This window comes from Embiotoca jacksoni, unplaced genomic scaffold (assembly GCF_022577435.1).
Source record: "Embiotoca jacksoni isolate LCO1_2020_lvr unplaced genomic scaffold, fEmbJac1.0.p SCAF_25, whole genome shotgun sequence".
Taxonomy (NCBI): domain Eukaryota; kingdom Metazoa; phylum Chordata; class Actinopteri; family Embiotocidae; genus Embiotoca; species Embiotoca jacksoni.
The window spans coordinates 2,721,084-2,846,903 of record NW_027185376.1 but is presented as its reverse complement, the minus strand read 5'-3'; the positions used below and the strand labels follow the sequence as shown (position 1 = coordinate 2,846,903).

At 42.1% G+C, this 125,820-nt stretch overlaps 4 protein-coding genes across 5 annotated transcripts; 2 read left to right on the top strand and 2 right to left on the bottom strand.

Annotated features, from left to right (window-relative positions):
- Positions 1–9,247: 9,247 nt before the first annotated feature.
- Positions 9,248–76,508, bottom strand: pou6f2 (POU class 6 homeobox 2). The gene is made up of 9 exons (XM_069159626.1): positions 76,244–76,508; positions 61,807–61,904; positions 56,395–56,614; positions 40,678–41,051; positions 28,349–28,486; positions 22,591–22,800; positions 20,497–20,650; positions 15,997–16,165; positions 9,248–11,548 (listed from the first exon to the last, which is right to left on the bottom strand). The coding sequence occupies exons 1-9, from the start codon at positions 76,413–76,415 to the stop codon at positions 11,041–11,043; spliced, it is 2,043 nt and encodes a 680-aa protein (XP_069015727.1). The 5' UTR covers positions 76,416–76,508; the 3' UTR covers positions 9,248–11,040.
- A 7,097-nt stretch (positions 76,509–83,605) lies between these two features.
- vps41 (VPS41 subunit of HOPS complex) lies at positions 83,606–100,583 on the top strand. The gene is made up of 28 exons (XM_069159604.1): positions 83,606–83,791; positions 84,120–84,158; positions 88,340–88,447; positions 89,874–89,951; positions 91,972–92,046; positions 93,052–93,114; positions 93,196–93,261; positions 94,836–94,955; positions 95,043–95,189; positions 95,274–95,340; positions 96,027–96,124; positions 96,204–96,333; positions 96,472–96,587; positions 96,686–96,804; positions 97,348–97,429; positions 97,590–97,682; positions 97,792–97,919; positions 98,335–98,479; positions 98,594–98,635; positions 98,738–98,788; positions 98,862–98,999; positions 99,087–99,141; positions 99,212–99,352; positions 99,453–99,589; positions 99,742–99,841; positions 99,930–99,974; positions 100,067–100,146; positions 100,237–100,583. The coding sequence occupies exons 1-28, from the start codon at positions 83,771–83,773 to the stop codon at positions 100,315–100,317; spliced, it is 2,565 nt and encodes an 854-aa protein (XP_069015705.1). The 5' UTR covers positions 83,606–83,770; the 3' UTR covers positions 100,318–100,583.
- Positions 100,584–101,640: 1,057 nt separating this feature from the next.
- LOC138204383 (uro-adherence factor A-like) lies at positions 101,641–115,592 on the top strand. 2 transcript variants are annotated; one of them, XM_069159602.1, is made up of 10 exons: positions 101,641–101,683; positions 102,829–109,603; positions 109,701–109,797; positions 110,098–110,167; positions 110,280–110,388; positions 110,591–110,722; positions 112,042–112,131; positions 112,264–112,407; positions 113,665–113,849; positions 113,950–115,592. In XM_069159602.1, exons 2-10 carry the CDS (start codon positions 102,830–102,832, stop codon positions 114,116–114,118), a joined length of 7,770 nt encoding a protein of 2,589 aa, XP_069015703.1. In that variant the 5' UTR covers positions 101,641–101,683; position 102,829; the 3' UTR covers positions 114,119–115,592. The 2 variants fall into 2 exon arrangements, with proteins under 2 accessions (XP_069015703.1, XP_069015704.1); XM_069159603.1 differs by lacking the exon at positions 101,641–101,683 and adding an exon at positions 101,694–102,005.
- Positions 115,593–116,383: 791 nt separating this feature from the next.
- On the bottom strand, positions 116,384–125,612 carry LOC138204247 (oxygen-regulated protein 1-like). The gene is made up of 4 exons (XM_069159370.1): positions 124,998–125,612; positions 124,355–124,494; positions 123,003–123,831; positions 116,384–120,380 (listed from the first exon to the last, which is right to left on the bottom strand). The coding sequence occupies exons 1-4, from the start codon at positions 125,610–125,612 to the stop codon at positions 116,931–116,933; spliced, it is 5,034 nt and encodes a 1,677-aa protein (XP_069015471.1). The 3' UTR covers positions 116,384–116,930.
- Positions 125,613–125,820: the final 208 nt, after the last annotated feature.

Below are 125,820 nucleotides of genomic sequence, written 5' to 3'. Positions count from 1 at the left end.
AGATTTAACTGTCTCACTACTGCTGCAATGCATGCAAGATGATTTTAAGGCTTCAAGATAGGACTGAAAGTATTACATGAGGATTCAGACAATTATTTATTGTCGTATGATAGACAAACTCTAAATATGATCTTTAAACAATGCAACGTCGCAAAGCTTAAAATAAGTCTTTTAAAAGATGTCTATTTCGAGATGCAATAGTTTATAAAAGTTCCAACAGCATCTAAAACCAGATCAAATAAAATGTGCCATGGATGTGAATTTATAGGGCATTTGGCCAAATCAAATCAAATCAAAACTGAATTCTAGCCTCAATTTAAGCTGATTATTTTAGTGCCTGAGGTCAGCAGTATTGAATTAAATGTGTCTGAGTATATGAATTTACACACAACAAGCATTCTTAAGACTTGTTGCTGTTTTAGACAAGAAATCAAAAGCGATTCCAGTAAAAACGTTCCACGAGGACTGATGTTTTTTTTTTTATCTGAAATCACTTTTACTTGATGAGCAAAAACATGGAAGAAAAAACAACAAAAAACAACAGATAAATGAATGTTTTGGGTTTTTTTTTTTCCCTGAGAAACATGTTAGAGTGTCAGAAATCACCGAAACACTCGAACATCCCTGCAAATGTTTAGTGCAGCCTGAACGCTCCGGTTGTTCAAATCACTGTCCGGTGCATCTTTACAGCTTCCTGTTTAAGTTTTCAAACCAGAAAGTGTCATCCGTCATGACAAACACATTATTCACTCATCAATAATGCACCCCACCTCCCTTTTTCTCACTGTTGAGTAGAAAGAGTGGAAAAAAAAAAAAAAAAAAAAAAAGCTCCTTGTTTTATTTTCAGATTTTCCTCATTCTTCATGCCGTGCTTTATGGAAAACACAGGAGAGATAGATAGAGAGAGAGTGAGTGGACAGCGGGTAAATGCATTTCAACTTGCTGGAGTGCATTTGCAGCCGTTGGACAACAATGGCCTCGAGAGTACTCCGAGGCCACGGAGGAGTTGTCTCTGTCCTGGAAATGGAGTCGGCCGGGAGGCCTCGTTTTTCGCGGCTGCAGCCACACCTTCAGTCCCCATCGCTCCAAGAGTCAAAACAACCAACCGGGGCAATCACCTGACACATTTCCATCCAATTTCCACCGCAGAATGTGTTCATTTTCAGGCTAATGGCATGTCATTTTGCAGGAGCCTTTGGTCAAGAATTAATCCTGGAATCAAAACAGATTTTCCGGGGAGCAATCTTCCATCAAGTATTGATTTTTTTACACTCACGGAGCCTGTACTCCCTAATTTAACCTGACAGCCAGCAGCACAATGGACTGGGAGCACCTTGGTGTCTCACAGAGGGAGCTCTCCTCCTCCTCTTTCTCTTCACGAAGTGAAAGAGAGATTGGGAAAGGGCAGGGGGAGAAAAGAAGAAGAAGAAGAAGAAAAAAAAAAAAAAGGACTCCCAGATGTATAAAACAAAGAGCATGCTTACAGAAAACAGAGATAAAGCTTCCGTCTCTCTGTTTTACCTCTAATTATGTTTTCCAGGGCAGTGCAACTTGGGCAGGTGAGGCTTGAGAGGGAAGAGGGGAGAGTGTTCTGGGGCCATCAGCTATCATTATGGGCCTGTTGACATCTCCCTGTCTTTGAGTGATTCTCATCTGTGATTTCCCCTGGCCATTTTCTGCGGATGCACGAAGAGGGGTTTCATCACGGCCCCATAAAAAGGGCCCAAAGTGTCCGTACAGGCCCTCACTAATAAGAAAGCAAAGATGTGTCCGACCATGTCACCCCTCTCCCATCCATATCGGCTCTCTTGATGCCTTCAGATATGCAATCATTCTCACCCCCCTCCATCCTCCCCCCTCCTCCCCTCTGTCTCTCTCTGTATGTGCTGTAAGTATGCTATACCGTACGTAGAGGTCAGCAGGATGAGAGGATGATGGAGGGCAGGGCCGGTGATTTTCCTCTAGCTCTTCAAGCTGCGATGACCCGTGTGCAGGAGAGTTGCACTTTGCCAAAGGGATTTTCATGCGGTGCTTACAAACTACCTGACAGGAGGGAAACTAGTTCAGTTTTCATCCGCTGCTCTTAAATCCTAACCGCTCATTTCAGGCAAAACGAGGTGTGATGTTTCTGCGTGGTCGTACTTAAGATGAGGTTTCACAGTTTCCTACTACATTTTATAGCAATAAACGAAAACAAAACAAGTTGCTGGGCCGAGACACTTTAAACACCCCCCGTGCTGTGGTAGTTTTACAGAAAAAAAAAAAACGAACAAATAATCCAAAAATGTGGCTTTCCAGCCTGGAGTCACGGACAAGTAAAACACCTGCCAGTCCACTAGAGGGTAGTCGTGTGTCTTTGTGACAGTTTGCATCGCCTCGGCAAAAGTAGCCGCATGCCACAAGATTGAGGTCAAATAGGGCGATTCTTTAAAGCGCTGTAGCTTAACCACGTGGTTTTTCAGGTTACTATGAGGTAAAGACAAGACGCTGACGCGCTACCCTCTAGTGGACTAGCGGGTGTATTACACGCGTTGTTGTTGTAGCGGGTTGGGTTGTTCGTAACATTCAACCCAAATATCTCATCATGATATTTACTTACTTAATGTAACGTACGTAACTTACCATTACTTGCATAAATAACACTTATTTTAACCAAAAACATGATGTTTCCTTGAATGTAAGCTGTTGGTTTTGGTGCCTAAATCTTCACCTCGTGCATATCTTGGTGACACCGACGGTCTTTGACGCAAATTTAGATCTCGGTAAACATTTCGCAAATCATTTCCTGAAAAAAAATTACAGTTAATACGAAAATTATGACAAAACTGACAAAGAGTTCACATTGTTGGTAAATTAATGTTTTTACACAGTTCATTCCTATTTTTTTTTTTTTTATCGATGCCATCCTTTTTTAATTTGTAAAATATCTTTGTGCTTCCGTAGACAGAAAGGCTGAACCTCATGTTTCACTTTATAAAAACAGAAGCATATTGAACATATTAGCGATCATATTGAGGACAATAAAGCCCTGACAAAAGGACAAAATGCATCTTTATGAGTCATTACACAGACAAAAGATGTCTTTTTGATGTAAAATGCTTAGACTACAAGAGCTGACTGAATTAGGTCTAACAATCAACTAAACACGGAGAATTCAGAGGCTTAAATAAATGTTGTTCCATACGGATAAAATAAATGGAAAGGACCAGGAATTATCTTGACATTTTCTTTTTTTGGGGGGGAAAAAGTTTCTCTGCGGGGACAAAACTCATTTTCCAACCTGAACTTCTTGTGGACAGATGGACAACCTGAGGACATAATGCAACGCGACGTATAAAACTCCACAGTAATAGTTTATGGTGTTCACTATTAAACTATTACAACTATTTCCCGACGTCGATGAATACCTTTTCTAATAATGCTTGTTTTTTTTTTTTGTGTGTGTTTCACCGCGTATGTTTACTGCATTCAGAGGAAATGCATTCAGTGTTTACTCGGCTAAAAGCCAGTATTAAAGAGCTCGATGTGAACTATTGAAAACAAAGTGTTATTGATCATGTTCTTTACTGCATGTGCGAGGCAGATGGAAAAGCAGAGCGAGCAGGTGTGCGGCTGCAGCTCCTTTCGCTCTGTGATACTTTGGGAAAAGATTCCCGTCCAGGCTGCTTGGAAAACAGAGACATCACAGCCTAAAGACGTGCGTTCAAAAAAAAAAAAAACCGGGGGGCTGCTACGAAGTTAAATGGACTATGGACCGATGCAATCAGCTGCTCAAGTCAGACAGGTGTCTCTGTAAAGACCCGCGCTATTAACTCCTCTACCTGCAAAATACCTCACGGTGTGTCATTGCTAATAATGCTGGGAGAAAAAAAAAAAAAGGCAGAAAAAAACCCCTAAAAAACACAACTGAAACAACAGTGAAAGCAAAAGGGATCATATGCATGGCCGACCTCGATTGCATGTGAGGATTGGTAATTGCACCCCCAGAGGCATCTGGGTGTGCAAAGCAGCAAAGTGGGGGGAGACGCCTGAGCAGCTCGGGCTTCAGCAGGCAGTGTACCAACATCTCAACCCCGAGGAGGAAGTGAAAACAAGAAGGCGGAGGAGCGGCGGGTGAGGGATATACAGACAGTTCATTTACCCAGAACATCAGCCCCACCGCACGTTGTCTGAAAGATAAGGGAAGTGAATGCTTCATGCCTGATGGAAAACAAAGGCAGCAATTTAAAACCATCTGCATCCAACACATGCACTCTCTCCCTCCGCCCCCTCCGTTTCTGTGTCCTGACTGATATTGAAACATAATCCATTTGGAGCGCCGACATGTCATTATATTTCTATCCGGCCTCCTTCTCAGGACAATTTCAGGTGGTTGCAGGTTGCAGGTTGAGCAGCAAATGTTTTATTTCAACAAGTCAGACAGCCGGAGTCTCTTCGCTTTGGTTATGTTTAGAGGGAGAGGGGAGGGGGGGAAAGGGGGGGGGGGGGAGAAAGAAAGAGAGAGAGAAGAAGGGACACACAGAAATAGAGGACTTATAGTTCACTTTAATCTTTCCTAAGGAGAGCTGCTTCTGTTGGCCTCTGCAGATTCAGAAAAAAAAAAAATGCCACAAAGATTCAGAGATCAAAACTCTTTTCTTTCTTTTTTTTTTTTTAAAAAAACATCACATACTACAAAGACCCGGGTGTGAATCCTCAAACTACAGTAGCCACTCTCAGATCTGTGATACGTATAGAAAACAAAGATAAAATGTGGGTTTTCCAAGAAACACAGTTTTCTTGAAAATATATGTTTGAGTCTGCGTTTTTTTTCTGCGTTTGAGTTTCTCATGATTTTACTCTACTCTGCTTGCTAATACATCACTTTTTTTTTTTTTTTTCACTTAATACATCCTCATTTTATTTGCTCAGAGACAATAAATGGGTTTTTCATAATGTTATAAAGTTATAAATGAATTTGTTTTTCTGTCTGTTTTGTTTCATCTGTTTTTTTTTCTGGCACGTCCCAACTGTTTAATAATTAAAAAAAAAATTTGTTTTGTTTTTGTTTCTTTTTAGCCGTGTAATACTTTTGAACCAATCAAAACAAAACAAAACAATGGAACTTGTAATTTGTACTTAATTCCCTTTTCACTAAAGGCTCATGTATTCCAGATGTATTCAGAGATCAATAAGTGAGCAGGTCATCCGTAGATTTGCCAGCGTGAGGAAATGCTTTCCCTCAACTAATACAATTAACTTCACGTGTTTGAAGTGACTCGACATTGTTTGAGTTTGTCAAATCTCCCGCAGTAAAACTAATAAGAACATCCACAGAAGCCACGTTTCAAGAACCGGATTCAAGGGGATTTAAGTGGTTAAATCTCAAACGCTATAAAACTTTAAATTGTGCACAAATAAGAAGAACAAAACTTTCCAGCACGACTCACTCTTACCAGATTCACATCCAGGAATGATTGATATATATATATATATATATAAAAAAAAAAAAAAAAAAGCTCAAACCCCGACATTTACTCTGGGACATGGGCGTGAGAATTTCCTTTAACTGAGCTGTTACTCTTCATTCAAAAGCTGCTGCAGGGAGAGGACGGAAAGTAAACTTTTATCAGCGGCAGAATACAAACTGTTTGACGAAAAAAGACGACGTGGGTCGGGGAGCTGCATCTGCACAAATTACACTGTTAATGGCAAAGACAATGAAAACGGCGTGGATAGAAAACAAAAGAATATCAAATAACTCACTCCAGCTGCGTACACCTCAGCCATCACGGCTCAAAAATACATCCAGTGTTTTGAAATGAAGGAAGGGGGGGTGCGGAGGGAGGGGGTGCGGGGGGGGGGGGGGGAATGCTGAAAGGAAGACGAAAAAGCATCTTGAACATCAGTTTTCAGTCTAATGTTAATAATTTATGTCGTCTGTGCTTTTTATTATTATTATTTATTTATTTACTACTTTCTTTTCAGCAGCCTGCCCGTTTTTCAAAGGCATCATGGACAGGGAAGCTGTATAAAACTTTTGAGTTTAGTTTCAAAAGGCTTTCTCCTCGTTTATTTATATATTTCTTCTCCTTTACACTTGTCTTGTTGTTATTTGGTGAGGCAAACACATAAAGCTTTGATGAGAAGCAAACCTGACATGTATTCTTCTCCACTGACCCCCCCCAAAGGAAATCTAAATAAATTTCTAAATATTGCAAGCGAGGCTCCTTCTCCACCGCCTCCCTCTCTCATTAAAACACTTTCAAATGGCACGTTTCAATACCTTCGTTCGTCCTCCCGTTAACGAAAGGTCAAACGGGTCAAATAACCGCACGCCGCCTTAAGCGCGAAGGTTCGCACGGGGCGATTCAAGACGCTCTCGACGCTTCGAGAAAGTCAGGAAAAGTTAGATGTTATTGACGCTCTCAGTAACTGTGTTTATGTGTGCAGTTGAAAAAGATGAAAAGAGAGTCTGTGATGTTTTTTTGTTTTGTTTTGTTTTGAATATTTGTATGTTCTTGAAAACTTTGAACTTTTGCAGGCGTCCCGTACCCGTGTTACTCGTACAACCTACCAGTTTTTCTAAAACACAAATTATGAACTCAGCAGCACTCAGGAGAAATTGCAGAATCATAAACAAAGCGTGTTTCAAGTCAATTAACTTTGTTCTGTTTATTTAGCCAGTTAAGAGGGAGCTTCGGTTTAAAAGTGTTGGTCTACTGTTAAGATTTAGAGAATACTAAAATCAATAATGCACAAATCTACAATTTAACACATTTAAAAATATAAACACAAAATACAGTGATAAGGGTAGATGCTAAGCGGGTAAACCACGTGTGTTTCGGAGTTATTTTATATATTTACGTGAGACATGGCTGTTGGGAGTCAAAAGCTGAGATGGGATTTACTTTGGTTTTGTTAAACTAGTTAAGAGTTTGCAGGAGTTAAGATTTTTCCACTTTGATATTCGTTTTGAGGACTAAACAAATGAAAAAAGTTATTTAGCTAAGTATCGTTAGCAGGAGGATAGCTGTTTCCCCCCCCCCCTTCAGTCATGATTGTATTTGTAAAATTATATAAAAAAGAAAAAAAAACAGAATGACAAAGATTGAAATCAATAAATAAATAAAAAAAACCGAATCCACAAGCCTCAAATTGCGAAAGGGACGTTTTTTTTTTTTTTTCTTCCCTCCGTCACGTCTGAATGTATTTCATTTTGTTCAATTTACTAAGAAACAGAGTTACTATGATTGGTATCTATAAAAAAATATATATATATCTACAATTCACTACACTCAACGTGATTCAGGGATAACTTGAGCTAACCCAAATCAGCTGCGCTAGTTAGCTCTAGCAGGCAATCAGCTGAGTTAAAAAAAACACTAAATTAAGTTAATGCCAAATTTAACTAAGTGCATAAAATACTGAATAGAAAGACGGCAGTTAATTATATGATGGTTTTCAGTTACAGATTGCAGGAAAAGTGAGGTAGTAGTTTTAATTGAAGGTGTTGCTTGTTGTGGCTATCCAGACTTTCACTTGGCGCAATCCTTCGGGATTTTGATGTCACTGTCCGTCTCTGCATGCTGCTCGGGAGAATTTGTGACTTCATGGCGTAATAGTTTTTATAAAACAGAAGCACAAGGGCAGGTTCCTTTCTTTTTGACCATGCGTTTTGGCTTTATCGTATATATATATATATGTATATGTATATATATATATATACAAAATAATTCCATTGGAAACTCAACACAAAATTCATGTCAAACAATTGTTTATTACTAATTATGGTACAAATCAATGTGACAGACTTGAAGCTTTTTTTTTCTTCTTTTTTTTTTAAGAAATACACAAAGTGCTGCTTAACTGACCAAACAGATATTGCTCTATAGATTAAGTACAGTTTTCAGTCTATAAAAAAAAAAAAAAAAAAAAAAAAAAAATGAAAACCAACTTCAGCAGGCTTTTCAGCTTTGGTTTCTGTAGTTCTTCGACTATTAAACAAAACGTCAAAGCAGTTTGTCTGCGTTAGTAAAATTTCACAAATGTATTGAAAGGTGATGAACAAATCATCCTAATTGGGTTATAAGAGCAACATGACTGTCACCTCTAGCTCCTCTACGCGGGTCTACGGGACTGTGAGAACTGAGAGGTTGAACGTACAGCACAAAGAAATGAGAAATAATTCTACTGTAATATAAAACAGATGAGTCACACGTGGCTCAGGAAACCACTTCACAGAAATAAAACAATCATGTGTCACGCAATAAAAATAAATAAATAAATAAATAAATAAAAAGAAAAAAAACTCCACCCACGAGCCTCTCCCTCCACATTGAAGGTGAACATCGACACACACAGTGCAGAGCAATCATCTTTTCATCTTTTCCACTGACCTGCCGCTTCTTGTATGGCATTTGTATGATTCTCACAAGAACAGTACTGAGGTAAACCTTGGATGAACTACTGTACATTTCTACTCTTCAATTCCTTTTTTTTTTCTTTTTCTTTCTCCGATTTTAAAGATTGTCAACATCATGAATCTATTTCTCTGTACAATGTGCATAACTATAGAGCTTTGGTCCAGCATTGAAAAGTTGAGCGAAGGCATAACTCCTTTCTGTGTCTTCTTTTAGTTTTTTTTTTGGTTTTGGTTACAGCTTTTATTGTTAAGCCTCAGAACGGGATCCACCGCTGCTTTCCTCACATATTTCATCTGCGCAGACATGTTCTTGGCCAAAGGTTTGTCTAAAGTTAAGCGGGTTTTTTTTTTTTTTTTTTTTTTCTTCTCACGGAAAGGAAAATAATAATAATAAAAAAAATGCACAAAATCTGCAGGTGTAAATGGAGTAAAAAAAAAAAAAAAATCTCTGAAAACCAGTAGGAGCTGCTGTGGACGTGCAGATGAAAATTATGTTAAAATTCTCTGTGGTCGCCTTTTCAATCCAGCCTCACGGATTTCTTTAAAAACACAGGCATGTAAAGCTTTTTCATTTGTTTTCTAACATATACTGTGTGTGTGTGTGTGTGTGTGTGTGTGTGCGTGTGTTTTCCAGGCAGTGAAGAAGAGCACATCAGTGCACAGGGGACCGAAAAACAGAGAGGTGTGACATGGAAGGACATACATCGAGCAGACACATGATTCTGAATAAATTGCATCCAATTTCACCTCACTTCAAATTAAGTTCACTCATTCTGACATGTGACACTTATTCTCAACATTCACCTCTTTTTTTTTTTTTCCCCTTCTTTTTTTTTTTTGTCCCTGTGAGGGTTTTTGTAAGAGCCAAATATTTTGTAGCGATGACGTGAGAGTTTATTCATTTCTTTTCTCGCCTGAAATTATTGACATTTCTGACAACGTAATACCATATAAAAGTGATGGAGAGTCGATTAATCAAAACAACAGTGGACTGAAATTAATTCCACCCATGCAAATTATAATAAAAGTAACCACAGATACAAAGTTTTAAGAAAGAGAATATCGTAGGGATCATTTCAGAGCTGAATAAAAAGAAACATTTCCGACAAAAAAATATTGATTGTAACGTGTGTAACCTTCACTTAGCCGAGACGAATGCAGAATATAATGGAAACAACAGGTAATCTTTGCAGAGAACCATGTTTGATGTGAAAAACAGCCAAAATGGATTGAGCTCAGTAGTTTGGTCAGTGGCAACAACAACAAAAAAAAACGCTTCAACCACACGTTGAGTAAATTTTAGGGCACGATTAAAGGGCTTATGGTGTGAAGTAAAGTGGTATTTTACAGCCATGTTATCAAAAATTCAGGTTAATAGGTTAATTTCGGCCTGCCCAGTGGATTTTATATATATCTATATAGATATATATATCTATATATCTATATAGATATATATAAATAATTCTTCATGTAATTTGAGTTGAAGCATGCAGAGGAAAATCTGCTTAAAAGAAAAACACATTTTCTATATTGGCGTGATAAGAAATTACAGTAGACACTGTTGTAGCTGTTTGACATGATGATGTTTTTTTCTTTTTCTTTTTTCTTTAACTTGACCCACGGAGTAAAACATTTTAGAAAAAGGGGGAGAAAGCCATGTGAACAAATAAATAAAAAGGTAAAATCTTCCCCAGTCCTTGAGCTGAAGTTTGTGTGTTCTTTGGCTATCAGGCTTTGGCAACAGAATGACACAGTAGCTCAAAACAAAGCTGCAGTCGACTTGACGGATACCGAAACCCCTCCTCCTCTTCATCTTCACCATCATTATCATCATCATCATCATCATCATCATCATCACGTGACAGTCCTTCGTTTCCTCTCCCTTTTTGTCCATCCTCGGAAACAATCTCATGAAATCATTAATAAATACCTGTAAAAGTTGTACAAAGTTACACCGTGACTGAAAATATTTGCAGATGAAACACAAATCAGAGGCAAACAACATTATTATGCAATCGTTTAACAGCAAAGGTTCATTTTTTTGTCCAAAAGAGAACTTTATCAGTGTGATTTCAATTTGAAGACAGCATTTTTCTGTTTTTTTTTTTGTGTTTTTTTTTTAAAGTATTTACATACAAACAATGAAGAAGACAAAGATAAAATGTATACTCAACCTCACACATATAGCTTTGATTTTGCCAGTACAAATGTAAAAATTTAGAGCACATTTACATTACAAAATTATTCTTAGTACTCAGATGCAACAGACTTTGGTAAATAGTGTTTTGGTTTGGTATGATCTCTTTACTAAATCCCTCCTCGTAGGAACCAAAATTTGGGCGACAGTCTGGTCTGTACGGCCAGAATCTAAAACTCTTTGAAACAGCACACGGTATGTTTTTACATAATTCTCAGATATTAATCTCTTTTTTCTTGTTTTTGGTTTCGCCAAGGTCATTTACATAACTGTGGTAATCACACTGACAACACATAGTTTTTGTTTGCAAACTCATGACTGTCCGTCCAGGTGACTTGGGGAACGCGTTTCAGTTCTCATTTCAAGAGGAGTTCCTCCACCTTTTGTTGTTTTTAATGGCTGCCACTTTTCCACTCCACTGTTTTGTCGGAGGGCTCGTTCATTTCGGGAGCTCCTCTAGAGAATCAGTGAGAGGGTCCATCGGTGCAGCGGGGCCGAGGTCGGGCTGTTTCAAACGCTTTATTGTGTTTTTCAAGGCTTGCCTCTTGTTGCAGAACCAGACGCGCACCACTTCCCTGTCATAGTTCAGCTTCTCGGCTATTTCCGTCATTTCCTGTCCGGAGGGGTGTGTGTTCTTCTCAAAGTGGCTGTTGAGGATCTCGAGCGCCTGCGGGGTGAAAGAGGTCCTCCGCTTGCGTTTTTTCGAAGGCTCGCTGCCGATAAACTCAGTCAGGTTCTGCATGCCGGATCGGTGGCGGGCTTCAGCCTCGGCCATCCAGCGCTCCAGAACGGGCTTAATCTTCTGGGCGCTTTTAGGGGTGATGTCCAACTTCTCAAACCTGGCAGGATATAAAAGGCCAGGGTTCAGTTTTCCTGTCAGACTGCTACCTATAGTGTTCTCTTGGGCTTCCTGTGGTAGGAAAAAGTGGCTTCTCAGGATGGTGTGTCTGGGGAGAATTGAGAAAAAAGAATCTTACTTAGGCGCGCCCTGCCAGAACAAGGGATAAGCTGCCTGCCTTTTAGTCTCCTCAACCAGAATGCCACAGGGACTGAGACTAACATCCAGGTGCACATCTGGGACAAAACCCCTCCGTATTCTGCACCTGGAAACACCTCAGCTGCAGCAGCTGGAGGTGATGGTTGCCAGTAGTGATAATTTTCTGGACGAGGCTGTGGTTCTCTGTCCCAAATTGGCAGTAGTGGAACAAGGAGATTTTTTGCCAATGGCTAGAAATCAGGTCCAGTTGAACCAAAAACATAGAAAACAATCTAACGAAATGTTTTCAAAACTGTCACAAATCAACAGAAAGACAAAACAGAAATCACTCACAAACATCCCATTCCTTTCCCTCAGAGTGATAACCCCCCACCACCACCCCCAAAAATAAAATAAAGAAAAAAAAAAAATCCACTAATGCATGCAGTTAAATACGGCACCATCATTTATTTACAAAAAGAGCTTGAATTATTAATCAAAATGTACATTTAATACATTTTTCAAACTTTCTTTCGTCTTCTAACAACCTCTCATTTTATATTTCATAAGAATACATTTACACACTCTAATACTGAAAGTTCGTGCAACTTTACACATAATTCAGACTTCACACAGACTCGGCGTTTTAGCGAGTCACAGTAAGAATGAAGAATGGCGCATTTTCCTACCAACACCGCTCGCTGCAGCTCAATGACTGTCAGGTGCATTTTGTGTGTGATATGACGTGCATATGGAGTTAAATTAGATATGATAGAGGTTTTGAAAAAGATTCCTCTCATGCTTGTAAAGTTTATTATTAGGATTATTTTTCAGTGGAACATCCCTCACTGGACTCACTGTGGAAAAGAAGACAACTTCATTTGAAGGAATCTGATAAATAATCAGCATATGTATATACATTTTTTTACTTTTATTTTACCAAGAAGTACCATTGCGATCAAAAACCTCTTTCACAAGGGAGACCTGGACATGATGAATAGATTTTTGCTTTTTAATTACAGGTAATAATAATAATAATAATAATAATAATATCAAAACACATTTTTCATGAGGATTCTTACAATTTTTGTGATTAAAGATTTCGACTTCGACACTTGTGACACAGTTTATGTGTTTTGTATGAATTATAATGCTGAATGTGAAATATCCCGCTGTATGTTTACTAAAAGAGGAACATTATCATTCTTAAGTAAATATAATTTTTTTTTTTTTTGTTTTGTTTTTTTGCAAATGCTCTTAGTCAGATGACTCTTATGGAAAGACAGCAGAAAGCCACATGAAGCTCAGCTCTCTGGAACAAACAATGCCAAAAAAAAAAAAAAAAAAAAAAAAGAAGAGAAGAGAAAAAAAGACTGTTTCTAATGGCGAGGTGAGCTGAGGGCTAGATGCCCATGCATGCATGAACTTCCTGTTTCTACACCTCGTCGGTGGATTCCTCCTTGTCGACAGGCGGTATTATTTATAACCCCCCGTCCTCCTCCTAAACAGTGAGAAGAGGAGGGCCCCATACTGCGGGGAATACATTAGTAAATATGAAGAGTCACCAGAGACAGGACATTTCATGGATCAACAGGAACCGCGGATACTAAAATGAGTTGAGAGCCGCTCAGCTGGGGTATGCACTCCCTCCTCCGGTGCATCAGCACGAGGGACGGAGCCTCTCTGGCTGCTTCTTAAAAGTACCTCAGGAGCCGTGTGTGGACGTGCTGCGTGTTTGGTCCGGGTCACAGTCTGCCGGAGGGTTTACAGTCATGAGAGAGCTATCTGAGTGGTATATAATCAGGACCGGATGACGTGAACCTGAAATCTATACTCGCGTCTTTATTTTTTTACATCATATTTTTACCTCCATATTTGTTTAATGTCCGCACTTTCTTCAACTGAATCTTTGAAGAAATCGTTTCTAGTCCCGCTTTTAAAGTTGAAATGTCTTTAAAGCACTTTTCTTCCCGATGACTTGTGATATGTGACTAAATTTGCCGTTTTGCTTCCATCAGAGAATGAGTTTTGTTTCTCATGTTGCTGATATATTTGTCCCGTTACATTATGACGTGTCTAATAAACTGGTCGGCTGGTTGTTGGTTTAGAAATACTGATACTGATCTAAAGAGAGGCTGAAATCAAACTAATACTTTAGCGGACTCCTGTCAGTGGGCTTTATAACAATAAATGAAAATATCTCTGTAATATCTTTGGTTGCTTTAGGCCATTGTTGGTAATGTTAGAAAGCAATGTTGGATTTTAAAATCAATGTGATGAAGTATTTATATTTCTAAGGTGCTGAATTCAGTCAAAAACAGACATCCAAGTTTGTTATTTCACCCTGTAACACTGATTTGTCCAACAAATGCTTTACATCCTAATATTAAGATGGTAAGCAAACTTATCCAAATCGCTCAACCCTGCTCAGATACTTGCTCTTCTTTTTTTTGTTTTATTTAGAATGATTCAGTCTTTAAATTGATATTTGCTGATATGCTAATTTCCAACCCTATTTAATCAGGTTAAGTTTTATAAGTCTGCTTTATGTTGATGTCTTTGAAAAAATTGGCTTCTTTTGATAAATACATACATCATTTTGTAGAAATTTAGAAAATAGTTTTCCACCAAAAAAATATTGAATACCCCCGCCCAGATTCATAACATCGGTAATCAATAAAGTTGTTTTATTGTCTAGCTTTATGTAGGCCTACTGGTGAAATATGGCTAAGATCATTTTTTGGAAAGCCGTTTATGTATCCCTGGTTGATCATACAGTTAAAAATCTTGTCATGTTTATTTAGGTCGGTCCTTTAAAGATTTAACTAGCGAGAACAGAAACCAGAACCTAAGATGTTCATGATGGTACATTCAATTTTCAGCAGTTTGAAGCACTAATTAAGGCGCCTAAACAACAGTCGACTTTTTAAACCATGGAATTAAAACAACATCCGTGATGACTATTCTTTGGATTCAATCGGATTCCTTCTTCATCAATATATCCTCGTATTCATTTCACCGAAATCAGACCAAACTCGAGCCAGAAGAGGACATTCGAGCACATCGCTGGTTTGAAGATGCCCCCGTGTAATGCCTGTGCCTGTTTAGATAAACTAATAAAGTGCCTGGAAGCATGGTGAGCAATAAAAGCAGACAAGATGGAAGCATCTGTCAGTGTCTGTTCACTGTCTGGAGTTCAGAGCCGGAGCCCCAGAGCCACCGTGACGTCCCGCTTCTCCTCAAACTTCATGTCTATGTTGATGTTAACTAAACTAAAGCATGTGAAGTTTGCTCCGCTACTTAAAACATCAAGATGTCATGTCCAATGTCATACAAAAAAAAAAAAAAAAAAAATCCTCTTAACAGCATGAATAGCAGCCCACAGAGTGTTTGTTTTTGAAGCTAATGGCTTTTAATGTATGTTATAAATATTTGAATTATGCCGGGCTGTAAATATTTCATGTGTGATTTCAGGACTTTACACATTAGTCTGGGCCTCATAAGAACCCCGGCTCCTGTAGTGTTTCACATTTTATCGGCCGTTTGATGTTGATGTGATGAAATTTTTAAAGGTGCGTGTCACATAAACAGTGCCGGTCATCAGCAAATGCAGTGCAAAGGCACATTAAAATGAATACAGCGATGAGGTCAGGGGGTTTTACCGGAAAAACACAAAGAAACGTTTCCATTTTACAAAAGATATTTACCGTTAACTTCCATTTGAAAACTTTTTAAATAATCCCAACACTTAAAAATGTTTTTTTATGCTCCTGAATAAATGACTGCACGACTTAGTTCTCTTGAAAAAGTAATATTTGGACACCATGTGGCCCAATTATTCTGCCTTGAAAGGGAAGTGTGGCTCATTTGGCGTCTTCATGCTAAATGTTAGTGGAGTGGAACAGCAGGAGGGATGAAACACTGATTGTCTGATTGTCTCATGAATATATAATGCACCATTTATGACTAAACTGTCCTCGTTGAAGCAGTAAAACACGGCAATCTTATTAACAGATCATCGCCGTCAAGCTCTCTCATGTTTAGGCAGAGCGAACAGCACCGGGCCTTAGTAATTATTAAATGCTTAAAGTGCTCCGTGTAATACTTCTGTATGTATTTTGCATAAGTAACGCGCGGCTGTCATGTCAGCGGCTGAGAAGGGAAGGGAGAGGAAGGAGGGGTAGGTACAGACATGACAGCTTCGTTTGTCAGTCAATTATGTATTTTAATATCTTAATAATGTCTGTTAAAACACGGCATGGAAAATAGATGGGCGCACCCGACGGCTCATTGAGGCCGCACCACTTCACCTGCTTTCATTCGACAGAATCGGGGCGTATCGATTGGTGATGATGATCGCCGTTTGTTTCTTTGTTGTTGTTGTTGTTGTTGTTTTTTTCTCCTTTTGTTTGTCCTTACCTGCAGATGGCAGACTGGCTGTACGCCGGCCCCTCGGCCGCGCTGAGCGCCTGGCCCACCTGAGTCTGTGTCAGGCCCAGGGACAGCCGGCGGATCTTGAATGCTTTGGCAAATTCGCGAATCTCCTCCAGGTTGACCCCGTCCACCTCGCTGGGGGCGGTCTGCGGGTCTACAACACAACACACACACATCTCATTTTATTAGCCCTCCGCTCCGCCGCCGCTTACCTTATTTTTTCAGAGTGAATGAGGCAAACACCCAGCCATATGCGCTCATGATCGTCTCTAAACACCTCTAAAAAAAAAATAAATAAAAATAGTCCTGCTCGAGGTCAGAACTTATTTCTCTTCGCTGTAAACTGCACATTTCTGAGAGATGTCTTGAAGAACAAATTCCTCTGAGGTGCGAATACCGTAGTGTCACGGCTTTGACTTGCAAGTGTGAATCTTTAATCTCACATACAAAAGCAAATGTACACAAACGCACAACACAGAGCTTCTTAATTCAATAGACGGACAAATAGGGACAGCAGAACTACAGCTTTCTGTAGGAGGACATTCTGAAGCCGACCCTCTCAGATAAATATTAAAGAATGTATAAAGACATTATTCTTTTGACCCTCGGCAAAGACAGTTCAAGCCTTTAAAGCAGCAGCGAGCCTCTCGCACAGACGATACCGAGCTCCAGTCCGGAGAGAAAAGCACTCGCACAAAGAAATGCTGTTTGTGAAGCTCCCCATTTGAGCAGATCTGAAAAACTTCACGGGAGCATTTTTGAAGAATTTCCCTGCTAATAAAAAGTGATTTCACATTGTACATCAATGTCAGGTGCCCTGGCATCCTGCTTACCAAAGCAAAGTTTGTGCCTCTGAATTATTCATCTTGGTCATTATCAATGAATTATTAAAAGGAACCCACCAAGCGTATTTAAGCAAAAATCTATGGGGCTGCCATCTCGTTGCGCCTCATAAGTGACGTGTAGCGTCTGCGGCGCGCTCCAGACGTGTGAACACTGGGAGGATGAGGGACTGCAGACTCCCGAGCACTCACAGCTTCGGGTCCCATCATCTCCACAGTGATGAGCATTTCTTCATCATTCCCAGTGGAGGCTATTTACTTAGTGGTTTGAAAGACTAATGGCAGCAGTTCTCAGCAGGTCCGGCCTCTGGATCCATATTTTGTTTTTTTCTTCAGACATTAAGTCACAACCCAAACATGATTTAAAGATTTAAACCCTTCTCATTTATTTTGCAGTAATGAATGGGGGAGTGGAGCTTCACAAAACAAACAGAATAGAACATCAAATGTTTCTTTTTGAAAAGCCAATTCAAAGAACACTGAAACAATACAGACGATTTGTAAGAACCTAAAAGCGACTATTCTTCAAAATAATGATACGCTTAACAGCTTAATAATTACAAACGGGACAATAACCAGTTAAACACTCAATTTCTCTGCTGAATGGAAAATGAGGGGGGAAAAAAAAAAGCTCTTTTCATAAATTACAGGCTACACTCATGCTATTATGTGCCAGTACTTTATGGTACACAATGAAGTCGTGTCTGTTGTTCATTTTGGGCAAAAATATGTTTGTTTTAGGCTTATTTTGTGGTTGAAGGCTCACAAATGATGATGATTATGAAGTTTGTAGTGCAGAAGTTATAAATCTAGACTCGAATCCTTAAGAAACTCAGAGAAGGCCAAAAGTAAAGCTCTGCTGTCCCTAGAAGGCACCGGGTACACCTGACGATAACGTATGTGAATACATCACATGTCAGTGCAGTCATTTTAAAATCACCTTGTTTGTGAGAAGACGTGTTCATTACTAGAACGACTGGAGCGAGGTGGATGTTTTGCAACTTGTCCGCTTGGTGAACACGTGTTTTTCTTGAAGCAGCTATGATCTATATATTTGCATGTATCAATACAATCAAACGACGAGGTAAAAACTATGAGAAATGTGTTTCTTGGAGTGAATAACCGACAGAAGTTGCTTTATAGCGAGTGTCGTTGTCCGCTCTGTGTCTCTGCTTCACACTAGATTCACTAAGTGTTGTTTTTGAAAGGAGCAAGTAGCCTCACACAACTCGACCAGAAGTGATCTGATTGCTTTTTTGCATCCACGTTGTTTTTCTTTATTCCCATAATCACAGGTTGTTTGTTGATGCCGGGTGTAAATGGGGTATAAATGTAGTCTCGAGTTTCTTCCAACGCAGCTGGAAAACAGCAGGCACGCTCAGCTGACTCCCTCCACATAAATAAAGAGTGAAAAACAAAAAAAACAACCATATTGCTGGCATTCTTCGTTATGATTGACATTTCCCCATCTGATTATTAACAGCCATTCTCAGCTCTTCAATCTGTTTCTGGCTCTTTGTTTGTGGCCAGTCGGATGAAATGGCATTCCATCTTCTGTCGTTCTGATTCTGTCATGAGATTTTGCTTTGTGTTCGTGCGCTGTACGTGATACTGCGAGGAAGTGATACGGCTCACGCTCAGCATAAAGCATTAATTCTATTTACTGCAGAACGGAGGCACTCTGATTTTGTGCAGACTCTAAAAGATATTTTCCGAGCTACGAGTAAACATAAACTAAACACAATGTCTACAACAAGTTGATCAATGGCGACTTGTTTTTTTTTATTAAATTCAGAGGCATTGGAGCTGCCTTTGAAATGAGTTTACATGGAGTTTAGGAGAATCGACTCTGACAAATGAAATTTATGTGAATAAAAGAGAGTTTTTAAAGGCAGTAGCTGCATGCTGACAGGCTGTGGCCCAGTGATTTATAAGGCCCTGCCAAAGGCCCGTGCACTGGGAGAATGAAACTTATGTTCATTATACATAACACACGCCACTTTGGATTGTCTAATAAACCAAAGAAATGACAGTCAGGGAAAAAATGAAACAACCGTAGGAGGCGGGGATCAGTCAAAAGCTGTCCGCGCTGAGAGTAATGTAGACCCTGTGCGTCGGCCCGGTTGAATCCTCTGCCGGTAATGTTAAATGTTCGGTTTACCAGAATTACAAAAAAAAAGCAAACAATACATTACATGAGCGTAGCTGTGCGGATTTTTATTTATTTTTTTTTTTTTTTTGTCATTTGCTCAGGTTTTCAGATATCTGTTCCTGAGATGTCTGTCGTCACAGCGGTAAAATGGAGGTGAATGAAATGTTGTTTGTTGTGTTGAAAGTAAAGAGATTAGCTGCAACATCTCTTTCAAGGAAAAGTGTTTTTTCAAAGGTTTAGTGGAAAGATGTTCATATCAAAACAGATCACAGTGAAGTCTGTGCTTTGCAAAAAGTTTTATATTATCGTGCGATTCCCGTCTGCATTTCTGTCTATATTTGTTTGTGCTCTGTATTTTGGAAATACCGGCACTAAATCTCTTCAACTGTCGTTTTTATTTATAAGGAAATAATATGCCAGAATATTTAAAACTCTTTCCAACAAGAAGGAGAATGAGTCAGTATCGTCAGGTTATTTTCCCCAAAATATTTTAGAAAATACTTCAAAACTTTAAGCTGATTTTGATCAGTAGCAGGTTGCGCTGTTCTCCCAGCGTCAGCAGATTTTTCATCTGCTTTAAAGGATAAATTTGGTGATAATCTTTATTTTTCTTCCTGTCAACAAATCCCATGAACGAAGCGAACAGTGAACTAATCCAGCTAACAAGCGTTGCTTGTGCAGCCGCAGCCTGATGTCTTCCTCCTCGGTGCCACAAACTCCCACCAACTATTAAAAACCACAACAACGAGCCACCCTGTTGCACGAGGTGACATGTCGCTCCATTATGAAGAGCACACACAGTGTAGTCTATTTCTGTTCATCCTCACAAACGGTTAGTGTAAATACTCACCGGAGCACAGATTGTGTAATAATCCACAGCCGAAAACAGAACATCACGTCCTGTTTGGAGGTAATGGTGTAAGAAAGTAGAGTGCCCAGCTGTTTTAGGCTTTTCAAATTCATTACGTTTTCATTATTAACAAATGGGACTGGGACTGAAGACCACCGACACGGCAGGAAAGGAGGAAAGTGTGATATGAACTAACACATTGTTTGTTTTCAGGGGATTTTTTTGGACAAAAACAAAAATATTGAATTTTTTTTTTAACCATAGCCTTTTTTTTTTAAAAAAAAAAAGAAGAAAAAAGAGGAAGCCTGAACGGACAGAAAACACCCCGAGAAGAGGGCCATTTTTGCAATTTTGTGTGGATTTTTAGAGCACCCGGGACGATGAAAAACACATTTCTCTTGCAATGATTGGAGCAGCACAAACAACATTTTTTCACCTCCATCGAACTGAAGTGGAGGCAGAAAGACAAATCAGAACTATCTCCACGGCTCCACTCCACCTGTGCTATGCGAGGAAAGTCTGTTTTTTTGCTTAGCTGAACTGACATTATCATGTTGGTTGTATGTCTGTGAAGATATCAGTCCTTATTCCGTGTATCCGAAAGCATGTTTGTGTGTTTGCGAGCCGTGTTGGATACTTACTGCTGACCAGCTGCCCCACGCTGAGAGCCGAGGAGGAAGAGGAGGTGGAGGAGGAGGAAGAGGCCTGGTGGAGAGGACTCTGTCTGTGGGGCATGTGGAGCAGGTTGGGCTGAGACGATGCAGGACCTGTTTGACCCTGCTGGGCCTGAGGCAGCTGGACACACAAACACACACACAGAGCTGACACAATGAATTGACAGCAAGCAGCACAGAAAAATATCCTTCAGTCCCTCCGCACATCATCATGATAATCATAATTTACGGTAATTATATCATTACGGTGATTGGACTACAATATCAGATCTAATCAACCAATCAACGGCTATTAAATTAGCCACTTAGAAGCGGAACATAATGAAATTTACCTTGTGCCTGATGATGAACAAATGTAATTAGCGCCTGCAGTATTTAGACTGACAGAGCAGAACATAGGGCCAATAGTCTGCTCAATAGACACCAGCAGTAGTTTACTGTTGCAGGAGGAAGTGAGAGTCTAAAAGGAAGTGCATGCTGGTTCAGCTCAGGTACTTCACTGTCTCTGTGAGCTTTATAATCGCTTCTCTGGAGAAAGCAACTCACGACAATTAGAGTCTCGGCTCCCGTCATGAGGTTTGCAAGGATGCTAATAATGGCAGCCCGAATGTGAAATAAAAACATGTGGACACAGCAGTCCCCATATCAAACATAATTCATGATCCACAAGCTGCGTGCTCTGATGGCGAAAAAAACCGATGTAGTTTCATGTTTAATGCACATTTGAATTGCTTTTACAAGATCAAGATGGTACGTCTTCACTTTTAAAGTGAAAAGCTGTCTTCGCCATAAACTGGCTGGCTTCTCCTCTCCTCCTTTTTCTATTAATTATTTTCTCTGTGGCATGTGTTTGTTTGGATGGTGGGGGGTGTCAACACCGATGCACACACTGTCAGGACTGTTGACAGCCTCTGAAAATTATCTGGCTTCACTGGAAATATTCTAGACTGCAGGCTCTGACAACCGTAAATTATGCCCGTGTAACAATGTGTACATGCGGGCTTTGAAGTGGAGACAAAAGCATAAACATGATAACAAACACATTAATTCATTCAAGAGTGTGATCCGACGTTTCGAGGGACCACAATTAGGTGTCCATCTGCTCAGAGTTCATCCATCCTGCAGTCGAAAAGATGCCTTCAATGTGAACTTTTACCCTGTAATTCGGCGCTGACATCATCATTATCAAGTCAATAACATTTCTATTGTTGGTGTGCACGCATGTGGCGCCACACTTGTGCATCATATAGATCCCCAAATTGGGAGGAGAGGGCGTTTTCGCTCGAGTATCTCTACTTACAGTGGAAACTCAAATCAGGTGTGCAACAAAGAAAAAAAAAAAACTTGAGTGTTTTATGTGCCTTCCTTCAAATCAAAACAAAATACTTCTTGTTCAGGTCAGGGAGGACAAATCATGAGGCTGGAGAGTGTGACTGCGGAAGGAGAGCAGGGAGAGGGAGGAGAGAGTGAAACGGAAAGAGGTGGAGAACAGAGGCAGGAGTGTTTCAGTTTTAAGTGGGGTGATGAAAAGTATTGTTCTGTTTTTTTTTTTTGTTTGGGCTCTGCAGGGGTTGAGCAGTCTCACCGAGACTGAGTCTGAAAGGTTGGCTGACAAGTACATTTCAAACATGCACAGACACACACGGAAACATGCCAGCCAACACACACACACACACACACACGCACACGCACACACACGCACACGCACACACACACACACACACACACACACACACACTGTGGGAGTTGTTGCACCAAGAGCTACAACTTTCCAAGTGAAATGATGCAAATGAGTGATATAAGTGTTGACACGGGTAAAAAATAAAATAAAAAAATAAATAAAGAAGAGGTGTTTAGCGTTAAACAGAGCTGGTTAATAGTGCTGAAAATATTACTTTATGAATAAACGGTCTGACTCCACTAGGTGTTGCTCATTCAACACTTTTATTCAACAAACTCTTGATAATTTTTTTGAAGCATGTGCCTAAGAACGTAATAAACTGCTCTACCAACTGTCTTCCTTCATATGTGCGCGTGTTTGTGCATGAGCGTATATGTTACCTGCTGTCCAGGCTTGATTGGTGACAGCGTGATTCCCTGGGTGTTGATGACAGGCAGGATCTGATTGCCGATCACCGTGGCGATGATCTGGCCTTGAGCGTTGGTCAGAAGCTGAGGTGTAATTGGCTGTACCTGCAGTGCTGGGTTGCCACCCCCTGATTGGCTGGAGGGCCCTGCAGAGTTGGGCATCAGTGGGATTGTTCCAATTATCTACAAAGGGGGTGGAAGAAGAGACAAAATCAGCTGGGCGGTTTTAAAAAGAGAGAAGGAGCAGAGGGGGTAAACACTACTGGAGGTATCAGTCGTAATGATATCTGCTGCTGTGAGTCCTTTATTTTTTCTTCGGGAGGGGTGGAGGATGTTGGGTTGACTGGCTTGTGATCGGAAATAAAGCGCTAGCTGGTTAATCAGAGCGGTCTGCTTTGGAGTCGATGTGTGTGTGATCTGGGGAACAAAAACCTGCAGAACTGTCCACTGATCATCTGTCACTGAGGAGGTTTTACAGGCTAGAGCAAGTGAAGCCAGAGCAGACTGCTGGGAGCGCACTGCAAAGGTCAGCGCCGAATACCTGTGTGTGTGATGGTGCACACCACTGACTGTATTATCCATCACCAGGCCAAGACCGGGATGATCGTGAGTGTGTATGTGCGCGAGTCTTTGTGCTTAAGTGTCTTTGTCTGTCTCTGGTGAGAAGGAGTGAGGCTGCTGAGAGACAGAGACCCTCATTTCACCCACTCTAACGCACACAGAGGCAGGCGGGGAGAAGTGGAAAGAACGAGCAAGAAAAAGAAACAATAAGAGGAGAGAAAAGAGGAGCATCAGAGAGTGAGACAGGACCTTGTGTCTCTAATTCAACTCTCAGGGTCCCAGGGGTACTTCACCCCTCCTCTACCACCACCTCCACCACCACCACTACCCTCCTCCTCCTCCTCCTCCTCCCCATCCATCCCCTGCTCTCCTCTCTTCTGTGGCTGTAATCAGGAAGGGCAGATCAAAGGGGGCGGCAGAGTGTCACTGCAACGTTTTAGCTCTCAGAGCTGCCAGAGTGTGGCCAAGAGTGGCGCTTTAGGGGGGACTTGGCGCCTCTTCACCATGATGAAGGTTAATGTCATCTGGGGACTGGCTCTGGGCAGCTCCTGAGCAGCCGTCGCCCCGGCCCCCCTGCTGGCAAGCGCTCCTCCACCATGCCTCATTACACCGGAGAGCAGCTCAACATGGATGAGACGCCCATCATTCTAAATTCAGTTATTTGGCAACCGGGGCGAAGAGCTACTTTTGCTAAAATTGCACTGTCTTGGACTCTTTCTCTTTATGTTTACATTTCGGCCCGAGCAGCCCAAAGCAACACAAAACTACAGGCAGTCCTTTTCTGGCTCTGTTGCCACCACCGCTAACGTGTTTCAGCGCCTGGTCCACCTCCCCCCCTCCTCCCTGCCCCCGTCTCTTTGACATAATAGGGAGGGATCCGTGAGAGAAAGGTGGGCCGACAATCTGTAATTCATCCGTGCCACGGCTCATTTGCTTACGTTGCTTCGCATTAGGGGAGAGATAATTTATCTCTCTCTCCGCGCCGGCTTTACAAATTCCCTGTAATACTCTCCTGCCACTTAGCATATTTTATTGCCCTGCCTGACGCTTGTGTCTCCCGAGTCCCAATGATCCCGCTTTGCATGCCACTGTGGCAGGGAACTTGTTCCGCTCAATTATTCATTGTCATTGGACTAAGTGGTTGTTCTATAAGCATAATAAAAGAGCAGGGAACTGACAGCTTCACTCTCCTCCCTGTGCCATGCTTCTCCATCTGAACGTCTCGGGCAGATGTTTCATGGCAATGTCACACAGCTGCACTCAGGCTGGAAGGGTAGAGATCTCAGAGTCGTGGCAGTCAGAAGGGAGGGCTTTCTTATGCAAAGTAATGTGACGTATTCAATTTTGCAATACTGAGTTTATATTCCCACATAATGAGGGCAGAGGTGGAACTTTTTAGCAATGCTTCGAAACAACTCTTGGGTGTTGAACTGGACCGAGAGTGACCGGTCAGATTTCCATATAGACAAAGAAAACTTTGGTTTATATTGTATTTAAGTAACGTCTATTGTTTAACACTAACGCAATGGACTCATTACCAATTTTTTAAAAGTGAAATATAAGCGATTAAGTGAACGTAGGTTCGGAGTCTGAAAAATTAGGCCAATGCAGCAGTCCCTTAAATTGCAATACCACAGAGGGCCACTAGGGGCTGGCTCCAAAAAGCCTCTGACTCCATAGACTTCCATTTAACTTCCCTCCTCAAATACGTAGTCAAGACATTTTTTCCACTCGTAATTTTGGTGTATTAGCTAAAGTCAGTCCTTCTCATTAGTTTTTTGGTGGTCCATCTGAAAATAATCTGTCATTAAGAGACCTCGAAAAGTCGGGTTTTTGGGGATGTGTCTGTTTGATTGGCAGGCCAGCGGTGCAGTCAGGTTTACGCTATCGGTGGGCGGGACGTAATGTTGTCAGGTTTCCAATCGGATCTAGTCAGACCCTCGACTCGCTCCTCCACGGCTCATCCAAATACGGTCACTTCTGGCTCCAAACAAGCAAGATGGCGGTGGCCATAAACCATATCTACACTCCCAAAAACTCAAATATCTATAAATATAAAGTATGTTTTATTTGTACTTAAATTCAGCTGCCGTGTTCTGAATGATATAGAAATATTTCAAATGGTAATCAGTTCTAAACATAATTTGATCATTTTCAGTAGAATGTGTGTTTGATTAATACGAATAAATTAAAACAAATTGCTTTTAAGAGCCATACGCCTGTTTTAGACCCTCTGCAATGTTGAAATCTTACAAGTATGACTTTAAGTATCTTGTGAGATCAAAGTTTGACACACAATTTATGGGCACATATCGTCCTAATCTTTAAACATTTGATTATTCCTATTTATTGGTAATGTTTTTAGTGACTATATTCTAATGCAGCTGCTCTGCTCAGGTTTTATGAGTCACAATCTACCAGCAAGAAAATGCACTGACTGTACAGGAAGTCTTGTATTGATGGAGACATGAAATTATTTCAATTTCAAAACACCTGATTGAGGGTTTCTTAAGGTGCAATTTCATCACACAACCATTTCATAAACAAGCAGCCTGGAGGATCTCCTCTCATTCACTGCCAAGTCCCTCTCCTCACTTCACTTTCAGTTTCTTCGGCTTTATTTGGCTTCCTGTGTTTGCTTCCCGCTCCAGTTCCCGGTATGGCATGTGAGGAACGCGCCTCTCTCCACCCAGCAGAACTCATTAAGATTATGCTGCTCTTGTTTCCACGGAAATGTCATCTCATCTCTCCAGCCAGGGCAATCTGTGTCTTTAGCCATGGTCGCCAGGCAATATCTCTGCCCATTTTCTCTCCTCCACTGTTCATGCAGTGAATTGAGACCTGAGAGGGAAAATGTTTGGGAAGTTTGGACTCGTGTCAACACACAAGTCCAAAGAAGCTAACAAATAAAAGGCTAAAACAGCAGACTCATAATGGTGCACTGGTGGGCAGAGGATATTTTTTGCTCCTTGGAAACATAACAACATGGAATATGATGAGTAAATACATAAAAATTACATACACCAAACATTAGTGCAAGAAAAATGTGTTGACTGACAACATTTTTCGACAACTGTTTTGATAACTGATTGATTACCTTCATAATTCATCCAACAGAAATATTGAATATTAGCTGGTTGCAGTTTTATTTTGATAATTTCTTTGCTTTTCTGTGTTTTATACACGGTTTGGTTTTTGGATTGTGTTTGGGACGACATAGTCAAGCTGGGAACCTGTAAGGCATCGACAGATTTATTGATTATGAAAATAATCAGTGGTTGCAGCCCCACAGCAGATTTACAATTACTAAGTGAATAGCAGTTCACACTGTGGTTACACTTGATCTCAGAGCTGGAGGCCTCCATCCATACACAGGGCACGCTTCTGTTGTGGTTCAGCTTCACCCGCTTCACGGGCAAACTTGCTTTGCAGGTTAACAGTGAGCGTGATCTTTACCTGTTGCTTTCTACATTAGTGCCAGCATTATCTGCCCGGGGGACTCGAGGCCGCCTCACTAGAGGTCGAAGAAGCTGGGAGGAAAAAATGGGAGGAGAGTGTTTTCATACACAAAGCAGAGGTTAACCGAACTACGGACATTTCAGGGGTGTCTGGACATTTCCGAACGTACGGTTGAAGACTGGAAGCAGCCTTTAATGTCCCCGTTGCCCAATACATTTTAATCGCACACTAAAGTGGCAGGAAATGTGAGATTTTCACAAAAATGCCACAGATTTATAAAGAAAGAAAAACCTCGAGAGTGAGAGTGACTTAATAATTGTGGCTTTTATCCACAACCTTAATCATTGATGTAGAGGCGGAGTGGATAAAAAAGCCTCCTTGATTGTTCTTAGAGAATAAAAAAGCTCGGGCCAATATAATTAAGCCTTAAAAACATACCCAACTCCAAACGTCTATCAGACCCAACACTTTTTTTAGGCTCCCAGAGCCTTTGGTTATGAAAAGGTCCGTTAAAAGAGGTGTAGAGGAAATTCGGAGCCTGAAGACAGTGTAGTCTGTTTTAAATTCAAGGAAAAGTGGCTTTTTACACATAGAGTACAGTGATGATAAATATTGTTCCCTAAATTCCAATTAAACACACCCTGAATGGATGAAAGCAGCTCTGTAGTCAATCTTAAATTTGCGTGTGGTCATTGGATCTCCAGCCTTGTTTTGAGGTGCATATTAGCCTGTATAATATCCTCTGCGTTTCGGGGGAGGGGAGTGGAGGGGAGTGGAGGGGAGGGGCAGGACCTTCTGATACGGCAGTGAATGTTTCAGAGCCCTCCGTCTGAATAATGCTGTGGAATAATGAGGTGGAGAGCAAAGGCAGTAGCCCAGAGCTTTGACCGTCTCTGTGACCTGATTATGTCAGAGAGTGTCAGCCACCAAGACACTACAAAAGCACAGAGCATCCCGTCAAGTCCATATCCACAGTGATCTGTTCCCAGTGCTCCAGGCACCTTGTGGGCCAGGGAAGTCCATACTGTCTCATTAGCGACGTTTAGCATCAAGCGCTCGCGCACGGACAACCCTTTTCTACACGCAGCGCAGCGGGGACGAACCGGTGGCGCCGAAACGTAACTCAGGGAGGTCACATTTAAATTCAAGCAGTTTACATGTGTTCTGGTGTTTGGTATCATTATGTTTTTGTGACACTATGAGGACAGAGCAAGTGTTAAAAAAGATGAAGCAGGGGTTAAGGTAAATAACACACGAGTGGCACGAAAGGGCACATTGTCCATGCAATCTTCCTTTAATATGTGCTGTGTGCACCTGAGATAAGATGATTCATTAGATAAGGCCCCACAATGACAAGCATCATTGTTCAAGCCTCTGGCTACTGATGGAACAGTTCTGCAGCCACCCTGTAAATATGACAAGGTCAGCGTTTTACTGCGACAGGCGCATGCGGATAAGAGAAGGAAGGGCTTTGTTTATTCCCAAAATGCTTAATACATGGTGGGGTGGCTACTGGACTGGAAGCTTCCAGACAACGCAGAGAGCCACCACTAGAAATCTATGAGGAGAAAGATCAGGAATACTATACAAATGATTTATCTGGAGCTGCGCATTAATACACGATAGATGGTCTCGCAGCATCTTTTACAGACTGTTTTCTCCCTGTCGTGTTTATTTAGCCGTATGTCGGTATCCGGTGGGCGGCGCTCACCTGTCCTTGTGCGTTGGTGACCAGCTGCCCGGTGGCCCCTTGCAGGTTTGACAGGGCATTGCTGAACACCTGAGAGCCGGCGATGGATCCCATGGCTGCTGCCGCTGCTACCGCCGCCTGGCTGGCCAGAGGATTCAGCTGCAGAGGGTGAAGACATCATCGTTTAAAACTGCGTCTGCTAATGTCACCAGTGCAGGTGTTTGACCGGAGAACGCACATTTGTAAAGAAGCGGCTTCATTGGCTTCACACTAGTTATTTTTCAGGTCTGCATAGTCCGGCGGTGAGGGCTACGCAGTCCATCATACAGTTCCCAGAGGTCTGTGCTCCTGGACCCAGTGGGAGGCTCGAGGGTAGGGAGGAGCACTGGAAACTGGAGGGCGGCTGTGAATAAGTGGCCATTTTACCACTCTAAGTGCTTTCTCTGGCCCCCGGGGCTCCCCACGGGCCGAGGCGAGCCTTTTTCACCCGCAGCAAAGGCCCAACAGCAAACGACTCGCACAATAGAGCCAGGCAGTGTGGCCATGCATCACTGTATCGTCAATCGCTCCAATACGCTTCGACTAAGAAACCCTCCTGCGGTCGTAGTGCTCCAACGCTGATACTGTAGCAGCAGAGGAGGGTTAAAATGACCGTCTTTACCCCCGCTGTAATGGACTCATCTGGTCTGGCCTGTGGTTGTGAAAAGAGCCTCCTCGCATCGGGGAGAGGTTGTAGAGCCCCGCCACATCGCCGAGATTACCCATATAAATCAAGCTAACCACTTATTAGGGGGCTGAAAATGCACTGCTGATTTGGTTGTAGTGCAGCAGAGCAAAGTCTTATTAGGTTGAGTAAGTAGATCAAAGACCAAGAAGAGATAGGAGACCTCCCAATTACTCAGCAGAATAGAGAAATAATGCTTCGAAGGGGTCGTGCCTGCTCCCTGCTGCTAATACTGGTTGGCTGCATATTCAAACAACACGGCTAAGATTAAAAAAGTACAGTTTATACAAGAAAATACAATGTACTGCAACAGAAATTCCTCCCTGAAACATCAACTTTTCCTCACTTCCCGCTACCTGCAGAGAATTCAGCTTTGTTCGTCTGAGATCATTCAGTCGTCTTTCATCTTTTATCTTAGCCCACCACCATATATTATTACACTTTCTGAAATCAAATGATGAAAAAATGCCACAGAGCGATCAATACTTTTTCATTGACAGTAAAGGTTAAGCACATTAAGAATGACACTGCATTTGTCTTATGAAATCATATTTCATGTTGGTGGCCTCAAATTGGCCGTGATTGATATTGCCTCCCCTCGTCTGAAAGTCATCCAGTTTTTCCTCGATAATCGCAAGATTGTCTTTTATGTGTCCAGAGGTTGTCCTTCGGAAACCCGAACATCTCAAAAAAAGAAAAAGAAACACAAGCCTGATTCTGACCGCACCTATGCGAAAGTGTCAGGACATCATTCAAGCTGTAATTAAGACTTTAATATGAAAAGGTAAATGTGCTCTGACATCTAACGTGCAGCGACATTAAATAACTTTACTCCGCGGGTTCCTTACACTCAGACGGTGGGAGATGCATGATTTTATATATGCTATCCAATTTCTCATAAACTGTGTAATTCTTTGGTAACATGTTTGATGTTTGAGCCCCAAAATGTTACATTACAGTTGAAGCTGATTTAGAGTTTACTCTTGAATTTGATGCATCTGCTTTGTCAAACTGTCTTTCTCCCAAAAAACATACTAAATAATGACATAACACAACATAACAAGGATGATATGCTCTTGTAATATTGAAATTTCTGAGGTGCAAATTAATAATTTCAAACAAGCTGAAAGAGTTTGGTGTCATGCAATGCGTTATAGTAGAACATAGTTAATTTAGGGTTTATATGTGATTTTACACACATTTGTCATACCGTCATATCCAACAAATTAATATTGACTCATCAATTTAAATCAATTCTAGTCACAATAGACTAAAGTGATATAACTTAGACATACTGATAAATGTACAAATAATTTGTTTTTCTTGTGATCAGTATTACAGCAGACAAATATCTACTTGTGGTGGTAAAAACATCTTCTGGTGAAAATGTAATTTTAAAAAGTAATACTTTGTCGAGAGGCAAAGACGAAAGTGAAAAACTTTCCGAATCAGCTGAAAATATTTTTTGAAAGCAGCAACTGAAGGCAGCGACATGAGAACTGATGCACGACGGCGTCCAATGTGAAGCTTCTGGTAGAGTTTTCTTGGTTGTAAAAATGTGTTTCCACAAATTAATCAATCAAATTAATCACTGTATATGCCGTGATGGATGTGGCCAGCAATGTTTCACTGTGACGGCATGAATCTAAACACAAAAATGCCACATTATGATGCAACAACACTGATAAAGTACTAATCCTGAAGAAAGATGTGACCAGTGTGGGTGACTGATAGATAAGAGCTTGATATTGATATCAGTCAGGAACTGAAACTCAGGGGATAATCCCCCTCGACTTCTGTCTGAAGAAGAAATAAGAGCTGCTCCAGCTGCTGTGGTAGTTTAAGCAAGAGAGAGGCTGTGAATATAAAATAGTGGCTTGAGGGGTCTTTAAAGCTTGTAGGTGAAAACACAGTATGGTGGGTGTTGTGATGGTGAATGGGGACACGGAGAAAAGCCAACACGGTCAGTTAAACAGAGGCTACAGATCAACACACACATAATGTGATCTGCTCAGGCGAGCACACCCTGAGTCTCCCTGAAAATGTGCTGTGATCGGCGTCATTGTGTGAGTGATAGGTTGTTGGAGAAGCTTTCAGATTGATTTGAAATATTATCATTGCGTTTCATTCGATGATAGCCCTTTCTGATGCTATGTTATTCTGGTAAATCTCAGTGAAAAGAGAGCGGGCTTTATTGCTGCATCTCCGCCACTGGGTAATATGGATAGCAGTTGGAAAGGAGAGGCAGGAATAAGGAGAGGCGAGGCTGTGTTCAACACCTAAACAGGTGATTTTCCGCCACGGTGACTCCTCTCAACACCTCGGCAGGAGGCACAAAATGACAGACCTGGCCTAGCATTTGCGCTGATTGCATGTGTTGGGGGAGATAAACAGTGATCTTCCAGTTTGCAGAGCCTGCATGTTAACCATTGTGTTTCTTTCTTTTCATTCGCCGTGAAAAAAAAAGGACGTCAGGAGGAGTTTTGGCAGCACAGACTCAAATCCGGAAGTTTTACTAATAAAATAACACAAATGCTAAAATACAGTTAGTGTGTTTATTAAAAGAAATGTTTGTGATTTTAAAGTCAAATTCAAGCATTAAATAATTTTTTTTCCCCCCACATTCCCATGTTTTGTGGGAGAAAACTTCAGCCTCCGTATCACGTGACATCATATCGTCACCTTTGACTCACCACGCAGCTATCACTCTCTCCACTATCCCAGTTTAATATAGCCAAATACACAGGGCCAGACTGGGTTCAACAAACACTAAATAAATGTCTCTGGATGGGAAAAAAAAAGCCTCAGCAAATTGTTAAAAACGCATCTTTTTTCCGTACGGTATGAAGAGGAGGGAATCTAAACTCCGCCGGGCTCTCCGCCGCCTGTTTGACCATGAGGGTCACCTGGTGCAGCAACCCGTGTAATCTCAAGAATAGAGGGGGAAAATAGTGTCCCCGCAAACCGTGGAGAGACCCCTGGAAACTAAAATTGTCTGACACAAACTAACTGGAGTTTATTCTTGGTTTTGCTCTTTTCATGTGGCCGTTTTAAACTTAATTGCTTTTTTTTTTTTTCTTCTTTCTTTTCGGGGGCCTGCACAGGACAAAAAAGAAAAAAAGCAAAGATAAATGGACAAGTGGTGCAGCAAGGGGGGGCGGATTTGTCTTCGCTCAGGCTTCAGCGGTGTGTAAAACTTATTTTCTGCTCATCTATGATTCAAGAACAGAATCAAACGTTTTTCTAATCTAACAGGGGAAATTGAAAGAGAATATTTGACCACAAAGACAATTACTGACCAGTAGTGTTTTTAATTGACAATGAAAGCAGTTATATGAAAACCTTTGTCTAGAATTTGACTGAGATAATAATTAATTAATAATAATTAAGAGGCAGAGGCAGCTGCGATAGAAGCTAACGTCTGGAGAAAAAAAGGCAAGACTGCAAACCGGACCCAATGGGATAAAATAAAAGGCAATACCGCTACTGTTTCTGGATGAGAAGAATTCCCTTTATCTGAAACAACGTGGAAGTTTCTCAGTCCCATCCCGACTCCCCATGTCCGTCTCCTCCCTGCTCTTTTCCAACTCCAGAGTGAATGTAATCAGCTGTGACACGAGAAAACACATTCTCTGTCTGTCAGGACTCTGCTAGCCTTCTGCTGAAAGTCCTCTGCTGACTCTCCTTCTCCTCCTCCTCCTCCTCCTCCCCCAAAATGACCTCCCCGACTCCCCCCCATCCTCACATCCGCTGTGCTTATGAACATCAAAATGCCATTAGGCCCTCCGAAACACCTCTGGTCCCCCCGGTTGGTGGGGCCTCACACTGCAGTCGTGCACTCTGAGCCCCTCAGAGCGCCGACTATTGCCCACCGCTGGGCCTCAGCTCCAGCCGCTGTGAAAAATAAACCCCCCAAAAAAGAGCCATTCTTGAGGAAAAAAAAAAAAAAAAGATTGGGAAGTGAAAGACGGATAGAACAACTGGGGCAGATAACACCCGGCGAAATACAATAACACTGCATCCGGTGACAGTCGGACATTGTGATTGCTTAAGGCAAGCGGAGGGATGGTGGTGGCAGTGGACGTGGAGGTGGCTGAGGTGGCACGGTGGGTGCTAATGGAGTGATGTCATATGAAGCGCCCGAATGACAGCTAGTTAACGGAGGAGGTTTGGCTGATCAAATAAAATGCATTAACTCCAGGAAATGGATCTCCCGGGCAGTCTCAGAAATGGCCATATCTAATGAGGCAAAATGCAAATGACGGGGGAAAAGAGTCGTGAAAACGTTTAAACTAACCATAAATGGATGATGGAGTGTCGGACAGTGGCCGTCAATCTCCCCACTCATTACCTTCATGTGAAATTAACAGCAGCTTTAATCATTACATAAAATCTGCTCCAGCCCATTTGTTGATAATTGTGAGTCACGGCGGTTCAGAGTGGGTTCTTTGTCATCAATCACAGCCGCAGTACATTTCCTCTGGTTAGGGGACACTCGGCGAGTAAAAATATAAGTTCTACTACAATCCTCTTACACGATTTCTCTTCCTGAGGAATGATCTATAATATTTAGCTGTTTCCAGATGTATTAAATTTCAAACTACTTGGTGATTAAGTATCTACGGGAAAGTGCTGACCATTTCAGCTCATGATGTGACATATTCGGTGCAGTTATTTCTGTACCATGCTATGGCTGGGTTGGAAATCACAGCAGCAACCGGTGTTGCAGTAAATCTGCCGCAGCTCCCGCTATGATTTTTAAAGTGGATACCTGGCTGTGTTTTTAGTTGCTTTATGGGAAATGAAAAATAAAAATCATTTGAGTCAAGAGGTCAGACTATGGAGAAAATATGGAGTATTATTTTGTAGCATTAAAAAAAGACTCCTCTCGGCCTTTAGATGAGCATTAGCTCAAGTATTCAATACGTAATAAAACATACGTTTTGATTCTAGGACTTTTATTTCAACTGAACTGATTGCATCCCATTCTTTTTCGTTTAGGAGGAAATGGCATCTCTTTTCACTCTGCTGTTGTTTGACATATAAATATAGCATTTGAATGACTTTAATATCCTCCTAATCAATGTCCAGTGATCTTTTGATGTCCTCAATTCAATATAGGAAGGGTCATCTGTGCCGCAGCTTTATAAACACAATAAAGGTAAATGATTACTCTCCACTGTGGTGTCCAAAAATACGGCCAGTAATGAAGAGAAATGGAGGAGTTTGAGGAGGAGGCCTGTCATGTGTCATTGGCCAACTCTAAGCCCGAAGATTAATCACGAGAGAGGGGCTCTGTGGCTAAGATGTGGTCACCCTTGATCGATAAATCCACCACCCTCCCTCCCCTCCTCCTTTCCATGTCTCTCTGCTTCACTGTCTCTCTCTCTTTCTTCCAAAATATACACAGTTGTTGGCAGAAGCTACATCAGCATAAGTGGAGAGATGAATTGATGAGACGTGCAGGCGTATTTGTATTGATTACTTCAGTTTTGACTTCAAAGGCTTCCCCCCCTTTTGAGGAGCTGACTTTAGGAAATACACTCTTCTTGCATTTCTCATTGAGTCTATTGACAAAACCCATCAATTGCACATTCCCACTCATAATGAAAAAGGGCATAAAAATCACCCAGCAGAAAAAAAAAATAAAAAAATAAAAAAATAAAGTAAAAGGGCTCCTCATAAAGTGCAGGCCAACGGAGTGCAGTTTACAGGAATTTCAATTTACGCACACATTGCAAAATATATTCCAAATCTAGCCTCAGCTAACCACGACTGTGGAGAAGAATTTCTGATAATATTCTGCAGGGACCATAAATGGGACTTTTGACTTGGTCTTAGAGGAGGGCATAATGCAATAACATTGCATTAAAAGGGTCTTTTTACAGCGTGGCAGTGCTGCGCAGCTATATTCCTTGTGTGAGCCCGGTGCTCTGTTTGCGGTCACTAATGGGCATCAGAAATTACAGGCAGTGGAATCGCGCCCCGCGGGGGGACTGGCCTCCTCAGCGGAGCGGAGCACTTAGACGGTGTCTGGGAGGCTGCTGGAGGAGAGAGGGGGGAACTCAATGTCACAGACCTGCCTCATAATTAAAGAAACCCTATTCCTTATCCACTGTTAGGTGAGCCCTATAGCTTGGTGCTCCATCTGAGGGCTCCCCTGTGGGCGTCTAATGCGTGTTGCCCCCAGTGTGCATGTGGGCTGATCGGGGAGCTGTGTCTTTCTGCTGGGTGTCTGAACTGGAAGCCCTCTGCCCACCTCCAGAGTAGCGGGGCCAGGTTGAGAAGAATCGCAGACCAGAAAAAGGGAAAGAAATCTAAACTTGGTGAGGTCTGACAACCAAACAAACCCACAAAAGCCAAAAAAGTAAGTGCAAGGCTGGATGTGGGTGCAGTTTTAAAAGTGAAAAGTGCCTCCACAGTTTCCCGTATGATCCTTCGGAAATATGATAAATTTAAATTTCTCCTTATTTAGAAATTCAAGGCTCATCGTTGGTCCTTAAGTCTGTAGATTTTCTTCCTGCCTAATCCCTCATTTGAAGTAAATAAAAGTAGTAGAGCTGTCATGGTCAGGTTGTTTTCCTCATCTAGTTCCCATGCTTTATAATTATTCATATGAAATGTGGTGCTGTTGATGGGCAACAGTCTTATTTTCTGCTTCAGTCAACAGTGCACATTTGTATTTCTAAATTGTGGAGCGCTTGTTATGTAAGGCAATTTTCTGCCTTCTTAAGAGCCGGATCTCCTGTGCATTAATAAGAGGCTGGGCTGAGCTGCTGGAGAGCTGAGGGCCTGTTCATGCTCTAAACCACACAGCCACCAGCAGCCGTTTAAACACACCATCTGCCACCGTACACCATGTATATATTTAAAAAGTTTCATGAGAAATGTGATATCAAAAACAGGTGTCATCCTTGATAATGTTTGGATGTCAGAATGTGTCACAGCTTCACCTGAAAATGAGAAAAAACAAGAGCACGACTTTTGTTAACATCGAGTCCAACTCTCCCATTGAAAGCCCTCATCTTTTACTATTCATTTGACTTTTCCCTATCTTAATTTATTAAATTACCAAATCAATTATATTTGCTGTCAATGTTACCTCTCCAAATGATGAAACCTCAACACACTGGTAGGAATATAATAAGTCGTGTGCATGTGGTAGTTTACGGCAAGAAATAATTTGAAAGAAATTAGTAAAATTTAGGAATGAATCCTGTTTTTTTTGGGGTTTTTTTTAACTTTCTACACCAATGTCGTATTTTGAGGCGCAAGATAGAAAGTGGTCCTCTTCCCATTTAAACTTATGTCATTGACAAGCCACAGTATGAACCATTGGGTCTGCATTTGAGCATGTCATTTTAATTTTGATTCAATATCCCACAGATGATGGCGGCCCCCCTTTCGCCAAAACTGAATGAACACGGATCTGATCTGGAAAATCAATTAATCGATGTGCAAGGCTCATTTAATACACATGTTAATATAATGGGAGAAACACCCAACGCCCATAAAAAGAGAGACATTTGGAGCAAATTGGACAGTGGTGATTTTAACAGCGGTTGACATAAGTAAAAGTGCACTGCAGCGGAAAACAGTGACATGAGCGTCTGAAGGGGTCTCAGCTGGAGACAAAAGCAGCAGAGATGGGCCTGAGATTCAAGGAGGATGGTGGAGGAGAGGGAGGAGGAGAAGGAGGAGGAGGAGCGATGGGATGATGGCAAGGAGGTGAGAAAAGATGGAGAGTGCAGACAGCCAGGCATATGAAAGGCCGTTGTGGTTGGCAGCAGCTGACCTTGGTGACGATGGGTTTTCACCAGAGGCTTCTAATGAAGGCTGATTGCCAGGGAATAGTGAGGGAGCCAAGGGGTAGAGAGGAGAGCGTGGAGGAGGGGTGGGGCGAGAAGAGAGAGGGGAGGGCGAGAGAGAAAAGGATTGAGGAGAGACTCAGGTAATTGCAGCACTTGTGGGTTGAGGCCCTGCGGTCCTGTGATGTCGGGGTGCAGTGGGGAAGAAGAGAGATGTCTGTGGACGCTTTGGTGGTAAATTGTGGAGCACGGGGATAGGAGGCAGGCCCCTAGGCTGTAATTACCCCTATGAGTGTGCGGATGGAGAGTGGACAGGCCCAGTGTGGGGCTCTGACAGCGATCAAGGAGACGACTGTGGAGGGGAGAGAGACAGACGGCAGGAGCCTGACGGAGGAGGGAGACTGGATGCCTCCACCTCCGCAAGGCCCCCAGAAAAACCAGCCAGCCAGACACTGGACCAAGGTCAGAGGCTATTAGTGAACACACAACAAGCTGGTGACAAGACAGCCATGACAAGAACAGAAGCGTTGTAGACGATGCAGTTTCTGGATGGAGAAAGACATAACGTAGAAGAAAAAAAAACAGGCAATAAAAAGCAGCTAATTAGATGGGAGCCACAGAGGGAGGGACGCTGCAGCTCCACTGGATGGCGCAGCAGGGTCAGGAGGGTCCAGGCATACCAACTGGAATAACAGATTTGATAGGCTGGCCTAAGCTTCCCGCTGCCACGGATCAGTATGTACTGCCTCTCCTCTCCCTGCCTGGGCTGATGTAACTCACTGGAGTGGCAAATTACACCAGACCTACAGCTGTAGCCCGACATTATGATTAATTTGATCAGTAATTTCTCCTGTTTTTCATTTTAATCGGCGCGACCATTCTGCTGTGGCAGGTCTTTCAGATCTAATTAAGATCAATTCCGGTGTAACAGACTTGGCGCGCCTTTACCCCGTCAAATCCCTGAGCTCTCCGGGCGTGGAGAAAACCCGCAGCTCTAATCAATCAACTTCCAGCAAAAATTCAGCGGGCTCCCGCAATCAGCCCATTAACGCACTTAAGCAAATTTCATAATCTTCCCCTCGTCTATTTGTCATCACTGTGGTGGCTATTTCAGGCAGCTACAGGCCGCATCCAACTGTACTCTGCATGCTGGAGAGGAGAGTGGTTGTGGGAGGCGTAGAAAGGTAAATTCTTCCTCCCTTTAACCAAATTAGCTGCAGTAATCTAAGTTTAGACCATCGAGTCAAGAGGACGGTCTGTCGAGGTGTGATTTATGTTCTAACTGGGGATATTAATGAGCCAACTAATGAAGTTTGTCTCACAAATTAAAAACACAAAACACTAAAAACACTGGGGATGTAATGAATGCTCAGGATTTCCTCACAATGAGTTCACAAAGAATATCACACACCTCCCATGAGAAGAGAATTACAACGGGACATTAATTGGAACATAATGAGTGTTTGTCTCTCTGCAGCTCTGCACTGTATTTTCAGAAAATAGTTGAATGGCTGAATGATTCTACTTGTCTGTATAATGATGGTAGCAAATAGGGGTGTTATCTGTGTAATGCTCATTATGGTATTATGGTAATTATGACTCCACTTTACTGCACAGACTGGTTCCTCTGGGTAAAACATGGGAACACCACACACGCCCCTCCGTGTCTTTAATTAAAACATACAAAAGGCCGATCAGTGACGATTCACGCGCCTTTGTGAGCACAGCGCCGCTCAGGGAGTTCCCTTGAAATTAAAAAATTCTGCTGGGTGATTCTGGGACTGAAAATCCAATCACTGACCCGAGCGGTGGAGGGAGGCGGAGCTGCTGTTTAAATCCTATTGCAGCCTTGAGAGGGTGCTGAGGCCGCGGCCTGTCCTTGAGCAAGCCCCTCGCTGGGGGACAGTCTTTGACAACCCCGGAACTGACCCAGAGAAACTAAACCTTTTACGGCCATTCTGCTTCTCTCTCTCTCTCTCTCTCTCTCTCACACACACACACACACACACACACACACACACACACACACACACACCGTAATCCTATTTGATGAGGCAATATCTTAATGATACCTGATGTGGCCCCTTTGGCCCCCCTCAAGGGAAGTCTGTCCTCAGTCATCATAATCAGCCACGCTGCTTCTTTCAGAAGAAGACAATCTATATAAAGCTAATGGTCTCAGTCTTATCAACACAGGGAGCTTGTTCAACAATAACAGTTTTATAATAACTTCTGTTGTTGTTGTTTCAGAGGAATATATTCACAGATTCTTGGAAAAGTGGTGGTTTCCTAGCAAAGCAAAGACTTAAAAGTCTGATTGTAGAGTATCTGTTGCCTAAGGTGTTTGCCTGACGCAAGCTTAATGCGTGAATCTGTATGTTGGTCAGCAGCTCTTGTATCCACAGTCGGACTGGACAGCGTATTTGGTGCGATGTAGTGGCCAGCCTTTGGAGCCCATTAAATCCAGAGGCTGTTTTTCCTGCTGAGTCTCACTAGGCCGTGACAGGGCCGGAGAGGGCTGCAAGGGGAAACAAATAGCCCAACTCATCCCAGCCATAAAGAAGCTTGCACCACAACCCAATAAGGGTCTGACGCTGATGAATGTGACCAGGGACAGAAAGGCGACCCTGGCCAGTCTCCACCAGAAATGAAACCACAGGGATATAAAATAGGTTATTATCGTCACACAGTGACAGGCGGACGGACAGAAGGGCCGAGATGGATGGACAGACGAAGTGACTAAAAAGGAGGTTGAGCAGAAAGAGTGGCAGAGATTAAGGGACTGATTACGACCGAATAGGTAACCGCGGTATCCCTCCAGGATCCGCAGCAGAAGGATGTGCTTCGTACCTCCCGCCTGGTTGTGAGGTTGGAAGAGCTCAAGTGCGTCAAGGCTTCAACAACAAGATGCATATTCTAATAGCTCCACATAGACAGAAGAGCTGCCAACACCGCCACTTGATAAAGATCAAGTGCTGACAAAGAATCGAGCACTGCATTCGCTGCTTAAGCGCTGCTTTTTCTCAAGGTTGAAATGCCCAAATCGCACCATCAACAAAGACACTATTGAGATGCACAATTCAGCTCGTAAAGTAATTTTCGTTTTAAAAAAAAAAAAAAAAAAAAAAAAAAAAAAGAGTCACGTACCTAATTTCTGCCCTCTAAACGAAGACCAATAAACTGGGTTCTTTGTGATACTCGTGGTTTAAAGGTTCTGATATATTAATCAAAATATTACATGAGTGGGCTCAAGGTAGCGGGTTATGTGCACAGAGGAAAGCATTGAGACTATTATCAAGTGAATGTGTAAACTTGTTATGGGTTGAATGCAACCAGCGGCGACACCATTTTCTAGTTAACAACGGAATTAATTTTCAGATGGACCGCCAGGAAATTAATACACGGAGCGACTTTAGCTAGCAAAACCGAGATAACTCCTGGGGACATTTTATTGACTTAATTTATGAGACCAGTTGAATGTGAGTCTATGGAGCAAGAGGCTTTTTGGAGCCACCCTCTAGTGGCACTCAGGGGTATTGCAGCTTAAGGCACCTCCGCATCGGCCTGATTTTTTCAGATCCGGAAGCTACGTCCACTTGTATATACTGTCAATGGTTGACAGATTGGATCAAACAAGTGTCAGTCAGAAGTGACTGATCCACATTAACGACTGTAAACAGAAAAAAAACGGCATAAATTTGTACAAAGAAAGTTTGTACACGAACATCATGGCCGGTTCCATGAGTTGTATCGGAAACGGAAACGGAGGTCATGTTGGATCAGTGCGACACACAACACATCTTAGTTTGTGTACTCACCGACAAAGGCATGGGCGGAGTGACGGGCGAGGGAAGGCTGCGGGCCGGTGACTGGTTGGGCCGGTGAGGCGGGGACTGCTGCGGCTGTCCAGAGCTGGAGGAGCAGGCCGAGCCCGGAGACGGGACGGAGGTCTGCTGCTGGCTGGGTGGGGTCATGTGATGCTGGGATGACAGCTGGTTGTGGGTGTGGGAGTGGGTCTGTTGGTGATGGTGTTGCTGCTGATGTTGCTGCTGCTGCTGCTGCTGCTGCTGCTGTTGTTGCTGCTGCTGTTGCTGCTGCTGCTGCTGCTGCTGCTGCTGCTGGTGGTGGTGGTGCTGCTGCATCTGTTGGAGCTGCTGCAGGTGCTGGAGCTGGGAGTTCAGTGATGAGGTAGCTGTTGATGAAAGGACAGCTGTTTTGACTCTCGATTGTGAACTCTCCGCACAGAGCACAACAAACACAGGTGAGATTTCACTGACACCCTGACCACAAGTGTTTCAGCACACAAACAGGAAGCGGTCATTATTTGTAGAATATTGTAACACCTCAAATAGAAATCCATGCACACGTGAGGTGTGTGATGCATAGGGTGAATAGTCAGAGACAGATGTAAATTGCACGGAGTCACAACAAGGTCCTCCAGGGTTTTTAGCCTGCATGATAGAGTCTGTGAATTTAATTTAGCACGTTGGAGGACAAAGCTATCAAGCCTGACTGATATAATTGCTCTCTGGAGCCAAAAGTCGTCATTGTCACTCAGAGAATGACAGAATCTTTGGTTTAATGGCTTAAAATCTCATAAGAAAGAGACATCCATCTTCACTGGAAGAGTTCAGAAATAAACCCATTAACTAATTGGATCCAATAATGGCACGCCATTAGAATTTCATTTCTACATTTAAATGCTTATAAATTTTTATGCCGTTTTAAAAAAAAAAAATCAGTTAACACTCAGGCTGCGGCTGTACCAGCCATGCAAAAACCTCCAAAGTGTACATATATAAATATACGTAATATATATATATAATATATGGTTTAAATATAAAACAAAACAAATGTAGAAACATGTTGGTGTGAACACTGCGAAGGTGCTCCTCAGCTTCATGGTAATTTTCTATGGCAGTTCACTCAAAAACATCTGAATACAGAATTTGGTGGCTCTTCTATGAGCTCGCTTTGTGTTTGAATGTCAGAAGAAAGCCATAACTCAACGCAGGCAACAAATAATGTCTACTGAAAGTATCAAACGCAATCCCATATGTGGAGAATTGGGCTAAAAAACAACATCTGAGCTGACCTTCACACCTCCTTAAATACAAAGGACAAACTGTGTTTCCATACAGATATGATGGAATTGGGTTTTTTTTTTAAGCTCACTGCACATTCAGAAAGTTCTTGACAGCTTTTTTTTTTTTTTTTTTTCTTTTCGGTAGAACAAATCAGAAAAACCCGAGCTTTAAACAGAACATATTGTTCCTTCACACGACTTCCACAACAAACAATGTTAACCTGACTTTGTGTTGCAGCCTTTGACTCTGTGATGTCACAGTTTAATACAGAAAAAAAAATAAGGAAAAGCAACAGATGACCCTGACAGGATGTTTGAGGATTAAATTATAATACAGGTTTGGAGGGGACAGATATGATATCATTGAGGGTATTTGACTGGACTTCATACCCTGGACTGAAGCATTACACAGAGAAATTTCTGTAATGATATTTTTACTTAATAAATACTGCGTAACTAAATTTATACATTTTGCTTCATAAAAAATATGTTTATTGTTTATGTTTAGAATTAGCAAATTCTTAAAAAAAATTGAACGGGAAATACGAATAGCAGGAAAAAAAACCTACTTTTCACTCTTTAACTAATGAAATTAAACCATTTATTTTCTCTTAGCGTCATTCAACTATAAAATTACAAGAAAGAAATGTCTCTACCTGCAATGAAATTGAAAAATTTTGAAGTAAATTGTAATACATGAGAATAATATTTTTTCAATTCATATTACAAATAAAGTGTTGCACAGATATTTATGTTGAAAAACGTCTCGTTTTGAAAAGGGTTTCTAACTGGGCCTCACATTCACAGTTTACTATTGAAATGATTTAAAACATAAAGGACTGAATAACAAACACTGGTTCAAAAGAGTGCTTGTGAACATCTATTGATAATGCAGCTCAGCAATTGTGAACACGGCGTAGACAAGCTTGTATACACACCGAATCAATGCACTTAAATTATTTAAGTGCGCTTGTCTCATAAAAGATGAATAAAACATCAGGACAGACAAGTCTTTTGATTAGTGTGGTCACTCGGACTCCAGGACGGGCACAGATGAACATTTGATGAAGTTCAGCTCATCCTCCTCTTTCCTCACTCTGCAGAGGCACAGGCGAAGAAAGCCGGCGTCTCTTGGCCAGTAAACAGTACACTTTTACATTTCTTCTACCTCCTGACACATTGACACCTCTCTCACACCCCCACCATGAATAATATATCGTCTGTGCAAACGGCAAGAGTCCAATTCTCACTTGAAATGTTGGGGCAAGTTGTCGAGAGAGCGCCGAGCCCCTGACAGGACCGGCTCTTTTCCTTTGCAACTTCACAACGACAAAATATTGAGGCCTATTTAAAGATGGAATAAAAGGGGAGCAAAGATGGAGAAAACAAAAGGAGGGTAAAATGAGATTTCTGTCAAAAAATTATTGAAACCAGGCGAAGATCAAAGACGATTGAAGAATTTCCTCCAGCGCCAACCATTACGCCGAGGAACAAGAGGCACAACAAAAGAATATGAGGCAAAAGAAAACAAATACAGAGGGAATATGGAAGAAGCCCCATGTGGCCTTATTATAAGGGCTACACTGCAGGTAACTATATTCTTTAACAGCAGTGCTTTATAAATTCTGTCATCTTGTTAAGACTGTCAGGACCACTGACCCTCCCTTCCCCTCTAACTGGGCAACTGGCATTCCGAAGCTCATTCTTTTAACCACAGCTGTCTGATTGCTTTGGTTGAGCACATAATCCAAACGGCTTGTCTCAGCTAATTGTTTGTGCTCCTTCCTCCAGCAGACACAGGGCCGAGGATGAGAGTCGGAGCTTCACTTATGATGGAGAGAGGGCTAAAGGGGTGCTGGCATCCTATAGAGCTCATTATATCTCCCACTGCCTCTTTGTTGTGTTTGGTATTCACAAGTCCTCGTCTGTGGCGATGCAGGCAGCGCTGCCACTTAGTCACCGCGCCCGAGGGGTGGAAGACCAAAGGTCTCACTTTCACAGTTGCCACTACTTGCCTATGTTAATGTTAATAATGAGAAAAGGGCCAGATCACGCTGCTAAACGACCAGAAACAGGCTGAACTGCGGCGTTTTGTTGTGCTGTCTTTAAACATTTAACAAGAATCATTTGGGACTGAAACACCACTGCTGAGGAGTCTACGGCCTCCCACCTCAGTGCTTTGAGAAACTGTCTGCCATCTCTCTTTCAGAGTTTTTTTTGCTTTTTGCTTTAGTGCCACAGTAGAAAATCAACCGTTATCTTTGACTGTCCCGGCCCCGGCTTCTGAAGTACTGGAGGACGAAGCGAGACTGATTGTCAGAGGTCGAAAGGCTAGGTCAAAGACGGCTCATTCGTCAGACAAAATGCTATTTTTGTTTCCCGTGCGGTTGAGGAGTGGGGTGGGATGGTGGGAGGCAGCCTGCTCTCTCATTACCAGTGCTATCTCGGTAGTCCCTGCCAACCCCCACCCCCAACCCCCCCGCCCTATTACAGCACTTTTCTCTCAGGGTTCAAGCTCAGACTACTTGTTTTCCTCCCGATGCACAACACCTGCGTTTACAACTGTTCCCTATGAGTTACCTTACACATCGCTTGTGTGCATGTAGAGATGCAGACGGCGTCAAGGTTTAGAGTAAAGGGGAATTTGAAGGAATATGCAGCATTGAAAATGACATAAATGCTTGTTATGTCTACTATGCATCTGTGTAAATGAGTCTTTTGGTTACATTTCTGTCTGAATGATAGGAGAACAGTATGCAAGTACATTCAACCCATTTCTTGTTAAACTAACTTCCACTGTACATCTAACGAATTCAATGAAATATGAAAACATCTTTTCATGCATTTCGTCTTTCACGAAAGCAACAAATAGGTCCTCATCGTTTATGGTTTTTACAAAAGGCACTGCCAAGGCCAGTTTAAAGTGTGACTGCAGTGTCATAGCAATCACATCTGCACAAAAGGACTGGGACTATGTTTCATTCTGTCAAAGATCATGAGATGATCGTCTCATGTCAAAGCAATTCAAGATCCCTCGTCATCGAAAAAGAAAACGTAGTTTACAAACCTTGAAAGGAATGTGGCGAGTTCGTGGAAATGAATAAACTCACATAGTACCTTTTGTGTTTGATCGGTAACGTATGTGTATGCATGCACACCGCTTTTCTAAAAAGAATGGTAATTGATTCTGAAGTAGTTCTTAGTATTTGCTGCTTGGTATTTCAGTGCATCATATGCATCGCTGCCATTCAGCTCAAATGATACATTATTTAACGAAGAGTGGAAAAAAAATTCTTTGTCTAACTGTTGCTGCAGTTTCTGAATGTCTTCAGTGTCATTCCAGAGTCCTGAAATTAAGAGCTAATCAGAAACTGCGGAGGAGTCTGTCAGGAGTTGATGAAATTGTCTGATGTGACCCACACCGTATTTTTAGGAACTGCTCTCGCCTAAACACAGCCGTCGCTCTCTACTAAAAGAGGTGAGAGGGGACAAACAAGCTCCCCATTACTGCTCCGCCTCACGTTCCACTATGGGAGTCCATAAACCACTGTCTCAATTGCCTTTTCAGTGAGTCACACTGATAATTACTCCGCTGGAGCTAAGGAGATTTAGACTCTATGAGATCTGGTAATTATGAAGGTGGTCAAAGGAAGGTCGTTTTTTACTCTGTGGATTAGATCTGAGCACTCGCACACTGATGAAGGGGATAACATCACTGTTTCTGCACTCATTTCCTCTGTTCACTGTTAACTTTTATCACCGAGGGCTACTTCATGTCACGTTCAATACTTGTCCATGTACAGTACTTACACTAATTATTTTAATGATAGACACCACAGTCTAAAATCAATTAAAATTAAAACAAAACTTATATTTTTGGACCCATTCTTTTCTATTGGCTTTTGACGACTTCTTGTGATGGCACAACCAGTTGTCTTCCCCGGTTGTCAAATACTGTCGTTGTTTCAAAGCCAGCTGGAGTCTCAGACCAAACCAAGGTACCTTTGGTTTGGGCATCAAAACCAAGTGGTTACCATTAAGAAAAGATTATGTTTTGGGTTAGAATAAGTACATTACTTACACCACGTAACATATGTAAGCTAAGTATGTTATGTTAGAGTAATAGGTTACATAGTTTTACATCACTTATAATAAATCCACATTGACTTCTGCAGCTCTCCTGGATCAAAGTCTTGTGTTTAATCCATTCGACCACCTTTGAAGAGGTGGTGGTGGAGGCGGACTTTGTTGTACCCTTTAGCCTGGCTTCCTTCTTCAACAAACCAGGCTCAAGCATATAGGAATTTAACATTTTATAAGCCGTTACTGTGAAAAAAACAAAACAAAATTATGCTGCGGACCACCGTCGCTAAGCACAGACTGTCGGTCATGGTGGAGACACTTTAAAGTACTTTATCTGTTTTTGGGCAGTTACATTTTTTACTGTGCGTCACATTTTGTAAGCTTTTTTTTTTTAATATAGATTTTATATACTTTTTTTTTTTAAATATTTTTTTATTTTATGACTGCAGATGTTAGATTCATTTAGAAGTAAAAGGTAAAATTTTCCCTCTGAAATGTGGAAAAAGAAGTCAAAAGTGACATAAACTGGAATACTCAAAGAAATTACAACTACTGTATCTGAAATTTGTACTTAAGCAAGCTTGAGTAAATGTACTTAGTTACTTTGTGTCACTTGATCAGTCGTTATATTTTCAGATTGGAAGACGAAGCCAAAGTTAAGTAGGACTTTCAAAGAAAAAGAAGCAAAAACGTGTTTTTCTGTTTACAACCTGGAATGTGTATTTGTGTAAAGTTCCTTTTACCAGCGAGTCCATACAATTGGTAATCACGTTAAAAGAAGGGTGAATAGATTCCTGCCTTTGCGATGGCTGGAATAAACATGGGGAAAATGAAATGTAAAAGGAGCCGGAGAACTACTGAATAAAAACATTACTCAGAGCCACAGTAGGCAATATCAGCTTCTGAGTCCTGCTGCAGGAGGAACTCAGCGACTACGAAAATATATATTTATATATAGGCAGTTAAGATTTGAGCGGAGTCGCAGCCACAGGATTTTCAAGAGTAAACCACATCGCTTGTAGGGATCCAGAGATAATGCTTTCACTTTGTGAAGCAAGGCAATATCAAGCAGTGTTGTAGAATTCTCACTCTGGGGGAAGCATTTCAAAGAATCAAATCCTCTCCATGGAGTTGTTACACATACAAGAAAATCCCTGTGTACTCGATAATGTTGCCCTTTTGGTGGTGCTTACGCTTTCTTATTGATTTCCAAAGTGTGGTCCGGGGGCCTCCGGGGACCCCTGACAAAGTTGCAGGGGGTCCCGAGCAAAGTGAGATCTGGTGTATTTTCTCCACGATTTCATCCCTTAAAGAGAACATTTAAGGACAGTTTTACCGACCTGAGAGTCTGCAGGTTCACTTCCCAACTACAGACTGCGTGAGTTCATTTCACTGATTAGCTGAGCCCGCTCTGCTTGAGTTTGTTAATCAGTAAAATTAGAAGGTGTGCTCCTACACGGCACTTTATGTCCTAATTAGGGATTCAAAATACTGTAAGAGACAAAACATTTTGTAATTGGTCTCTAAATATAATTTTCTTTGGTCTACAAAATCTAAATTTAATGACAGTAAGGAAACAACAATTTCATCTCAGATCCAGTCCTACATATACAGTATGTACAGCTGTGAAAACCAGCGAAGGGGTCTCTTGCTTTTGTCCTTCAGAGTCCAGAAGGTGTTGGACTCCCTCCCCTCCCTTCTTAAAAAAAAAAAAAAAAAAAAAGAGAGAGCCTGTCTGCCTGGCAGGACAGACTGGGTTATTACAGCGTGTTCATGGTCCCATCATGTGTCGTCAGACCAAAGCGGAGGCCGCGAGTAAAAGCCTCATGCAAAATTTATGTTCATGCGGCTGTTTCAGTGGGTGGAAAAATCAATATTGCGGGCCTGATGCACGGAGATGACTGAGTGCTCTCTGACTGACAGTAAAAGCTGAGAGATTGAGGGGCTACATTTACTGCTCTGGAAATGGAGTGGAGTAGAGTTGCCCTAATAGTCTAGTTCACCTTAAATTTGAATTTCATTGTGGATTATTTTGGTAACAACTTGGATATCGAGGATTTCAGGAATTACCCCATGAGATAAAAAAAAAAAAAAAAAAAAAAAAAGAGCAAAAGAGGACTAAGCAAGCTTGATTTCAAATCGTCTAAAACACATCTTGCATTGTGGCTTCTGAGCAGCTACAGTATTGTATATTATGGGGTTATTAAGCCTTCCCTTCCTTCCCAATTTACACAGATATAAAATGATTGTAGAATAATCAAAAGACACTGTGGGTATGAGGAGGACATCACAGGGCTTTTGTTCTGCGCTGCTTCGCTTACATATGCTTTTGATGACGTGCCACATACCCACAGTGCATTTGGGGAGGAATGTGAGAAGAGAGTGAAAAGAAAGTGAGAAAAAGAAATTCAGTGGGATGAAATAACCCCAAACAATGGGATTTGCTTTCCATTCTTCTGCCTCCATCTTCTGTCTTTAATTATTCCCTTTGGTTGTCTGAGGGAGCGTGTAAGCACTTTCACACAGCACAACATGCCCAGCAGCACAACACTGTCTGCTTTAGTGATGTGGAGACTTCTGAGTGACACTGAGCCTCTTGTGATTATTAATGCTGTTTAATACAACACAGAGCAGCCACTATGACTGAGGGAAAAAACAGATTTCAAAATGCATGCATTCAAAATGCAATGTGCATGGAATTATGTACAACATGGGCACTGCACTTGAGATACATTTTCCCCCACTGCTACATAAACAAAGTGTACGCCATGAAATGACGGATAATGTTTTGTAGACGCAACAATGAAAATGTGTGTTTGATAACAAGTATTGCGAGCGTGCTCTATTTTGTACACAGCGTTTAATGGAACCTCAGCTGATCCTGGTGGAATCCTTTGTGCCGGTTTAGTAGTTTCTTCCTGAATCGCATATGAGATATTTGAGAGCCCAGAACGATGTATGATGAATGAAGTAGCATGCTACTTATACGCTTATCGTGCTCACTGACTAGCAACAGGTTCAGCAAAGGGCAGCGGCAGTAAATGAAATTCCGCACCAGGACAATATATCATCAAAAGAAATGTATGCACCCGAAACTTACAAGCCTTCCTCAGATGCGGACAAGGTGGCTGACGGGGTTGGGGGAGGGGTGAGGTGGAGGGGATGGGAGAATAATGGGGGGATGTTTTTTTTTTGTTGCTGGATGGGTGAGGAGCATGCAAGGGAAAGCAGCAGATTTTGTTGAATCAGTTCTATTTTCATACTGGCTGATCTGTGTCTTTTAACCATTTCACTGCAGCTGGAAAATGAAAGTACCAGGGCTAATTTCACAGTGAGAGCTCACTGAACAAAACCCCCCACAGTCCGTGGAAAAAGGTGCTAAGTCTACTTTGTCATTGTGAATTACGGCACTGTAATTCAGGAAATGGCCTCGTGTATGAGAGCAAAGACCAAAAAAAATATGTTCGGAAAGAACGGCATAAAAAGCCTTTCTTCCTCTACAGCATCACATGTACTTAGTGAGGCTTTCTTATGACCTGTAAGTAACAGATACCTCTCTCCAAACATGCTGTCCTGTACTGATGCCACAGGATCCATCTGTGATGTGTCTGCAGTTAGTCCAGAAATAGCACCCACGGGACTTCCACACTCCTCATGCCTCCTGCGGGACCTTTTAAGCTGCACTGATACTCATAAAAGCCCCCGCAAATCTGGCCCCCAGGTATCTCCGCCATTAATTAAGGTAATTAGGCCCTGGTCAGCAATTAGTAACCACAGATAGCTTTTAGCAGCGGCTAAGACGTCCCCGCTGGTGAGGGGTTTGGTTCCATGCCATCTGCTGACAAATGTCACCGCGGACTCTTTGGTTTCACACCCGGGGAACCGGAGAGTCGTGTTTAAAAATGACCTCTGTGTGATCCAGGCTGCCTCCCAGACTCCCACAGCTTCTCTCGCTGCTGCAGGACCACTTTGTCTGTTCTCCACACTGCTTTGGTCCTTTTCTCTTTCAAACACGGAAGAGCAAGCTCTATGAAAATCCATACATGTTGTACACGGCCAGAGTGGGAATAGGAAACGTTCACTGCACAGGGTATCGAACAAAATTAAAACATCTGGGCTCGGTGTAACTAGTATTGATTAGAGCGTAATGCTACATTGATTTGCTTGTATTATTAAGTCCACCATAGATCCATATTGATATTATGTTAGTTTACATTATGTTATATGCTGTTATTTTCAAAGTGAGAAGATGTGAAAATTAACATAAAGCGTTTGCAGTATAATATATTTACTCTACTGTAAGTCGATTATTTAGATTAAGACACTTCTTTAGGCATAAAAATGTCCTGCAAGCAACACAATATGAGGAAAATAACTGGCATACATAAATACACAGGAAATCTTTAATAAAAGCAAAGACCTACTGAATAAATATGAGAAACGTTCACAAACAAATGTAGCATTAATACTAATATCCAAACACAGCAGTGTGTTTCATTCTGTGGCACAGGTGGGTAATATAAGGCGCTCTGAGCAGAACAGGCTGATAAATACAGGCTGAATACACATGTTCATCCTTAGCAGACACATCATGCAATAACTCACATTACTGGGGAATAAGGAAATAAAGGATGTAGCTGTGCTACTTTACACAATTCCACATTTGAAGCGATCGGTGATAACACCATTTTCACTCCAGTTCAGTCCCATAAAATTACCATTAACATTACAACTCATGCAGAACACAGATAAATGTAAAATGTCACCCAGTTCTGCCAGGCAGGAATTCAAGTTCCACAAGATTACCATCTCTGTCTGCTCTCTCCCATTGCACCTTGTCTAATATTTCATTTACAACATTTCATAAGTTCATTTTCCCCTCACTGACCATGTAAATCACAAATCAATTTTCATTTAAAATGCTTGACTACAGATTGTTGCTGAAAGCTTCTGAACTGCGCCTCAGCAATATGGCAGACCTTTAAGCAAATCTTTCGGAAACAGTGTGGCCGGAAAAAGTGAGTGGAAAAAAGTGAGATGTAATTTCTTCAAAACAACTCTGGGGCCAAGCGGTCGAAGCATTTATTGGAAGCACTTTACAAGCGTAGAAATATCATGAAAACAATACACTAATATGTATTGTAATTTATATGACATTCAATACTGAAACCTGAGGCTGGTGATTGACAGGTTCACTCAACAGGAACAATAAAACGACTGTGATACTGAAAAGATGAACTCCACTGAGAGGGGCATGATTGTTGGGGCTATTAAATCAATACATGCATTAAAGACTGAATATGTAATTAAAAGTATTAGACTATTTTAAAAGAGGTCCAGATAATTAAGGCTTTGTTCAAAATGATCTAATATTCGTCAAATTGAAACTTCATTTATCTAAATAAACCCGACAGTGTGAATGTTTCACATTTGCAAACTTGATTACAGCAACAGCAGGTATTCTGTTTTAGCTCAGGAGCTGAGGGAATAGCAAACAGCTGGAATATAAAATGTTTCGAATTATTCATATAACTGGAACCTAATTACGAAATGTGTCATGTTGTAATTCAACCTCCTAATTCGGAAAACGATCCTTTCCTCATACGCATTGCTTTATTAGTGGAATCCATCAAAATGAATGCATCACCCTCCCTGCACACCCAGCGCAGACAGACGCTGTGTAATGCAGAGAGACTGACTTGTAGACTGTGTGTTTATTTGCAAAAAGCCTCCTTCAGTGTTTACCAGTGAGGGCAGATGTCAGGGTTTGCTGTGGAGGAGCAGACACAGCCACATCTGATTAACAATATTATTGTCCTCCTCCACACCGCTATAAAGACTCGTCTCCCCCTTCCTCATCCTCCTCCTTCTTCTTTCTTTCTATTTCAGGCGCTGGCAGCCTGCTGTCCTGTGGCATGGCTGAACCAGAGTGACACCGCCACCATCCACGGAAACAAAAACACGAGCGGAGAGCCAGAAGGTTAAGACAAACAGAACTACTGTTTCTTTTACCAGACAGATAACATGGAAATGTCTGGGGATACATACATTAAAAACAAAAAGCAAAAAAAAAAAAAAAAAAAAAAAAAAAAAAAATCCTGCTGTATATTCAAACACACTGTGGATCATTTGTGCTCTTGTTTTTGTGCAATTATGAAAAGTATGTAACTTGAATTCAGAACAAATGATTAGCATGTCTGCAACAAGTGAAACAGCAGGAGGTAAAATGTACTTACATCTCCGCTTCAAAACAGATATCTGATATAAATCAGTCTCATGGGAGCGTGTGTGGTTTTATGAGTATTTGTGTGCGTGTATATGTTCCTGTACAGCCAACCTGAGCCACAGTGTAAATTTGTGTATTTGATTCTAACCCCCTCAATGCTCTTCTGTACATTTTTGATTGGTGACTTTTTATTTTTGTTATTTCTTCTTCTTCTTCTTCTTCCTCCTTCCGTCGTCAAACTGTCACAAAGGCACTAACCCCACACGTTACCGAGCTGCTTATTGAAGACAAACAATAAACCACTGGCAGATATCAATGGCAGAGATGAGAACCCGGGTGCCGTTATCTGCTGGGACTGCCTGGCGAACCTGCCTCTTCCTTGCGCTTCATCTCCAGCAGCACCTCTCACTCTCAATTATTTGGCTGCTGTCACAACAAATCAATCAAATTACCGCTCCAGGACTGTGTGCAGCTGCTCCTATTCCACCGCTAGTTGCATTAGCTTTGAAATGTATGAGGTCTACATTTTATCACTGTTATTTATTTAATGCAGCTCTCTCCCCTCCGAGTCATCTTACAACCACTGCAAAGTTAAATCATTAAAGGGACGACGTGGAATACATACTGCTTGAGAACACTTCAAATTAAACAGCGATAAGGGAGAAGGGATGGGTCTGGCCTCTATTGTGTTAAGACGGCAGATGTTGACGTGAGGAAGTGCGGACTGCTTGCCCACAGTCCTCCTAATGCACTCTTCTACTGGCTCAATGTGGCCACAAACAGCAGCTTATTTCTTCCCTTATCCCAAAATGATTTGACAAATATATATATATATAAATATATATATAAATATATATATAAAGATTCTCACGACGAGCAACTAGTGCGGCTGTAACGAGCCCAGGACGGATGGCTGAAATTCTCCAGCTCCGATAATGCAATGGGTAAAGGGATGCAGAGGCATGGAGGCATTCCCTCAGCAGACAGAGGTTAAGTCGGTGGACCGGCCCGGTGAGCTAACCTCTTAAAGGAGCAGCAGTCAGCTGAGGCAGAAGAGATGCAGTCTGACATGTCTAACTAGTGTGGAAACATTTGGCTCTTCCCCCAGGAGCCCAGCCTTTGGTGGTGTAATGAGCAGAGTGATTTCCCTAATTTGTATCGCGGCAAAACCCGCAACCTGCGAACGACACCGCTGAGCGTTTTCATCAAAACAACACACACGCCTTTGATTGGCACTGAAGCGGGGTCTCATTACTGCAGGTGAGTGGGATGCCGACCTTTATCAGGAAGCTTGAGTGCTGTTTTGTGTTTCCTGCGGACGAGTACAGAGGAACAATGCTCTCACCTCCACCATTAGAACTCGGCTCTCTGATGTGTTGCGCTGCCTGGCTTTCTGCTGAGAGCAAATAAGATGGGATGTGCTTATTAATATGAAAGCGCTCCAGTAAACTAGCTTCTTGCATTACCTTTGAGTGAGTCATAGAGGAGAGGAGTAGACAGATGAGACTTTGTTCTGCTTCCTCCCATTGAGCATTACATGTACAGTGCTTTGATACAACTAGTTTTACAAGTATGGTAATCATGCTTTGCTTGTTATAAAATAATCTGGAATGAACACCTATTAAAAATGCAGCAGAAAGTTAGCATCACAACAAGAAGAAAAAAAACTGCAGATTGTTTCGTCTGCACCGGTCGCTCGTACTTACATTTGAAATTGTGAAAATCATGTGTGATGTTTTTATTCTTATCAGCCGTCATATTTACAGACCTCTAGCATGACCCAACCTACTTTTTGCCTCTGTGAAGTCAGCTAGAATCGTGTGCACTCTGTCACAAAAGATAACTTTCTCCCTTGTTTAGTTTCATTGGGAATTTGTTTTTACTGCATGTTTGCGGGCATAAATCATTCTGACAAATAACCAGTTACACTGGAGCCTGTGTTTACTGAGTCTGCCACAAGATGCTGCTCAGTTTTATTTAAGCAACTGCTCCAACTTCATAGCACAACCCCATTACAGTGATAGTTATTCATCACAGTCTGAGAGCTGCCCTCCTAAAGCTTACAGAAGTCCGGCCGCTTCCCTTCTGTCAACATTCGTTCTCACAGACCCAGCTTTGATTATGCATGATCAAACCGTGTGATCAAAATGCTGCCGTCCCTGTTTGTCTTTTCATTATCCTTCATAGAAGCTTAATATGAAAATGCAAAATACAAGAATAATTTGGACTGAAAAGCCTAATTTTGATCCAACATGATGCATTCTTCCAGTGTACGCAGTGAAAGCTTTGAGACTGGGTCTGCAAACATGCTGACTCTCTGTATTTAATTCCTCCTCCCTAAACCGCCCATTCCCAGAGACAAACATTAGTTGGTCATTAGCTGCCTCATTACATTTAAACACAGCCATTGGCTGGGCTCCTCCCAGAGTCTCATTACTGCGCCTCGCTGTTGTCTTGTGTCTGATCTGACGCTAATTAGCTAGCAGTGTGAGTGTTGTAAAGCACACTTGCTCCCGAGGTTGTGAAATGAGCTGACTGCTCCCCGGCGACAGCGCGGCGCTGTATTATATGTGTGATTAATCAGGCCTGGAGCCCCGGAGGGGAGCGGGAGGGAGGAGGGGCGACACAGGGGCAGAGGCCAGGGCTGCAGTTGTCTGACAGAGGTGCTGTGCCAGCAGGCCTCATTCAGCGGAGCTGTGATGAACTCAGACAGGGGAGAGTGGAGGAGCGCCTCGTGGCCAGAGGGGCCCGGACACAGTCAAGACATTTAGCTTCACTCGTGACTTGTGTCACTTTCTCTCCACGGAGGTCCCTTCAATGCATCCCCTTCAGATAAGAGGACGTGCGAACAGGCAGTCTGTCAGTCCACACGCTTAAAAAAAGATCTGCCACAGAGGCATTTCTCCACAAGTTTTTTTTTTTTTTTTTTTTCTTTTTCCATCTCTTGCGGTTGGAGAATTTTATCAGGACACTTGATTCAGACTGTATGCTGGTGTGTTTGTCGATGGACAATATGGATGACTGAGATGTGTTTGTGTCGGCGTTCTGACACCCTGACAATGTGTTTGCCGATCAGTTCATCAGATCACTGAAGCCTCTGGGTTGTCCCTCACGCTCAGGGAGGAAGAACTGTTGAAGTGTGAGTCAGACGGGCCTGCTGGGCCCATTATCGTCCACCACTGACGGATACATTGAAGGTCTCGCTGGATAGATGCGGGTTTATTAAAAGCTCTGCCCACAGCGATGGCTGCTGTTATTTATGCATGTTTGTGTCCATTAGGCTTCTACCTCCACATTTCCTCACTCAGGGCATCTGTCCATCCATTTCCCCACATGAAGGGAGCCTCCGCTGCACTTTGTGCTGCACCGGCATTATTGTAATCTCCATCCTAAAAACACACTGCTTTACATGTAGCCTGGCATCTTTTTACATTAGTGCGGCTCTCTCATCTATGATTTATGACGGACGGCTTCCCCATCCATCCCTCAATCTAATGGTATAAAAGAGACAATGTTTTAAACATTAAAATGAAAACCATTTACAACTATGATCAAAAAGAGAACACTTGGGCATTAAAGTTTAAAAGGCAAGGATAAGTACAGCCATGTGGATGGACAGATGAGGTGGAAAAGAGATAAAAAAAAAAGTGAAGTACAGTGCACTCTTATGCACAGGAAAGAGGCATAAAGTGCTTTTGCGCTGCACTGCAAAACGTTGACCTGTAATTAATATGGTTGTTCCTCTGGGCACGTTGAGGATGGCTGCTTTTTGGGATACAAACCCCTCGGGGGTTCTTACCTGGTCAGGACCTCGTGAAACATTTTTATAAGGAAAAAACACTGTTCCATGTCATACAATGAATGTACAACAAACTCTTATTGGGTGGAATATTTGCTACATGTATTACGAATAGTTCCTGGTGTCCTGTGCTCTGTGAATCATCGTGTATAACACAGGAACAGATTCGTCAATTTTGAAAACAGCGACGTGGATTATGGATTTTTAGAACATCCGTCAGCTTCCCAGAGTGTCTGAGTTATTTTCTACTTTTTCCTGCGAGATCAAGCGAGATGGTGTTTGATCACAAGAGGGAGTTTTTTTTTTCTGCACTTTCTTGTCTGCATTGCCCTTTTTCTCACCTTGCAGGTTCTGGAGGGGGAGCGTCATGATGCCCCCTGCAGCAGCGGCAGCCACCAGGCTCTGGATGTTGGCCGTGGGCAGGGAGAGCACCAGGCCCTGCTGCCCGCCCAGGTGTCCGCCTGCGTTGAAGGGGATGAGGATGGGCTGGTTCATGCCCGGCGCCGCCCCGGACATCACGCCGCCCACTGCGTTAGCCAGTTGCTGGGCCACCAGGAGAGACTGGAGAGGGAAGACACACACACACACACACACACACACACACACACACACACACACACACACACACACGAGCATAGCATCAATGTTTTTTTTGGTCACAGATGGATAGTTTCTCTTAAAATGAGTATTTTATTTGATTTTGTGGTCCTTTATATTATTATAATTGAGGAAGATTCTTTTCATGTTAACTAATGTTCCTTATTTCAGATTACTTATTTTGGGGTGCAAAGGTATTAATTGTAAACACACATCCCCTTTTTACTGTAAATGAAAGTCTGATGTGTTTATTTTAAAATCTTAATGTATCTACATTCAGATTACATCATTATTTTAGTGACACTTGTGGATTAAAATTGTGGTGATATCTTTTTTGTCTATTTACAACCACTAATGCCAAATACCCTGTTAGTTTATACAATACAAACTTGTGTGTGGTATCGTGGGGAACAGTTAAAAGCAACTTTCCAATATTAGTAAATATATATTTCAATCGCAACATACAGAATATAGACATTGTTTTGAATATATCATAAAATGATCCAATGTGTGTCCAAAGCAATAAACTGTGATCCAGTGATGAGAATTACATGACACCAAACAATTTATATACGTGTACAATAATAACTTAAATAACTAATATCTGTAGATTTTAATTACAACTTGCTTAAATTCATGAATTCCAGATTATCAAGATTAATAACATGAGATTTCTCTGTAGTCAATAAACAGTAATAAGAACTGAATTATCATTTTGCACGACTTGCGCGTGCTGCATAGTTGCTTTACATAATAAAGGCATCACTAACTGATGACGAATATACACACTGTTGTGTATCCTGAGATGCTTAATTGAGACGAGTAAAGCCGTAACGCAGATGTCACCAACTTGACTTCATCACTAATCAATGTGTTTTGATGAATGCAGTTGTTTTGCAGCTGAACGCTGAGCTTTGCAGTGACACAGACTGACAGTCAAAACACACTGCTGCTGGCACTGACAGAAATCAAACCCCATCTTTGTGAAAGAGCTGAGAATTTTTTTTCTCTTTCACAGAAATGCAGAGCGATTTACGTTTCATCCCACTGAACAAATCCCTGGTACCGCAGAATAATGTGCTTGAAATACGCAGCGCTTAAAAAAAAAAAGTAGCAGTACTTTACTCTTTTGATGAGAGATATAACACATCACTCTCGTCTTCTTCATGTACCCATTCATTCATATTAGTTAAAGTGCAGTCATACCCATAGAGGAAAAGATACGTTATCAGAAGTATCGCTGCGAGATATTTTGCACGGCGGAAGATCTCTTCAAATGTATTTTCCGAGGAAGTGGGTTTGGAAGTTACACTTACACATTTTTCATCGAGAGTTTTGAGCCAGAAGTGGGGAAGGTTTGTACCGTGGCTGAAATCACCATGAATACACGGGAAGTGACGGCTTAAATTTCATTCATCCTAATGAAACCTTTTCAAATTATGTCAGCGTTTGAGCACGTCAAACTGATTTTGCAGAGGAGCCGCGAGACAGAAAACACTGAAAATCCAACAAAATTACTGCTTTGAACATGGAATTGAATTGTTTGGAAGGAAACCATAAAAATACATTGCCAGCTCGTGTTGTCGTCCGCAGCAAAGAAGGCTGCTTTAGACGTTGCCAAGTAAGCCTGGCTGCGCTATGTTGACTCCTCCACTGTGACTTAAGTTCACAAGCCTTTAACTCCAATTGTCAGCTATCTGCTTCTGTTTTGCATGGTGTGTCTGCAGCTAGCACAGGATGCAGAACGGGCTGACTGGTGCGAAGAGCCCACCCTACTCTGGAGCCTGGTGCTCTTAGGTGACAGCGGTGTCACTGTGATAACCCTGCACGGTGCAGAACGCCTGCACCCACTCCGACATACATGCGATCACAGTTTAAGAGGTACGAGGTCACGTGGGTTTAAAGCCACAAAGCGAGGAGCGATGTCGGGTCAAAAATATTAATGAATACCTGTTCTTGTTTCTAAGCTGTTAGGATAAAATAAAAATAAAATAAAAACACAGAAAGCTTAGAGATAGGTGAATGCCGCTGGCAGGAGTGCTCCTCTATCTCAACATTTGCTTTGATACACAACAACAGTACATAACAAAGGACAATCTGACGCTTCTGAGAGCATTCAAAATGACATTTGCCATTAACTTTAAAAAATGAATTAATAATTCGGGAGCTCGATGACTCCTCAGAGGAAGCTAACAAAGGCGATGTGTTTGTTAGCTGCAAGTGACATGTTTAATCCCGATTTTTTGACAAAATTTCTATCTCAAATCGACACAGCATATAATCAAAGACACTCTTTGAACATTTCATCTATGAATCAAACAAAATGAGATTGCCAGGCTCGACAGCAAAGACAGCCTCACATGGAAGGGAATAACATTAAAAGACAATTCTACAATTATCAGATGTAGCCATGATTTATTTATCATTACAGGCAGCTTTGGAGAAGCAGGCAGCTGTTAAGCAACGCAGGCAGCAGCTGAGAGAAAATGTTGTGGAGATTATTTTTCTTTTTTAAAAAGCATGCGAGAGCTCCTGGTGTTCGGGCTGTTTGTTGTGCCAGTTTGAGACTAATTATGATCTTCATCTGAGGTGAGTACGGAACAAATCGGAATATGAGATAAGAAAAAATTTAATTAGAACATAATTAGCTCGCCATACAATCCTCAGCATCACTCATCTGGATTTACAAGCAGTTCACCTTCTGCCTTTTTTTTTTTTTTTTTTTCCCACCTTATACTCTGACTCCTCCTCCCTGTAGGTGCTGCTGGAAGGCTGCTGTACAGTGCTTGGCAGACCTGACAGCTGAGTGTTGAAAAGTGGTCTCCTAGGGGCCACACAGACACCACAAGACTGGGTGTGTGTTGGGCTCTGGATGGGGAAGCAGCCCCACTCAGGACTGGATGCGGTACCCAGCGTCTCTGCCCATCAGGGGAGAATAGGCCCTTCTTTCTGCTTGGCAGCTCTGGCACTGAGAAATTGCCCATAATCACCCAGATAGCAGACTTTTGTCATCCTAACTGCGAGTAGGAAACAGAAGGAAGGTAGATTCATGTTGGGTAAACTACCATTGGATAATGGTTGTTCGAACAATATCCGGCTCAGGAGCGAGAATCTATCAAAACATATTGATCCTGGAACAAGAGAATTGGGTATGGCATGCGGAGCGCCTTTGTTTCTGAAAAGTGTTGGCTTCACAGAGACTGTACTGACAGCATTAATATATTAGATGGTGACTGTTGAGAGCCGCCTGCTGAGGCTCAGACTGGAACCGCTGCCTGCTCAAGATGCCTCTCCCTTTTGTGTTGATTTCTTATCTATTACCAAAATAGTAGCTTTGGCCACTGAGGGTATGTGTAATCAGAAAAGTGCTTTTAATTAAGCTCATTTTTTGTAATTTATTTCCCCATACAGCAGATTAAATCTCACTGGGGATTTCTCACTCTGCAAACCTGCCAGACAAAACTGAACGTCTCATGTTTCCTCTTTTGTCTATGCTGATGAGGCTTGACTGTCATTGATTAACACAGAGTGCAGGGAGAATGGCCTTATTAAAGGAGGGAGGAGGAAACCTGATGCTCTGAGTGAGTGAGTGAGTGAGTGAGTGAGTGAGTGTGTGTGTGTGTGTGAGTGTGTGTTGAGCGGTGACATTGAGCAACACTAATGAGATAGCTGTTCATTAAACATCGCCGAGCCACCAGGCCAATAAATCCAATCATATAGGACAACGCCTGATTGAGCTATTAACAAGGCTGCAGGCTCGGCCTCTTTGTTCCCCAGCTTGTTTTGACAAGGCCTGTATTGTCAGCTCATTACTGCCACAACTCAATAACATCTGAAGATGATGTGTGATGACTAAATACTTTACAACTTCACATTTTAGCTGAAAAGGACTCAGGGGATTTATGCATTTTTATGTGTTTCACTCACCACACGCACTAAATAAATATGCATGTCAGCAGAATAATGAGGTAAGTTCATAACTTTCATGGAAACATCTTTATCTCACTGAAATTATGTCTGTGATTGGAGCAAAAGAAACTAGAGTTGAGTTTGTTGTCAAGCTTTCAAATTCATTTTAGGATGTACACAACTTAGTCTGGCGTCTTTGAGCGTTTGAATCATGCACACGTTCCACAACAGGTGACCAGAGAGACGGATTCAAGGTGGTGTATTAAAAAAAAAAGAAAAAAAAAAGAAAAAAGAACAGAATGGCTAGTGGTGGCAGAGAAACAAAAAACAAATACAAGTCAAGTCAAATATTAGTGATACGGAGGGCTGTTAAAGTAGTAAAAACCAATCAAAATACACTATAAAGAAAATGGGGTAACCAATGGAAACCCAACAAGAGATCATGTTCCTGGAGACTCGCAGCCTTTCTTTGGCTGATTCTACAAAGTAAAACCCCATGAATGCAAAAAATATCACATTCAGGTGCAAAAAGAATCTAATTATTTGTGCAAAGGTCCTAAAAATGTAATTTCCCGACCAGCTGCTAACTAAAAAATGGGATCTTCCACGAACTCAGTTTTTTTGTCAAAGGTTTTAGTTGTTTCTATTTTTCCTTCCTTCTCTGTGCTTTTCTCAATGTTAAAATGGGCATTTGTGGAAAAAAAAAAAAAAAAGGTGATGTCATACATACAAAGTTTGCAATATTAGAATTTGACAAGTTGTTTTTTTTGCTGGTCACTGTCAGTCAAATGTGATCAAACCACACCCACTTGGTCGCGATGGAGTTGTTTCAATGGGTTTGTAAGTGTTTAACTTTTACTAAATAATACTTAAAGATGTTTTTTAATGTTGGATGTTGCTTGTATAGTTAAGTCTATTTAGAATATTTGATGATTTTAGTTTGACAGGCAATCAGGCGATCATCATTGGATTCTTTTTGCATGCTTGACAACACACATCCTGACACTATTTCATAAAAAGCCTGAAATAAAAAGAGTGCAAACTCTTTCATCTTTTGTTTGCCCAACATCTTATCAGTTTTATTTTAATTAACTGCTCTCCAAACCTACGTCAGTTTGACGAGAAACAGACCAATTAATGTGAACTACGCACCGTATAAATGTCTCAAACTATTAACATTATCAAGGTGATGAATTTGTCGTTGATAACACATGCAGTTCACGGAGTTTCCTTCTCCTCTCACTCACCTGTGGACCCATTGGATATCCTGGGTGACAGTGGCCCAGCTGACTCTGCTCAGATGGGCTGCTGCTGGCATCAGACTGAACCGATCCGTCACGAGCTCCTGAAAGAGAAACAGGCAGAGATCCATTTAGAAAGGCAGACGGAAAAAAGAGAAAGCAAAGATCCCACCTGAGATGGGCTCAGACGGTATAAGTAGATAAACGGACTACGCTGTGATACTACAACACGGAGTGTCGTACGGAGCAAAGGAGGGCAGCTGCGAGAGGGGAGGGGAGGGAATTTGTATTTAAGTGCTTTATCAATAACCGCTGTAGCAGTGAATAAATTACCAACCAGCGGAGAGGCTCATTGACGGGGATGATGCATACTGGCGGGTCCCCGATGGCCTAGATTACGGCTGAGAGATGGAGCTCCACCACAAACGGCGGGGCCATATTATTCAGCCATTTACATCACTGAGTATCAGTCATCTGAACCCCCCTCCCCGGCGCTCTGAGCCTGCAGCTATGAGACACAATTAGACCTGTTTGCTATGAGGGCAGAGTGGAGCAGAGCAGACAGGGACATGATAATAAGCTTGCTGATGGCTGCGGGGAAAATAAAGGGCACTGGCGTTTGGTTATCAGAGCAATCCCTATCTCACTGAATCTCTCAGCAGTTCGGACTCGTCTGAAAGGTCCGACAGGCTGATGCGGCCCTCAACCCTTGACCTCCGTGATACAGAGTTCACGTAATGCCTCACTGATGACTCAAAATCTTCTGAATCCGAGGGAATTCAATGTGAAGAGCCCTCGATTTCGACGTGATCCAAAACAACAGCTTTGAGAACAGGAAAAAATGTCTGATACCGGTGACCCCGCAGTAACATTCAGGTTGATTTCCAGCAAGTAGTTTTTTTAAAAATAATTGTTCACACTCCAAACAAGGCAAAACCCACAAAGCAACCTTGCATTGATTTTCGTGACAAGACTTCAAATAAAAGAGTAAAAAACAAGGTGAAGTAGTTTCGTGGTTCAGAGGATTATTGTCTTCTGAATAAGTTGCTTAAGGTGAGGGTTTAGTGCTGGAGAAACGAAATCTTGCCAAACTATGTTCAATTATAAACAAGGTCCCTCCCTGTCTTACAGACACTGTCAATACAGTTGAAATCTACTCATCTTCAGGCCTGATTCGGGCCTTTTATTGATGTTTTACAACGTTAGCTTTAACCTGGGTGAACAAAAGTCTGACAACCTTCAAGCACTTATCCAACGCATGCAAGCTTTTTCTTATTTGAAGACATCTTTGTTAAGTGATCGGTTTTGTGGATTATTTTCACTGTAATACATTTTGAGGAAAGAAATGTCATCACTGTGACATCTTATTCTGTGTTTTTTCTCCTCTGATTGAATTATAAATTTCAGAAAAGTACCCTTTTTTTAGTCAACAAATCACCCTGTCCATACTGTTAATTAGTGAGCTGGAAACGTTGTTTTTGCCTCACTTGATTAGTTCAAAGGGTCTACAAATCTTTTGTCTACATTTGCCTCCCACTGTCAGCGAAGGTTTGTGTACATGAGAACATAATTTTCTGCAAAAGTTAACTCCGTTTCGATTATTTCACTTCTGCATTGTTTTGTTTTTGTCTCATCTCGTTGGCTTGACGTAGACCGTGCGCCGTTGGACAAACGTGACGACACCTGCTTCTATGCACCAATCAGGATTCAGCAATACTTCAGTACAGTTATATATAGTTGGTGGGATGCCTGCAGGTGTTACTAATCAAATCTTAACAACCCACGTCCGATCTGTCCCGATGAAGCAGATCAGCTCGGTTTTTCTGTGTGATTCTACAAATATTTACTTTGTTGGAATGTTTATTCTGAACTAGATGTTGGTTATTTAGTCACAAATGTGTTTTCAGGGGCTTGATAAGTCAAATTATTTAATTGATCCTTGCATGCTACAGTGTATAAAACAATTTGACTGACAATTTATGGTAATTATGAGCATTAAATGTACCTTAAAGAAAAGACAACATTTGGTGAATGAACCTATTTTGTTCTATTCTCTCCAAAAATAAAGTTGTAAACTTATTTTTTTGATTAAGATATTCAAATAATTGGTCAATGGCATGACCTAATGCTTTAAATGTGTGCTTGAGACTCTCATTATTAATTGTTACAAAGTCAATTTACAGGCACAGTGAAATTGACTTTCTTATTTTAAAAGATGTGATCACTGTACAAAAAGTTATTGTGCCATCTGTAATGTAATAAGCACAACGCTGCTTTGAATGTAGGATACAAAAACCCTGAGAAAAAGTAAACAGAGCATCTCTTTGAATGTACTGTCTACCTCATACAACAACTCTTCCCCTGAATAAAATGGCTTTTGTCGATGAAATCAAGCCGACCATGTGGAAATGCCTTTGAAGGCCACAAAACCTTGTTAAACCGCACAATGCTGGCAATGAATTAAAACATTTTTTAATCACATTTCCACTCCAAGATCGATTTTCTTAAATGGAATATCACAGCTTCTAAATAAATAATAAATCCCCGACGCATTGTGTCTTTTTATTCATGGTTGAAAAGGTTTGTTTTTTGTTAAACATACAGAGCATGCAGTGGTTTCTAGCCCTTTTATAAAAGCCTCATACAAAACGTACTATTCTATAGCATTGCCAGCAAGAACTCATTGCCTGTCAAGTATATTTATGCAGTGCATTTTAAACTCCCCTACGCCAACTAAAATCATTTCATCTTTGCATAAAATCCAAATAATTGGTCAATGGCATGACCTAACAAATGAACCTCAAGCATTTGATGGTTTGATGTGAAAGCCCAAGGGGGAAGCCTGCTTTTCTAGCTGGTTTCTACCTCTGGCTGGCTGGCCCTGCTCCTCGATAAAGGTCCACATCCTCTCGCTTATCAACCTCGCAACGCAGTGGTTATTTTGACAAGCCAGTCTCTTTTCACCAATTATTTCACCCATTACAGATCACGTTGCGCCCAGCCCCACCCTGTGTACCCAGTGTCTAGAATTAAGATCAATCTGAACCTGCAGGAAATGCTCTGTGGCTGGAACTGAGTCAATATAAAACAAGGGATAAAGTCCAATATCATCAGAATCTGCTGCTTAATTTCACTTTTATTTTGAAAAGCCGAGAGTAGATTCTATAAAACCAAACATTTTTGCACTGGATTTCATCAACGGTATTGTCTCTAAGCAGTTAATTCTCAGTCTGGATGTTATCAAATTAAAGCAATTTCTTTCCACCAGACTTGAAACAGTCCTATTTTCATTTACTGTATCTCAAACTTTCCAACCATCTCAAAGGCAGTTCTCTGCACGCAGCTGCCACACTGTGATAACAATAATAAAGCCAGCAGTGCTACTGAGCAACTTTTATGCCAGCGAATTATCCAATTACCATCATAACAAAGCCAATTAGCTAAATAAGGATATTCGACTAATAATAAAAGAGGGAGACGTTATAAAACCATCAATAAGCTCCAGACAGTATGGCTGATGACTGTAGTTAAGTTATTGGTTGTGAATAATGTATTCTATCTGATAAACAGCGAGGGAGACTCACTGAATAACGATTCCTTGATGCCTTTTCATTGCATCATTTCACAATAACTTAGAAAGCCTCATCCCCTTGCAAATATCTGTAACGTTAACATGTTTATGGCAGGAGAAGAAATCGATAATAAATAAATACACATGCACATCTTCCCCCAAAGGATTTGTGTAATTTCTTTAACTAAATTAAATAGCTGACAGGAGAAATACCCGGGGAGTCAATCTTCAATTTTTTTTTTTATTGCTAGAATCTTTTGCTTCTCTTTTCTTTAAGAAAAATAAAATATACTTATGCAATGTGACTGATTCTTAAATGGATTTCCAGATGGAGATTAATACTGCATCCAGAGGGAGGAAGAAAAGAAAATATCTCGATCCAACCTTTACTGAAAAGAAAGTCCTTTGATGCCGTGATTATACACAGGTCACACAATGGATAAAATGGAATGAATGGATGTATTGATGTGAGCGAAGATGAAAGAAGAGACCAAACGAATGAAAGAGCAGGCGACGCACATTCAACATAGCTTTACATATAGGACATTCAGGGTACATCTCTGTTTTTTTGGTTTTTTTTTTTACATTTCCTGAGGAGTTTAATTGCTGTGATAACAACACAAGTGCCCATAAATCAAAACTTTATTCTGAATAACAAAAGCACCTTTTAGCCAAGAAATGTACATACATATAAGTTTTCACGGCCTTGACTTCTTATATACAACAAGTCTTATTAACTCCAAACTCATACTGGCAGTGACATGATGACATTTCGACTGCAAATTAAATTCTTTTTTTATGTAAGGGAAATAATTGTATTTATTATAGGGCACAGGGTGCATTTTGATGTGACTTATGTCATGGAAATATTGCCAATATCCACCACTATATAAATTGTCTTTCATTGATCATCAAAGTGGCCACTGGAGAGCGACTTTTAAAGCCACACAAGGCAGTAGGCCTCTCTGGGCTGTGTGCGTGAGTGGGAGACTGTGTGTGTGTGTGTCTGTGTTTGTGTTGGGGGAGATGGGAAGAGGGAGGAGGGGGGCAAAGAGCTATATTTATTTGACTTCATTTGGCCTGTCTTAATGCAGGGTGCCCCAAGGACTGCACCACAAAACAATTAGCCTGGATTTCATAAAGCAATCAGCATGCCACCTTGTCTAATGCAACCGCTTCATACATTGACAGTCTGTATAAAATGGGTGTTATTGAAAGCTTTGTGTTCGCGTTAGCTTTCGCCTCAGTGCATTTATGAATCAATTTTTGCCCATAAAAGAAGCTTTAACACTTAAGCTATTTTAGTGGGAATGCATTATGTAAGTTGTCAAATGTACGAGAGAGGCCTGGTAACGATTCAGGCTATTCAGAACGAACAGCCAACCCCCGTTTTTATAACGGTCTTTTTGAAAACGTCTGGCTGAGTGCATGTGCTCACTATTAAGATGCTGTCAATCATTTCCCCCACTGAAATCGAATCTATGGAAAATAATTTCTCATTTAAAAAAGACTGAAGATTAGAAACTTAATTACATCTTTAATTGTTTACTGAGGGGGAATTATTGCAGCATTAATTACAGAGCGAAAACATGCAAAATGATAATATGATTTTCATCACTGAAAGAGTGCTGTGCTGTTGATTCGGGGCGTTTACGTTGGACAGGGATCTGTTGGAGCATAAAGGATGGGCCCAGATAGACAACAAGCCACATCATACACAAGGTTTAATTCCATCAATACACAACCAATTATCCCAGATTGTCTGACCATTGATTTTGTCAATAGCACTTGGACAGTTGATGTGGCTTTGCACAGAGCTGAGAGACAGACAATTTCACTTTCCCTTTTCTACCTCAAGCGGCATGGAATAAAGACTGAAAAGTTGTGTTGCACACGAATCGTGGCTGTATAGAAGCCAATAATACGCAGTGTGAGCTTTATAGTGATTTACTTAACTCCTCGTAGAATGCAAGAGAGCCAAAATCACCAGTGATTTAGCTCAGTGTTTCATTACTCCCACCAAAGCCCTCAACAATAACACAGGGCATAATCTGCTGCCAATAACTCCAGGTGCTCTTAGTCAGATGGCTCCCTCTGGACCTGCAGAGAAGTAATACTCTGTTTAGAGGCCGGGGTGGAGAAGCTGCTAGGGATAGGTCAATAGTGTTTCAGGGGAGAGAAAATCACCAGAGACTGACTTTTGAGTGTCTGCCTGTAACACTATTACCTACATTATGGCTACCGCTGCTGCTAGGAGAGCTGTCATTTCCTTAATTAAGAGCACGGCGAGGGGGCGAAAAGGAGAAGAGGCCACGGCAATCTCTCCGGGCCTCCAACATTAAAGGCTGATTCCTCATCGCGCAAGGGCGGAGACCTTACAGGGGGAGGGAAAATCTATCTCATTCATTATTCTGGCACAAAGTGGAATTATGGAGTTAGGGAATTACATAGGAGGTGGTGCTGTGGAGTGTGCCGAACAGAAAGGATTTTACACCTCAGCAGTTCTGCGACTATTTCTGAGGTGATTGTTAAGCCACGAGAAGGGAAGGAGGGAAGACTCAGAGGACAGGCGGAGAAGAAGGAGAAGAACAAGGACAGGCTAAGAGGAAATGGAGGCGATGGCGCAATAGGCGTCTCCGCCGATAGGCGCCTTTAAATGTAAACAAGAGAAAATAGTGCACTTCAGTTTGTAGAAAAAAAGCCTCCAGATTCTGATGAACGGATGGGAAATCTGCATGCAAACGGTGCTTAAAGTAGTGAGGTGTCCTGGTGCTCCGACACTTAAGCTCTCACTCGTGGCCACAGGTCTCCACCGAAAGGCTCTCTGACATGAGAGTGCTCTGCTCCAGCTCTTACCTGTCCCTCCCCTGATGCTGGAGTGGAGATAGAAGGAGCACAAGCACAAGAGGGACCAGAGGGAGGTAAATTGGTGAGAAGAGGCAATGCCCATTTCAAAGGTCAAGAAGGAGAGATGGTGTGATGGGAAGAGGAAGATGGAAAAGGGGACAGCAGGAGGAGGATGATGATGAGGAGGAGGAGGAGGAGGAGGAGGAGGATGAAGAGGAGGAGGAGAAGGGGGGAAAAAAGGGCTTTTGTGTTGCATCCTCACAGGGGACTTGGGACACTTTCCACATGAGCACATCTGTTATGGAGCGTCCTCCTTCATTCCCAAAGCAATGTCAACCTGATTAGCTCAGGGTTGAAGGAGGCAAATAACAATCCAAATTATTCTTCATCCTTTTACGGCCATCAGTGAAGGTCTGACACAGAGATGAAGACTAGCTTTAGAGAGCTGTAAGCCTTTTAGGAGATGCCTGCTTCACTATGGCTCCACCTCCTAAATTACTTAAATGATATTTGCTGTAAATAGGATTCTGCTGCCTGCAGCCTGCAACCCTGTGATGAAAAAAAAGCCTTCCTCTCACTCCGTGTCATACATCTCTACTTTGACTGCGTGGAAACCCACAGCCCTGATGACTAAAGCTGAAAACTGAGGGTTTTCAGCTTTTCTTTTTTTTTTAAATTTTTTTTATATCGTGTAAATATATTTGCAATTTGGACTATTGAACCTTTATGTCATGGAAATTAGCAATTTTTTTCCCCACTATTTTCTGTTGTTTTAAAAGACCAATAAACCATACACTTGACTGATTAACTAGCAGATTAATTATTGATGAAAACACTTGTTTAGCTACAGCCCTACTTGTACTTTAAGAAACGAAAGGACAGATTCAAATGTCACTGAGCTCTATAGTTTGTAATGTTAAATAATCTCTGCTTGTGAATGCTTTTCTCTGTTATAAAGAACTGTAAACTTTAATATATTTTAGTTTAGGGCTGCTGGATCAAATAAGCAATCTGAAGATACCATCTTAGGTTCTGTTAAAGTGAATTGGCTATTTCTCAGGCATTTTATAGAATTATTGATCAAGAATGGCAGAAATCACTACTTACATCCCTAATGAGCTTCAAACTTCTATCTTCAAATTGTAAATCAGGTTAAAAACAGCATCTCCTCAGATCTGGAGTTGCATCTGGTCAACTGCAGGACATTTAGAAGTAGCCGGTGGGGTGTGAGGACAGTCCAGCGTGTGTGTGTTTGTGTGTGTGCATGTGGGGGGCTAGACACCCACATGTCATGCCTGACACATCAGCCTCGGGCCCCCGGGCCATCCAGCACTAATGCTGCCTATGTCCCACTTTCTACCCTTTGCCCCTCAAACGCCCACCCCCCCTCACCCGTTCCTTCTGTCATAGAGGTATAATAACAATAGATCACAGCCGTGCTGCAGCACAGGCTCAATCACTGTAAGATAACATCAGGTGATACAGGCTGCACGGGAGTATATCTTACCTCCACTGAACCCGAGCTAAACGCAGTTTACCTAGGAATAAGTTTATCTTGAAAAAGTGCTGTATTAGTTACTTGCTGTTTTCCCGTGTTGTGGTTATATTTGCAGAGCTGAGTGGGTACAGGTGGAAACAAGCAAATAATCATGTAGCTAAAAGACACCCCACCCCACCCCAACACTCCCAGCACATTATTCTAGTGGAGGAGACAAATAGTGGAAGGAGGGACGTCAGGAAATAGTATTGCTTTGAAGCCCATAACTCTATTCTGGAGAAAAGAGGCATCACAGTGTTATTCCACATCCTCAGATATAAAGGGAAAAAACATAATAACTTCTCGATAGCCTGGATCTCCACTGCCCTATACCAGCTCTCCCCCCTTCGCCCGCCCACACCCCTGCCTCATCCACCGTACACCCACTTCTGCTGCCTCAATCTTTGGTTTCAAAGGAAGCGAATCAGCCAGAAGGACAGAAGGTTATGCATTAGTACTGGTCATTGCTCAAAGAGCGAGCGTTATAAATAATAAAGGCTTGTGAAGGACACAAGGGCTGTGGGATGCATCTCTGGTTCACGCCACACAAGTCAAAGACAAGACTGTAATTTCTATTCAGAAAATGTGACCCTTGCAGCTTCAATTACATCTCAATAACACCAACCGTGTCCGTGCCAGGAGATGTGATGCCTCTTTGTTAGCTCTACATGAAAGGCTTGTTGATATTGGTTATGGAGTGTGCGCTACATGTACGTTTTTTTTGAAAATTATTTCCTAACTTAAAGACAGTGTATTACTCAAATAAATACAAACTGAAATTCAATTTATTTTCTCCACCTACAGGACTTGTGAGGCGCTTTCCTTTGGAACTCTTTCTAGTCAAGGCAAAAATAATCTTTAGACATACAAACAATGAATTCGATTGTCAGTCATTTTGAAGTTCTATGTGTTGCTCAAAGTCATTTCTGCATAAACAAGCATGCGTGAAACCTGATGACCTTTGCTGCTGTTAGTAACGAAAACAAGGAGTCCGCCTGGTTCTCATCCTCTCTCTCCCTGTCCTCCATGCCACGCAGTGATTGTGTTGCCGTAGCCATGGGCACTGCGGGCACATTAACAAATGTATTACATCTGCTTTATAGGCATGCATTAAGCTTGTTTTCAAGTTTGCGCAGACAGCAGAAATCCCCATAATGAGATCCACCTCCTGGGGAGAGACTTGTTCCCCCTCGGTCTCCTTTATCCACTTTTATTTACTCAGCGTGGCTCATTCAGTACTGGGTTTGCGCCACTTTATTACTTAACCTCGCCACACAACATTACGAGGCTCTTTGCATCAGCAAGCAGCCTATCCCACCATGCATCCTGCTCACTAAGCTGATTACACAAAAATAATAAGAACTTGTGCCTCAAGCGGTGTGTGTTTGTGCATGTCTCTTTGTGTGATTGCACGTGTATATGGCGGAGAATTTTGCATGAGAGACAGACGTTTTTTTTCCCCAATGGACAATGTGTGAGTAGCACCAAGTATGTTAATATGCAAGAAATTAGTAAAAAAAATTACTGTTTTGCACCAAGGAGGAAATAATGGTTACCAACTAAAAACTTAAAAAAGAAAATATTTTACTTTTCTGATGTGTTTTCTAGGTATTTCTCCATCAACAGGACACTCTAAAAAAATAATAAATAAAAAAGTAACTTCATAAAGTACCTGTACCAGAATTACGAAACAACATCTTTAACCTCGAAATATCTGATGCTAAGAATAAAAAAATGCCAGATGAAACTTGTTCAAAGCTACATTTAAGAAGAAGTACTGCAACTTTATCAATGACGCAACGGCATTACATGTTGAATAGCCAAGATTAAATTAATTTTAGTAGTCCTGTGTGCAATCTGATCGTAAATGAAGCCTGAACAAACATGAAAGCAAAGTGCAGCATTACAGCAGATGCGCCATCCGGGGTGGACTTTTTGTTCTGAATGACCTCCAATTGCAGGAATCAATGAAGATTCATTTTGCTCTTTTGGGGAGGGGGGTCTCTAGGTGACCTTTGTGAAAATGTTCCACCATTTTGGCAGAATCCGTATAAGTGCAGACCATTTCATGTAGACAGTAAGTGTATGAAATGAGTGCTCCTGTCGTTCCAGCCTGGCTCTCTTTGACAGCATGATGATAGAAGCGTCACATCCTTGGAAGAGTAAATGCAAACTGACAAGAGATGAGCCTTTGGTTGCTGAATATAATACGGAATTGTGCTTTGAGTGTCTTATTATCTTGTCTGTTGATGTCTGAAAGGGGGAGATTTGCTTGAGAAGAGAAGACAGAAACTGTACGCATCCAACACCATCTCGTCCTTTAAAAAAAAAAAAAAAAAAAAGGAATTGCTTGCCCTACTAACCACAGCTTTCCCACCTAATGTCCACTTCTGCTTGGAATAAATACAAGGCAGCAGGATGTTTGTGGTGCCTCATAGCCCCTGTTACCTGAAGTGGAAGACTATTTGCACAGGCAAGCTTTTAGGAGAAGTACGACCCTTTCACCACAGCAGTAAGCATGTGGTGGGTGGAGACGATGGACAATTTACTGTAGACAAACATGACCGCTACTGTCATTGTCTCCCACTGACTTCTCCTTCTCATACTGCCACAAACTCTTTTTAAAAATACTATTATGGCACAAACACTCAAGTCTCACATTAACTCTGGGAAAGAAAAGTTGTCTCTAAATATAAGTATGCTCGTATGTCCCATGTTGTCACATCGCAACATAGACACGCAGCGATAATGACATCCAGAAATGTTCATGTGGATGTAAACATCCAGAAAATACACATTTATTACACATTATGTGCACAAAAACAAGCAACAAGAGATCTTGTACAACATACGTGTTGTTTAGCTGTTGGTAGTCTTTACAGACTATCCTCAAAACTGTTTGAATCATGAATCAAAAGATGCACTTTCAGGCAGCTGTGTTATGAATACAGTGAGTGTGCCTGTGTGTGTGGAATAAAACAGTTCTAACAGCATTTAAGAGCAATTTTTTTTCTGTCAGTGATACACTCACATGTAAAATCCAGGAGAGCAAAGTAATTTGTATTTCCTTGAAACTATCTGTGCTGTGTTTTTGGTAATAATCATGTTGGTTTGTGTCTGTCAATCATGAAAGTGGAGCGCTCTGTCAGGGAGATTTTTTTTTTCAAAATAAGAGGCGTAAAACAGAACAAAGTGCTAATTTTTCTTTCTTCTGACTGCAAGGAATCAAACCTTCTTCTTCGCCACAGTCCCAGTAAAGGGCGACAATCTAAATATTGTGGCTTCTGCAAAGAGCTGAACCACATAAAGAAAACCACTGAATAATGTAAGGCCTAGTTTAAAGGCTCATTGCAGAGTTGTTCTCATATCAGTGGCAGTCATGTTTATGATAGACTGGCGAATTTGCAAACTTAACACCATCTCTTTGCAGCCACAAGACTTCACTGCAAACAATTAACAACAATACGAAAATTCAACAAAGTAGCCAAACCTAAAAATAATCATTCTTGTTCAAAAGGTTTGTTCTATACATTTTGTATCCATTCAAATGCACAAAATAGCTTTAATTGTAATACTCGCCGGTTTTGTAAAAAAAAAAAAAAAAAAAAATCAATTCACGATCATCGATCATCAGCCCAGCTTCAGCCTTCATGGTCACGTGTTACACTCAGCTGATTTTGGAGAAGCTTCATAGACTCAACTCATGATACGTAATAAAAACCATCGACTACAGTTAAAATGTCCAAAACATTCACTCAAACGTCACAAAATACCAAACAAATCAATCTGGAGTCAACAAGGAGGCGACCATTCTCAATCCTGTCGAGTATAAAAAAAAAAAATTGAGGGACCAATCATCACCACCACCACCACCACCACCACCACCACCACCACATCTTCCCCCTTCAATCTGGAAGCATTTAAAGAAAGAAAGATGCTGAGTCTCCCTTCTTCAACACCCCTCACCCCCTCCCCTCCCCATCTCCCCCAGCAGGAGAAACGACCATGCCATGTCTCCTCTCCATTCCCTGACAGGTCATGTGGGCAGCGGTTCCCAAACCGAACCTGCTGCTGGCACAGCCCAGGGCACCGCCACCAGGCAGATAGAAACCATCCCCCCAAAAATTCACTAGTTCCACAGGAGCGTCTCCGACGAGCAACATGCAGCCTGACGACAGACCGTCAGCAAAGAGCAGGCAGAAAAAAAAAAGACACGAAAAATCCTTCATCTCATGCTGCCAGAAATGACTGAAATCATGCATGTTTTTTTCCTGAGTAATTTCTCAATGACAAAAGCATATTAAATTAATAGCTTCAAACGTGAAAAATACTGAAGCATTTAATGCCATTTATGTGCACGTGCATGAGAGAAAAAGAGAAACACAAAGCAGCAAGTGAGGAGAGGAGTCAGATCAAAACTGATCAGAAAGGAAGAAAGAAGGACAGACTTGATGCTTATTAAACCAAATTGCAACACTTTTGAGACAAATCCAGCTGTACGCAGTCCTTGTTTAGAAGACTAGCCTCAGGTTATTCTTGAAATAAGGATTTAAAAGACAGCTGAACTCCCACTGATTAGGTTTGAGAGTAATATTTGGCTCTCCCTCCTCCAAATTCTTATTTTATTTCGTTCGCAAATGTTTGGCAAACTCAGTCTATAGGGACTCAACTTTACTTTCTGCCACTTCCCAGGCAACACATGCACACACACACGCACACACACACACACGCACGCACGCACACACACACACACACACACACACACACACACACACACACACACACACACACACACACACACACACACACACACACACACACACACACGTGTACGCACACGCACAGTCACCCATCCTTATATTACATTAACAGCTCTTAGCAAATCCTGACAAACAGAAAATATGCACATTTTACAGCATTATAAATTCGTAACTACTACCACCACCAAAAAAAGAAAAAAAGAAGATACATACAAAAACAGCACAAACACACATACAGTTGGTGAGCACGAACACAAATACACAGACAGATTAACTTCCAGAGATGGAGAAACACACAAACAGACCGTCAGAAGCTGGGAGAGACACCAAAGTTTGAATAAATATTCAAAACCGACATCAGAAGCCATTAAAGAAGGATTTTGTCACTTGTCATCTTGAATCCACATCAAAAAGGGAATAATATGATGATAATATCAAAACTTGACAAAAAGGTTAAATGATAAGCAGATCAGCTTTTTAAGTCCTTCAAATTTGCTTTTCACTGTATTTTGATTGGTCTCTTGTACAAAATATCTTTTTACTGGAATTATACAAATGAAAACAAACTCTTTGAAATAATGTGATATGTGGAGATTTATAAAACTGACAAATAATATGGATGACAAACCATAATATCCCTGACATTAAATAAATGAATTCAAACATGCTAAATCTGCACTTTCCAAAGAGTGCCTTTTGATGTAAATGCAAATATTCTGTTTGTTGTCTCTATAATGAAAGAAACTAAAGAAAAAAAAGTTTGGGGCTAAATTACTTTTTTCATTACAAATTATAATTAGAAAATGTGCTAAATGAGAATTTCTCTCATCATGCTTATCGATTCATAACGAGGCTCACTGATTGAATTAGTCCACATGACTGAAACAGCTCATAATAAAAAAAAACCACGTATCTAGACACAAGCAAACTAGTGTCAACACTCAATTAATGAGATAACTGCAACAATAATGAACATGATGATACAGAAAGGGTCTAATTCTGAAGATAAGTTGTGAATTAAATGAGTAAAAATAAATAAATAACTCAGCAATAATTTAAAACCAATGATATATTTAATTTGAGTACAATATGTAGTGTAAAGCATATGAAGGATTTTAATTTCACTCAGCACTAAGTTACAAATTAAATGTATGATGTGCTGTTAATTCCATAAATGTTTAAATGATAAATATATTTGAATTAAAGGAAAAACTACATAACATTACCAGACACTAACATGGCTGTGAAGGTGGGACTCTTAGCAAAATATCCTGACAGATGAAAAACAAATTTTACAGATCAGTTAAACTTTTGAATACATTTTATATAAAGGAGACTCATAGAAAGCTGCAGCCACAAAATGCACAATATTTAAAAAGTGTCAAACTTAAAGAGAAATCCACATTTAAGACTGACGGTACAATAAAAATGTCCTGTAACTTAATTATTTGGACTGTCAATACACCTGCAACTGATGCAATATAAATAAACCGTTTTTCTACGAATCTGAAGTCTGCAGGTGGATGAAACCTGCAAACTCTAATTTCAACGTGATCATATGAAAGAGCCAAACACTTACTTGCTCATTCCTACACTTAGTTTGACACTGGTGACACCTGTCCCAGCACAGGAAGACCCGTTTCCAACCTCACCGCTGCCAGAACCAAACCTCAGCCGGGAGACTCGCGCAGGAGAAAGGGGACGGACGCGAGGTGCGAGCCGACTTACCGTAAAGCTTGTTGGGAGTGCCCTCTCCGTCCGTGGCCTCGGAGGGCAGGAGCAAGGGCTCGTCGTTCAGATCGCTGTCTGGGGTGGCCGCTTTGTCGTCCGCCCGGAGTTCTGCTGCGCTCATGTCGCTGCGCAGGGAGAGCAGCGGCTTGCTCAGCTGCCCTGTAATCATCGGATCCTGGAGGGAGCTGGGAGCCCAGGTGGGAAACAGGGAGGAGGAGGAGGAGGAAAAAAAAAGAGAAAATGCCCCTGGTTAGATGTGCTTCAGCGTCTCACCCTCACCGGCTCCTTCTCTGTGTCTCCACTCACTCTCTCTCTACCCAGCTTCTCCTTTCTATCGCTCACTCATCACTCTCCCTCTCTCTCTCTCTCTCTCTCTCTCTCCTGCTCCCTCCCTCTCCAGCTCTCTCTTTTATCTGAGGCTGGTGCTACCCCGCTGATACTGCCGGCTGCTGCCTGGTGAAGAACTGTTACGGATCGCGTGGCTTTACCATTACACCCTGCAGTCTTAAAACGGTGATACATCCATCTCCAAGGGCTCATTACTACCTGACATGTGCCTCATCTTCGGCAAACACTAAGCTGACAGCGGTCTACAAAGAGCTCCACGGGCTGATAAAGAAATGAAATAAATCTAATTCTACATCTAAAGGAGAGATATGAGAGGAAATACACACCACTGATTATATCAATTTTCACATCGCACGGGACACCAAATGAGATCAAAGGTGACATGTCGCAGCACAGAGTGTGACAACGACGAACTTAAGGCCTGATTTAAACGAGAGATGAAGCCACTGACGTTCCCAAATTTGTATCCCAATTATTTTCATTTTTTTGTCAGCACTTAGAAACACGAATGATCAACATTTACATGACACGATTAATATCTCGGAAGAGAGTAAATAAACAGAACCGTCATGATTTAAAAATGCCCAAAAAATACATTCAAAGATCATTTTATGAGTAGAATTAGAGGTTTAAATACCTCGATCGGGATATTTACAGACAGTGAATATGTTACAGTCTACAGATTGTTTTTAATTTTTTAATTTTAGGAATACTAAAAGGAAACTTTCTAGAAAAACTTCTCTTACCTAGATAAAGCTCCTGAAGAATAGAGTTTCAAAAAAAAAAAAAAAAAAAAAAAAAAAAAAAAAAGAGTTTGCAGAGTCCAAATATTGAAATCAGTCAAACAGCAGCTAAAACATGCTACCACAGCAGCGCGGGGACCAGCTAGTGCATGCTTTCTACTGAACCACGAGCAGCCTCTTCAACCTTCCTGTATCTGAATGACCACCACAGGTTCAAGCCTGAGGTGGCTTCCTAAAACGAGCCCCGGAGATGTCACCTCCTCCCTCTCTCTTTCCTTCACGCACACACACGCACACGCACACGCACACGCACACACACACTCTCTCCCTCCCTCCCGCTTTCACTCCCTCTGTCTCTTCCCCCTTGTGTCTTCTGACGGGAAAGCTCCTCAGACAGTGTTCACCCCACCTCAGGCTCTGAAGCACAGACACAGAGCAGCAGGACTACGGCCCTCTTTCTTATTTATGAATCAAGTCCAACCTAAATATGTCTCAGCAAAGGACAGGTGACCGGCTCATATAGGGGACAGAACGGGGGTGGGGGGTGGAGGGGGTTGGGGGGTGAGGGGTGTCTTATCTTGCCACTGCACCCATCGACAGCCCCCCCATGTCTATCAGGGTGGTCGATGAATCCCCAACCCGAGGGGCCTTTTTAATGTGCTCATCACGGGAATCTGTCCTCTTTGATATGACACATGATAATCTATGAAAATGTTAATCAATAGAAGTAGTTTAAGCTGTCGTTAAAAAAACGCGTGCCGACTGGTCAATACTCATATCCCTGGTAACAATGTCACTAGTCATCAGGGCTTCATTTGTGGAGCACTTAAATGTGGGACACTGCGCATCAATGCACCTCTCTGCCCGCCGAGGTAAACACATTTTCCCCTCTGTCTGAGCTTGGCCACACTCTGCATGCATTTGGGTCCACCCCCACCTCCTACCTCCTCTCCTTTGAGTTGCCTGATAGGTCCACTGGAGGGCAAAATTAATACCTAATTGAATCTTGCAGTCATCAAAATAATCAATAGTTTTTTATTATTTATTCTTCACAGTCTGTTGACTGTTTGAAAGCTCAGAGGGACAGCGGAGAGCACAGGCAGCCCTGAAATTTCTACCGTTTCACAATGTAATTTTCACTGGGGCATGAGAGTTTGCAAGACCTATAAAAAATGAGAGCAGTGGTTTTTGTTAGGAGGTGTGTGTGTGTGGGGGTGGGGGGGGGAAGAGAGAAAATAAAGGAAAAATGGGAATCTTTGCCCCGGCAGCTACGATGAAAAATAGAATAAACAAGCTACTGACACTTCAGAGAAGGGCAGTGTCCTTTCTGTCCATCCCTCCATCTTTTTCCCTTTCCCCTTTTCTCCTTATTTCATCATATCAGGAGTGTGGCGGTACCTCTCTAATGCTGGCATTTCTCTTCCTGACAGACTCCAAACAAGTGCTGGGAATGAGATCAGAGCTCTAATCTTCCTCTGGCCTCTGAGGCTCCAGGATAAGAGGGCAACACATCTCTCAACATCTTACGCAGCTGTTAATTACTTTCAAACAGCTACCTTTGCCTATTTGCAATCATGCCACCAAATTGGATATTTTCATTAATTTAAGCGGAGGGTGTAATGTAATTTCACATAATGGGATAACTAATCTCATTGTAAAAATACATAATAAAAAAGGGATATTTTAAAAATCACCATAAGAAATTACATTACGGCTTCTCAGCGGTGGATGTGTGACGGATTAGCTTCATTTTTTAAAGTAACCCTCAGACCCCCGATTAAAGCAATAATGTGAGCTTGTGAATGTCTGTGCGCGAGCGGATTGGTGGGAGCAGACGTTGGGGAGAAGGTTTGTCTCGGTTCTTCTCTGCTCGCTCAGTCTGGCCACAGCTCAGGAACAGGTTGCAGAAACAAGAAAAAGCACTTGATGCCCCCCTCACCCCCTCTGCCTCCCGCTCAACAAATACCCCCAGTGGCCGGAGAATCAGTGGAGAGTCCCGGGCGTCATCGGATACCCATGCTAAGAGTCGCGTGAGGGACACTGGGTGAGGGGTTTCAGCTTGTGACAAGAACATTTAAAACTCTTCCGGCTCATGAACATAGAAAAAAAATGATTAAAAAAGACTCCTTATAACTCGTAATAATGTTTCATCTTATTCACAGTGAGCTCTGGTAGTTACAGCAGCTATATCGGTGCTTCAGTCCCACATGAAGTTCAAGGATACAAAGACACATCAAATTGAAAACTTGTGCTGGAGGTGAAGTAAAGATAACAGCAAGGGCCAAGAGGAAGCTGAAGAGGGTATATAGTTACTTAGCAGAAGAACTGATATGGTCAGTGGATCAATTAATTAGCCAATTAATTTTTTTTTTATTAGCAACTGTGTTGATGATTGATTCATCCTTTTGGATAAGCAAGAATAGTAAACCTTTGTTGGTTTCAGGTTTTCAAATTAAATAATTTGATCCTTTTCCTTGTTTTACATAATAGTAAATTGAATATCTGTGGGTATTTGAATAAAACACGCAAGTGGGATGTGGGATATTATAACAGAAAATGTTTCACTATTTTACTGAAATTTCACAGACAAAATGATTAAGTTATCAATTGAGAAAATAACTGGCAAATAATTTGATAATGAAAATGATTGTTAGTGTCAGCCCGACATATCACAAATAAAACTTTCTCACAAAAACTGACTTTGGAACGAGACTGACAAAACTTCAAGGTATTAATAAAAATGTATTTTTGTTTTCTGCTATCTTCCTTAATCTGCTTCACTAGCAGGTGCAATTATCGTAATATCCTGCAGCTCCCCCCCTTTTTTTCCTTTTTAACATTGGATTGTGGAAGAATAAATCAAAGATCAACAGCACACTCAAAAAAACCAAGTGTCTTTTAAGTATGCGTAGGGAGTTATTACGAATGCATTTCATTTGCTCACTTCTCCACCACATATTCAGCGCCATGCTTGGAATAAGTATTAACAACGAAATTAAGACACAGCTTTTGAGTTATAGGTTCTCTCTGATGTACTGGTGACGTGGTACATCCAGAGTGTTTTTTAACCTTGTGTCCAACACATGCTGTGATATGCCTCAGCGCACCAGTGACCCTGAACTGTCTAGTCTGAAACATTCACAACAAAATCTTAATGAGGTTTTCTGTGTTCTTAAACATTCATTTTAGGTCAAATCATGTGTTTGCTCAGTCGGGTCACATGACTTTTTGAGATAGCAAATGTATTCCAAAATCAGTCTATAAAAGCTTTACATCAAACTGTTATCACAAGTCTTAGTGATCTGGCACCTAAAATGCAAATAAATACTGTCATTAGCTGATTTGTTTCTCTGTTGGAAATCAAATGACTAATCCTGGGAATATGCAACCTTTGCAATGCAAGGACCCCGAAACTGACAAATAATATCTTACAACAAACAATCTACAATGAACAATAATTTTGAAGCACTAATTACATTATATTGCATTTCTCTCTATTTATGTGTATATGTTGTGTTACTCTGCTGCATTGGGCAAACATCCGGAGATGTTGATATCTAATGTGGTTTGGTAGATGATGATTTGTCTCCCCCTTAGGGTTATTAACCAAACTGTTCTTCTATCTCTCAGTAAGTGAATCCTGGTGCATTTGAAAGTAGCTTTACGCATGCAAATGTCTTCCAGCGCTGTTACTAACTTCTCTGATTTACTTATTAAAAATGCAATACGTGTGTATTACTATATCTGTAAAATTACAAGCCGATATATATTTCCTCTGTATGCACTCTTTTAGAAAAGCAGGCGAGTGGTGTTAAGAGTCAAGACTTGAGATGATTTTTTTTTTTTATTCCACGCTCGTTAATATGATCAACAGTTATCCCTCTCTACTCCACTAAAGCTAAAATGCTCCCCAGTGGATAGTCGGTGGGTCAGTGAAGGCTGAGGGCTATCAAAGCAGTGTATTAAAAGGAGCTCTTTGAAGCTTGTAAACCACGGTGCCCAGCAGGTCCACAACAGATAGACGGCTCTGATTGGTCAGGTGTGTGTGTGTTTTCTGCTAGATCGATGCACCGAGCTGACATTCTGGAGCATCAAAGCTTTCAGTGCACTAATCTGACTCCTCCTATGAGGGCAAGGGTTGTTTTTATTATTTTCCTTTTTTGTCTATGAAATGCTTGTACCTTAGAGGGGCTCTTACATGCTCATGATATGAATGAGGGCGAATCATGTGCTTTAATGGGTTGAAAGGGAATGAAAACATATTGAAATCAAGCTCGGACACTGTATTTATCTACCGATAAATAATGCAAAACTATAGAGAGAGTTGGTGAAAGAAGCAGAGGATCACAGGGCCCCCCCCCCCCATTGGACATACCATCGGCAGCAGAGGAGTGACACCGCAGAGATTCACACACCGCTGCTTCTCAAAGTCAGTTTCCTCTCACACTGTCTCTAGAGACCTGCGCCACATACACACTCACGAAAGGTGTGAAAATCTGATTTCCCAAAAAGGATTGGTAATTCTCAGTGAGGGTGGAAGCCGCAATCAATAAATCATTGCTAAGCAGATTGTAAAGAAAAAAAAAAAATTATTCCCCCTTGGTATCAGTGCATTAGGATTCTCCTGAGGATGGATGAGGCAAGATGGGGGTGTGAGACAATCTCAATAAAGAAGAGGCAAATCATACCTTTGGCATTCATCTGGACGCAAGTAGCTGTCAGCAGAGTGACGAAGGACCAGGGGAGTCGACCAATATCTGAAGGGTTCCTTCAGACACCGTGTTCAGGAATCTCTGCAAAAATTCAAAACCAGAGATCTAATTGTTACTTTGACATGTATTTAAAAAAAAAAAATCCTTCCATGTGATTATAATATCCAAAGTTTAGATTGTTGGATTTATTTATTTCATTGGGGGAATGCTGAGGGTTTCTCTTTATTAAGGGCTACATAGGTTGACACCTTCAGAAAAAAGTCTGCAAGAAACATTCAGCGGTTAAAAGAATCTACTACATGTACTCAAGTACTGCACTGTATGATTTTGAGGAAATACATGCATTTTATTCCTCTACTTCACAGCATTTTAGATGAAAATAATGCACTTTTTTTTCGTCACGTAATTAGAGCTGCGAGGATTAACCAATTGCTTGGTTAGTTGCACTGAAAATTAAGTAGGTCAGTTCTGATAATTGATTTATTGTTTTGAGTCATTTTATGAATTAAAAAATGCTTACAAATCTCAAATTTCACATTTTTACACGTCAATATTTACTGGTCTCTTTATCATCACGATAACAAAGTCACTATCTTTTGGTCGTGGACTGGTCAGGCTTTGGGAGACAACGGTCGACAATTTTTCATAATTTCTTGTCATTTTAAAGACGTAAAAGCAAATCGATTCATCGAGAAGATAATCAACAGATCATGAAAAGAGACACCGTTTGCATCACCATCACACAACCAAAGAGGATTTGTGAAGTACATTGCAGTGTAAAAATACTCCATTAGAGGTGAATGTCCTGCATTAAAAAAAAAAAAAAATCTTTAGTATTAAAAGTAAAGGTACTCATTACACAGCAAACTTACCACTTGGACTGCTGTATTTCATCTTACATTTGTATTATTATTGATACCCCAACGTGCAAATTACATTTTAATGTTGTATATGACAAGGGAGGAGCTGTTTTGAACAACTATATATATTCTGCAGCAGAGTAAATTCCAACATTGTATTTAACAGTACTGCCATGTGTTTTGTATGGGGAAATATCAACCAGTAAATGTAGTGGAGGTACCAGCTGTACTTGGGTGGATGTAATTAAGCTTCTTATCACTGGATATGAATGTCTATTAATCACAGCAGGAATCAACCGTGTTATCCACCACTTGGGGACAGTTTGGAGGAAGCTTGAATTTATTGTATTTGGCACCTCTTCCAAGTGTTGAAGTTGGTGTAATAAAACGTCGGTGAAGAAATGATTTGCAGTTTTATGAAGCTACCTGTACTTGGCGCAGTTTAAAAGACTTTTGTCAGCTTCTCCTTAAGAAAGGGACGTTTTCTTCAGAAACTTGCTGTCTCATACATGGAAGAATAAGAGACGTTAGAAACCGAGCAAAACTAACTTCAAATGCGTACGAGCTTTGAAGAAATACAAAAAATATAGCATCGGAAAACACATTTTACCTGCCCTTATTTGTTAAATTGATGTCTCCGTCTCTTCGCCTGGAGGACTTCAACCCCCATGATGCAACACGGCTTTGATTCAGTCATGTGATTTAACTCGCGTCAGGAAGCGGGCTTCGATAACAAACATCGCTTTCTTCTAACGTTTAAAGTGGATGTTTTTGACATGAATCGAGGGGGATTCAAAGTGCATTCCCTAAACTGAAATATTACAACCGCTGTCTTTGGACACGACGCTATTTATTGTGACGATGGCGGAAGTGGAGGAGCAGGTAAGCGCGACACGCTAAAGCTAACCGGCTAATATTGATGGTTTGCACGTAGCTGCGTCACAATAAATTAAAAATGTGCTGCGGTTGATTTAATTTAGGTCGTTATCTACTGTTTCTGTAGCAGTGAAGGCATGAACCCGGGGTGTTGTTGTAGCTTTACGGTCATGTGATATCTGTATTTATTCTCTACAATGAATATTGTAGTTTTAACCCAAAAGGCACCTGCCTCCAAATGTGGCATCACTGTAAACTTTTATGTCTTACTTTAATGAATATGAACTCCTTTTTTTATATTGTTTAAAGCATCTCAACGTCTCTCCGCATTCAGGGAAGAAAACCAAGTGAGGAATTCACAGATGAGTCTGAGGTAAGAAACATTTTACAGGTTTTACATTTTGGTGCTGCTATTTCTTTCTCCTAAAAAGAGACAGGGGCAGAAAGGTGTGAAGAGTCAAAACTGTAAAGGGGAGAAGAAAAAAAATAGACCTACAGATGTCATGCAGGGTGCACCAGTATGTCAATGCAGAAATGCATCAACAACAACATATAGTTAGTGTCAGGGGTGTGCATAGTTCTGTCAAAGCATGAGTGATTTTGTTTTTGATCTCAAATAAGGCTCTGTGCCCACTGAAAGGATGTTAATACAGAGCCAGCCTTTATCAACACAGCTTGATCCCAGTAGGATCTTTGTCAGGTTTTTGAGAGGTGTCAAACACTCATGAATTACAGATAGCCTTCCAGATCCATCAGTGCTTTGACTGAACTTCGGGATGTTACAGTACACCTGTGCTTCTGAGAATTACACATGGGCTAAATAAAATATAACCTCACACATCAGCCTGGCAGGAAGGAGAATTTGTCTTTTATAGGAAGGAGTAAGTTGAATGAAATATAAGGGATCGGCTGCATTAGACACCGGCACCTCTCACAAGAAAAAAAAAATAGATAAGAGTGAGCCAGAGGAAAGAAGGGAAAAGTGTAAGTTTGCAAATAGAAAGAGCTCCTACATGTTGTTTTGTCCCTGTGCACCTTGTGTTTAGTACTGTATGACACAAACACTCACAGGGAAGACAGCGCTCCAGACTGTGGGGTTACGTGTCTCCTCCAAGTGGCTGCAAACGGCTCATTATTTTTCTTAGATTACGGCATCATACTGTGTCTGACTCGATGTCTGCTGCTGTTGCATGACGACAGAGGAAACGAGCAGGGAGACAATTTGTCAAAACTGTGATGGGGGGATGGGGGGGGTTGAGGGTGGGTGGACATTATTAGCAAAAAATACTATTCGGTATCCACTGGGAACTATTTGTCACGCAAACCTCCACCGGCACAGAGAAACTCACTGTCACTGAAAACTCAGGCTCAGCAAATGCCGACAAACTTTGAAGACCTTCACTTTGGTGGGAAGCAAATTTTCTAGCTGTCATCTTTGAGATGAGGGTCGTTGTTTGTTTTGCACGTCCTAACATCAACATCACTTAGTCTGGTGACCAAGATAGCCATTGGTTAGCTCAGTCTGCTCGGTGTTTCGCTGTCAAATGACTGTGCATAGCTGTGGTAGCAAAGCTAGCTTTAACTCTCGGAGCTTGCACTCCCTCTGGTTATTTCTTAAACATTCCCACAAAGAAACTTTGACAGCTGTGGTAGCACCTGCATGTTTATTCCTGTTTGGGCCGTAGCTTCTTATTTTGTCACACTAGTTTTAGTGACTCCTGGGAAGATTCGGGGTGGTGCTAGACAGGGGCGGAGTCAAACATAGACCACGCCCACACAAAGTAGTGACCATAAGGACATATCTTTATGTGCATTCCTGCAATCTGCTGGTGGTAACAGCCCATTTCTACCAGGTAAAAAAGGAAAATGTGGTTGGGTTTTTTTTTAAAGACAAATCTATTAAAAGTTTTCTTTATCATTTAACGACTGCTCGGAAATTTGAAAATCATGACCCATCCCTACTGTGAGAGATATACTTTTCATTACCTAATCATTTGACCAAACCAGGCTGATTTGTCATCACAAAATGCAGTAATAATATTCTATCCTATGGCAAAAAAGGGACACAGATCAAAGGCCCGTGCAGTAGTTGTCCAAACAAAGGGCGAGTTATAAGAAAGTCAGTAGCAAAATATACTTCGATGGTGCTGAAAAGCACAAAAAGAAGGATGATAAATTGAAGAAAAAACATCCCAAAGTGTCCTTGAAAGTTGTTGGACAACCATAACCCTCCAGAGAATCTCAAGTGCTCTTCAAGTGTTTTGCAATTCTATTGTAGGCTTAAACACCATCCTTTTAAAGCACACCACATTTGGTGTTTTCACTCTAAAACTGCTGAGATGTTCAGTTGTGTTGTGAGGGCCTTAGTATACGAGTCTCATCATTTTGCTGTGTATGCATCTGCATTGGTTTTGTTTGTCCATTAATTTCTTCAGACCTGCCCTTGAATGTGTCACCTGTATGTACATTGTGTTTGAAATACATGAGGTGGGTGGCAGGACTTTATTATTTTCCTCAAATTGAAGCAGACATGGCCTCTTTTCTCCTCCTAAATGTCTGACTAGTTGTCCTCAGTGTTAAGCAGAATGTTATCCTTGATGTACCCATAACGAGTTGTTCAGCTCTTTGCATATTTACTGCCATAGGCAAAGACAATGGCAGAAATGGTCACAACATAAAGGACAGCTCAGTAGTTGACAAAACAAAGAGCAACTTACGAGAGATGGCAAAAGTTTCAAAATGGGTAGTTTCCATCTGGGGAGGAAGTTTTCCTTTGTTGTTTGACACGCCTTTGAAACCCGTGACAAATGCCCTCGCATCAGAAATCTCACAACCAGAATACACAGGAAATAGCCTCGATATGGCGTTGTTGAGTGGGAAAGGATTGTTTTTGAAAATAAAATTTTTTCCACGCTATTGTCCCCCACCTCCAACCCAGTAGCACATAATGGCAGACAATGTTTTGAGTTGATGCACCCTCTGGGCAGCCACAGACTGTGCAGCATTGGTTATAAACTGAATTACGAGTAATATTCAGCCTGTGACTGGCCGCAAATGTTGACTCACGCCGGAATGTGTAACACGGTAGAATACCTTAAGTTTGCTTTATGAAAAGACTAAATTCATGTTTTTCACTGGGGATGAAGAGTCTCACGAAGAGATGGAAATTGTTTTATCCTGCATTTCATGGAAAGTAATGGAAATTTGTTTTTGTACATATATCTGCTTATACACTTGTGTGCATGGACACACGCCAGCCTCCCAAAATGGATTAGTTACATATTAGTTACTGGTGACTGGATATTGCCGAATGTTTCTGAGGATGAGGGAACCCTTTAATGCTCCTTTTAGTAAGCTACAGTAGTATTGTATCAATACAAGAAAATAAAAAAAAAATTAAAAAAAAAAATTGATTTGCTTTTGGTAATTAGTTATTGGTAAAGTAAAACTAATGTTTTACCAAAAGTTCTCTGGTGATGATTTTTTTGCTTTTCTTCATTATGCATAACGTTAACGAGATACATTTTGGTTTTAAACTCTTGAACAGGAATACAAGAGTCATGTTGGGTTCCTGGAGATTAGAAGGGACCTTTTTTTTTAACTATTATCTGACGGTTAAAAAAAATTCCCGATTGATCAACAATGAAAATAATTAGCTGTAGCCCAAAATTGATATTTTATCTTGATCATGTTAAATTTGCTCATTTGATTTCAGCTTTTTAAGAATTAACTTGGAAGCAACAAAACCTTTTAATGAGCAATTAGGTCATTAGCTGTTGTTGCATTGTGATCATAAAATATATAAAAAAAAATTATTTGAAAAATGATTCTTAATAAAGTCAAAATATTGGCTTTAAACTATTTTGCCCTTCCTTACAAACACAGTAGTTTAAACCTCATTTCAAGTGCGATAGATTTAAAGGTCCCTTGTTGTCATGTCAAGTTATGTTTACATTACTTTTTTTTTTTATCACCAAAGCACATCATTTTGTATAACAGCATGTCTATTGTATTTATTTTGTATGATACACTTTAACTGTTGATTTCTTGCATAATATTGTTTACATTAATATTTACTAACTAGACGTCTTCTTCCCTGCATTTGTCGGAACATTACTAAAATCATTTTATTGCGTTAGCGCCACCAGCTGTCAATAAGCGGAACTGTGAAATCAGTGGAGGAATGTAAAATACGGCACCCAAATCTTTATGTGCTTGCACACAAAAAAACAAACAAAACAGGTACCCGCATATTAACATATTGCTCCATAGAGCCCCTAGTGGTCAGAAACTCAACAGGGTGCCTTTAAGTTCAGTTTTTTGGAGGTAAATGAAGTTAGGTCACATTGTTGTCGCACTTCTTCTCACTTGTTTCATAGATTTGAAGAATCTGGCATTTTTCCATATTTCAGTTCACTGTGTGGATGATTTTAGCGCTGGCTTCCTAAAAGCTTTGTGAGCTGTAATGTTTGTGAGGTGTCACCGTTGTCATGAATACTTTGAAGAAAATATTACAGTTCAGAGCCCATCTCAGCAGACTACTTTCTTACCCAGGAGGAGGACAGCGAGGAGGAGCCCAAGCTGAAGTATGAGAGGCTCTCCAATGGGGTGACAGAAATCCTCCAGAACGACGCAGCCAGCTGTATGACTGTCCATGACAAGGTAGGGGTTATAATCCACCACACACAAGGGCATTTCAGTTTCAAGTCCACCCGTCTCGAGGAGAGGTTTCACATTGTTTATGTGCACATTTGAGAGATGTCATCTTCAAACTTGTTTTTTATCCCTTCTGTTCAATCTGTGAAGGCAGGCCATTCTTTTCTCACCTCCTCCTGCTTTTCCTCTCAGGGAGGTACATCAAAAGTCACCAGGCACCATTGTCTTCTCTTTTTATTCCCACTCTTACATATTTTTCGCTCCTCTCCTCTGTTTGTTGACTTGATATTTTTAAGAGGGCCACTCTCGGCAAGATGGTTAATCGTCGTGGCACCAGCAGCACACTTGCACGCCTGAGCAGAGCAAAAAGTCATAGCCGGTTATGTCTCCTCACCCGATGTTTTATTAACCACTATTGATTTTCATTTATTTATTTTTACTTTCAGGATTTGGTCCCTTTTTTTTTTTTTTAACCTCCAAACAGCGACCGTGCCGCAGTGCGAGAGCGCTTTGCTGAAATTCTAAATTTGATCTGACTGTCTTTCTTCCTGGCATTTCTGTACTTATGTACCTTCTGCCATGCAGCTACCTGTGTGGTCACACCAGCCCCCCCCTCCGCCGCGGCAACCTCCCACAACCTTAAAGCCACCGACAGCGCACATTGCCTCATGTTGCCTCATATTTTAAGTGTCTGAATCGGAATTTCATTTGAACAATTCCATTCTGATAAATCCCTTTAAAAGTCGCTCCGCCTCACAAGGTTGAACCCTTTATTTATTTATTTTTGGTTATTTTATTTGGGGAGATTGCAGGGGCTCTGTCTGACATGCTCAGCTGTGCCTGTAAATATAAGCATTTCATTATAGACTGCACTGAAGCATGGTGGGCTCGCCGCACTTCCACATGCTGCTCTAGAAGGGAGGGGGATTAGGAGGAGGGCATGGAGCAGGGGCTGGGGTGGAAGAACACACACTTAATCTAATGCCAAAAGCCCCCGGTTTCTATAATTTTTTTGTCCCAGTGGACTCGCGCACGCACTCACACACACACATGTGCACGTCTGCTGAAGCACAAAACACAGAAACCAGTTGCTGCTCAGTAGAAATAATAGCTGTGTGCTGGGCAGGGAGGTGATAGGGGAGCATGGCAAGAAGTCAGATGTACAGTGCATTTATTATGCTTAAGCATTTTAATTTGAGGGGAAAAAAAATGCCATTTCACACTGTCTGCTTTAATAAATAGGGCTTTTCCACCCCCTGCAATTTCACAGTTTTGCCTCCAAGCCCACCCAATCCCCACTTTGCCCATGTCACTGCAGCTCCAGGAAATATTTTTTATCCTCTCCCACAGCCGTCATAAACACAAGTTTTATTTTTTTAGTTGCTTTCAAGTGTCTTCTGGTTTAATTTACATCACATTTGTCTCTTTGCAGTTCCTTGCCCTCGGTACCCATTTTGGAAAGGTCTTCCTGCTGGACATCCAAGGAAATGTAACTCAGAAGTTTGAAATTGTGAGTACTAATGATTAAAATATTTCGCCCTACTGGTACACATAATGCACTGTTTAGGCTTTTCAGCGCTAATTTCTGCCTGTCAGTCGGTCCGGTACACTGGTTCAGAGTGAAATATCCAGCTCAGTGTCAGACCAAAGCGTGTAATACACCTGCCAGTCCACTCGAGGATAGCATGTCAAGGTGACAGTTGGTCTCACCTCGGTATGAGGTGGAGACGCACGTCACATTATACAGGTCATTTTAGTACAAAAGTGCTAAAGGCAGGTTGGGGGTGGTTGGATGAAATGAAAACAATGGACTTTCACCCCGAAGAAAATTGTCATAATTACATAGTTTTTGTGCCTAACCTTAACCACGTTTTTGTTTCTTTAATATTACTTTATGTTTTTTTCACTTATAGCAGTGTTTCCTCTACCGTTGTCTTCCTGTAAGAAAAAAAATACGAACATACTCATAGAACTGCAGTTACGTCCGTTATTGTTAAAAGTCCTAATGTCTGCAAAAAAAAGTGTGTCTTGTGAAATTGTCATCAAAATTACACCGAAAGTCTCCGACATAACATGTAATGTTCAGACCGAAACGACTGTAGAGTGGCCGTGGGTAAATCCAACTAACCCCCAACCCACCCACCTCTCACTCTGAAGCAAAAAAATTGCTGTTTCAAAGCCTTCTCCACATTGACAGCTGTATGTATGGCATCCGAATTTGTTTCTTTTGTGATGCTAAAAGTAGTCCCACTTAAACATACTGTGTCAACAATAGTGGCAGAGAACAGAAAAGAATAGTGTTCCTGGAAAAAGCACCAAGGATGAGACTTCAGTGTACGATGGCGGCTCGGACCCTGGAGACAAAGTGAAATAGTTTCCATGCCACGGGGACACAAGAGGAGATATTTGAGGTTTCAAATAGGAAGATTTCACACAGGTAAAGCATGTGGGGAACTTATAGCCAGAAATGATATTACTGTCCGATTTAGTCCCATTATTATTCTCTCCCTATACATTTGTGGTCATTTAATGTAGAAGAAATGAGCTCTGAACAATAATGTAATTTGCAAGTCAAAAAATGTAGTAATCAGGGCTGATTTGGTCGGCACAAAGAAGCAGCTTTGCATTATAATAGTAATAATAAGAGTTTTGCTTCTAACTATAGTGTTCCTGCTGAGCACGTTGATTTGAGTGCTGCTCGTGTAAAAAAAAAAAAAAAAAACAGCTTCCTGCCAGTTATCAGTCACCGCCTGAAAGAAACACGGAAGTTGTTTCAGTGAACAGAGGAGACACCGCTGTGTTCTGGTTGTTAGATTTATGACAATATTTTAAAATGAACTGGTCATGATTTGAAACGGATTTAATACATTCCCTTACAGAAAAGAAACCCACATGAATTTCACACGTGCAAAAAGTCATGCGACCACATGTGATTGGGCACATGTTATGCATGTATGTTGCCCATGGGAAACATGTGGTTTTGGAACATTTTCATAGTGCAGTGTGTGAAGCCCATGTTGATTCCCATGTGAGTGTCAGTACAGAAACATGCAATGCACTACAAGTACCAGGATGATGCACTCAAAATGGTCCAAAAAAAGAAGTGGGAAAACATGTGAAATTCATGTTTCTTTTTCTGTAAGGGTTTACATAATAGCTGACACTTCCGCAGGGGAGAAATTGTTAACATATGATAAGCAAAACAACTTTTCCCCTCCCGTCAGTCCAAACAGAGTCTTCACTTCAGGGATGTTTTTAAAGTAACATTTTGTTGTAATTTATGCCATTTGTTTGATCCTTTTATCTTAAGAGCCCTACATTTAAAAGCATCAGCAGTGAAGGGACATTCTCAGTATTAATGCACGCTCCATTGCATTGACACATCCATTACGATACCCACATTTTTGGTTTTTATTTTGCCTTTTTAGTTGGGGTAAAATGTCAGCCAGCAACATTTGGCCAGCCACAATGATATTCACCCACCTCTTTAAAAAAATAAAAATAGATGCTGTGATATTGTGTCTCTGCAGAGTTCAGTAAAGATCAACCAGATCAGCCTGGATGAAAGTGGAGAGCATGTGGGCATCTGCTCCGAGGACGGGAAGGTAAGATCTCTCTCACTCATCTCCGCTGGTTACTGATCCTTGGGCCCCGCAGCAAAGAAGCATCAATCAGTGTTTTTCATCTTCCATAATTCCTCCTCAGATTCATATAAAAACTCATCTTATCAGCCCCTAAACTTTATGCTAATGATTTGGAACTTGAGGTGTTTGGGAGTGAATTTTGAGAAGGCACTTCTTCCACAATCGGAGCATTAACCCGGCGCTTTATCTCCAGCATATCTACACGTAAACCCATATTTTTTTCATGATGCGGGAATTTATAAAAAGCTTGTAACAATTTTGAGGAGTCGCGCGGGGGGGAGGCTTGCACTCAGATCCGTTGAGCTGTCAGTCAGCCATCAGTCATCTATGGATACCCTCTCCATGTTCTCCACCTTGCTGTTATCTTGTCTCTTCTCATCATTACCACCATCCTTCATGGATTTTGCAGTCAAGATATGCTCTCTGATATCACCCTCCCCTCCTCTTCTTCCAGCACTCTGGTGGCAAAAAAAAACATCAGATCTTGTCGCACAAAAAGTGGAGCAGACAATTAAAATCAATGCTACAGCAATTGTTTGCCCTCACCAATTCACTTGGCTGTTAATCCTTTGAAATCTAACTTAATCCTTCATCACTGATGCGGGTCAAGATGAGCGATAGCACCAAGAGTTTCATATTATTCCCCTAGTCTTAAAAACATTTCTCGTTTTTGGGGCCTTCAGATGAAGGAAAAGTGGGTGTCGTGTGCTCTAATGGTACATTAGAGTCTCCTGTAGCCAACTGAGGCCGCGGTCAAGTCCAAGATTAGGACTTGTGCTCTAAACCCTGCAGGGTTCGAAGAATCAACTTGTCCACTAATTGGTGACCCAGTGGAGAAGCAGGGAGCCAATCAAAGTCTTTTCTGACCAACACTTTCCCCCCGCTGGCCTCGGATAGTTGCAGAGGCAGCAATTAAAGGAGAATTTTAGCGTTATTCACCTGCACTTTGCTGTTCTGTCATTTCAGGTTCAAGTGTTCGGCCTCTATACGAGAGAAGGCTTACATGAGACCTTTGACTGTCCCATCAAAGTAAGTTTTGCACAGTAAACTTCACGCTCTCACATACATGTGTTGTGGCATAAAGAAAAAATAATAAAATCTCTTTTGCAGGTGGTTGCGTTACACCCTCAGTTCACCAGATCAAACTACAAACAGTTTGTCACCGGGGGCAACAAGGTAGGTTTGAGTTGTTTCTTTTTCCTCGTGCAGTCATTATATACAGTTTTTAGACGTTCCCTGCTGCAATAATTTCCTCCTGATTGTGTCCGGGCGAAACCGAATCCCCCCAAAAAACGTCTCACTTTGGCTCGGCTCAAGGCGATGCGCGGGCCTCTTTTGTCTGGTGTGAAAGGCTCTTACTTCTCTGTCTCTTTGCTGGAGTGCTCTCGGGAGAGCTGCCCATTTCAACAAAGTGCTGTTCGCTCAACAGTGTTTGAAAGGCAATGCTTCACAAGCACGGCAAATAGATGTCATTATCAAGAGGGTACATAGTCTTAGGACTTCCGGGCGCATACAGTGATCTGTGTCTCCGGTAGGTATGTCGCCTGCGGAAGGTGAAACGTATGTCAGGCATTAGTCATTTTGTGTTTTCGCCGACTACTTCACGATAAACCGCGCTGATGTGGCGTCATCGCACAGCCGTCTATAAATAACATATACTGACATTTATACAACAGGGGTGAGGAGAAACTTTTTTCCCATGGAACTCAATTGTTAGTGTTACTTTGCCATTTTCTTTCAATTGACGCTGATTCCCCTCAGTTCCAAGTTGTGAAGGCCTCCACAAGGTGCCTGTGATGAAAATCAATAAGCCTCAACGGGAGCCACATCCTGTCAAAGGAAATTCAATTTTGTCTCCCCTAGTTCTTTTGTCATATCATCTCTTTGTCGAGCAAACTGTTTATTAACATAGCCCCATCGCTGAATTAAAGAGCCTACACAACCTTCCCTTCGGCCTCCTTGGTAATGTTATGCACTTTTTGGGTGCTTTTTGTATTAGTTTATGCAGTGAGGACAGTAACAATGCGGAGAATGTGAATGGCAGGCTTTGTCCTCTACAGCGTGCTCAGTACAAGGCCTGGACATTAAACTGCCATTGATTAAGTAGCTCTGAGGCCATCAAGTGCCCCGCTGCATTGTGGTTAGGAACACACACAAGACTCATAGCGCCCTCACTGGCTCCACAGCTCTGTGACAAGACAAGACAGTAAAACACACAGCACAAAAGCATAATGAGCTCCTCTTTAAATATTTATTTATATATTCCACAGTGCCCACAATAAATGGTGTGCATCCTAAAGAGGCCTTAACCATTACGATGAGAGCGAGAAGTATATATGAAATCATGCTTGTAATGCGACACGTTTTAACACTTCTTTTTATGGTTTTCACACCATCTTCTGCTCGCAAATTACGCCGGCCACGCGAATCTTTAAAATGACTTCATCCACCAGTGAAACGCGAAGCTTTCCTGCTCAGATGGAGTCAAATGAGCAATCTGTCTTCATTTTCTTTGGGCTTGAATGCTCTAAAGTGGAATTAAGTCTGCATATCAGGAGGAAAATCAGGTTTTACTTCATTATTTGTAGTTGAAGTTAAATCTATGAGGCTGCTTCAACCTCCTACCAGACACAGCTTCAGAACTGTTCAATGTGTTGTTCATCTACTGCCCTCTGTAGGCGGGGCTGCACTACTGCACTCCTGAGTTGCTGTCTTTTTTTGTAAATGTTGCCCTGATTTCTTCCTCCAAGCTGCTTCTGTATGAGAGAAACTGGTTGAATCGCTGGAAGACTTCAGTTCTACACGAAGGCGAAGGCACGATCACTAACATCCAGTGGAGGGCTAACCTGATCGCCTGGGCCAACAATGTGGTGAGTGTTTCTGTGACAGCTACTCAACTCCAGTCACACTACATCTACAGAGTTTGGTGCTTATGTCATCCTTCTCGTTTCATTCAGGGAGTAAAAATCTACGACATCAGCACCAAACAGCGGATCACCAACGTGCTGAGGGATAATGTCGGTCTGAGGCCCGACATGTACCCGTGCAGTCTGTGTTGGAAGGACAACACCACCCTCATTGTTGGCTGGGGCACTTCCATTAAGGTCTGCTTTGTTTGTTCTTCATTTGAACAGTTATTACAAGAACAGTGAAGCAGTTTTCAGTGTAATTTTCAAATTTTTCTTCAGATTTGTGTCGTGAAAGAGCGAAATCTGACTGAAATGAGGGATCTGCCCAGCCGCTACGTGGAAATAGGTACGAAACACACCAAACATCCGGATGACGGTCAGGATACCATCCAAAATACAAGACAATTCAAAAGTCGGCACACTGTGAATTATACAGGGTTTGTGTATCGAATATAGTTTTCTGCATAAGTCACAGTGGGCAGATTTCTTTGGTTTTGACATGAAATTTCATAGAAAAATGCCAAATATGATCAATAAACAGGAATTTATACAACATTATGTGTCAGCACTGTAAGAACAGGACCTCCCATTCTCTGAAAAAAAAGAAAGAAGTAAATATTATGACGATGCAATATCTAAACACTTGGTATTTCAAAAAAAAAAAAATATTTCAGCTCCAACATGTGATTTTATTCAGTTTATCTTTCTACTTCACTGTCATTTTATTTGATTGCGCAGGAACAATATTTCAGTGGTTGCTCAGTTTAACAGTCAAGGATGTGCTTTATATGCACATATATATATATATATATATAACAAGTATCCACTTGACATTTGTTAGTAGGTGAAAACAAAGGAACTCTTAAGTACCACTAAATATAGGGAGGATAAAAAAAAAAGAGAGGAAAAAGGCATCAAAGATGTGAAATCATGATATCCTGTCACCTTCAATCACCTCCGATCTCTTCAGATCTTCACTCGCATTCCTTCACGTGAAATATGACTTGAGTTTTTTTTCTGTCTTTCTTTCAGTGTCTGCGTTTGAGACGGAGTTCTTCATCAGTGGTCTGGCACCGCTGGCCGATCAGCTGGTCACGCTGTTCTTCGTGAAGGAGAACTCTGATAAAATGGTAATAAACACGCATATGTTAAAAGCAGATTTACGCAGGTACATAGGAGTGAGTTATTTCTCGGTACATGTGTGCGCAGGACGAGGAGTTCCGTGCGCGGCCCCGTCTCGACATCATTCAGACGCTCCCCGAGGGCTGCGAGGAAATCTCTTCGGACGCGCTGACTGTGCGCAACTTCCAGGACAACGAGTGCAGAGACTACCGCCTCGGTGAGACTATAAAAAAAACAAAAAACCTGCCCGCAGAGAAATGTCACGCAGCCTTTTACTGCCTTCTGATTTCATTATGCATCGACTATAAAATGTCAGCCGTGATGCGCACAGGCATAAATGTATTTTCATTAACAGAGCATTCGGAGGGAGAGTCGCTCTTCTACATCATCAGTCCCAAAGACATCGTTGTGGCCAAAGAGCGAGACCAGGATGACCACATCGATTGGCTGCTTGAGAAGAAGAAGTACGAGGTCTGTGTTGTTGAATGTTACCGATGTTGCTAAAGGTTACGGTCTGCGATGTCAGGGTTTTAATGCTGTGCCCTGTTAATGTGGTTTAACGGTGACAGGAGGCGCTGATGGCCGCAGAGATCAGCTTCAAAAACATTAAGAGACACGACGTTCAGAAAATTGGAATGGCTTACATCAACCACTTGGTGGAGAAGGGCGACTACGACACTGCTGCGAGGTGTGTTTCTTCTTTACACGTTCTGCAGACGCACAGTGAGGAGGTGTGAGGTATTTAGCATGTCTGACTCGGATCATCCACACAAAATCCCTACATGAAACTGCAGAAATAATTTTTGATTTATTACAACAAAAGCCACCGTGGCTACTGAATGATGTAATATTATAAGATTTGAATGACCTGCCATACAGACCAGAGTACAGAACGTTTTACACTGATGTAGTTACTATTTTCTGCACACAGTTTGACAAACAGAAAAAAAAAATCTTACCTTAAGGCTCATTTACTAACTTTTTTAAGTGGACTTTGAAGGTATTTTTTGTGTTACTACCATTTCCAAGGTTAAAATTAAACTTGAATTCTCATTTCTACTCTCTTTTTACCTTCCCTCATGAATGATGATGGCGTTGGAGGAGTAATGCTGAGCAACTGATTTGATTCCTACAGCAACGGGCCTATCTACTGCTGCCAAAGTCAAAAAGCATCATCTTCTTTTTGTCGATTTAATGATTTCATATTTTTATTTTATTTTTTTCCCTGCAGGAAGTGTCAGAATGTTCTTGGGAAAAACATGGAGCTGTGGGAGAACGAAGTGTACAGGTTCAAGACCATTGGGCAGCTGAAGGTAGGCCAGGATGTGCTATGTTTCAAGCAAAACACATTTCTGTTCCATCATTAAAATGGTTTTGGTTATGAAACTGCAAACACGTGATGTATTCTCCGTGGAAAGTTGTGTCTTTTGTGAAATATCTTCTCAATATTTGACCCCTTCTCTCTTATTACAGGCCATCAGTCAGTACTTGCCGAGAGGAGATCTGCGTCTCAGACCGGCCATCTATGAAATGATCTTGCATGAATTTCTAAAAACTGACTATGAGGTACGTTATCACTCGGTAATCACGACATCCTTTGACAGATCCGGTATTAAGTGATTGGTTGATGAACAGGAGCTGAGAGTCCGTCCCTTCTTTCCTACTTTCCACAAAGGGTTTCGCCACACTGGTCCGGGAATGGCCTGGAGAGCTTTATAACAACATGGCCATCGTTCAGGCCGTCACTGATCACCTGAAGAGGGATCCCACCAACAGCACGCTGCTCACCACGCTGGCTGAGCTGTGAGTCATCTTAACGTGCACATTACTTGAGCTCTTGAGTGCCAAAGAGTGAAACTTTCAAACACGACATCCCATTTTGTCAAAAATTTGAACCAAGTGTTTTTATCTGGCACATCATTTTGTACATATTTTTATGGAATTTGTCATGATTTATTTGGTATTTTTTTTAAACTCTAGCATCCAGACTACACTGGTAGTCAATGGAGAATTTTCAAATGCGCCTGCACCACTGGTAACAAGCACATGAGTAACTCGGGTGCTGATGTTGATCGAGTGACAAAACTTGACCCCTCGCCGTGCACGTCAAAGTGCTCGGCTCCGAACTTTTTGATCGCCCTTCGTAACTGCTGTCGGAAGAATTTGACACAAAATTCTCCGCATTTTTTGAGTAACTTGTGGGTGTTCGATATTTCAGGTACACCTACGACCAGCGGTACGACCGAGCCTTAGAAATCTACCTGAGACTGAGGCACAAAGATGTTTACCAGCTGATCCACAAACACAACCTTTTCTCCTCCATAGAGGACAAGATCGTACTCCTCATGGACTTCGACAAAGAGGTAAAAAGCAGTTACTGACTGAAGATGTATTAATTTGTATTGTAAACAGCACATTTGCAGTAAACGCTGTTATTTTTCATTTAAGTAACAAATCGTATGATTTTCGGTTGTCAGAAAGCTGTTGACATGCTTCTCGACAATGAAGACAAGATATCGGTAAGTGCTCCAGACTTTCTTGAATTTTTTTATGATATTCCTGATTTAAAAAAAAAAAAAACATGCTGCCCACTGATGCTTTCTTCTTCACTCTGCTAACAGACAGACAGGGTGGTGGAAGAACTGGCAGACAGGCCGGAGCTTCTGCATGTGGTGAGTTGAGTATAACTCAAGTTAAATCAGCTGTAATCCTACAGCAGGTCTGACCAACCTTTCGTCCTCGCAGTATCTCCACAAACTGTTCAAACGGGACCACCACAAAGGCCAAAAGTACCACGAGAGGCAGATCGGCCTGTACGCCGAATACGACCGACCTAATCTCCTCCCTTTCCTGAGAGACAGCACACACTGCCCTCTTGAAAAGGTGAACGTCATCTAATCACACATTTAAGTCTCCAGACTTTACAAACCATAAATCACATCGTCTTAATTCTCGGTCTCTGTCAACCAGGCTCTAGAGATTTGTCAGCAGAGGAACTTCGTCGAGGAGACCGTCTTCCTGCTCAGTGAGTGTTTGGTTAATGTCTGTTATTTGAAATGAGGTAATCGGTAACTAATCCAGCATGTTGCTCGCAGGCAGGATGGGGAACTGCCGACGAGCCCTGCAGATGATCATGGAGGAGCTGGAGGACGTGGACAAGGCCATAGAGTTTGCTAAAGAGCAGGACGACGCCGAGCTGTGGGAGGATCTCATCTCCTACTCCATCGACAAGCCACGTAGGAGAAGAACCACTCAGGCTTATTAAACCTCTGTATCATCATCTTTAACCGTCACTTCATGCCTCCTTTCGGTGTCCTCTTTTGTTACTGATTCTAGCATTCATCACCGGCCTCCTCAATAATATTGGGACTCACGTTGATCCCATTCTGCTCATACACCGGATTAAGGAAGGCATGGAGATCCCAAACCTCAGAGATTCCCTGGTGAAAATCCTCCAGGACTACAATCTGCAGGTAAAGACGGGCTTCCCTTCAGTTTACTTACATTTTTCTCTGATACACAGTTGAAATATTCGCGTTAATATAATTTACTGGAGAACAACTTTTGACTATTTACAATCTTGTTGTTTTGTTTATTAACTAACTCTTGTTTTCTTGTTTCGAAGATTCTTTTGAGGGAAGGTTGCAAGAAGATCCTGGTGGCTGACTCCCTCTCCCTCCTCCAGAAGATGCATCGAACACAGATGAGAGGAGTCCGGGTTGATGGTGGGTGCAATTTTCTTTGGCGTTCATGGATCATTGGTGGACATGAATTGTATTAAACTGAACAAATACTGTTGTTTTCTTTTTTCAGAGGAGAACATTTGTGAGTCCTGTCACTCTACAATATTACCCTCAGGTCGGTCATTTATGTAATCAACTATTTTAATGTTTTATTGGATTTAAAAGCTGTTTTCTTTGCTCATTTTTAGCTTTATACGTGTGTTTCAGACATGGCCAAACCCTTCAGTGTGGTGGTGTTTCACTGCAGACACATGTTTCACAAGGAATGTTTACCATCTGCAGGAACAGTGAGTGACATCCTCATAATCTGCACCACCAAAACAACACATCACACTATTTTGTTCCCGTTTTGTACCTTTTCACGGTCTCTCTTTCAGATTCCTGGAGTGCAGTTTTGTAACAACTGCAGTGCGAAGAAGAGAGGGCCCGGAAGTGGAATACTTGAGATGAAGAAGTAGCACGAATTCATACACTCATAATGTTATTACTGATGCTTTTTGTTTCCCTTCTCTCTCCCCCCCCCTACTGCTTCACCGGTGTATTGATCAATGAATATCACTTTCACCCAGTCAATGAACTGTACACTCGCAAAAGTGCAAAATATTTATATTGAACTATCTCTGTATATTTGAATCTAACAACTGGAAAGTGCTGTGCTTGTTCTGCTTGCCACTAATGTGATTTGGTGATGAAAAGTCTAAAAAATAAAATCGCATAAAAACTACCTGAGGTTTGTATCTGATTACACTGGTTCGCAAAGATTTGGTCCCATGTAAGATAAATACTTGTTTCTTACGTGGGCTTTTTTCACACCGAATTCAAATATGTTTTCAGAATTTCTCATTCACCCGTCATTTCTGGTTCCAGTATAAACACGTGGACGTGGAAAAGCAGTATTATCAAAATCTCGAGGAGAAAGAAAATTAGATTACGCTGAGAATTTGTACTCAATTTACTTTATGTACAGTTGAAAACAAATTTGAACGACTGAAGCCATTTCCTGAAAAATATGTAAAGGAGGTTGTGAATCTAGAAAAGCTCAATCTGACAAAATCATTAGGCTTCTCTGAATTTTTTTATATTACAATTTGAATTGGTGCACAGACATATAAACTCGTCTCTCAAGGCCACTCGAGGCCTGTTAGATACGCAGCTCGAATAGGCCAGAAATTCTGTGAAATATACCGATGAACTGTAAGTTTTTTAGATATTTATTTATTCGGCCCCTTCTATTTGATTTGAAGACAACCATGGCTTGCTGTTAATAAATGTGAGAGCATTGCAACAATGGAAAGTTTACATTTTCAACACATGACCGAAGGAAACATCCAGCTGACATGAGACCCAACATGTCATGACTGTTTTGCTAGTAATTTCATGATCCCATATTTTATTTGGATTTGTCGGTCTTTCTCTATGAAATCGGCATTATATATGTCGATATATAATATCCTCCAAAACACATATTATGAATCTAATGTTTTTTTGCTTTTATTATTTTGCCTGTAGGTTGTATATTATTAACTTTTAACATCAAATCACTGAGAGTTTATTAAATTTGGTACATTTACGAGTTGTCTCTAACAAGTTGTCAGAAAAAACCATATAAATTTACAAAACTACAATCAAAATTGATTTGGAGTACGACCTGAAGGGCTTGTTACGTCACGTCCGCCGTTTCTAACCGGAAGTACAGTTAATTTTTTTTTTTTTTTTTTTTTTTTTTTTATTCACAGGGAAGAAAAAAAAGAAAAAAAAAACGGAAAAAAAAAAAAAAAAAAAAAAAAAAAAAAAACAGCTGTTGTTGAAAAAGAAAACATCAAAGTGAGTTTCATTGACGCATGTCGGGCCTTTGCCTTTTCTCTGACTTCAGCGTTTCGCGGTCCACTCCGCGGACCTTCCGCTCGGTCCGTCCGGCGGCTGTTTCGGACCGACTCGAAACAGCGAAGTCTCGGTTCGCTCGTTTTGTTGCGAGTTGGCTGCTGCTAACGTTAGCCGCCGTCACTGTGTGGACTTCCAGCTAGCGAGCTAGTTAGCTGGCTAAGCTGGCCATTTCCGACTGCCTTGTCTTTTAAACTCCTGCTTGTCAACAACACCCGTCGCCTGCGAGACAATCTGTAGAACAATTTGTACAGGTGGTGGAGACGTGAGTAAACCTAGATCGTATATTGTGTCACTCGTTATCCCCCCCCCCCCTCCCCGCATCAACCCCTTCCTTGTTTAACTACGGGGTTTTTATCAGTGTTTATGTTTCACGTTAGCCAGCCTTGTTGCTCGTAGAAAAAAAAAAAAAAAAAACAGGAAACAGTTTAATGCATGTGCAAAAAAAAGGATGTTCTTTTATAGGAGAAGTCTTGAATTTACTTTCTTACCTGCGGATACAGACGTGTGATGTTTAAAGTAAGCTCTCTGCGTTCAGGAGGATTTCCCCCCTCCCCAAAATCTTGTTTTCTCTGCCAAAAAAAAAAAAAGGAAAATAGAAACTGCAGGGTGGCAGGAAAAGACGTGAAACGTATCAAGCTCGGTTGAATGGTAACTCTAGGATTTGCAGGGTTTACGCTGTCTTGGCTTGTCCTGTAAAAGATTAGGAAGGAGGGCCTTTATTTATCTTGTGGAACCAGGTCGCAGTTTGAGTTCAGGAGGCTGACACACTTTCTACTTTCAAGACTACGCTTAAAACTTTTCTTTGTGATAAAGCTCACGATCCGGGCAGATAGAAATCACCTTGAACCCTCTCTTTGCTATGTTCTCTATTGCTCTCAGGTTATTTGTCACTACTGGATGTTGTTTTAACAGACATTTTATCAGTACTCATATTTCAATGAAGTCCCTTTGTTGTACTAGTTTTGATATTTTAATAAGGTTGTTCTTTTGTGTTTGTTTGCCGTTTTTGTTTTAATATTTCCTGTATTTTATTGACGTTTTGAATTGAATTAGCTTCATCCTGTTTTTGTGAACTATTTTCACAGGATGCCGGCCCCAAAGAGAGGATCGGATCCTCACGATTCTCAGCCCAAGATGAGGAAGTTGGACGAGGACGGAGAGGGTCAGCCGTCCAAAACTTCACCAGCCACCGCCAATCAGTCCCTCGTGACAGGAAACATGCGAGAAAAGACAGCACCCCCACGGACTAAGAAAAAACGGTCTGATTCGGTGGAAGGGGTAAATAAACCAGCCAAGTCGTCCAAACAGAGTTCCTCGCCGAAGGATTCCAGCAAAACCATTTCTGACCCGCCTGTCAAAAAAGCCAAGCTCCTGAAAGCCACAAGTGCCTCCAGTGGAGAAGCTCCCTCACAGAGAACCTTCTCCCAAGCCTCCCTGAAGCGAACAGCCTCCACGGAGTCTGACGATGAGTTGAGTAGCGATAGTAGTAAGATGGACTTCTTTAAAGAGAGGGATGACGAAGACAAGGCCCGCTGCATCAGAAAGTATTCTAACAAAGTCAAAGCCAAGCGCAAAGCTGAAGAGTCATCGTCTGATCCACAGGAGACGAGCCAAGATTTATCACCTGCACCCAAGGACTGTATACAGATGGACCACAATTATGGTAGATTCTCAGATTCACCATGCAGTCAAAGCACGGACGTGGCTAATGAGACTGAGGGAAAAGAATCTGCAGCATCTTTGACCGAACAAGACAGGATATTAATATCAGTTAATGCAACACAAGAGTTTTCGAAGGAAACCTCGGTGTCTGTAACAGGGAGCGCTAAGACGAGCAACGAATTTGAGTCTGCAGCTGAAGAGAGGAAACACGAGGAATTAAAAAACCGAGAAAGTCAAAAGCTTGTAGGTGATGAAACACTTACATCATCAAGAGAAATATTAGACTCCATTACAGCAGAACTCCCTGTCACAGCTGATGCAGAGGGAATTCAAAAGGAGGATAAAGCAGAGTCCAACAAAAGTCAGAAGGATGTAGATAATAAAACACTAGCGTCGACTGTGGAAACACTATGTTCTCTCAGTGGAGAGGTGAATCCGAGCTGTGAAGGTGAAGAGCAGGCGAACTCGAGCTCCGAACCTGAAACAAATGAGACGACAGAGTTTGTTTCTGAAGAGAAAAAGCTGAATATTACTTGTAGAACTGAGGAAGGTGAGCATGAGAAGCAGGGAGTAAATGAAGCAGCCACAGTCTCCGCAGATCAGAGAGATGTTTTAATAGGTGAAGCACCGGTAAATGAAACATATTCAGAACAGATCCTGGTTGAAAGTAGTTCTCCAGAGGGTCAGACTCTTGAAAATCTGACAACAACAGAGTCTGTCGGCAACTCTGAGACGCAAACAGATCTTAGTGTCAAAATTCAAGTTACTTTCAAAGACGAATCGAAATCTGTAGACACGAAGGGCCAGGTGCCAGATACAGTCACCAGGTTGTGTGAGGGTGTGAACAAAACAGTCAAAAAAGGAGTTGACATCCAGCCGACGCAGACTGCTGCCTGTCCGAGAGCTTTGGTCGAGGAACAACGGAGCCACGGCTCTCTGAAAAGTGACAACTGTGGTGAAATATCGACACCCGATTGTGCGCAAAATCAAAGCGAGACGCTTGCTGAATGTTTCACAGAGGGTGAAATAGCACCTACAGTGGTCGTACACAATCAGGAGAATCACAAACTTTACGACAACCCTGCAGAAATTCCTATTGAAGATCCTGTTAGCACAGATAAAGAAAAGGACGCGAGCACTCGGTGTCCCTCTGCACTTCCAGACGGACCAATTCAACTGGATATACAGGCATCAATGACGTCAGAGGAGATTTCTTATCCAGCTGTTACAGTGGAAGCACAAAGCCAGAAAAGACAGGATGTTCCTGAATTTACCACAAACATATCTACAGATTTTCAAAAGGATCACGTGGGAGAAAATTGTAAAATGATGGAAAACAAAGACGCCGTGAACTTTGAGTGTGGCGGTGGAGCTGAGAGCCGCAACAAAGTTGAAACGCAGACTACAGTGACATCAGAGGTTTCTAATCCAGGACCTACTGATGAAGTGCAAAAACAGGAAGTCAGTGAACCTGCTGCAGCCATAACTGATGAGGATCAAGTTACAGTTTTTCAATCTGAAAACATGGAAACATTTGAAAGTGCTGATAGATCTGAGAGTCAAAGTAAAATGGAAATGCAGACTGTCACATCGTTTGAGTTTTCAAATCCAACAGAAAGGCAGGAGAGACCAGAAGTCAGTGAACCCATAGCTGATGAAGTTCCAGAAGATCTGCGGACCGCAAATTGTCAGAGCAGTGAAAGTGCTGCGCCGAATCAAATAGAAGTGGATCTAGAGACTGCAGCCTCAACAGAGGAGGTCTGTAACGTTGCACCAATGAGCCAGGTGGTCAGTGAACTTACCACAGACGTATCAACTGAGTGTCATGAGGGTCGCAAAGTTGAAGATTTCACAGCTGTTGAAAATGCCGAGAAGGTGGACTTGGAATCTGTAACCGTGCCAGAGACTCAAATCGAAGTGGAAATGCAGACAAATCTACAGACTGGAACCTCAGAGGAGAGTTTTAATGTGGCACCTGTGATGGAAATACAAAGTCAGAGTAGCCAGGAAGTCAGTGGGCATATGACAGACGACATATCTGAAGAGGTTGACAAAAACCTGATTAGAACGTCTCAAATTATGAAAAGTGATGACAAATGTATGACTGTACATGAGGATCAAATCACAATGGAAACGCCAATTACATCATCACACGAGACTTCCAAAGCAGACCCTTCTGTTGAAATACAAAGAGAGAGAAACTCAGATGTGGCCATGGAGACCGCTGCAAGATCAGAGGAGATTTCTGACCGAGCACCTGCAGTGGAAATCCAAGGCCAGGATGTCAGCGAACGTGTCACAGACATGTGTACACAGTCCGAGACTGTAACTGCAGAGAACCAAAACAAAATCGAAAAGCAGGCTAAGTCGGCATCTGAGATTTCTACTTCGGCACCACCAGCTGCAACACAAACTCAGACGAGTCCGGAAGTCTCGGTGCCCGCAGGGGACATACCTGAAAAAGTCCGAGAAGGTTTCAGGAGTCCCACAAATAAGTGTAATGAGAATGACAACAAGGCTATCGCAGAATGTGTCATGGCCACCGAGAGTCCCCAAAAAATGGAAACGCAGACACCAGAGATTTCTAATCCGACATCTCCGGTAGAAACACAAAACCAGAGAGGTCAGGTGGTCGGTGAACTCAGGACAGACACAGAGGTCGGAAAAGATGTCATTAATACAGAGACGGAAGGAAACAGTGACACGGTTAAGGCCGAATGTGTCAGCGCTCCTGAGAAGCAAGCAGATATGGGCACGCAGGCGACAGCAACACCAGAGGGAACCTCTGATATGAAAAGTGACGCGGACGTACAGAAGCAGGCTGACCAGGAGGTCGGCGAAGTCGATGCAGGCAATGATGTTCGAAAAGATTTGGCGACTGCAAGTTGCGGAAGTAAGCAAGACGAAGACGATTCTGCTTCTCTTCCGGCAGCTGCGGCAGAGCAGCAAAATCACGTGACGGAGGAAGTCAGTGTGGCCTTATCCGATGGAATTCAGAAACCTCTTCCTCTTGCAGATTTGGAAAATAAAGACAATGACAGACAGACAGAGGCTGATGCTGAGGATGTCCAACAGGAGACGGACGTATTAAGTGGATCAATAGAAAAGGCAGATTCTGCGGTAGAAGAGGAACCGGAGAGGGAAGTGATTAACGAGGTCAGGGCCGACAAATCCAGCAGTAATATTGAAGAAGGAGAAGAAGCTGAAAGCAATGAAGTGATTGTTTTTGTTAGTGGTGAACCGGATGACGCTGATTTTGTAATTCAGGCTTCAGATGAGCAGATTAAGACCGGGACTCAGTCAGAAGTTCATGAAAACCAGATAGTGTATGAGCCCATTAGTAGTCCAGAGAGTGATGATGATAGGGTGATTTCTACAGCAGCAGAGAAGCATGATGGCGTTTCTTTACTGGACATACAGAACTCTGACACCCGGCAGATTGAAGACGACGCATCAAACTTTTCTACGAATCAAGACGACAAAGCAGCTGCCGACCCGCAGGTGGAAAATGAGGAAATTGTCAAGGAAGACATTTGTGGCTCAGACAGCCAAGCGGTAGTCGAAATGGAGGTCGAAACTATCAGCGTGCCTCAGAGTCCCGTTCCTGCACAGTTGGAGCAGAGTAACGCGACTGTGGATGTGAAGCAAGTCGCAGTGATCAGCTCCAGTGATGACATCAGCGTGCCAGATGGCAGGTCAGTAGATGCCACCGGCAAAAGGGAAAGGAATGGCTTCAGTGCTGCAGAGTTTCCTGAACAGGTGCAGCAGGAGGCTGGACTTCAGGAGTTTGCAGACGTCACCGTGACAACGACTACAGCCACCACTGAAGTTGACATGCCAGAAAGTGCACCTGAGGAGTATTTGATCTTAGAACCAGTCCCGGAAAACGAACTTCACTTTGATATCGTCACTCAAGCTGCGGCCGAATCTGGACTGTCCACCTCGCTCTCGGAGGAGGGCGTTCCTGACAGTGTGTCGGCGGGTGAAGCGGGAAATCGAAGGACTTTAAATGGTTCCCAGCAATCGGAAGCAGAAGTACAGCAATGTGAGTCAACTGATGGGGTCAAAGATGCTACGGTGACCAGTTCGGGTGAGGTGGTAGACCAAGAGGCGGGGACAAACATGTCACCCGGAGAGGAAGATATTCAAACTTCTGACCAGCAAACATCATCGGAAATGATGGATATTCATACTTCAGAGATTGAGGTGACAAACTCTCATGCTCAAGACGCCAATGAAGACTGCAATGCCGTGGTGATGGAGAATGTGGAGGGCAATTTGGACCTACAAGAAGTGCAGATTCTGGAGGATATAGAGATCGGTCATGAGATTGTAGTGGCAGAGGAAGAAGATGACGAAGACAGTGACATTGCAATAATAGAAAAACCACAGGAAACGGCGAAGACGTGTCCTCTGAAAAAGTCTGAAGAAAGGGAAAATGAGAAAACTAAGTATGGCACCAGTGGGACCAACTTGAAGCAAAACAGCACAGCTGAAAATTCCGAAGATGTGAAAAAGGGAAAGGAGGTACAAAAACCCAAGAAACAAGAAATGAATACACAAGCAAGAACCAAAGCTCGCCTCGCTGCTCTGGCTGAGCAAAAGGCTGCAGCGTCTAAGAGAACAGCGAACAAACAGCAGATGAACCTCTTAGCGTTGTGTCAAGAGATCGCAGAGGACATCGCCACAGACAGCATGCTGCTGAAGAGGATAGAGGAAGAAAAACAAGCTGCTGCGGCAGCAGCCGCCGCCGCCGCTGCTGCCGCCAAGACTGAAGCCAGCAAGAAGGAGCATCCACCCGTTAACACGCAAGAGACAGGCCCGGTTAATGTTGCGACTCCGGCCGGACCAGAAAGCTGCTCCTCCCCTGCCGAGGATGCATCTGCAGCCCAGCCTTCGACGGCCGATCCGGCCGAAGCCAAGCCTGCCGCGGAGCCTCAGAAGAGACGTTTCTTCATCAGTCAGATTTCAGTGCCTCTGAAAGCCCACGAGAAGAAGAAGCTAACTCGGTATCAAAGACTCAGACAGGTCGAACTGCAGAGAGAGAAGATGTCTTGGGCGCGTGTAAAGAAACTGAAGTCTGACCAAGCAAATCAGATGTTTTCAGACATGGATTGGCAAGCGCCGTTGTCTGCCACCTCTGTATTTTCAGTGAGTCCTTCTACCACGACGCCTCCACCCGCAGCCAGCCCGTCGAAAACATCCCCCCCGAGTCCAGCCGCGTCGAGCAAACCGCCACCACCCAAGGCGGAGGCTCCAAAGGTTGAAGATCCTAAGACGGAGCCGGCTAAAGCAGAAACCTCCAAGCCTGAACTGAAGAAAACAGAACCCCCCAACACTGAGCCCACTAAACCTGAAACCACTAAAACTGAACCTCCTCAAACTGGAAACCGTAGAAGTACAAGGCAGAGTAAGGCTCAAACTTCTAAAGCTGCCGCTACTCCAGACGCCGCTCCAAAAGTGACCGGATCAGCAGCCAAAAGGACCCTACCAGCAGTGCCTCCCCCCATGCCCAACGGACTGAATTCTCAGAAGCTGAAGGCTGAAGTGGAGTACAAGCCATACCGACCCAGGCCCAAGTACTCCCCTGATGATTTTGAGCTGGATGATGACCCGTTACCAGTCGCACCGACGAGGCCGAATCCGCAAGCGAGGCCCGCACAACCGACGCGACCGGGCCTTCAGCCGAACCCCGCAGCTCGGTCTAAAGCGGCGCCGCCTCCGTCAAAACCCGCAGCTTCATCGCAACTGGCCAGCCAGGCAAAACTCAAAGCTCAGACCGCACCTGCTGGGCAGATCTCAGGTCAGTCGAAGCCCACTGTCGCAGCTCCGGCTCGGTTAGGGCTCGCACAATCAAAACCTGCCGTCACAGCAACTCTCCAGCCGAAGGCAGCCGCTTCATCGAAACCCGTTTCTACAGCTAACGCTCAGTTCAAGTCTCCTGTCTCGACTGCACCGCCGTCTAAAGCGGTGTCGGCTCAAGGTCAGTCCAAACCCGCCGCTTCTGCGCCACCCCAATTAAAGACAGCCGGCGGAAGCGTGGCCCAGTCGAAGCAGTCGACTCCGGCAGCAGCAGCAGCAGCTCGGCCTTCAGGTTCAACCACGTCTGAGACGAAGCCGGCTGCTCCGAAGGCCGACGTCGCTTCAGTGCCCCAGAAACCCCCAAATCTCCCATCGCAGGAAGATAGCAAGAGCAAGGTAAGACAAAAATAAAGGATTTCCACAATGCGTGTCACTAACAGCTTTGTGGGAAACACCGTAGATGTTACTTATCGCTTCTCTCTTTCATACTCAGCATACAGACGATCCACCTCCATCAGCTCCTGCCTCCTCCGTCCCCCCCGAGGAGAAAGTGTCTGATGACGCGCAGCAGTGTGAAGAAAAGCCGGCGGGTATGTGTGGAGTGTATCAAGTGGCTGTCACATTACTGAATGCAGGACTGATGAGGTTTTCAGGACATCTTTTAATAAACGCAATTATTCTCATTCCTACCGCTTTATAAACATCAAGTACAAAGGGGCACACGTGATGTGCTTTTTTTTTTTTTTTTTTTTTACTATTAATGACCAATGTAACTGTTAATTTGATATGTTTTTTAAATTGACACATTAACAGTTATTATTTTCAGTTCAATTCCCAAACTGAATGTTTAAATGTCTTCTGCAGTGTAAAATTCTTCCTCCTTCTTACAGTCAAAAGTGTTGATCCTTCTCCGGAGAATAAGACAGAAACAGTCACGACGTCGGAAAAGCCTTGTCAGGAGTAAGAAGCTTCTCTTAAGTCGTTTGACTCTTCTTTTCTTTTCTTTTCTTTTCTTTTCTTTTTTTTTTTTTGAGCCAAACCTCCAGTAATCTGATGCTTGTTTGTATCACAGCGGAGCAGCGAAGCCACGAGATGATGCGACTCCTCTCTCTGATGCTTGTCTGCAAAAAGAAGTCAAGAAGCTAAAGGAGGCAGACAAAGATGGCACTCAAACTATTATTGTGAGTGAAGTAGTTCATTTCTTCTGCACTCAATTTGAATCCAACACTGTTGGATTGGAACATTTGTCTGTTGCCGTAAACACTGTGCAGCTTGAAGTGTTCAGCTAAAGGCTTGTAGAAGATGACTAAATTGAATTCTTGCATATCTGCAGGATATATTAAGATGCAAGAAGTGATCTGTTGTTTCCTTTATGTCTCACAGGATGCAGGACAGAAGCATTTTGGAGCTGTGGCCTGCAGTGTGTGTGGGATGCTCTACTCTGCTGCCAACCCTGAGGATGAATCTCAGCATTTACTCTTTCACAACCAGTTCATCAGTGCCGTCAAATATGTGGTGAGAGGAAGCTGCCTGCTAATTGATGGTGCATTCTTTCACTGTATTTCGACGTCAAAGTAATAACCGCAGATGCATCCCTGCACAGGTGCTTTGTTAACGAGACCAGGTTATGAAACCTAGTAGATGGCTGGACCATGCACGAAACGCTAGACAGCTTTTCATTTGACATACTGGCAGTGCATTAACACCAAGTATGTGTTGGTAATTTCTGTTGAGCGCTTTGTCAGTGTTCAGTTTAGCTGATTTGGAAATATGAGAGCATGAGCTTCATATTAGGGCACCTGGTGATGTGGTCTCTGCCCTCGTCCAAGCAGACCGCCCGGGGTAAATCAGATGTTAATCTGAACTAATAAACGGAAAAGAGAGTGCGTGACAGAAGCCCATTTTCACACCTGGCATGAAAATGTGTCTTGGCTGATCCGATCACAAGTGGACAGCTCCGAGTACTGGTGTGAATGCACCTGAAACCTGAGATTTAATCCCTCAGAACACATTCAAGAGTTGGTCTGGGCTACATATGGCCACATTATTTTAGCTGCGTGTACTTGAATGTCTCCTGGGCCACACTAGAGGACCACCTGCTCCACTGACGTCCTCTGCACAAGACGAAGTATGTACTCATATTTGTGCCAATGGTGTCATATTAGTGCAAAACAGCAAGTAGAAACCATTTTCATCTCCATTATTTATTTTCATTTACAACTAACTTGACTCGTGGAGTAGCGTGTTAATGCCCAACGGGATCTGGCATACGTACAGCCGTCAGGCGTATACACAGCCAGTCAGCAGGTATCAGGTGGGATTCCTCCTCCAGTTTTGGGTGACGAGCACATTTTCTTACGGATCAGTTCTGACTTCCCACCACCATTAAAGTAGGTCAACACAAACGCTGTGTGAAAATTATTCACTTCAAGTGTGATCACATCCTGAGTGGTTAAAACGTTCCTCTCTCCAATTTTTGCAATGATAAAAAAAAAAAAAGACTGATATTAAATAGATATTGTTCCATTACAAATGCTGTCATTTTTATTTAGATTACATAATTGTTGTGTTAAAAAAAACTGTTGATGCTGTAGTTCGTAAGAAGACGAAGCGAAGAAATATGGTGTCAAACATAACAGAAAATAGCAACACTTGTATGAATAAAACAAAAATAGAACAATGTGAGGCTGTTTGCTTCGTATTAACTGTCATGTATGGATACTTGGAAACGTAGTGGCACATTGAGGGGTACCGTTTTTCGAAAGTGCCTCATTAACACAATATAAAGGCTATTTATGTATTTCTCTTATTTTTTTTATTTTTATTTTTTTCAGGGATGGAAAAAGGAGAGGATTCTGGGAGAGTACCCTGATGGCAAAATCATTCTTGTCCTGCCAGACGATCCTAAATATGCTTTGAAGAAGGTGTGTTAGCCTTTGCCACTATGAACAGTTTAGGAGTTTAATATATGCTTACAAAAAAACTATCAGAATATTTGTGACCTCAAGCTACCATCAGCATCTTGTTTCTTCACTGCACAATAACTTGCTCCTCAGGTGGAGGAGATCCGGGAGATGGTGGACAATGACCTCGGCTTCCAGCAGGTGGAGACCAAGTGTCCCTCTCAGACCAAGACCTTCCTCTTCATCTCTAATGACAAGAAAGTGGGCGGATGTCTCATTGCGGAGCACATACAAGAGGTATGAGACTGCAGTCCTGTGTCAGCGTTTGTTTGTTGTCACAGATCAATCGGTCAATAAATGCGGAATAACCAAGCGACATGGACCGAACATACTTTAGAATTACAAGAAATCCATTCACCAGAACCATACAGCAAGGGAATGAAATGAAAAAAGTTGAGTTAAAACACCGATGTTAAAATACAGAGCATCCAAAGGCAGATGACATTAAACAACTACGTTAAAAATATCGGCGTTAACCAAGTGTTCAAATTACATCAAGCGGTGGCATACAGATGCATGGAGAGCAAATAGAGAGGAGAGTACCTCAGTGCATCATGGGAGGTGTAGTTCAGTTTTAAGCTTGATCTTAAAAATAGAGAGGGTGCCTGCCTCCCAAACCTTATTTCGTAGAAGCAAATCTAAGAACAACTGTATACTGAGCCTTGATGAATATACCGGTCACAATTATTCGGTTTTTTTTGTGTTTTTTTTTAAACTGTTTTCACCGGCTGAGGTTTGACTGGTGCTCTTTTAATGACGTCATCTCGTCGTGTCGCCTACTTCTGTAATGGTTTAACTGCACATGAATGGAGAATTAGCAGCAAAAAAAAAGTAATAATTGTGACTGGTATATTCAGCAGTGTCAAAACAACAGAAACTGTAAATTACTCCGTGGGGATGTTACACATTGGTTTTGATCTCAGGATGAAAAGATGTTATTAATTCACCCATAAATCCCTCCCTGCATAGTATATTGAAGAAGAAAAAGAAAGAGTATTTTCTTTATACATTTTGAAGTAAACAATTGGTTGTATTAGAGTTTGAATGTGTGACCTGACAGCAATAGAAAACGAAGAGCATTTCATTGATCTTTCTTTGAAATCCCCAAGAAGCAAAACATCAACCTACTCCATTTAAAATAAGTTATTTTAAAGTTTGTCCTCATTCTGTTTTAATGTTTTTTTTATACACCTTGTGTTACATGATGTATTGTTTATTTTCCTCCTGGTATATTTCATGAATAGTTTAGTACCCGTTTTGTTTTTTAATGTCTTATCTGTTGTGTGCAATTAAGGATAAAGAGAAATGTAATTTTTATTTATGTTACATCGTTCAATGCCGAAGGCTGCTCTTCTTTACGAGGTGTATTATTAAACTAAACTATGATGCTTATATATAATATATATAAGCCAAAATATTAACAGAAGAAAAGAAATTGCTAGATTGTTAATCGCAGTGACGCACACAAGAAATAATCGTCAATCAAAATTTCAGGGGTACAGGGTGATCGAGGAGCCCGTACCGGAGGGCTCGGAGGGGGAGAAGGTGATGTTCGAACGTCAGCGAGCCTGGTGCTGCTCCACGACGCCGGAGCCGGCCATCTGTGGCATCAGCCGCATCTGGGTCGTCAACATGATGAGACGGCAGGGTATCGCCTCGCGCATGCTCGAGTGCCTCAGGTCAGTGCGTCAACAAATCGTAAATATTTGTCGCGACGTCGACTAAAATCAAGTGAAAAACGCAATGGATGCATTCTGGGTTGTTTCTTTTTCTGCACAGGAATAACTTCATCTACGGCTCATACCTGAGCAAAGACGAGATCGCGTTCTCGGACCCGACTCCTGATGGGAAACTCTTTGCCACGAATTACTTTGGCACGTCTCAGTTTTTGGTTTATAACTTTGTGAGCGGAACCCGCTCGTCCCAACCCAGAACCGATGCGGTATGACAGTCTTCAGGAAAGGTAACGACGGATTCATCTGAGACGCTCACTGACCCGTGGGACCCCCAACCCACCCGGCCGACCACCACCGCCGCGCACACACACTCCCGCCGCCTCACCAGACGGTGTCTGATACTGAATCTTCATGTGTGTAAAAAAAAAACAAAAAAAACTGTAAATTACTCCTTGGAGAAGTTACACATTGGTTTTAATCTCAGGATGAAAACAACAAAGTGTTGTTGAAAAATGTTATTAATTCACCCTTTAATCCTTCCCTGCATAGTATTTTGAAGAAGAAAAAAAAAAAAAAGAGTATTTTCTTTATACATTTTTTTAAGTAAACAATTGGTTTTATTAGATGTATAGAGTTTACATGCATGACCTGACAGCAATAGGAAACAAAGAGCATTTCATTGATTTTACTTTGAAATCCCCAAGAAGCAAAACATCAACCTACTCCATTAAATAAACGGTTATTTTAGAGTTTGTCCTCACTCTGATTTATAATTGTAATACACCTGTGTTACATTTAGGGTCATGCTCATCTCTTTTCTGATCACCGTGACGTTCCCATCGTCTCAAGTTATGTTTAAAGCGACGTCGGTAATCCTGAAAGGGCACAACCGCACAGTTTCCATTTGAGCGGTTATGGTTGACTTTTTATTTTTTCCCCACTTTGGTCACTTCAATTTTAGTGTCATGTTTTTATTGTAATATTTCAAATTAACCACGTGAAACAGGACTCGTTTCAACAATTTGAAGAGCTACGGGTTAGAACTGTAGCTTGGGCATTAATCGTGCGCTCTTATTTTCTTCGATCGCCTGAAGTGTTGTTTTTTTCCGACCCGAGCCATATACTGTACACCGTTAAGCAGGGCATTGTAGCCTATACTGTGTGAGGTGTCTTGACGAGTTTCACCGAGGCTGTCTATTGCTTTGTTTGTGCCTGAATGAAAAATGTTTGATTCAAGATGTTGATTTATTTTCTTTTACTTTTTAGCCTTTTTTTTCTTCTTCTTCTTCTAAGCAACATACAGCTTCTTTTTTTTTTTTTTTTTTTTTTTTTTTTTTTATTGTTAGGGTAGAGTATCATCGTCCTGTTCCTTAGTAATGATGAATTTAAATGTATATCAAATTATCATGTAGATTTATGCACACTATCATGAGATTTATAATGAAAGATGAGCAATGTCTTAAGGCTTACGTGTTCAGTGGTATTTGAGTGATGGTGAATATCGGCTAGGTTCAGCATTTATGACTGAAAACAGGAATATCTGCTCAGTGATCAACACCAGGGAGTTTACATGCACCTCCGCCTCTCGCCACACACATATTAACGGTATCATTGTAGTCCATCCCCTGTTTTCTTCCCCCTCCTCGCTAAAGCAGTCGCTTTTAGAAAGATGTGTTGTGTAAGGAAAAGAAATTTGATTTATACGAAGCTGTTATGTAAATATTTATTTAAATAAACAATCTAAAAGTATTTTTTTGGCTGCAGGTGAGTGTGGTTATCTTCTATTGTTTTGTTGTATTGATGACCACCGCCATCTAGTGGTGGTCATTGTGGTGGTAAACGTTTGCGGGTCAAATCTGACATTAGCAGAACTATTATATATTTATTTGAAATTGTGGGAATTGTCTGGCTGCCGTGTTTCTCTCTTTGTAGTTGCAGATGTAAACACTGGGGTCTCAGCGCATTCCTCGACGCTCCTGTCACAACACGGGCCGGCTCGATGGCAACTTCTGAGAAACAAAACAACCTTAGAACAACACGAATACTTCCTCAAGCAGAGAGTGAGAAAACAGAAGGTCTCCGCTCCTCCTCAGAGATCTGATGCTAATCAGCGAGAGAAAACAACGGCCGCTGAGCTTCCGAAGGTATCTCTTGACACAACGTCCACTTTGGCCTTTTGACTTTTACTGACACAAGGGTCATCTCCATAAATCAGTCGGTTAATAGGTACACAGTAGGTGTACAATCCTGGAGCCATTGAGATGATTGTATTTAGTCCAAAAAAAAAATAAAAGACCAACATTGATAAACACACACTTTTATTCTCGCACGTCAATTCAAAAAGACAAAAATGTCACAGCTGCCATAAAACAGTTCATCCTAATGATAAATGTCAGGTTATCACACATTTTGAGGCTGTGATCATTAAGTGAAAATCCCAAAAATGTACACAAATACATTTACATTGTACACAACCAATACACATTGTACAACCTCAATATTCACTGATAATTCCTACAATTTTCACACAACCTGGATCATATTGTGCTGCTTTTTGACCGTAGGAAAGATGAACAGCACCGTTTTGACCTCAACTCAAGGCCAAGCCTGAGCGGCAGCCACGAACTCACCAGTTCACTCGGTGCAGTTACGATCGGCCTTGTTGCCCGAGGTCGGCGGGGTGGGACTTGATCTGTTTTAAGAGCTTTAAACTGAGATTACAGTAATTCTCTGGACACTTGTACTGTTGGCACGCAGCCTACAAGAAGAAAACACCAACATTTCCTGTTTTTACACTGAACGAGGAGCACAAACTCACGCAATTGTAGCTCTTAATTTACCTAAAACAAATGTGATGAAAAAGGTGAATCCGTTGGCTTGTACATTTGTGACACTTTGTTAGATATTCGGCAGTTAGCGCCAATGAGTTGACATGTAATAGTGTATCATGCCAAGGCTATGGCAACATCAAAATGTAGGCACCGAAGAAAATATATTTTACTGTAGCCCAAAAATGTTCATTTGAAAGAAAAAGTCCTTAATCCAGGTTTTATGACGGGTAAAAAAAAATAAAAATAATTGTCTTTACAGTATGGGACAATGCTGACCACAAAAATTGTAGACAAAGTCCAATAAATCAGGTTCCTGAAGCCTTCTGTTAACTATGCCGTGACCTTTCCCCGGCTGCACTACTACAACCTCCCCTTCAAGTGTTGGCTCTATCAGCGGGTGCACTTTGTTATCCATCATCCTAAAGTCACTAACACTAACACCGGGCAGCTTGCCGTTCCTCTCCGCCCAAATTTTGGTGTCCTCCGAGTTGTCCTTCGCCTCGGTGACGCTGTCGCTGGCGCTGCTGTTGCTCACCGCGCTCGGCTCGTCCTCGCATACGTCCGAGTCGCTAGCGTGGGGCAAAGAGAAGTAGGTGCACTTTTCAGAAATCGACTTCGCCTGCTTTTCCAGTTCCGACTTTGCGCTGAAGAGAGAAAACGGAGTGTTCTCCTCTGTGTCCTTCAACATGCCTTCGCCTTCAGGAGTGTTTGTAAAGATTTTGTTTATTCCAATCGGATCTGAGACTGACTTTCGGATCAGCATGTTCTCCCTGAAGACCCATCGTCCGCTGTCGATAGGAACGCTGTCCCCGGGTCCGACCTGTGCGTTGAAAGCAATGCATCTCGTGGCTTCGGTTAAAGTGTCCAGCGCGTGAGTGGAATTGAAGTACGATAATTCAGACAGCGCTTTGGCTCGAGCTGCGTTGAAGGGAGAGAAAATGCTCGAGGGCTCTTTCTTTTTCTGCTTCGGCTCGGACGGCGGCCCCTCGAGCGCTTCCTCGTCGGGATCGGCGTCGGCATCCTTCTTGCCGTAAAGCCTATCGATTGTTCTCCTCACGAAGCCTTTCGTGATGTTTTTCCGTGCTGTATCCTCTTCTCCACTGGAGGGCTCACTTGAAGTCTGAGACTCGTAGCCACCGCTAACTGAGGTCTCGGCCCTGACCGCGGACGGGTTGGTGACGTTTGGGTTCGGGAAACATCTCTGCTGGACGTCTGTGGCGCTCTTGGCCAAGAACATTTCCCTGATGGATTTGACCCTGTTGGGCTCAGGCTCTGTGGTTATACCGCCGCTGCAGTCGTAGCTGAAGGACAACGACGACTGAGGAGCCGATCGGGTGCAGAGATCCAACTGAGACGTGGGCGCCTCGGCGGACGAATCCTCCGGCTCAAGAGGGTTGTTCTTGTGCGAGAGACGTCTCGCGGTTGAACTTTTTATTTTCTGGGCGTCAGCAACTTGCTTTTCCAGGAGAATTACTCTCTCTGCAACTGATTGGGATACTATTTTCTGAGATTGATGCTTGAGCTTTTCCACAGCCATTTCACATTGTGTCACTTCAGACTTTTCAAGGGTCTCCTGATATTGTGTTCGGCTTTCTTTGAGATATCTTTCCACGTTGACTTTTTCGTCCACTGAACTGGACTTTTTCTCATAGCAGCTTAAGTTTTCCTGAACTGAACTGCTGATTTGTTCATCTCCAACCTTTGATTGCTCTTCGACTACATGTTCTCCAGAGCTGCTGTGGCCATTCCCACTATCAACATCTGCATTAAATCTATAACCTTTTGATAAACCGTCAGGCTTTATCAACCTGCTGTTGTCTTTTTTTGTATATGAATCCTGATTTCCTGTGCTTAGGTCGCTGCTTATAGTAATCTGAGTTTTCGTCTTCTCACAAATGTGCGTTTTGCCCTCATCCCCTGAGGTAACCTCGTCTTCCTCTGACACTTCAATCAAAGTCGTCAAATCTTTACATTTTTCCGTTTGCTTTGCGTCATGTGAAAGAACGTGAAGGTGTTCCTCCTCTTGCTCTTCCTCAAGGCCAGACGAACTTTCCTCAACAATAACCTGCAATCTTGAGCAATCTTCAGAGGAAGATTGCTCAACCTTGTCTGAGTCCCCTGTGCTTTCGTCAACACTGTCGCTCAGCCCCATACTGAATGTCACCCTCTGCTGTTCCTTATCTACGTTGGACACGCGTACAGGAGAAGACAGGTCGACTTTGCTGCTCAGATCGTTAAATTCGATCTCTGGTTGCTCTTCCTCTGACAAAAACTGATCTGGGCTCGATAAGCTTTCCTTCCCTCCTGCTGTCAGTTCCGCGTAGAAGTTGGAGCTGGGTTGCTTCTCCTCTTCCTCCTCTGAGTGACTTTCAGGGTTGGACGAGGCTTCCACTTCACTACTCTCCTGTTTTATCTCCTCACATGCAACTTCCGATTCCTCCTCTTCTGAACTGGGCCGCCGGCCTGCTTCTGAACTGGACACACTTTGCTCAGAGCTCTCTTTTTCCTCTAAATCTTCATTGGCACTTGACGTTCTCTGTCCTTCCTCGTCTGAACCTGACTCTTCAGAAGGGGTCAACTCATTCTCAGGGATACTCATGCTGCCCTCGCTTTGCGTCTGAAGCTGCCCGCACTCCATGTCTTTTTCCTCTGTCTTGAAACTGCATTTTTCAATAATTTTCTCGCTGCTGACTGCCCGATTGATGTTTGCCCTTTCCTCACTTAATTTGTCGTCATCGTGGCCCTGCTGCTCTTCCTGACTGTCTTCATGTACGGCATCGCTACAAGACTGCAAGTCCTGGCCGCTCTCTTGTACACACGATGTTGTACCGTAAGGCTGCCTCTCTTCAGGAATCTCAGCTGGTGGACATTTGGTCGCGCCATTCTGCCCATGCTGATCGTCATTGTCTTTGGCTGTCTGGCCAGGTGGTTTGTGCTTTGCTGTCTTCGTTATCAGGTAACTACTGTCCATCACAGATTGTTTCGGCTGGTTAATGTCTGTGAATTGTTTAATGATGGACCTCACGTCAGCATTAGCTTTCTCATTCTGAGTGACATCGCAGACACCTTCCGTGGAGAGATGACTTGCATCTTCATCGCTGATTTCTTTTGGTGACAGTTCGGCTCTTTCAATAATCCTGGCAGACATCTTCTCCTCATCATCACTTTCACTTTTTGTGCCCACTGAAAAAGAAGCAATTTCCTCCTTGAGCTTCTCGGGTATGTAAAGGTTATCCATGAGCTCATTAATGAAATTTTCTTCGCTGTCATAGGATTGTTCAGGACTGGTCATGAGTTCGTGCTCTGAACAGTTTGGCGTTGAGCTGCGACTTCTGCATCTGTCACCGAGTTCCTGAAAGCCCTTCCAACTGTGCAGGAGCTGCTTTGAGGCTGATTGCTGTAAAGACAACAAACTAGCTTTCAGTTTGTGGGCATCCTCGATGCTGGCAATTTCAATTAGAGAATTGATCATTTTTAAAGCCTCTGCACAGCTGACACTGTTTGCGTTCAGCTCATTTATATTTAGGTTAGTCATGTCTTCCTTTAGAGTCATGATGGACAGGAAAGCAAGAAGAGCTTTAGATGAGGAGCCAAACGTAGAGGCCACATGAGAGGAGAAGTCGGGCAAGCTGTTGGACTTTTCCAGACATGACGGCCGTTTGTTCTGAGTGATTTGTCGAATTGACTTGATTGAGTAGCAAATCTTCTCAAGGACAGGTTTCATGTTCGGCTGGTTTGCGATGTTTAATGGCTGTGGTATTATTTGCATGTCTGTCATGGATGTCTCTTGATCCGTTGTTATAAGGTCAGCATTATGATCATCTTCCAGTGGCATGGGAGTGCCACATGTCAATGTTTTATCCACTTCAGCTGCTGGTTCCACTGACTGTGAGGTTTGGTGACTTTTCCTTGGGGATGGTGATTTCCTTTGTGCACTATTTGTTGGCTCCGATGGGTTGTCTGAGGAGAGATTTCTGGAGAGCAGCTTTCTATTTGACTTGTGTTTGACAGGTGGTGACACTATGTCCAGAGACTGAGAATATGGAGAGAGTCTCTTTTGCATTTTTGATTCATAAAGCTTCTGCTTTCTCTCAGGAGAGGGGCTCGGTGTTGCATTTCTTTTTACTCCAATATTTGGTGACATTGTTTTTTCCTGAGGGTGGCGATGTAGTAATGATAATTTTGGAGAGTTGTTTGGAAGTTCAAAAGATTTCTTGTTTTGGAATTTCCTCTCTGGAGAGGGACTGCTTTTTAATTTAGCTTTTTTCACCAAGACTTTGGGTGAAGATTTTTCTTTTTGAGCTAAAAGTGGTGTTTGAGTTGTTTTTGTCTCTTTAAATGAGAAACTGGTTGGCATTGAAGCATCACCTGATAAAATGCTGTCTGAAGACATTCTGTCTTCAGATGTTAAACTAGCAGGGGACACAGAAGTACAACATATCGGTATGCTCATCGAATCTATGATTGGTTGCTGTGTCTCCTCTGGTGGTGCTTTGATTGTTTGCTGTGTCTCCTCTGGTGGTGCTTTGATTGTTTGCTGTGTCTCCTCTGGTGATGCTTTGATTGTTTGCCGTGTCTCCTCTGGTGATGCTTTGATTGGTTGCTGTGTCTCTGTTGAACAGACGCCGTTTGGTGACACATCATCACCCACAGTGTTGATGGGGGTAGATTCTGTGGCCGTCTCTGAAGTGGCATCACTACTTAAAGTATATTTATCGAGACAAGCCTTTCTGAGAAACATTTTCCTTTCAAAAGACAGATTACTGACCAAAGGGGCCCTTTTATTAGATGGAGTTCTTTGTAACGGTGCTTCCCTCAGCGTGGAAGGAATGTCAGTCTCAACTGATGTTGTTATTTCCGTTGTGTCGTCGATAGGTGATATGACCGTGTCAGATGTGGGACTGATAGCTAATAAATGATCATCTGTTCTTTCACTGCTCTGTGATGAGAGCCTGTACAATGCGCTGCTGGCCACTGACGATACGTCTTCCACGCAATAGTCAGTGTTTGATAGCTCTGTAATTTCAGCAGGTGGTGGTGGTGATGGGGGTGGTGGTAGCTCCATTGAAAAAGTATTGGAAGGTGTTGCATCTTGAAGTGAGATTTTGACTGGATTGGTTTTATTTTCCACTTCACCGCTTAATGACGTTAAGGTCTTATTAGTTGGTGAACTTATCTCGGAGACGATACCACTCGAGAGAGATAAGCTCTTGCGATTCTCTGCATTTGTAGTGTTCGTATGATTATGAACACTTTGCTGACTGGCTGTAGTTCTCGCCACTGATGGACATGTTGATTTGTTTTCCAAAGACTGGACTCTCAGCTTGACAGATGTTCCCAGCGAACTCCCCGAAGGTGGTTCAGAAGTTTGACATGTTTGTACTTCTGACGTCTCCCCCAAACACTTTACGTCTTCTGCTACAGTGATCTCCGCACGCTTATTTTCAGACTTTCCACACCCACCATTTGTTGTTTGGGGGCTGAGATGGGCTTTCTCCAGCCAGTTCTCGACATACTCGTTAGTAACAGAGCTGGAGGAGTTAAAAGCAGGCAGTGACATGCTTTCACTGATATCATAGGACTCGTTTCCGCTCTTTTCATCCATGTGCATTGATGTCTCCCGTGTTGGTGTTCCTTGTCGATGGCTTACTGCCGTGCTGCTTATTTCAGAAGAAATATTCTCGCTTGTGTTTTCTTTCAGTGCTGATCGTGTGTTTGGGTCAGTGACCGTCATTTCATCCGACACTTTTGAGCTCTTTGTTGTAACATCTCCGTCCCCATTTTCTGTTGGTCTCTTTTTAAGCTTTTTCTTACTTTTTGCTGATTTGAGTTTATTTCCATAAATTTTCTTAATGTACCCAGCACTGGAGAACGGTTTTACTTTCTTGTGTGTATCTTTTGCTTCTGCAGAGTTTTCTTTTTTTCTTTTTGTTGGTGTCAAAAGCCGCCGAACATGTTTGTTGATCACTTTTGGTTTCGAGGATACCCTCTTATCTTTACTGCCCTCTCTTTGTTGGTGCTTGACTTGGCCTTTTGTGGGCATTTTGAATTGTTGCTGTCTATTTGTTGCTTGAATTGCACCAGTCTTCAGTGAATGCAAATTAAAATCTGATGTTACGGACATGCTCTCAGCCCTCCACATACTAATAGATTCTGAGGCAGTCGAGGGCCTCCAGAGCTCAGGTTCAAAGTCAATATTGGAGAAGAGATGTCCAGTTTCTGAAGTAGCTGGCCTACTATAAGACATACCACGTGCAAAAACATTCGCAAGGAAATTGTCCTGGAAAGTCTGCTGTTCGTATATATGCAAGACATTTTCAGTGACCTCCTCGCCACTGGATTCAGTCTGCAGGATTTCAGACATTCCTGCTGATTTGAATGAAGAGACATTTTGACTGTTGACATCAAAAGAGCCAAGTCTCCTTGGTTTGGGTATTGGTTTAGAGCTGCTCTGCTTGATCATGCAGTACTGCTCTGTCATTGTTTCATTTTCTGTCTGTTCTATGTAAGCGTAAGAGCCAACCATTCCTTCCTGAATCCCATCTGCCGTCATTGATCTAATGCTCTCAACCGAGGTTTGTTTTTTGCTAACTTGTTCGTATCCTGGGGTAGGCGGTCTCCGAGGGTACGCCACGTGTGATTGGTCTTTTATATCCTCCTCTTCAGCACTACTCTCAGTGAGAGCCCCATTGCCCAGCGATGGTGGGTCATCGTCACTGTCGTCTTTAGTTTTGTCCTTGTTGATGGTGTCAATGGAAGAAACAGGACTTTGTAAATCCGGTGAGTTCTGCTGCGGTGAACAGATCTGGATCTGCTCTGCATCAGGCTCCGGTAAACGGGTCGAGGTAAGCTGATTGGCTACACTTGAGCGAGACAGGGTGGTCGTCCAATGGATGGTTTCCTCTTCCTTGACCGTCAACCGCACCCTCATCTCCACTGTCATGCTGCCGTCATGATTCACCCGAAAGGACTTCTCAATGTCGTCCTGATTGGGCGAGCAGTCCTGCCTTTCAGCTCCATCGCAGGTGTCACCTTCCGTCTCTGCGACCGACTCCAGTCTGTGGTTCGACTCCAACTCGGCAGAGTTTGTGGGGTGACTGGGCATGTCACATGAACGCTTCGCGATGGTGTCGTGAATCTGATGAACTATGTACCTCTCAGACGATTGGGAAAAATTCCTTAAACGGGAAGAATACGATAGCGGCCTCTTTTTACCTTTTCAGTCGGTCAAAAGAGCCAATCGGGTACAAAAAAAAAGGTAAAAAAAAGAAGTAAAAATGTCCAAGGATTTCACGCGAGGATTGAAGAGGATAGGTGGTAGTTTGAAGACGATGCCCAAGAAGAATGAGGGCAGAAGAAAGAGGGAGAGAGAAAAGTTAGAAAGATAGTGCAAGTATTAGCTGCTCATCAAGAACAATATCTAGCTGCCCTGCACACAGCGTATGTAGGTCATCTCCAGTATTATGTACAATGTTATCGCCTCAGCACTTTCCCAAGCTTTATCCCATGAGGGCAGGTAGATTACTGCAGATGCTTTGTATATGACGTACCAATGAAGGCTGACACCATTTTTTTAAATTGTTTTTTTTTTATCAACGAAGTTAAGACATTGTGATTGGCTAAAGGTATTTTGAAAATCTAGATTTGTACATCAACTTACGATTCAAAGTCTTTTGCCTTCTGAGACCCGTTCGGTTGCTATGCTGCCACGTCGAAGGTGGCGATTTCCATGCTCTGTAGATTGCAGGCCTGAAAGGCTCCCTGCCTACAGCCACCACAGTCCCAGAGCACAATATCAAACCTGGAAGACCATCAACCTGCAGCACACAGAAAATAAAGAAATCTGTCCCGTTTATAAAGTGCCACAGTTAACATTTCAATAAAAAGCTTGTTATTATTATTAAAACTTGATTCTAATAATCGGTTTAAAAATTCTAAACTACGAGCATGTATGTGTATGACAGGTGTAAATTAAATGTACGATTTCTTAGAATGGCATTGTGTGATACTAGGAGGCTCTGAGTTTATAATAGAACGTTGATCTCGAGCCTTGCAGTGCTGTATCACAGAAGGCCTTTCTGGGTATTCGGGTGAGTTGCCAAAGAAGCTTAGCACTTTCTCTCCTCACGAGATGGGTTATTCCATGTCAGGTTTGAGTCGGTCCTTCGTAGATCGATAATAATTCTTTGCATTTGGCGTAAGAGTTTTGTGAATACTCAGGTGTTGTTTCTAAAAAGTTTTCGGCCTATAATGTACGTAAAATCCTTTTCCTGGAATGAGTTGCATTGTTTCTGTTGTGCTGTCAGAAGAGAATACTTACACGTCTGCCATCAGTGGTGTGTAATTTCACCACATGGAACTGCATCAGCTCTGAGATATATTCCCGGATGGACTCATAACTGGGTGTATTCTTCTTGTGAAGCACCACAGTGTGTTTTACAGTCGGGTCTCCATTGCGAAAAACCAGTAACCTCTTCGGTGTGCGCATAAGCCCTCGCTCCAGCCTGGCCTGCTGCTCAGTCCGACGACGAGAACTGAGTGGTCTGGCGTGGTACCAGGGCGGCAGCTTCTTCCTGGCCAAGGCCAGGTTTATAGGTTTTACCTTTCGGCTGTCGGAGCAGATGTAGGATTTTCCATCCTCAAGTTCATCCAACGTGTTGATTGCGTGAACTCCCCGAGGAGTTGTGATGTTCCTCACTCCAAACGGCAAAGGAACCTTTTTAGAGAGACTGTCCAGGAGCGTGTCAAAGGTTTTAAAGGTCCGGTTATTGATGACCAGAAGCAGACCGTTGAACTGGGGATCTCCACTTTTGTAGAAGCAGACCCGCTTTGACAGGATGGGGTCGATGACACTTGGGTAGCGTGAGGTGCCAACGGTGTGGGCACTCCCTGACGACTGGTCAGGGGGGATCCTCCGAAGCCCCGTCTCATTCATCGTCACTGATTGGCTGCAAGGGTAGAGATGGAGGAAAAAAAAAATAAGCTTAGACGTTTAGCAAAAATAAGGAGGTTTCCTCTTTTGTCTCGTTTTGTTGTTTCTGCTTGCTAGCCGTCTTTTGATTTCATGAATCGTCTCTGCCATATCGCTCTCCTTCACTACTCATACTGATTGATCCTATTTTGAGGGGTTCTTAACTGAGTTG

Coding starts and splice junctions, on each gene's coding strand:
- pou6f2 (XM_069159626.1), bottom strand. CDS start 76,415: ATGATTACAGGGCAGCTGAGCAAGCCGCTGCTCTCCCTGCGCAGCGAC. Junction 61,905..76,243: donor CACTCCCAACAAGCTTTACG/GTAAGTCGGCTC, acceptor TTTCTCTTTCAG/GAGCTCGTGACGGATCGGTT. Junction 20,651..22,590: donor CAATCAAGCCTGGACAGCAG/GTAACATATACG, acceptor TTGTGTGTCCAG/CTGCCTCAGGCCCAGCAGGG.
- vps41 (XM_069159604.1), top strand. CDS start 83,771: ATGGCGGAAGTGGAGGAGCAG. Junction 96,334..96,471: donor GTGCAGAGACTACCGCCTCG/GTGAGACTATAA, acceptor TTTCATTAACAG/AGCATTCGGAGGGAGAGTCG. Junction 98,789..98,861: donor GGCCGGAGCTTCTGCATGTG/GTGAGTTGAGTA, acceptor TCGTCCTCGCAG/TATCTCCACAAACTGTTCAA.
- LOC138204383 (XM_069159602.1), top strand. CDS start 102,830: ATGCCGGCCCCAAAGAGAGGATCGGATCCTCACGATTCTCAGCCCAAG. Junction 110,389..110,590: donor ATGGCACTCAAACTATTATT/GTGAGTGAAGTA, acceptor TATGTCTCACAG/GATGCAGGACAGAAGCATTT. Junction 113,850..113,949: donor CGCATGCTCGAGTGCCTCAG/GTCAGTGCGTCA, acceptor TTTTCTGCACAG/GAATAACTTCATCTACGGCT.
- LOC138204247 (XM_069159370.1), bottom strand. CDS start 125,612: ATGAATGAGACGGGGCTTCGGAGGATCCCCCCTGACCAGTCGTCAGGG. Junction 124,495..124,997: donor ACACCACTGATGGCAGACGT/GTAAGTATTCTC, acceptor TGTGTGCTGCAG/GTTGATGGTCTTCCAGGTTT. Junction 123,832..124,354: donor AACCGAACGGGTCTCAGAAG/GCAAAAGACTTT, acceptor ATCGTCTGAGAG/GTACATAGTTCATCAGATTC.